General features: G+C 30.6%; 20 protein-coding genes and 1 non-coding gene across 28 annotated transcripts; 10 read left to right on the top strand and 11 right to left on the bottom strand.

The window, feature by feature from the left end:
• Positions 1-6,457: 6,457 nt before the first annotated feature.
• LOC115702836 (3-hydroxy-3-methylglutaryl-coenzyme A reductase 1) lies at positions 6,458-10,783 on the bottom strand. The gene is made up of 3 exons (XM_030630272.2): positions 9,453-10,783; positions 8,063-8,591; positions 6,458-6,990 (listed from the first exon to the last, which is right to left on the bottom strand). Exons 1-3 carry the CDS (start codon positions 10,445-10,447, stop codon positions 6,748-6,750), a joined length of 1,767 nt encoding a protein of 588 aa, XP_030486132.2. The 5' UTR covers positions 10,448-10,783; the 3' UTR covers positions 6,458-6,747.
• Positions 10,784-39,515: 28,732 nt separating this feature from the next.
• LOC115702839 (brefeldin A-inhibited guanine nucleotide-exchange protein 1) lies at positions 39,516-48,718 on the bottom strand. Of its 2 annotated transcripts, XM_030630275.2 has the most exons (11): positions 47,278-48,718; positions 46,569-46,886; positions 45,345-45,678; positions 44,709-45,131; positions 44,166-44,458; positions 43,636-43,909; positions 42,685-43,187; positions 42,236-42,557; positions 41,474-41,831; positions 40,667-41,343; positions 39,516-40,510 (listed from the first exon to the last, which is right to left on the bottom strand). In XM_030630275.2, exons 1-11 carry the CDS (start codon positions 48,324-48,326, stop codon positions 39,890-39,892), a joined length of 5,172 nt encoding a protein of 1,723 aa, XP_030486135.2. In that variant the 5' UTR covers positions 48,327-48,718; the 3' UTR covers positions 39,516-39,889. The 2 variants fall into 2 exon arrangements, with proteins under 2 accessions (XP_030486135.2, XP_030486136.2); XM_030630276.2 differs by lacking the exon at positions 47,278-48,718 and having other exon boundaries at positions 45,345-45,688.
• A 1,324-nt stretch (positions 48,719-50,042) lies between these two features.
• LOC115702840 (glutamate--tRNA ligase, chloroplastic/mitochondrial) lies at positions 50,043-55,108 on the bottom strand. The gene is made up of 14 exons (XM_030630277.2): positions 54,969-55,108; positions 54,565-54,855; positions 54,358-54,476; positions 53,899-54,020; positions 53,634-53,816; positions 52,830-52,948; positions 52,637-52,685; positions 52,449-52,550; positions 52,193-52,295; positions 51,985-52,048; positions 51,649-51,763; positions 51,147-51,247; positions 50,704-50,860; positions 50,043-50,568 (listed from the first exon to the last, which is right to left on the bottom strand). The coding sequence occupies exons 2-14, from the start codon at positions 54,834-54,836 to the stop codon at positions 50,338-50,340; spliced, it is 1,737 nt and encodes a 578-aa protein (XP_030486137.2). The 5' UTR covers positions 54,837-54,855; positions 54,969-55,108; the 3' UTR covers positions 50,043-50,337.
• Positions 55,029-58,252, top strand: LOC115702842 (protein THYLAKOID ASSEMBLY 8, chloroplastic). 3 transcript variants are annotated; one of them, XM_030630281.2, is made up of 3 exons: positions 55,059-55,382; positions 55,466-55,648; positions 56,875-58,252. In XM_030630281.2, the coding sequence occupies exons 1-3, from the start codon at positions 55,059-55,061 to the stop codon at positions 56,878-56,880; spliced, it is 513 nt and encodes a 170-aa protein (XP_030486141.2). In that variant the 3' UTR covers positions 56,881-58,252. The 3 variants fall into 3 exon arrangements, with proteins under 3 accessions (XP_030486139.2, XP_030486141.2, XP_030486140.2); XM_030630280.2 differs by having other exon boundaries at positions 55,466-55,702; XM_030630279.2 differs by lacking the exon at positions 56,875-58,252 and having other exon boundaries at positions 55,029-55,382; positions 55,466-55,992.
• Positions 56,536-58,114, bottom strand: LOC115702841 (expansin-A20). The gene is made up of 3 exons (XM_030630278.2): positions 57,636-58,114; positions 57,241-57,562; positions 56,536-57,156 (listed from the first exon to the last, which is right to left on the bottom strand). The coding sequence occupies exons 1-3, from the start codon at positions 58,027-58,029 to the stop codon at positions 56,853-56,855; spliced, it is 1,020 nt and encodes a 339-aa protein (XP_030486138.2). The 5' UTR covers positions 58,030-58,114; the 3' UTR covers positions 56,536-56,852.
• Positions 58,253-63,829: 5,577 nt separating the features above from the next.
• Positions 63,830-64,575, bottom strand: LOC115724257 (histone H2A.1). The gene is made up of 2 exons (XM_030653702.2): positions 64,289-64,575; positions 63,830-64,204 (listed from the first exon to the last, which is right to left on the bottom strand). The coding sequence occupies exons 1-2, from the start codon at positions 64,490-64,492 to the stop codon at positions 63,977-63,979; spliced, it is 432 nt and encodes a 143-aa protein (XP_030509562.2). The 5' UTR covers positions 64,493-64,575; the 3' UTR covers positions 63,830-63,976.
• Positions 64,576-68,210: 3,635 nt separating this feature from the next.
• On the top strand, positions 68,211-69,648 carry LOC115702845 (large ribosomal subunit protein eL36y). The gene is made up of 4 exons (XM_030630283.2): positions 68,211-68,366; positions 68,581-68,685; positions 68,863-69,062; positions 69,468-69,648. Exons 2-4 carry the CDS (start codon positions 68,584-68,586, stop codon positions 69,496-69,498), a joined length of 333 nt encoding a protein of 110 aa, XP_030486143.1. The 5' UTR covers positions 68,211-68,366; positions 68,581-68,583; the 3' UTR covers positions 69,499-69,648.
• Positions 69,649-78,014: 8,366 nt separating this feature from the next.
• On the top strand, positions 78,015-82,100 carry LOC115702846 (CMP-sialic acid transporter 4). 2 transcript variants are annotated; one of them, XM_061106896.1, is made up of 16 exons: positions 78,067-78,168; positions 78,201-78,321; positions 78,432-78,495; positions 78,596-78,644; positions 78,728-78,839; positions 78,941-79,020; positions 79,372-79,447; positions 79,540-79,640; positions 79,971-80,042; positions 80,322-80,370; positions 80,468-80,509; positions 80,695-80,816; positions 80,913-80,972; positions 81,245-81,293; positions 81,551-81,645; positions 81,760-82,100. In XM_061106896.1, exons 2-16 carry the CDS (start codon positions 78,295-78,297, stop codon positions 81,809-81,811), a joined length of 1,050 nt encoding a protein of 349 aa, XP_060962879.1. In that variant the 5' UTR covers positions 78,067-78,168; positions 78,201-78,294; the 3' UTR covers positions 81,812-82,100. The 2 variants fall into 2 exon arrangements, with proteins under 2 accessions (XP_030486144.2, XP_060962879.1); XM_030630284.2 differs by having other exon boundaries at positions 78,015-78,321.
• Positions 82,101-83,993: 1,893 nt separating this feature from the next.
• On the top strand, positions 83,994-85,591 carry LOC115702847 (cysteine protease XCP1-like). The gene is made up of 4 exons (XM_030630286.2): positions 83,994-84,580; positions 84,668-84,903; positions 85,011-85,151; positions 85,226-85,591. Exons 1-4 carry the CDS (start codon positions 84,112-84,114, stop codon positions 85,439-85,441), a joined length of 1,062 nt encoding a protein of 353 aa, XP_030486146.2. The 5' UTR covers positions 83,994-84,111; the 3' UTR covers positions 85,442-85,591.
• A 2,230-nt stretch (positions 85,592-87,821) lies between these two features.
• LOC115702848 (cysteine protease XCP1) lies at positions 87,822-89,462 on the top strand. The gene is made up of 4 exons (XM_030630287.2): positions 87,822-88,480; positions 88,560-88,795; positions 88,882-89,022; positions 89,099-89,462. Exons 1-4 carry the CDS (start codon positions 88,012-88,014, stop codon positions 89,312-89,314), a joined length of 1,062 nt encoding a protein of 353 aa, XP_030486147.2. The 5' UTR covers positions 87,822-88,011; the 3' UTR covers positions 89,315-89,462.
• Positions 89,354-92,141, bottom strand: LOC115702849 (pentatricopeptide repeat-containing protein At1g62350). The gene is made up of 2 exons (XM_030630288.2): positions 91,551-92,141; positions 89,354-90,116 (listed from the first exon to the last, which is right to left on the bottom strand). The coding sequence occupies exons 1-2, from the start codon at positions 91,896-91,898 to the stop codon at positions 89,697-89,699; spliced, it is 768 nt and encodes a 255-aa protein (XP_030486148.2). The 5' UTR covers positions 91,899-92,141; the 3' UTR covers positions 89,354-89,696.
• A 2,014-nt stretch (positions 92,142-94,155) lies between these two features.
• LOC115702851 (cysteine protease XCP1) lies at positions 94,156-95,709 on the top strand. The gene is made up of 4 exons (XM_030630291.2): positions 94,156-94,716; positions 94,802-95,037; positions 95,109-95,249; positions 95,332-95,709. Exons 1-4 carry the CDS (start codon positions 94,248-94,250, stop codon positions 95,533-95,535), a joined length of 1,050 nt encoding a protein of 349 aa, XP_030486151.2. The 5' UTR covers positions 94,156-94,247; the 3' UTR covers positions 95,536-95,709.
• Positions 95,686-98,909, bottom strand: LOC115702850 (damage-control phosphatase At2g17340). Its single transcript, XM_030630290.2, has 12 exons — positions 98,499-98,909; positions 98,329-98,394; positions 98,111-98,177; positions 97,890-97,958; positions 97,460-97,600; positions 97,184-97,312; positions 96,983-97,069; positions 96,611-96,685; positions 96,449-96,526; positions 96,275-96,352; positions 96,014-96,076; positions 95,686-95,922 (listed from the first exon to the last, which is right to left on the bottom strand). Exons 1-12 carry the CDS (start codon positions 98,666-98,668, stop codon positions 95,842-95,844), a joined length of 1,104 nt encoding a protein of 367 aa, XP_030486150.1. The 5' UTR covers positions 98,669-98,909; the 3' UTR covers positions 95,686-95,841.
• Positions 98,910-101,179: 2,270 nt separating this feature from the next.
• On the bottom strand, positions 101,180-103,792 carry LOC115704862 (exopolygalacturonase). The gene is made up of 7 exons (XM_061105927.1): positions 103,755-103,792; positions 102,730-102,823; positions 102,483-102,623; positions 102,226-102,402; positions 101,851-102,140; positions 101,548-101,776; positions 101,180-101,466 (listed from the first exon to the last, which is right to left on the bottom strand). The coding sequence occupies exons 1-7, from the start codon at positions 103,790-103,792 to the stop codon at positions 101,239-101,241; spliced, it is 1,197 nt and encodes a 398-aa protein (XP_060961910.1). The 3' UTR covers positions 101,180-101,238.
• Positions 103,793-104,407: 615 nt separating this feature from the next.
• LOC115703411 (small nucleolar RNA Z279/snoR105/snoR108) lies at positions 104,408-104,505 on the top strand. Its single transcript, XR_004009177.1, has one exon. It is a non-coding gene; the product is annotated as a small nucleolar RNA Z279/snoR105/snoR108 (small nucleolar RNA).
• A 529-nt stretch (positions 104,506-105,034) lies between these two features.
• Positions 105,035-107,360, bottom strand: LOC115703239 (uncharacterized). The gene is made up of 2 exons (XM_030630757.2): positions 106,874-107,360; positions 105,035-105,443 (listed from the first exon to the last, which is right to left on the bottom strand). The coding sequence occupies exons 1-2, from the start codon at positions 107,051-107,053 to the stop codon at positions 105,270-105,272; spliced, it is 354 nt and encodes a 117-aa protein (XP_030486617.1). The 5' UTR covers positions 107,054-107,360; the 3' UTR covers positions 105,035-105,269.
• A 1,761-nt stretch (positions 107,361-109,121) lies between these two features.
• LOC115702852 (pentatricopeptide repeat-containing protein At2g03880, mitochondrial) lies at positions 109,122-112,230 on the top strand. Of its 3 annotated transcripts, none has more exons than XM_030630292.2 (3): positions 109,122-109,302; positions 109,719-109,827; positions 109,982-112,230. In XM_030630292.2, exon 3 carries the CDS (start codon positions 110,048-110,050, stop codon positions 111,968-111,970), a length of 1,923 nt encoding a protein of 640 aa, XP_030486152.2. In that variant the 5' UTR covers positions 109,122-109,302; positions 109,719-109,827; positions 109,982-110,047; the 3' UTR covers positions 111,971-112,230. The 3 variants fall into 3 exon arrangements, with proteins under 3 accessions (XP_030486152.2, XP_030486153.2, XP_030486155.2); XM_030630293.2 differs by having other exon boundaries at positions 109,707-109,827; XM_030630295.2 differs by lacking the exon at positions 109,719-109,827.
• Positions 112,231-112,625: 395 nt separating this feature from the next.
• On the bottom strand, positions 112,626-115,368 carry LOC115702853 (uncharacterized). Its single transcript, XM_030630297.2, has 5 exons — positions 114,664-115,368; positions 113,634-113,896; positions 113,352-113,489; positions 113,007-113,246; positions 112,626-112,912 (listed from the first exon to the last, which is right to left on the bottom strand). The coding sequence occupies exons 1-5, from the start codon at positions 115,262-115,264 to the stop codon at positions 112,799-112,801; spliced, it is 1,356 nt and encodes a 451-aa protein (XP_030486157.2). The 5' UTR covers positions 115,265-115,368; the 3' UTR covers positions 112,626-112,798.
• A 1,032-nt stretch (positions 115,369-116,400) lies between these two features.
• On the bottom strand, positions 116,401-120,642 carry LOC115702854 (uncharacterized). 2 transcript variants are annotated; one of them, XM_030630299.2, is made up of 5 exons: positions 119,894-120,642; positions 118,867-119,129; positions 117,833-117,970; positions 116,835-117,074; positions 116,401-116,739 (listed from the first exon to the last, which is right to left on the bottom strand). In XM_030630299.2, exons 1-5 carry the CDS (start codon positions 120,507-120,509, stop codon positions 116,626-116,628), a joined length of 1,371 nt encoding a protein of 456 aa, XP_030486159.2. In that variant the 5' UTR covers positions 120,510-120,642; the 3' UTR covers positions 116,401-116,625. The 2 variants fall into 2 exon arrangements, with proteins under 2 accessions (XP_030486159.2, XP_030486158.2); XM_030630298.2 differs by having other exon boundaries at positions 116,835-117,083; positions 119,894-120,606.
• Positions 120,643-127,563: 6,921 nt separating this feature from the next.
• LOC115702392 (uncharacterized) lies at positions 127,564-130,135 on the top strand. The gene is made up of 2 exons (XM_030629862.2): positions 127,564-128,155; positions 129,733-130,135. Exons 1-2 carry the CDS (start codon positions 127,812-127,814, stop codon positions 130,004-130,006), a joined length of 618 nt encoding a protein of 205 aa, XP_030485722.2. The 5' UTR covers positions 127,564-127,811; the 3' UTR covers positions 130,007-130,135.
• A 6,495-nt stretch (positions 130,136-136,630) lies between these two features.
• Positions 136,631-137,533, top strand: LOC115702855 (uncharacterized). Its single transcript, XM_030630300.2, has one exon. It carries the CDS (start codon positions 136,805-136,807, stop codon positions 137,276-137,278), a length of 474 nt encoding a protein of 157 aa, XP_030486160.2. The 5' UTR covers positions 136,631-136,804; the 3' UTR covers positions 137,279-137,533.
• Positions 137,534-140,919: the final 3,386 nt, after the last annotated feature.

Here is a 140,919-nt window from a genome sequence, read left to right as displayed (position 1 = left end):
ATACTATACAACCGATACTTTATAACTCTTTGAATTTCTATCGTTACATGTAAAACTGTATAAGAATATCTCTTATCATGAATACACTTATTTCCGTTTAACCAATAGATGCTGCAGGTTAACATGTTGAGCACGCGTGAAAAATAAAATAGATATGCATATAATTGAATTTTTAAAGAGTAATTTATAGTGTAAAAACTTAAATTTAACTCTCGATTACAAATAAATACTTAAATGTAATTTTTAACGGTAATAATATCTAAGTTATATTTCTAAAACTTCAGTAGGTACCTCACTGTTAAGTGTCAAGTCATTATACACATGTTATTTTCTTATTGGTATAAATAATTTTTAAACAAAGAATAAAAATTTAATAACTTGAACTAATACGATCAGGTACTTACAAAAGTTCCAGAAATATAACTTAAGTATTATTGCCGTAAAAAATTAAACTCAAGTGTTTAACTCCAACTGAAATTTAAATTTAAGTATTTATTGTACAAATTACTCATTTTTTAATTATATTTTTGCCACTATAAATTATTCGAAATTTTTAAAAAACAGGTAAAATACCTACTATAATTATAATATACACCATCACATATAAAAAAATTAGTTTATAATTTCTCTAAAAGTATTGCTAGTGCTTGCACTTTCTATAGGTAGCGACTTATAATTATTTGGATAGCAATATTTTTTAAAAATTATTTTTTTTATGTTATATGAGACTCGATACTTAAACGCAGGGCCGGCCCTGAGGGTAGGCGGGCTAGGCGTGCGCCTCGAGCCCTCGAACGCTCAGGGCCCCAAAATTGTAAAAACAAAAAAAAAAATTAATGCATAGATAAACTGTTAAATAAAAAAAAAAATATAACAAAATTTTTTTGGTGTAGTGGTAAAAGGTCTTACCTTAAAGTAAGAGGTTATGGATCAATTCCCAACCTCTACTTTTTAATTTTTTTAAAAAATATTTAATGTGTAGTTATGAGGGATTTAACCTTTGACCTCTTAAGAGTTTTTTAAAATTTTACCATTACATTAAGCACTAGAATTATCATTTTTATAATAGTTAAATTATATATATAGGGACCCAAAATATGATTTCGCCTTAGGCCCCATATACCTTAGGACCGGCCCTGCTTAAACAACACTGAAAAAAGTGTGCTAGACACCAATAATACTTTTTAACATTTCACTTTCTCTAAATACCAATATATATATTCTCCTATGAAAAAAATTCTTATAATTATATATGTTAAAATAAAAGAATAATTTGCAAAAAAACAAAGTCGGCAAGTCATGTCAATGGTTGTTGTAATAATATTAATGGACGGCCCAAAATGTGATTAGTGGAAAAGCCACAAGCTATTACTAATTTTGCCGGCAGCCACAACTGACATTTTTCCATATACACACGTACACACTATTAGTGACGGACTCAGAATTTTTGTTGTGTGGGAACTTATTTTTCATTAAAAAATATTTATATTTATATTATAATTATTCCTACTATATTTATTTAATTTTATGGGGGCTTTTTTATTATTTTAGTTTATAATTATCAAATTAAAAAAAATACATTTAATTTTTTAAAAGACAATATTTTTATTCGTGGGGCTATAACCCCCACATTGATAAGAGTAGGTCCGTCTCTAATGAAGATATAAATGAATATATATCTAATCTATTAATAAATTTAACTAATAACCATAATAATAATGTTTCTCTATAAAAGATCTCATCAATTATATGTTATTTCTAATCAAAATAATAGTCAACTTGTTCGTGATAATAAGTTGGGTATTGTATTTAATGATATATTATTTTTTTAGATTATTATTATTTTCTCATTACAATATTATTGCTCATTTTATAGTAAAGAGGACGCTTGTTTTTTTATTTTAGATTAGTCTCGTATTAGGCTCTTTATGTATCTAAATGTTTGATTTTGAGCATTTTTTTTTGTATTTTGTGCCTTTTAATGAAAGAATAATTAATAATTTTATTTTCTGAATTTTTTACACTACTAAATTGTGCCCCTTAAGATATACGACTTGTTAATAATACTTCTCAAAATATTACTTTTATGTTAAGTTGGTTCTTCCTTCATACTATATTAATTTTTTTTTTTTTGTGAAATAAGTGATAATGATCCAAAAATAGTAGTTGACAAATAGCTATGCAAACTATATAATTCTCTCTCTTTGTACGTCAATAAATATTAGAATAAAAAACTTATTTTTATAAGAATTAATATTTTTATTTTTAGTTTTTTTAATTATTAAAGTATAAAAAGTGAAAAGTATATAATTTGTATTCATTTATTAATCATTATCTATTGTATCACTTATTTCACGAAAAAAATCAACAGAATGTGATGGAACCATATTAATGTAAAAGTTATATTTCTAGAGGTATTATTAACAAGCATTAAAATTTAGGGGACATAACTTAATAGTGTAGGGGTAAAAATATTAATTTTTTTTAATGAAAAATTTCTGTTTTTTTTAAGAAAAAAGTTATATGCTATTTCTAATAAAAAGTAATTTTTATATTTCCAAAAATTTATGAATTTGACCTTTTCTAAATATTTTCTTTATTGTGTTTTGTTATTATGGGGTTCAATTTTTACTTATTTAGATTTAAATTTAATTTAATTTAATAAGTTTTAGTTTTATATATGATATATGATTTTTACTTGTTTAAAAAAAAACTCGATCAATCTAGTCATTACTTATTGTGGACCAAACAAAATTTATGATAATGACTAAATTTGAACTTATTTATAAGCATTTTCACACATAAAACACGCATATAATATATAAATATAAATAATTTAAAACATGCATATATGCATGCTATATTAATAAAATGTATTTTCTTTATATAATGTATTAAAAAGATATGGACAGTATTACATTACTTAAATGCTTTCTCGAACTCTCTTCATTTTTCTATTTAATTTTCATCATATCTATCTATTTATTATCTTTCTTCTCATGCTTATTTTATTTATTTATTTATTTATTTATACAATTATTTTTATTGGTACGTTTTCATTCTACTTTATTATTTAAATCTTTGTGTGTATTTAATAAGCAAATTAGTCACTTTATTTATAATATATCTATTATAAAAGAACAAATATTTATATATAAATAGTTGTTAGATGGAAAGAGAATGAAATCGTTAGTCACAAAGTACGTACAGAAATCTTTATTGATAATTTTTATATATTTATATTTGTTTGTGATTATGTTAATGTTTTTTAACAACAAATATATAATATATTGTGAATGGTAATTGTGTTATATTAATTATATTTGTGCAAAAATTTAAGAGTGGACACTTTATATTTAAAAAAAAATTATGTACATAATTAACACTATATATGATTTCATTTTTAACTATTTTATTTATTTATATGTATATATAATTCAATGACCCAAGCTCCCTAATATTTAAATGGACACTGATGTGGATATATAAATATTTCCTTAATATTGTATTTAAACAAAAAAAATTGATAATAATAATTTTCTTTTTATAAATTACACTAAATATTACTAAAATTTTACTATAGGATAATTGATAATAATTATCACTAATTAAAATTTATAGTTATATAATTAGTTTGCCACTACTATGCCACTTGCTACACCACGACCACTTCTATTGACTTATTCATGACAAATACAGTTGTAATTTATTTTATTATTTTTTTTTTGAAAGAATACAGTTGTAATTTAATTAGAGGGGTTTGAGCTTAATTAATTAATTAATTAATGGGTGGGTTTAATTAAACCCAAAAGCTTTAAATATTTGTAACCAATTAGACAAATTCAATGTAAATATACATATGAAAACGTCCATTAATTAATTAATTAATTATATATCTTCATATATATCATTTTCAGATTTTTATTAACTACACCTGTCTTGTCCCCATGTGGGGGTTATTAATCGAAAAAAGATTGCCCGGCCTACTACTCTCTCTACTAAAATTTTATTAGTCAAAAATAGGTAAAAGAAAAAACTTAAAAGAGTTAATTAACCTTGAAGTAGTGTAGTAGCATTAATATATACCTAATCCTTTTGTTATTTATTTTATTTATTTATGATTAGTTTAGTTGGCACCTACGCTTAATCTCAAACGTTAATTATTATGTGAAGGTATTATATTAATTAATCTTTATATTCTTGTTTATATATAGATGATATGATATACTTGAATGCTATATATTCATTGATCTTAATTAGGGTTTCATTTGCATGTTAACATATATTTGACGACTGGTAAATAATCAATAACTTGTAACGACGTCCTCACTTCACGTGTAGTCTTATAGTACTTACACATTATATACTTATACATTACTTTTAGTGACGAAACCAGAAATTTAGTTGAGTGAGGGCTTGAATAAATATTAAGTCAAAACTAATAAAAATAACTGATAAATGTATCTTTCAAATTTTCATCTTCAACAAAATAAAATAAAATATTGTTAATAATATTATTTTATTTTTTTAATAAAGTATTATTTTTTTTTTATTATTTGTATTGGACTACTTTTAAAATGAGCTTGATTAGAATGCGAGTAGCTCATTTTATTACACATTAACCTCACAAAACTTATCAAAATTAGACTTCTTAATGCACATAATGGGAATATAACTTATAAAAGTGGGTATAAATTAAAGAGTAGTAAAATGAAGGTAAAAATTAAAATATGAGACAAAAAGTGGGTATAGAGTGTAATTTTCTCTTAAGATATTGAGTGAGAGCTTTTGTGAATTGGGTTTTAATAAATTGAGTGAAGTGAATTAATATATGTATATATCTACATATAAAAAATTAATGTATATATTTGAGTAAGGGCTTTAGCCTACATATGGGCTAAAGTCTGATCACTTTGACTACTTTCAAGAATGATAACTCGCGGAGTTGATTATGAGAATATATAGAATTCAAACCCGCACCAATATACAATGTGTCGTACTCTCCATTCAATTAATTTATATAAATATTTATTATTTATAATATATTTAATTTTAATTAAATAAAAACTTAATAAAGTATTTTATTTTTTTATTTTGAGCCTCCAAAAAAAATGTGGGTCCAACCCACCTATGTTTAAGGTTAGGCTAGACAATTAGAGGTCACTTATCTTAAAATTATTCTAATTTAAGAACATACCAATTTGAAATTCTTGTTGTTTCCTTACCGATCACAAGTAGGAGTGTTTATTCAATTTAATCCTCACTAATTTACTCATAATGCACGTAGCTTAAAAAATATTTATTTTACTAATTTTAAAAAACACTATTTTTTTTTAAATAAGGAAAGAAAAAAATTAGCCGGCCTAACTGTCATTTTATCGATAGGATCCCATTTCACCAAACTGAGTAATATTAATAAATTAAATGAAAACATGAAAATGGATGATCACGTTCACTACACTACAAATTCACAAGTATGACTATTACCATCACTCATTAGTTGACTAAAAAAAAATATAAACAGGACTAAAGTATTTTTATATATTTTTATATGTATATATTGTACAAAGTATATATAATAATATCAATAGCTTAAATAATTTATTATAGGTAGAATATGAACAAAGACGTTGAATATATATGCCTAACTTTGTGGGTATTCAAACACAAAATAAGATCCAGAAAATTCTAGCCTCCCTATTTAGCTCTCTCTCTCGACGAAACTATATATATTTTGACCAAAGAAAATGGAGGCAAAAAGTTCAAATTCAATCTAATCATAAATATAATTTTTATCTAACACATTTTATATTTTTATTAATATTTATTTAATGCTTTATTATATGAATGAGTTTTAAATTTAGATGTAATTAATTAATTATATATAACTAAGAATAAACAAGACATATATATTTAGCAATAAAATAAAGTAATTCAAATTAAATCAACTCCTGCAAAAATATAATATTATTTACATTCTATTAACTCATAAATTACTCAGAGAACTTAAAAAAAAAAAAAACCTATATTACAAAAAAGTAACTCATTTTTTTTTTTTAATCTTTTTGGTGATTCAAATTACTCTTTCTTGAAAGAGATGTATATATTAATATATTATATTTTAAAATTTTACCAATATATATATAAAAAAAACAAATTTTTTCATATAAAAAATTCCAATTGGGGCTTTTGATGTAGCATATTTTGTTTGTTAATAAAATTTTGTTTAAAAAAAAAAAACAAAAAAATCCCAACTAATTTTTTTTTTTGCCCAATACCCCTAACTGACTTGAGAGGGAACACTGATTAAGCTTAAGTCTTTTTCGTACAAGCTGTCACTTAATTAGATATTGATGGTTGATTAAATTAGCTGTATCAATAATTTCACACGAATCTAATATTTATAATTAACAAATATTTTACATTTAAAAAAATTGTTTCAACGTGCACCATATAATTTTATAACGAAAAGTTTTTCCCAACCATGCATATTTTTTTTTACACAATTTAATTCTTACAGGTACATCATTAAAAGTTTACACGAAAATTAAAATAAATAAAAAAAAAAAGAAAAGAATACAAGAGTAGTAGTAGTAGTAGTAATTCACCTAGAACTAGCTAGGTAATAATAAATACTATATATATGGTATTATTATTTATGTTCTTTGGCTTAATATAATTCCCCATACATATATATATTTTTTTTGGGTAATTAAGAGTGTTTGTTGTTATAAATATAATTGGGGATTAAGGAGTAGGAGTAGTAAGGTTTTTGTTTGATCTGTTGTATTTCATGTGACTATTAACGAGTTGACCAGCTGCAAGAGCTGACATTAGAGAGAGTTCACCAGCAAGAACAGCTCCTGCAACAATGGTGGCCAACATTCTTGCATTTGACCCTGCTACTTCTCTGTTTGCTCCCTTTACTCCAAGCAAGTTCAAACATGCTGATTGTGATGCCAATTGAGTTCCACCTCCTACTGTACCAACCTATACATACATATATCACAATTATATATAATTAATTACACCACAAACTCATTTATTAATTAATTACCATATATAGTTTTGTTACTATTTACCATCTTATTATTTAACAGATTCTACCTAGTTAAACATATGTTAATTTAATTTTACATATTCTAAAAGGAGAAAATATATAGTATTATTGAAGAGTTCCACCAACGTATATGAGATGTATCAATTTAATTTACATATTTTAATTTAATAGAAATGATCTCATCACTAGTTTCAGGCTCCTAAATTAATAATAAAATAAAATTAATAAAGAAATATATGATCAATTGATCATCTAGCTGTGTTTGTTAAGTTGTCCAACACCAATTTTTGAAGAATATTCTATATATGATGCATAGTTCTAATTAAAGGTCATATTGCAATTTAATATCATATTTATTTTATTTTAATAATAATTATGTGGGCATTTAGCACCCTTCATACTAACTTTAAAATTTAGTAGACTATAAAAAATAAAATTTTCGCTTTATAGAGTGTTAATTACAACCTCTTAGTCAACATTCACATTAAAATCACATGCCGAAATATTTTTTTCATAGCGGTATTCGTTATAGTTACAGTATCATCCCTGTAAATTTTTGAAAAATTTCGAATAGTTTATAGTACCAAAAACAGAGTTCATGATATTCCAATTTACCACTTGTGCTCAAAAAACTTCAAACGTATTTTCGGCACTGTAAACTATTCGAAATTTTTCAAAAATTTACAGAGATGATGTTGTAAGCATAACGAACACCACGTGAAAAAAAAAATTGAAAAAAAATATTCTGACATATGTTTTCGGACGCAAATATTGACTAAAAACTATTGATACCCAATAATAATATTATTTTTAATATTATATTAGTGGCCCCAATAAGACAGCAATTAATGATGATGGTACTAATTAATGAATGGCACCAATAAGGATGACATTAAAATATGTCATTTTAGGCACCAATAATATCTTATAAGATCTTATAGCAACTAATATTTTTGGTGACAATTTAAGGCAAAAATATAAAACATTATAATAAAATTTTACCTCAATAGATGGCATAGTGACAGAAACATGAAGATCTTTGCCATCATTGACTGGCTCCATCATAGTTATACAATGTGAGCTTTCCACGTTCTGAGCAGGATCTTGACCAGTGGCTATGAACACAGCAGAGACTATGTTACTAGCATGGGCATTGAACCCACCAAGAGCACCAGCCATAGCTGAACCAGTCAGATTCTTGAGCATGTTAAGTTCAACGAGAGCTTCCACATTAGTCTTCAACACTTTTCTCACCACCTCACCTTTGATTGTGGCTTCGCACACAACCGATTTGCCTCGCCCTTCGATCCAGTTTACGGCCGCGGGTTTCTTGTCCGAACAGAAGTTTCCTGAGATTCCAATTACGTCCATGTCTGGGAAATCATTTTGGAGAAAATCAAGAACGTTTTGTACTCCTTTTGATATCATGTTCATTCCCATTGCGTCTCCTGTGGTGCAGCAGAATCTCATGTACAGATTCTTTCCTGCAATTGTGCATTTTATTGTCTGTAATCTTGCAAACCTGCTCGATCTGTGTAAGGAAATAAGAACAAATTATCAAATGATCTATGAGTGTTTGTGAAAATAGCAAAATCATCATGTATTTTTCAAAATTGTACAATGAATTTAATATTTGATTATTTTTTTTTATAATTTTTATACTTTAAAATATGTTTTTTTTTTATTATTTTTAACTTAAATTACAATTAAAATTTAAGAAAAATTTTATTTACACTTTAAAATATTTTAAACACACCCTGTATTAATAATTTTTATTTTATATAAAATTTATATCTTTAATTATACTAAATATACTTATAAAATAAAACTAAATTATGTTTTAAATATTATAAAAAAAATAAAAAAATAATTATATGATTTTTTTTTTTAAAAAAATAAAAATATATAAAAAAAATTATGAAAATAAAATTAAAATAAATATTGAACTTAACATGTAAAAAAAAAAAATTTAAAAAATATTAAGAGTAATTTTTAAAAATTATTTAAGTTTATATTTTTTTTTTTTAATAATAAAGTGTATTTATTATTTTATAGATTCTAAATAAAACTCATCAAATTTAAATGACAACCTAATTATCTCAAGTTGTAAATTAAAAAAATAATATATGGGATAATTTATATTTATTTTAATATAAATAATAATAAAAATAATAATAATAAAGTTATTTATTTATTTACTCTGTTTTATTAAAAAATACAGGTAAAAAACTAAAAAAAAATAATAATAAGAGAAAAAAACGAATCATAAATTAAAATAGTTATTTGGAAATTTTATTATTTAAATGGTTAGTTTTAAAAAAAATTCTCAAACTAGAGATAGAATTTTATTGTTATGATTAAAAAAACAAAAAAGAATATTATTAGATCGAACCTGTTGAAAACCATGGTGAGAGTTTCGAAATTATTGGGTTCTTCTAAGAAAAACTTCAAATCAGCGGCTCTTCTGGCGGTGTTGAATCTCACCACGGGAGCTCTGGTTATGCCGTCTTTCAACAACACACTGAAAGATCCACCGGAAAGATGAATGGCTTTACAGCCCCGATTGGTGCTGGCTACCAAACAACCCTCAGTGGTCGCCATCGGAACACAATACTCTCTTCCGTCAAGCAACAGAGGTCCGGCTATCCCCACCGGAATCTGAACATACCCAACTGGCATCTCACAGCACTGACCCAAAATCGAATCGTAATCGAACCCATTCAATGGCAGACCGGAGAGAGATTTTCCAGTCAATCTCTGTAACGCTTCACGACGAATCGAAGCCGCTCTATGACAATCACCCAACTTAGTTTCAAGAGAATACGACGGCGTTTTCCCATCCAAGACGGATTTAATGATCTCTTCGTCTTCTTCGGTCGTCGCCGGAACTGTGTCGATTACCTTTGGTAAAGCCGATTTGGAGGAAACAACGACTGGTGGTGCAATTTGGGGAAGTGGGCATTCGAGTGCAGCTCCACAAGGGACTTTTCGAGTGTCGTCTTTGATTAAGATTGATTCTTGTTCTTCTTCTTCATCGTCGGCGGCCCATACGTCGGTGGTTGGTCGGAGAATCAAGGACTGAACGAAATCGATTCCGAAAAAGCCCAAAAGATAAATGAAGGAAGCGATTAAAGCAAAGACGGCGGAGATTTCGGAAAAAGTGAGGACATGGAGAGGAGTTGAGGTACGGATCTTCTCGCGCCACCGTGTAAGGAGGAAATAAACGACCGAGAAAAACAGAGTGAAGAAAACGACGTTGGTTACGTACAGAGGAAGAGGAAGAGCATCTGAAGCTTTTGGGCTTTCTTCATTATGATGGGCCTTTTTTAAGGCCTTAATGGGCTCGGCCGGCCCAGACTTGGTTGATCGCCTGCTTCTGACATCCATTTTGATGGTGGTGGTGTTTTTAGATCAAACGGCGGAGAAAAGAAAAACGATGATGATTGATTCTGATGATGATGATGATGATGGACCAGAAACAAAAACAGTGATCCGAATTCAGAAACACGTTTTGAGTTTCTGTTTTTCGGTTCTGGTTTTGTGGGTGGTGGAGCTAGTAATAAGGATTGTTCTATATTTATAGTGTTGGTTTGAGGCAATTAATCATATTATTATTATTATTATGGTCTTCTCACGTGTTGACACGTGCTATGATTGTCAATGTAATACACCTCAATTTCGATGTATAATTACCTTACGTTAACCCTCTCAACATAGTTTTTTGTCTTACTCACTCATTTCTTGTTTCCTTCCTGGCTTATTTTTTTTTATTTTTCTTTTATAATATTTTTGGATACGTTTTTAAAGAGATGCACTTATTATTTATTTTGGTTATTTATTTATTTTTTTTCATAATCTAACATTTTGTAAAAATTTTAAAATATTTGAAAATTTTAAAACGCAAGACTCGTTTCGACTTGTTGAATTCTTTTGAATTTTTTAAAATTGTGTAAAATATTTTAAATTACTACAACGTAAATTACCATAAAAAAATTTGATTAAAAAATATCTTAAATATCGAAATAAATAAGTGTACATTAGTAAATTCTTTTTGAAATAGTACATTAAAGAAACAAAGCATTCATTAATAATAAACAAAATTAGATCTTATAGTTATTACGAATAAAGTCTTAACTAGAATATGGTCAGTAAAACTACAAAATTTCGAAATAAAAAGAAAATTACAACCCGAAAAATAATAACTAGATTATCAATAAGCCACACTCTCTTTAGTTTTTAGTCATTCTCTATCACTCTTTAGTCTCTTTTTTTAGTCTTTATTCATTGAGTTGCATCCATATTTTAAAAAAAAAATAATAAATATATATCATGTACTTACCAATACCATAAATTTTTGTACGAGAATAGGGTATAAAAATTAATTATTTACTATATACGTATATTAATTAAATCAAATTTTTTCTTTGAGACTGAGAAAGAAAAAAAAAATCTACTATCAATGTATTTAATACTTTTAAATAGAAAAAATCATGTATTTAATTAATAAATTATTTTCGAATGAATTATGATACCATGATATTTAATATTGTTCTTATTATCATCCTTGTTTTTAATTTCACATTTTTCTTTATGTTGATTTTTTTTTTTGGAAGTAATTTCTTAATGTTGATTGATAAGTTTATTTTACATATTCTATTTAAAACTAATTAATATTTGAGAATTGAGATCCTATACTAAATATATTACACTGAATTTCATATAAGATAAGATAGCATTAAACACTACACTGTTTAGGTATCTTACTAATATTCTTTCAATATATATACGTACGAGATCCTATTTATATAAAAACATTAAAATTTAGAAAGAAGAAAAAAAAAAACACAACTAATGAATATACTTTAAGAAGACTCAAAAGATAGACATAATATTTATAGGAAATGTCTATTATAGGGAATTGGAGATTATTATTTAGTGTAATATATATTTAATGGTACTAAATAAATAGGTGCCATTTAAAAAAAAAATAACAAATAAATATATGATAATAGTTAAATAATAAGATTATATTAAATTATTTATTATGTATTAATATATTAATTAATGTGTATATTCAGTAGTCCTATATAGATATTAGAAAATGTCTCTATTTTATGCAAATACCTACCATTGTTTAAAAAAAATAAAAATACCTACCATAAAATTATTCAATAATTATAAATAAGAAGCAATTTTTTAATTAATTAAATATATCTATATATATGAAAATATTCTAAATGGAGTGCTCAATTGTTACACACTACGAAATCTCCAAATGATGATAGGTAAGAGGTCCTCTTCAAGAGGACAAATTCTTAAATATACTTTTCGAGACATGTCAATCTTCCAGTTAAATTAAAGTTTTATTTTATATCTATTAATAACTATCCAATTACATATTTACACATTAATTTCTAATTACTAATAATAAACTCCTATAATATTTTCATAGTATAACACCAGCCCAACTATAAGCAAAAAGTATGTCCCCATATCTTTTATGCTTAATAACCATTATTTTAAGCTTTTAACTAATAAAATTAGCATGTATATATATGTCTCCTTATTATTTCGTTCTATATATATTTGATGTAAAAAAAAATAATTAATAATAGGATATCTTAATAAAATTTTAGGTGTTAAATATTATAATACTCTTTTTTAGTTATTAATTAATGTACATTAATTCATGATATATGGTCCAAAAATTTGGTAGTTTTTTTTTTTTTTTAAAAAAAATCTTGATAAAATAATAAGTAATTGTTGATTTACAATTGCTTAATTAATTAATTTATTTTAAATCTTATTTCAGTACATACAAATAAGCGTATTTAAAAAATTTGATTCTGGACATCTATGTGTACATAATACACTCTTAAATTTGGAAAATTTAGATGTGTACTATATACAATCTAGAGGATGAGATTCTATAAATTTGAATAATATATTGAATCTCTTTAGTAATATATATTGTCTTTTATGAAAATTAAAAAAAAAATCTAAAAACCACTTATTTTTTTTTAATAAATTTCAATCAAATTCATTGATTTAGTTACCCAAACTTTATCATAAAATTATAAATTAGTAGCTATGAGTACTGTAATATATATAAAAAAAAACCTACAAAAATTGTAAATTGTTGATCATCGATCTCATGACTATATTTAAATACCACACCCTAAAATATATTTATATATACTTTAAAATTTTAATAATTTGGCCCAGAATTTTATTGTATGATAAATTCATTACAGAATGCATTATGCTCATTCTTTGGTCAGAAGGTCTAATATTTAACTTATAGTTGAAAAGTAGCTGTGAATTATATTCGAGTTTATTGACGTTAGCTAACTTTAAGAATTAATACATTTTCATATTTTTAAATTTATTTGTTAGAATATATATTTTTATATGTATTTTTCTGAATTAGCTACATTAATATAGTACATTAGTACATATAACATTATCAATATAATAATCTGCATGCATTGAAAAAAAGGCCAAATTGTACAACAAAAGTCATATATATTATTTGTATGTATGTAGAAAAGAATACTGCCACTGTCATAATAATCTCTGCAAATAATTAATTTTCTTTACCTTGGCCTCAGTCATTGTTTTCCATTTTCACACATTTTATAAAATTATCGTTTTTTTTGTGAATCAGAAAATTATATTCCACAAAACTTCACTTACTACAAACCAGCAGCACCATTTATAATAGCCCTACAATTCTATGTTTTATCACTCTTCACTTTAACCACTTGGGGCTAGCTCAAGTGGCCATAGGGGGTGCGTGTGTGTTGGAGGTCCTGAGTTTATACTGATGTAATATATAAACGCTTAAATAAAAAAAAAAAAAAAAACATCACTCTTGACTTTTATAATGGAATCAATTGTATAAACTTTGTTATGGTTTCCAAAACTTGTTAATTTTGGATTTCGAAATCCATGCACTTCAAAAGTCCCATACATTGGAAAAATTTCATCCAAACATTGGATATTTTGATAAAATATATATTTGCACTCAAGTGGCAATTGAAAAATACATGATCCTTTGTTTCATTGTTCAACCCGGACAAATTTCATCCAAACATATGTTGAATCGAAATAGGCGTGTCTTAAATTTTAATCTGTCAAGAATCACTAACCAGAAAATTATTCTATGTTTCGGAATAGATAGCGGATTCCAAACTCTCTCCTACCAATGAGTTTTTGGATAAGAAGGACATAAAAGTCTGTAACCATATATATATAATTGAGTTTTAGGTTTAGCGCAGTACACATAATATATATAAATATATATATGTGTTGGTTTAACTAGCTGATAGGCATGGTTGTGTTTCACATGCATCTGTTATGATTTTTTATTGGGATGGAATGAGTTTCTTAATTAGTCGTATTTGTATTCTGGTTTGAAAGTTGGTGTAGATTTTTTGAGTTGTATGCAAGTACTTTTCTTAGTAAGATATATATGCATCTTTTCAGTTTTCTGCTAAAATAGGTAAATTATTTATATTTAATTAATATAAAAATAATTACATAAAAAACTATATTTTTTTTTTATAAAATATTTATATTTTTACGTTTAAATATTTTTCTTATTATATTTTTACAATATTTTATAAAAATAATACGAAAAATATATAAAAGCAACAAAACCGTATTTTTGTAATTTTTTTTATTGTATTTTTGCATATTAAGAGATTTTACGGTTTTCTATTATAAAAATAACATAAAAACAATAAAAAAAAATTACATAGAAGTATAACAGAAAAATATATAACATCCAATCAACATCAAAATAACAATAAATAAATACAAAAAAAATCAATAACAAATTAACAATTAATTTATAACATAAAAATACATAAAAAGACTATATTTTCTATAAATAAAATTAAAAAAACATAAAAATGTTTAAAATATTTTATACAAATGTATTTTTATAATATTTTTATTGTTTGTATGTATTTGTGAAATAATCCCTTTAATATAATATATATATATACTTTTATAATTATATTATTAATAATTAGTAGCACAACAAACATGACCTATATATAGTAACAATTCTAAGGAACATTAATGTCAAATACTTGATTAAATTTTAAGAAATTAAGGTTTTAGAAAGATCAGATCGATAATAGGTTTTATAAATACGTACGTACATAAATTAGAATAATATCCCTAGCTATATTTATATATCTCAATAAATATAAATTAATATGTATATGTCATAATTGATCTCGTGATCATTAATTTGCAAACCCTAGTTTGACAAACTGATACAAATGATCATATAATAATATTGATCACTAATTATTAATTAATTATTACCTCAAGTACTACAAGTTTTTCTTTTTTATATGTAAAAATAATTTAATCATAAAATGTCAAAGCACAATATCAGTAACGTTTTCATTGCAGATTTTTATGGCTGTAACACACCACAAATATATATATCGATCAGTTTATATTTATATAATCTCTGCGTGCCACACACAATGCATATATATAATATATACAAATTCGATGCCATGAGTCCGAGGACAATTAAAACTGTAAAAATATTTTTTATGTATATAGATATATAGAGATCTCTCTATCATAAGTATATTATTGTATATATAACATTAAAATTAAATGCAAATTAGTTTAATTATGAGTTGTATATATATGCAATATTAATTATAAACCAAGACATATATATTGCTATGAATTGTATATGTAAATATAATAATTGATCTGTCTTATAATTTATGAGTATAACTTTGTGATGAAAATACTTAGCTCTAGAAAATAAATAAAAGGAAAGAAATTTTCGAATTAAATTTGGATTGAGTCACATGTCACTTTCTTTAAGACATTTGCGGTAGTAGAACTGTGTAAGAAGACTATCAGTCTCGTTGTTCTCAAGATAAAACATCTCAGTTGAACATAATGTATCAGAACTTTATTGCACGATTAGAGAACTGTTAAAATACTACACCTAAAACCCGTACTACTGCTCAATATATATAGTATAATTGTATGAATTTATCGTATATGTTTTTCAATGAGAAAAAGATATGTTTTTCTCCCATTATATCAACAATGCTCAGAAGGTAATAACGCGAAGAAGGACATTACTAAAAGGAATAGTGTGGGATCAAAAAATAAGAAGTCTCTGTTTACCACACCCGCCAACTCGGCACGGTCGATTGGACAGCGGACGCAGTGCACGCACGCGCGTGTGTGAGTCCTCACCCATGCGCACAAATCTGAGTATCCATTAGGGCCCCCAACCCAAGTTCCAAACTTAGATATATATTATATACACTTCATTCACACACTTTACTTTTTTTATTTTTTTTTAAAAAAAAAATTCCACAAAGTTCTAACAATTTATTTGATGAATAATCTTTATTATATTTAAATTATTTGATTATGTGCATATATTTTGTAACGTCCGCGCTTCAAGCCTCCATTGGGTCTTTACACCCACGGAATGAATGACTCTTATACACGAGTACGTCACTCTGGCTGCTTCCTGGATTGATGACTGACCCTACAGACCAACACGAGTGTTTCCAGCGTGCTTTGTCCTCACTCACACGCTTCCTGGGAAAACTTCCCAGGAGGTCACCCATCCTTGAAATTGCTTCAAGCCAAGCACGCTTAACTGTGGAGTTCTTTCGAGATGGGCTACCGAAAAACAAGATGCACCTTGTTGACATAGGTAGTACCAATCAATCCATTTAAGCTCTCTTTAACTGTGTAGTCCCATATACCTACACAGTCTCAGAATCATCCCACTTGACCTTCCCCATGGGATTGCACAGCTTACCCGGTGTTTCCCCTTACGGATCACGGGACTACTGACTGTCACATATTTATTAGATAAAAAAATGATAAATGGTGTATAGTAACACCCAAAGTACACTAAGGTTATTGATATAATTAAGTATTGGTGTGCAGTTTAGAATGGGTATGTGATAGCTGGTGATATATATATATATATATATATAAGAGGTAATGTTGAGCCTACTATTAATTTGTTGTGGCGAGCATGAGCTGAACTGAACGTTCCTACTTAAAGAAGTTGATGTACTGAGTGGCACCTAATCCAGCAGAAATAGACTGATTCAGGGTTTTAAAGGAGAATTAGCATATTTATAATGCCATATTTGTGTGAAAATAATCTATGAATATACCATTTATTTAGAAAAATTTAACGAACAATTGAATCAATAATATAATAATTTAATAATAAAATAAAAAGCTCTGTTAAAATCTGTTAAAGTTAACGAAAAAAATTAAAAAAGAATATATAGCTGTTAAATCAAAAATTACCTACAGTTATAACAGCCATATAAATATAGTCTTATATTTTACGTGAATTTGATTGAAAATTAATATTGTGTATTACTGGACAAAATTTTAATGTAGATAATTTTATTGATTATTATGGTTGAGTGGTACGTCATTATATTATTATATTCAATTTGGATATAATTTTAGCTGATTGGATAATAAATTTATCATGACTTGTCGTCATGTACTCTTGTTGAATCTTAAACCATCCATATATGAAAACTCATATCATTTTCTCTTACTAATTTAGTCAAACCAAGAAAAAAACATAAATATTATATATTTATTTATATAAAGAAAAATGTTAAAGCTGTCAATTAATAATTCAATATCAGTGTTTTTATATATTTTAATTTAATAAATAATATAAAAATAAATCTGAATGAATATAGTGTTGATGAGTAACGTTGCTCTTGTATAAAAGATGTATATATTAGTGGTTTACTTAATTAATATCCAACCTTTGGGGTCCATAGTCTGCAGTGGCTGGCGCCCTTAATTTGCTATCGTTATATATATATATATATATATATATATATATATATATACTTGGAAAACCTTAACTATTCATTCATTGTTCAACGCACATGCTTATATATATTAATATTAATTATCCAAACACAATTATTATACATATATAGATATAGTACGTTCATGTTGATATAGTGTATCATCATATAGTCCATAGATATATTTGTTGATGATATTCCATATAGTTCATATATATATATGTGCATGCGCGCATGATATATGGATACAATACAAATATATTATATATATCGGAAATATATATAGGTAGTGTGTTACTAATAAGAGATATTGTTAGAATTTTTATTTAGATTTATATTAATTTAATTAGTTTTAATAAAATGTAGGTTAATAGGATAATTGTTATATTGTATGTGTGTAAAGTTTAATTAAAGTAAAATTATAGGTTTTTCTAGTTAATTTAACTAAAATATTTTATGAAGCATTTAATGAGCATGCTCAATCTAATTAATTATAATGTTATGTATTTACCTTTTAATAATTAAATAAATAAAATTGCTTATACAAATTTTGTATCTTAATTTATTAATTTTTGAGTTACATACCTTCTATAATATATTACAGTGGTACTCAATACTATAGGTAGTACTCTATAATTAGTTAGCAAATTTTTTTTAAAAAAAACTATTTTTTTAAAATTATATAAAATCCGACATTTAATTAAATTAATAATAGTATGAATATACACTAAGTACCAATAATATCTTTTAACGATTCTCATATCTTATATATGAGAATTGCTAAAAGATACTGGTACATTCCTTAGTGTCGTAATAACAGGTTTCATATAACTTAAAAAAAAATGCCACCTAATATATTGTATGGGATATGATTTTGTCCTGTTATTGTACTTTCACGGATTGTAATCCGTGATGTACGGCAGCCGTCAGATGATAGAGTTATTTGATCTGACGACTGAGATTGATCTAGGAGTAATTAGGGTTAAAAAATAGAAACGTACCCTGACACTCATTTAATGTACCCTGCTAGACCTATCTAATGTACCACGGAATACATTTCGTGAAAGTACATCACGGGACAAAATCATATCCCTATATTGTATAATTTCTCTACTACTACGTGACCCACATTCTCCCTATTCTATTTCACTCACCCTTTATCATTCATCATTGTACACATAAATTTATAGGATATATATATATAAAAAAAAAATGAATTTGTATTTGAATTAAACTTGACGATTCAAAAAAAAAAAAGTGTAATTGAATGGATCTTAGTGATGACGGGCATTATAAAATAAGTCACATAATGTACATGATATAAATATGTATAGTGCATGCATGTATTTACATATTATATATATATCCTTATAAAGTCATTAGAATCTGCTGTTAATTAGAGACTTTTGATCGATGCCGTTTTGTATGAGATACTTATTATATTATAATTAATACCACAATTATATATTAACTAATAATTATTATAAATAATAATATATGAGAACGGTACAAGATAGCCTTCTTTATGATGAGCATTGCTAAATAGAATCTTAATGATTATAGTTTTTTCTTTATTAGTATGTAATATTTGTTTAAATTTCTAAACAAATTTTATTTGTCTACTTAATAATTTAGAAAATTCCACAATCAATGAATGCACTTTATCTGTTTCGATATTAAGAAAAAAAAATCAGTTCGAATTTTTTTTAATGATCATATACATTGTAGTTATTTAAAATATACTGAGAATTTTTAATAAATTCAAAAGAATTTAATACATCGAAATAGGGTTCAAAGAGTTTGACGTTACGCACGTAATTTTTTTTATTTTATTTTATACGTATGTGAAATAGAAATAGATAGTTTGAACATTAAATTCTATATTATAAATTATTTCAAATTTTTCAAAATCTTTGCAAGATATCTTAAATAACTATAATGTACGTACTAGTATCCATTTTAATAAGTTGCATAAGTACTTCTTGGTGAGCTCTAATATGATCCGATTTATAAGTAAGCATATTGTAAAATATGAGCAACACCAAATCCTTCTAGAGCTCAAGCTTCCATTTCTCCTACCCGTTGTCCCCCTTGCTTGGCCCTTCCTCTAAGGGGTTGTTGTGTAACAAGTGCATAAGTTGCTACTTTTAGTGACAATTTTTTAGTCACAACATAAATTTTTTGTGACTAAATGTGATTTTCAGTCACAACAAAATGTTACTTGTGACTAAATATAGTTTTTAGATACAAGCTAGCTGCCACTAATTTAGTTTTAGTCATAACAAATATTGTGACTAAAAATACATTTACTCACAACAAATTGTAATTTTTGTGACTAATACTTTTTGTCACGGACCTAGTCACAACATAGGAATAATAATTTATAATTAATCATAACTTTTTTTATTTTTATTAGTCACAAGTTTTGTTGTGACTAAAGGTAAAAAATTTTGTAGTGGAAGTATCCAATAATTTTTTCATTTATGAAATTAATTATTCTTAAAATATAAATTGCATTTAAACTCTAATAATAAATTTATAAAATAAATACAAATGAAAAAATTTCACCAATAAAATATATATTTGAGAGATATAAAATGTCATTAATTAAATCCAATCTTTTGTGTTATTTTTGCAATGTATAATTATTGATATATTTTAGTGATATTTTTTTTTAAAAGCTACCAAAACTAAATATTAACAAATTGTTGACACTAATTTGATCAAAGGTCCATTATATATAATATATATTATTAGTAACATTTCCAAAAAAAATGCGTAATTAATTAATAAAATGTAATTTGCTCTCATTAAAGTGTTCTTTTTGACTAAATGTCAATAAAATATATACTATAAATATCATCTTTGGACAAATATCACTAATGATCGATCAAAATGTCACTATTAATTAGTATTTTTGATGTTTGATTATATATGATAATTATACATGGTGGTACGTAGTGAAGCATTCAAAAGTGGATAATTATTATATTATTAGAAGTAAAATTTATTATATTCCAAATATTAATGCTAGTCAGCGTTTAACATTGTTGACAAATTAATGAACTGAATTATAATTACAGATCAATTAATGGATATATATATACAAATATATTTATATATTTTCATGTTTATTACCAAACAAGCAAGAAATCAACTAACATGATCACAATCAAAACAAGTCACAAAGCATATATAGTACTGTCACTACATATCATTTTTATTTCTTGTAGAAAAATATATATTAATTATACAAATAGACATTTCTTGTAGAATAATTGCAATTATTTAATATTAAGATGACAATATATATATAATATAATTAATATTTGACTATTATGTTTATTACTTGTTCAAATTTTCTCCCACTTGTCTTAGTTATTTATTTATTTTACTTGAACTTTTATACAAATGAATGCTATTGCATGAATCAACAAAAAAAATAAGGGAATTAAAAATCATTAATCAATATATATATTTTATATATTCCAAAAAAAAAAAAATCATTAATATATAAGTATAAGTAGATGCATCTTTTTTAAGAGCATTTCCAATCTGCAGACTAAATTTAGTATCCAAAACATTTTTTACTCCAACTACAATATTAAAAATTACATTAAAATATATTATTCTTTATTATTATTATATATATATTAATTTTTAATATATATTTAAATTTATAATGCTTTTATTATGTACTATTAATTGTGTTTTAAGTTTATAATGTTCTATTCTGTAATATTGAGTATGTCTATTGATTAATTAACACTGTGTGATGTTAATGTGTTTAATTTTAATTTTAATGTGTGTTTAAATTTGTAAAGTTTGCATTGTGTAATAATAAAAAAAATACAAAAAATTAATAATTTTTTACTTAAATTATGATATGAAAATAATTTATAGTATTAATATTTTATTTACAACAAATATATTAAATTGTTAATCTTTTTAATAATCATTAAAAAAAGTTCCAGGCCCGTTGCTAGAGTGCCACAACATATATGCCAAACACGGTAGCAACACGCCAAATATAGTGTAATATATGCAGTCTCGTTGAAGACATATTGAGCATCAAATATGAGTTATGCATTGGAGCTCTTCTAATAGTGTAACGCCCCAGTATTTTGCCTTATTTTACAAAAATACTATTTTCATGCATAATTTGAAAAGATAAAAAAATAATTTAAATACAACAGTGGATTTTTAAAAAAAATCAAAATGCAACAGAGAAGGATCCTTCATTTGTAAAACAAGATACAGTAAGTAAATAATTTTAAATAATGCATTTCCACTGTGTTAGATTTATCAACTGCTTAAAATAAAACTAAGGCACCACCGGCGTTCTAGATCGTTTGTCCGCCCGTAGCCGCTCACAGTATACGTACCGAACCGACCACGCTCACTATACATACTTCCCTGTCTAATACCTGTAGGGGGAAAGTAAGGGGGGTGAGCTAAAAGCTCAGTAAGGAAATGCTTATCAAACAATACCATATAATATCACACATACCATTAATGTATTTATTAAGTTTTAGCAATATCATACATGCTCTTTTATAACTATAACCAAATAACTGTACATATGGAAACCTTTATCATACAAGTCTATACTATTTGTTCACACCGTACACATATACAGAGATCATAACTCCAATATCATACTCATAACATAATCATATCAATACTATAAATAATAATAACATTATCACAATATTGGCATATCATAGCCATTACTTACATAACCCGGGCCTAGCCTGACCCTACAATATCCTGGGCCTAATCTGCCCGTATAATAACATGGGCCTATGCAGCCCTACCATTGTTATAGGATAGGGTATCTCTATATTCAACAGTAACATCACTGTATCATACCCACCATAACAATCTCATACACGACTCAGTAAAATGTAGGGTAGGGTATCTCTACATTCAACGGCCTTATCCCGTATCATACCCCACCATGGTCCCCCCACTTTACCTGAGACGTTAGCATACAACATACAACATGCAACATACAAATACATCATACAACATACAACCTAAAACATACAAATACAACATACAACATATACAATTCATACAACCATAATCTATGTATCAATTCACAAACTCATATTGTGTCCATACCACACATTCTCAGTACCATATACATATTCATAAAAACAAATCATAAGTCATATTTCAATACATAAAGGATTTAAATTTATGCAGATAAACACATACAAAACTATCTAATTTCCTTACCTCAAATCCCGCTGCTTAAGAGTTGTTATCTCGTCACTACTACCTATAATAAGACATGGGTCAAGGCCCTAATATTAAAATTCGTACTCTTACAGTACAGCAGAAAGATTACTATTTTTGACCAACAACTACACTAATTCAGTAAAAATTGTCTTCATAAAAATTATAGGAAATTCCATTATCTTTCCAACGATATAAAGATCATTAAAAATGGATTAAAACTGAGAGAGCTATGATTGTTTTACTGAAACTATTTCTGAGAATGAATATGGAGTAACGAATTATACGACTTAGCAAAAATACAAACTTTTTGTATTGAAAGGTTCAGAACTAGAAGATAACATCTTCATGAAAGTTTTAGGAAATTAAATTCCCTTTCCAATGATACCAAAATCTCTGAAATTGGAATTATATTCAAAGAGATATTACAATTTTACCAAAACAGTTTTGGAAGAACAAGATTCAAGAAACGAATTACATGATACAGAAGGAAACTAACTTTTCGACATAGTATAACTCCGAATTCACGAAATGTTTCTTCATAAAACTTATGGAAAATTGAATAAGCTTTGAAACCATATATAGATCATTAAAAATGGACAAGAATTGAGAGAGTTATGGTATTTTAAGTGAAAGTACTTTTTCTGGGAATATGAAAAAAAACGATTTACAACAACATCAGAAAGATGATAATTTTCGACATAGAATATCACCGAACTGGTGAATAGTTTCTTGATAAAAATTTTAGATCATCGAATAAGCTTTGTAACGATATAAAAATCGCTGGAAACGGATCAATATTGAGAGAGATATGACTATTTTACTAAGACAATAATTTTCAGAAAAAAATAAAAACGAGATTTCATAGTTTAACCTAAAAGTTCACAACAATAAGTGGAAGAACTCTCTTACCTCTTGATGACTCTTCTTAATCAGTGCTAGATCTTGAAATCTCAAATTATTAGAATGGTGATGATGATCTCAATGTTATGTTGATGAAAATCATGAGTGTTGTTTGGCGAAGAGAATGAAACAAGAAGGAAAATTATAAATCTTTGATAGGTAGCGAGATGGATAACTTGTAGGATATAGGATTTTATGAGTGTCCTCTCTAAGAATTGTATTCAGGCTAAAAGAAAGAGATTGAGATTGAGTTTTATTTTTCTTAGGGTTAGAGACTCTGCATATTACGTATCAAGAATGTGATAGATTTAGGTTTTATAATCTAATTAAATCTATAAAAGAAAATAATAAAATAACCCCTATAATCTGATGCTAATTTAACTCTAAATAGAAAATTAAATAAAAATCTTATTTGTTAGATATAAGTTTTAAATTTAAATTTTAAAACTTAGGGTTTCTATACTAAACTTAACAGGTCGTCACTTTGTAACCTAATTTTGACCCCAATAAAGTTAAAATTACGATAAATCTATTTCTACATAATTGATAGATCTTTGAATTATCTTTCCAACGCCACTGAAATCACCTCAATCCGAGCTCTAGAACTCCAGATATGATCGTTTTAGTAAAACAGTTTTTAATCCTGCGAATTTATCCAAACCTACGAATTTTTAACATTAATTAATTAAACTCACTAAATATATTATAAAACCCTAATGGACCTTCATATTGGGCTTTAATTAAACGATTACTTACTCTGTAAAAATACCATAATATTTTACTTTCGTAGTTAATACAACTTTAACTCTCTAGAAAATTGGTACAACTACTCTAAGCAATAATATCAATTCACTAACAACACAAAGAAACAAGATAATTATCCTCGCTCAATTAATATCCAAAAAAAAAAATTAAATACTATTTTAATCTGGATATTACATTCTACCCTCCTTAAAAAAAATTTCGTCCTCGAAATTTAACTTACCAACACTCGGGGTGTTGAGTCGTCATGTCTTTCACCACTTACTGCATTACCTCATTATCTACCATATATATGGACCCAATAAACATGCATTTAACCTATGTCTTATCGGTCAATCCATAACACATAAAATATACACAACTTAATTAAGTATTATTATTTCTCTATACATTACTTAAATACCAAAATGTACTCCATCATAATAACTTACATATACATGCTTTAAATACTAAGTTTTGCAATCACATGCTCGTAATATATGAAAAGTTTTTCTTTCTCTTATGATCATCCTTACATGCCATTAAGAGTGAAACTATTTATTCTTCTATGAGCATCCTTACATGCCATTTAAAGTAACACTAATTATTCTCTAAATGAACATCCTTACATGTCACTTGAGAACACATTATACAATACAAAATAACAAACACAAAGAGTAGGGTAGAAGACCTTATGCAAACTTGTCTTTAATCATTCCCATTCTTTAGTTGAATGTTATTACCTATAAAAATCTTACTTCTCTACTTGATTTTCTACTATAAGGCTACAATGTCATTCTTTCAATTTCATAGGTGTTACCCACTCATCGATAGACACTTGTTCCATGACACTTGGAAATAACATTTAAGCTCTTTAAAAGGTCTTCTATATATAAATATTTAATGATCCATTTCGACCACCTTTTTGTCTAACATTCACCTCTTGATATCCTTTATCCATGTATTCATTGCACTTGTCACGCCTTCCCATTTTCCTAGGTAACCACTGTCGGTTCCTTTTGTAGTCTCTTTCTTGTATCACTATATTGTATTTTCTTTGCTAATCTCTCCTATGGTGCTTGGTCCTCCATTACCCCCTTCAATCAAGTTGACTTGATTATGAGATTAGCTAGTTTTCTATACTAACTTTTATCTACTTTGGTATTATCTTGCTATAGTGGTGAACTTTGAATCTGTAATGCGATAGATTCTGATAGTTATGTTCAATGATTGCTTCTTCTAATATACTAGCCATCTAAGGTATCACATAATTTCATACTTATCATAGCATTGATTATTCCACCATATTCATGCCACAATATATTGTAGCCTTCTTTAATTCACCAAAAAAAAAAAATCTCAACTTCTTAATTGTACCTCTAAATCTTCCAAATCTCTTAAACATACATTCCAATACTGATTATTTACTTAAGACTATAACATATATGTATTAAAACATAGAAAGCACACTAATAACCCCTTCAAAATAAGTTCAATCCTACCATAGCTTATCGTAGCCCAACTATTTATTATTTGTTGACTTTTAACAATAAGTCAACCATACCAATCTCATAATGTATTGATCATCCAAGTTATCAGGGTAAGGATACTATATATATAATTTGCAAACTATGCCGAACAGACCTTACTTTGTCCATCACTATTATACCTCCTATACCCCTACTTGTATTTGATTTATTACTGGAGACTCACTATTTATAATTCCTTAGTCAGGAATTTTTTATTCTTACTTCCCATACTACCTTTAAGCACAAGTCAATAATTCGTTCAAGCGTCTCATTTTACATCCAAACGCCACCAAATTATCAATACCTATCTTCTTTTTTTTTTTTTTCTTCTAACTTTTGCACTTTCAATTGGACAAGACTTAGTAGTGTGCAATAAGTTAGTTATTGTCAGCTTGAGAGAGTCCTTCCAAAGATCTCTATTACTGGCTTTTTAGATTGAGAAAAATATCTAATATTTTTCCTTTTTTTTTATGCTCTTAACAATTTTAGCTTTTGACAAATCCATAGTCATTTTCTTCTCGGGCATTATAGGACCTAGAAACACCATCTCTTTTCAGCAGGGCTGGACTTTGTGAGTTTTCCTCTTAGTTTCTCATTAGATGACACTCCAACATACTTATACTATTGCCCATAATATAAGTCGTAATTGGATTGTAGTATCCTTTGCTTACGTTGTGCCTTGAATTCCTTTATGTTGCACGAGTGTATTTTCTAATCCCAACACTTATCAAAAACTTGTATAGTCCTTGACATGCCATGACATTCTTCAATATATGTTACTTTGGACCTAATTGTGTCTCACTTTTCTTCTGTCTCTAAGTGAGGCTTTCCTAACATTTTCTCATTGAGCTATACTCCACACCATTGTTGTTGTATCAGTGAGTATTTGGAATCTAGGGATGTCACCCTTGAATTCTAATTCCTCCTCTTTCTCAAGTTTTGAATTTGCAATCTACTCTCTATAGTTGTTTGTTGTACACCTGCCACAAAGCTGCATCCACAATCTCTTAGTTGTGTAGTTGTGATCAATTCCGAGTAGTCACCCTCTTAGTTGTCTCTCATTCATGTTGTACCCAAATTGTTAGCCGTGCCTGGACTTTTTTTGTCTTTCTCCTTTGAAAATGTCTCTGTCGAAACCATACACATTTTTCTCTGTTATCTCCTCCACCAAGTAGATGACCTTGAGTTTAAAGTTTACAACTTTCCTTCGGTAATCTAATATTTGTTGATGCTCTGCTTATCTCTTAGTGTTTAAGATACCTTCATAAGTTATTACCTCTAGTAATTTTATCATGTCTCTTTCTAACTTCTCATTTTGGATTCTATTCAGCACACCGCACTCCTTTCTATATGATGGCATCGTCCTCTCCTGACTCATTTCTATAACATACTTATCTCCAATGTCTTTGCATACAGTACTCATACTTCTTACCATCTAACTTAAGAGTGTGTAACTTATAGAATATCCAACAAGATAGTACCTTCTCCTTAAAGATCTATTATTTCATCCTTCTTAATAAGTAAGTTTCGTAAATTATACTGTCCCAGTCTGGTATAGCGTCTACTATTCTAAGTCATCCCTACTTCCTATATGTTGGGCTTCCATTCATGGCTAGGTGTAGAGACTGCTTCTTCAACCATTCATAGATAGGTGAAAATATATGCGTCGGTACTTAGTTGGCTATTGGTACATTTCATTATGTGCTTCAAGTTCCACTACTAGTGTTGGTGATATTTTGCTGAGCCTGTGAAAACTCTTCAACAAATTGTCTTAGTCATGCTCGTAGTCCTTCCAATACCTCTATTAGATCGTTAGCCTTAACTATTATTGGGTTCTCTGGAACATCAACCATTTGTGGGTCAGCGGAACACACATCCTTAGCCCCCACCTCTATTGGTCGTTCCTTTCACATTGATTCTAACTGATCTTCTAGTTTCATGTTTACAAGAAAGGTTAATTTAAAAGAAACAAAAGAGTTCAATTATTGGAAGAGAAGATTCTATGTACATATCTAAACTTAATGTTGTCAAGCTTAACTAGTAATATTCTATTTATCAAATAAAGTCTTATGAACTCCTAATATAATTTATTCTAAATTTTCAAGAAAGGAACACGGTCCTTCCTAGTTCAATTCAAGACAATAAAGAAATATAAACCTATACATCTTCTTCCTAAAAAGTGTAATCAATCATAAGAGATAGAGGGTACTATTGATGTCTCTAAGCACCACCTAAGATGAGGCTCTAATTATATGTATCACATATAAGACTATTAATGGCAATACCAAGAAAATTAAAACTAACACTTACATAATAGTGAGAGGGATCTTTTTCAGTCTTCTGTATGTATACCGTGAGTATCCTTCGGGCTAACGGACGATCGGCTCTGATACCAACTGTAACGCCCCAGTATTTTGCCTTATTTTACAAAAATACTATTTTCATGCATAATTTGAAAAGATAAAAAAATAATTTAAATACAACAGTGGATTTTAAAAAAAATCAAAATGCAACAGAGAAGGATCCTTCATTTGTAAAACAAGATACAGTAAGTAAATAATTTTAAATAATGCATTTCCACTGTGTTAGATTTATCAACTGCTTAAAATAAAACTAAGGCACCACCGGCGTTCTAGATCGTTTGTCCGCCCGTAGCCGCTCACAGTATACGTACCAGAACTGACCCTGCTCACTATACATACTTCCCTGTCTAATACCTGTAGGGAAAGTAAGGGGGTGAGCTAAAAGCTCGCAAGGAAATGCTTATCAAACAATACCATATAATATCACACATACCATTAATGTATTTATTAAGTTTTAGCAATATCATACATGCTCTTTTATAACTATAACCAAATAACTGTACATATGGAAACCTTTATCATACAAGTCTATACTATTTGTTCACACCGTACACATATACAGAGATCATAACTCCAATATCATACTCATAACATAATCATATCAATACTATAAATAATAATAACATTATCACAATATTGGCATATCATAGCCATTACTTACATAACCCGGGCCTAGCCTGACCCTACAATATCCTGGGCCTAATCTGCCCGTATAATAACATGGGCCTATGCAGCCCTACCATTGTTATAGGATAGGGTATCTCTATATTCAACAGTAACATCACTGTATCATACCCACCATAACAATCTCATACACGACTCAGTAAAATGTAGGGTAGGGTATCTCTACATTCAACGGCCTTATCCCGTATCATACCCCACCATGGTCCCCCCACTTTACCTGAGACGTTAGCATACAACATACAACATGCAACATACAAATACATCATACAACATACAACCTAAAACATACAAATACAACATACAACATATACAATTCATACAACCATAATCTATGTATCAATTCACAAACTCATATTGTGTCCATACCACACATTCTCAGTACCATATACATATTCATAAAAACAAATCATAAGTCATATTTCAATACATAAAGGATTTAAATTTATGCAGATAAACACATACAAAACTATCTAATTTCCTTACCTCAAATCCCGCTGCTTAAGAGTTGTTATCTCGTCACTACTACCTATAATAAGACATGGGTCAAGGCCCTAATATTAAAATTCGTACTCTTACAGTACAGCAGAAAGATTACTATTTTTGACCAACAACTACACTAATTCAGTAAAAATTGTCTTCATAAAAATTATAGGAAATTCCATTATCTTTCCAACGATATAAAGATCATTAAAAATGGATTAAAACTGAGAGAGCTATGATTGTTTTACTGAAACTATTTCTGAGAATGAATATGGAGTAACGAATTATACGACTTAGCAAAAATACAAACTTTTTGTATTGAAAGGTTCAGAACTAGAAGATAACATCTTCATGAAAGTTTTAGGAAATTAAATTCCCTTTCCAATGATACCAAAATCTCTGAAATTGGAATTATATTCAAAGAGATATTACAATTTTACCAAAACAGTTTTGGAAGAACAAGATTCAAGAAACGAATTACATGATACAGAAGGAAACTAACTTTTCGACATAGTATAACTCCGAATTCACGAAATGTTTCTTCATAAAACTTATGGAAAATTGAATAAGCTTTGAAACCATATATAGATCATTAAAAATGGACAAGAATTGAGAGAGTTATGGTATTTTAAGTGAAAGTACTTTTTCTGGGAATATGAAAAAAACGATTTACAACAACATCAGAAAGATGATAATTTTCGACATAGAATATCACCGAACTGGTGAATAGTTTCTTGATAAAAATTTTAGATCATCGAATAAGCTTTGTAACGATATAAAAATCGCTGGAAACGGATCAATATTGAGAGAGATATGACTATTTTACTAAGACAATAATTTTCAGAAAAAAATAAAAACGAGATTTCATAGTTTAACCTAAAAGTTCACAACAATAAGTGGAAGAACTCTCTTACCTCTTGATGACTCTTCTTAATCAGTGCTAGATCTTGAAATCTCAAATTATTAGAATGGTGATGATGATCTCAATGTTATGTTGATGAAAATCATGAGTGTTGTTTGGCGAAGAGAATGAAACAAGAAGGAAAATTATAAATCTTTGATAGGTAGCGAGATGGATAACTTGTAGGATATAGGATTTTATGAGTGTCCTCTCTAAGAATTGTATTCAGGCTAAAAGAAAGAGATTGAGATTGAGTTTTATTTTTCTTAGAGTTAGAGACTCTGCATATTACGTATCAAGAATGTGATAGATTTAGGTTTTATAATCTAATTAAATCTATAAAAGAAAATAATAAAATAACCCCTATAATCTGATGCTAATTTAACTCTAAATAGAAAATTAAATAAAAATCTTATTTGTTAGATATAAGTTTTAAATTTAAATTTTAAAACTTAGGGTTTCTATACTAAACTTAACAGGTCGTCACTTTGTAACCTAATTTTGACCCCAATAAAGTTAAAATTACGATAAATCTATTTCTACATAATTGATAGATCTTTGAATTATCTTTCCAACGCCACTGAAATCACCTCAATCCGAGCTCTAGAACTCCAAATATGATCGTTTTAGTAAAACAGTTTTTAATCCTGCGAATTTATCCAAACCTACGAATTTTTAACATTAATTAATTAAACTCACTAAATATATTATAAAACCCTAATGGACCTTCATATTGGGCTTTAATTAAACGATTACTTACTCTGTAAAAATACCATAATATTTTACTTTCGTAGTTAATACAACTTTAACTCTCTAGAAAATTGGTACAACTACTCTAAGCAATAATATCAATTCACTAACAACACAAAGAAACAAGATAATTATCCTCGCTCAATTAATATCCAAAAAAAAAAAATTAAATACTATTTTAATCTGGATATTACAAATAGTCTTTTAAGAAATGCTAAAGATTGCCATTAATTCCCAACACTACCATAAAAATACTTATACAATTCACTTTCTTGTACTTGAATCTCATATAATTTTATGAGTTGCAAAAGTTGCTATAAACATTGTTCATTTTGTTACACTTAAATTCTTATGTAAATTTTTTTGGCGGCCTAAATTTTATGTAATTCATCTTTAACAACAAAATCATTATATGTTCCTTTTAGTTTGATCAACTCAAGAATTAATGTTGTATCATATGTGTAACGGTTGAGATTTTTGTCGCTAAAGATAAACTACGTAAGAATTTTTGCCACGAAAAAATGTACATGTAAAGATTAAAATGCAACAACGTGAATTACATATAAGAATTTTTCACGCAAATTTTCTTATTCGTACCACCTCTTGTCAATATTAGCTCAAATTTTTTTAAGTGCCACTATTACTTAAGAACATCTCCAATTAAGTGTTAAAATAGTGGTGTAGTGCTACATTTTAACACTTTTTTTATATAAAAAAAATAGTTCTCCAAATAGTGTGTTAAATTTTGTACCGAATTTGATAATTCATGCTAAAAATCACTACAAAAAACTGTTACATGCATTTAGTGACAAATTTTTAGTCACAACATAAATTTTTTGTGACTAAATGTGACTTTTAGTCACAACAAAAAATTATTTGTGACTAAAACATATCATTTAGACACAAGTTGTCATTAATTTAGTTTTAGTCACAATAAATTGTAATTTTTGTGACTAATACCTTTAGTCACGGACCTTTTAGTCACAACATCAAAATAATAAGTTATAATTAGTCACAATTTTTTTACTTTTAATCACAAATTTTGTTGTGACTAAAAGTAAGATTTTTTGTAGTGAATTATGATAAATTTGGCACAATATATATGGTATTATGTCAAATTTAACACATAATAAATGTATCTTTTTTAATTGTAATTTTACCATTGATATCAATAATAAGCCTTAATACATATTTTTTAATTATAATATTGTATTAATTATTTTTAAAAATATCTAATTTATTGATATTAATTAATGCTATTATACTTTAGGATATATAATTTGTATCACAAAATATTATATTATGAATGGCATGACATGAAATCTCATAATTTTGTATTTTATTATTTATGTTTTACTTTTTGGATAATTTTGGAATAAATATATTGCCACAATGGAAATTCATGACAATTTGTGAAGATATGTAGCATTGCTCAAATATAATTGTTTATTAAAGCACAATAATAAATAGAACATTGTTATTAGACGCCTAGCATTTTCTAGACATGTCACTTTATGATTAGCTAGTGATACTCTTTAAAAGTCGTTACTTTAAAATATATGAGACTCGATACTTAATTCCACCAATAGCAATAGTGATACATAGGAGAGTACTAGACACTATTAGTACCTTTCATGCATTTCTCTAATAGATATATATTGTAATTATAAATATAGTATTTGTTGATTTTTTTGTATTAAATTTAACACAATGGTATAATGAAAATTATTAAAAGATACTATTAGCATTTGGCACCTTACTCAGTGTTATATTACGATTAGTATAATTAAATATCTAGTCTCATATAATAAGAAAATAATTTTTAAAAAATATTAATTAAACACTACTCATACCTAATAACAATATTATTATAATAATACCTTAACTTTTTTTTCTATACATTCCATATTACAATCCCCAATACATAGTAATAGTACATATATACTATGTAACGGTCAACTTTTCCAGTTGACTTTGACGATGAGTCCACAACGTAAAGTAATAATAAAGTTTATGGAATCAAAATGAAATAGGAAAAATATTTGGGAGTGTGTCGTGTATGTACTATGTAGGCTAGTCAAATTTAAGCATGCTTAATTATTTGTAGAAAAAACAAAAGTTAAAAAGAAAAAAAGAAAGAATATTCCCAAAAGTAATAGTATAACCACTTGAGCTAGCCTCAAGTGGCCATAGGAAGGTGCGTGTGTATTGAATGTCCTGAGTTCGAGTCTCAAATTATGTATTGTATAATATATAAAGGCTTAAATCAAAAAAAAAAAAAAGTATAGTAATAGTATAGATGATCATTATAATTAGCCAACTTTAAACAAACATGAATAAGCTTAGTCCTCATATGAAACAATAATCTTGAATGGTATATATATTATTTATTTTCTATATATTTTCATATTTAATTTATTTTTTTCATTCTTTGTCCACCAAACAAACGAACGACTATGGGAGAAAACTAGAAATTGAAGATTAGAGAATATTATATTATATATTTATATTTTAAAGAGTATTACTAAGCACGTTAAAGTACCCAATATTATCTAATATGAGTAGTTAGTGGTTTTTCGTATTATTTGTTAAATTAAAATATTTAAGATTGAATATTAAATTATACTAATATTAATATATATCATTTTTTTATGATGCTTGATACATTAAGGAACCTCTTAAATTTATCTATTTTAAAAGAAAAATTGTAAAAGACACTAGTAGTTGCTACATATTCTACATGTTAATATTGCTCACTGCAAAAAATAACTACCTTTACTGATAACTTTTTAATCACAAATTTTTTGTACCTAAATATGATTTTTAGTCACTACAAAAAACTACTTGTGGCAAAAATATAACGTTTAAATACAAGTTATTTAGGTTTAGTCACAATAAGTATTGTGACTAAAAACACATTTAATAATAATAAATAGTGATCTCCTTAATTAATATTTTTAGCCACATAACTTTTAGTCACAACATAAGAATAATGATTATAATTAGTCATATTTTTTTTTACTTTTAATCATAAGTTTTATCATGACTAAAAGTAAATATTTTTATAGTGGATATTGGTACAATTAATTCATTATCAAATCTTATTTATAATTTTATATAATAACTTTAAAAAAAGAAAATGTTAACCAAGCTAGAAGGATAATATCCAATTGCAATAATAATCATTTTAAAAGGGTCTATGTAAGTAAGGACTTATATTGTTCATTATCCACTCAATGGAATAGTCAAGCTAGCCATAAAAGAAAAAGTTAGGGAATTTAACAATGACTAGAGCAACTGCATGTATTTTGGCAATTCAAATACTAAGTTTGGCATTATATAACATATATGTGGCCTAATTGAAAAGTAGACCAAAGAAAATCCTAGCAAAATAATAGTTAAAAAAAAGGTTATTGGATCCGTAACTATTAGGTTATTATATATTTATTAGTATAATTTTTCTTTTTTATTTTCAGACAGTTGAAAAATGAAAATGTGAGAATTTTTTAGTTATGGTTGGCAACTTGTTTTTAAAATTATATAAATATATCAAATTTATTTAGGGTGATAAAATGTGATAATACATTATAAAATTGGGAGTCTATATATATCTCTTATATTAAATTTAGTTATCTAACATAAATTATTGTTTAATTGACGATTCTTTTTTATTTTTCGGTTAATTTAACGGTTAAAACTAATATCGTTAAATAAATTAATCAATTATTTTTAAAATATTTAAATATTTAAATTTAATTTATTTATTAAAATATAACTTAGATAATTATTTAAAAGATTATAAAAAAATTAAATAATTATTTTTTATATAAATGTTAATTTAAATTTAACACTAATTCAATTAACTAATCATACATTATAATAAATTTATTAATTATATTGTTTAAAATTCTAAATTTATTTACTTATTTATTGTTTGATAAAATTAGTTTGATATATTTTCTTATAAATAAATTTAAAATTAAATTATTTTTATATATTTAAGAAATATAATTGAATTATATTAGATTGAATTATTATTATTATTATTTAAATTAATAATTAGATAATAGCAATTTTAAAACAACTCTAACCAAACATATATTGCATGTTATTATTACCTAGTATATTAAAATATTAATATACAGTAGAACATCTATCTAAGAATACCTGATAACTTAATAACTTTTAATTTGTTACAAAAAATCAAGTCTCAATTTTGGTCAGTTATAAATAAGAATAATTTTTAAATTGTAAATAGTTATATATTTTCTAAGTCTCGCATTAAGAAAGTATACATCTATATAAAAATAATTATATCTTAATAAAATGTATGCATATAGTTTATAAATTTATTTATGTAAAATTAATATAGTATTAAGAATGGTTTATTGTCATTATTGTTTTATCAGTAATATTTTGGTGTTTTGATTTTTCTTTTTTTTTTGAGTCAATGTAACTCTATTTGAGTTGTAAACTCTTAATTAAAATATAATTTACTTAGTCATAAATCATGTATTCTTTAATAACTTAAAACAAAAATTCAATAATAAAAATAAAATTTTAAATTAAGATTATTACGATAGTTTTTCTTTTATTTTTGATGAGATGAGAAAGGAGTACTTTTTCAAATACTTATAAAAAATAATAACAAATCGACAGCAGACTAGATTATGTGAATTTAATGGTGGTGTGGATTAATTATCTACATTCATAAATATAATAATATGCATGTAATGCTACGCTAGCTAGTAGTACTACACTACTCATAATTTATTTATTTTTTAAATTAGGTCAACATCATTTAAACTTTTTTTTTTCTTTTAGAGAGGGACAAAATAAAAATATTAACATTAGACAAATCGGACAAATTCAATTACATAAAGATATAGCTCGAAGAACAAAATTATCGAAAATAGGCTTATTAAGTCATATTCTTACATTAAAATGAAATAAATAAATAAAATAAAATAAAACTCTAACAACAATATTGATCCACAATAGCCACCACCATATTATACTTCTAAACTAAATTAACATATATTTACTAAAATTCATCTATCAATATTAGCTAATGATGTTTTAATAAAAATTGAGTCACAACAATCTCATTATTTAAATCATAAATAAGTCATATTATAGTGCTCATCAACATAGATTACAACTATACAAAAATAGCTAGCCAATTAACTCTCAAATTTAATTGTAACTTCTTAACCTTCTAAATTATTAATTTATGTTTTTGTATTTATTAATATACCACGCTTATAAAGAAAAATTATGTGTAGAGTCAAATGGGTGAAGAAATCATATGAAATACCCTCTAATATATGTACATGCATTTTTCTATTTTAATATTATATACATGCATTCATACTCAATAATAAATATGGTTAAGACACCTATATAAGAATTAAAATATAAATATACTCCTATGTTAAAAAAATTAATGTGATATTTAATGCGTTTTGAAAAGCAGGACCAAAGGCTTATACTATCTCGATAAATACTGAAAATAAAATTTGAACTCCAAAAACTCATGCATATTATTATAATTTGAATGTAGCGATCGAGAAGAAGAAAGCTAAATTAGTTGCAAAATATTTTAATCGCAAGAAGTACAAGAGATGCAATTTAAAAAAACTTACTTGCAATGATTGTACAAAAATGATCCAAACCTCGTTTAAAGCAAGCTCTACAGGAAGAATGTTCAACGAGCCCCCTCTTCGTGAAAAACATTTTGAACGAGGTACGCGCTAACTTATCTATGTTATTTGCGAGGAGCACAAATATTGAACAGAAGGATGGCTCGATCAATAACCGTCCATTATGAGATTAAAAGTAGCAATTACTAAATATATCATTTAAATTTAAGTTGTTATTCATTTTATTCCCACATGTAAAAACTACGAGAAACATGAAAAATGCTCATGTTTCATAAGAAAAACCGTCATGTAGATAAGATTACAAAAATAATAATTGTCATATCGAATCCCTATATATAGTGATAGAATTCATTATAGAGGGGACATCAATTTTTTTATCTCTTAGAGAATTTTGTTCAATCTTATATCCTGTAAATAAAAACTCAGGAAAAAAAAATAATGATAATTCGTGGAGTAGGTAGAATTTTAACTACAAAGTCATATTAAAATTTTTTTGTTTGCATCTAATATTATTAAGTTTCATTCAATACCACGGTGTTAATTAATTGTCAAAAAATTCATTTAATGTTAACAAATTTTTGAGTCAAAAATAATATTTTAATTATTATATTTATTATATAATTTTGTTATACGGTATAATTTTGTAAAATCAATATAATTTAATATTAACTATTGTAGATTATTATATCATTTTTTTGGCAAAGTGTTGTAGAATTAATATGATTATTTTGTTTTTTTTATATTATTCTATACTAATTGTAAATAAATTATTTATGGTAGTCATTTGTTAGCATATAATATATATGCCCAATAGTTAGTATAGGTTATTAACCTTTCAATGATCATTAAATTACAAATTATCATAAAGAAAAATTCAATCATGACACATTATATGCTTTAGTCATAATAATTTAGTGATAAATACATATATTAAAAATTAGCTAAATCTAATTGGAGAAATAGAAAGGTTTTTATTTTTTATTTTTTATTTTTATTTTTATTTTTTTGTAAGAGGAGAAATGAAATATAAAGGTTTGAATATTTTTTTTTTTGAAATATACACGTTTATAAATTAAAATTAATAAAATAAGAGTTAGACCTCGCAGTTATTATAAAACATGTTGTCTGGTATAGAAGTCAATTCAATCATGCCAGTAACAGTTTTGGTGAAAGCCCATTTAGCGATATTATGAGCCGCAAAATTACAAATTCTGAAAATAAACGAAAATTAACAGCTTAACAAAATATTAGAAAGATGTTTTCATTGATGCACATAGTTACCAATACCCCAACTGGAACAGGCTTCCTTCAGCGTCTTGATAACTGTTTCAGAGTCACTCTCAATAATCACAAAAGTATATTTCAACAAAACGGCTATCTCCACAACCAACAGACAGGTCGGAACTTCTCTAATAAGAGAATCAGAGAAATAGAGCATGTTTGTAGCTACCCACAAAACAGTCTCTGTGTAATCCCTAGCTAGAGTCACTACACACATGAAATCACTAACAACTTTCACATCACAGTTGATTTTGATCTAATCATTCAAAAAAAGAGACCAAACAAGAGACTTAACAACTTTCGATGAAGCAAACAAACAAGCATACATAAAAATACAATGAATATAATATTTATTATTTAGAATACTTCGGGCTCGTTTGGAACGCCGTATTAGGTCGTATTGTATTGTATTGTATTATATTGAATTGGATTATATATCATATTTTTATATAATACTATGTTAAACTTTAATTTATACTAAAATATTATATATTTAGGTGTCCATAAAAGTTATTATCACATATAGTTTTACATAAAAATATTGCATAAAATATAATTCAATATAATACAATACAATACAATACGACCTAATACGGCGTTCCAAACGAACCCTTCAAGTACTATATATTACATACCAATTTGAAGTAATTAATAATGGAAGAGTTTGTACTCCAAGGTTGAAAGTGATATTAGGACTACATAATAATGGGCTTTGATTGTGAAAGTACAAATCACGTAGCATCTTATAAGGCCATCACCAATGCAAGCCGCACATTCTTTCAAGCTTCCTCCCAAGCTACCCTATTAAACATGCTCTAAGTTTTTTGGTACTATATATTTATTTATTTATTTTATTAAAGTTGTAGTGAATTTATTTGTTTTTTCGTATATATATTTTGTATGTGGGTAGAAGTCTTACATTATTTACAAATTATTAAAAAAAAGTACTTTTTTATTCATAATTAAAAAATTAATCTTTTAAAAATATATAATTTAGAAAGAAAAAATGATAAGTGCAGATCCTTTTGTGCATGTGCAAGAGTTGTTAACATGCACTAAATTCAAAATACATTCAATTAATCATATATTTTATGTTCAAAAAAAGTCAAAACTACAAATTGTGTGAAAACTTTAGGAGAAGAGAAGCCTCAGCAATCGAGGTACCCTCATGTATGTGGAACACTTCTCTTCTCTGATCTTCTATTATTAAATATTAGCTCATACATTTTCTCAAAATGAGAAGAGAAATCAAAGAAATTGATACTCTAAATCAACAAAAATATAATATGGCTCTACCTTCAAGGCTTTCATGGACCAACCAAATCCAATGGTGAAGAAAACCTGAAAATGGAGATTTGATGATGATGATGATGATGGGCACTTGAGTGAGTAATATATATATCTTCACAAAATATAAAAAATGAATCATTCAACTATAATTGGGCCTATACATGAATGGAACATGTCGCCTAGTACACGTTGAACTTCACCAGAACTGTGTTCACTCCTTACCAGATCTACCAACAATGGAAAGAATTGCGATACGTGTCTCTTAAACGATTCTCTTTCCAACCCACTCAATGCCCGTAAGGCTAACACAACTAACGAACTCCTGGCAGCCAGTTCTTCCTTTTTCGCCGAACCCAATGGGAGAATCCAGTGAAGAACCCGCTGATTAGCTGGTTTCTGTGGTTGCTGCTGTTGAGGAGAAGAAAGAGAGCCGGTACAACTGACGTAGATATGTAATATTTGTTCGCATACTGAAACAAGTTCGGCTTCAATGTCAATCTCTTCGCACAGAGATGAATTGTTCAGTAAGTTTTGGAGGAAGTTGAGGTAGTTTTGATACGACTCATTCTCGAAATGAACTATTGGTGGAGGGGTGAGCTCCAGGATGGAGCAAACTCTTTGCAGCTTCTTTTGTAGCATTATCTCCAAATTCAATTGGTGGGCATGTGTGGTAGTAGTGGAAAGAATTTCGAGAACAATTGATGTGTTAGCCACTGATGAGGATTTCAGGTGCGTCCTTTGCAGATCAGTAACGACCTGAAAAACAAGACAAGGCTTATGATTGATAATTTGATATTTCTGCGACTGAATCCAAAATTAGGACTTGGCAAAAAAAGAGAGACCTGAGGAAAACACAATATACAATTGTGCAAATACTTAAGAAAATAGAAAATGTTAGGGGAGGAAGCCAACCTGTACTATGAGAAGCTGCATTGAAATATGACTTTTTATTCTCGAAACTACATATGATGCCGTTTGGAGATTATCTTCCTCAAGATCATCATTCGTTAAGTCCTGATCAGACATTTCCATGTCATTGTTATTGGATTGAGAAATGCCAGGCACATCGATGCGATCCATGCTTCTTAAGACCTTCGTAAGTCCAGGCACTGTTGATGTGGTAACCTCCTTCAGAGCTAGGAAAATTTCCCTCCATTCATTTTCTGAAAGCCTACTGCCTAAATCGTCTGACAGACGTACCAATGCTGCATACCCGGTGCTAGCTGGACCCTGAACAGGACTTCTTAAGAAACCAGTGAATATTGACACCACACCAGGAAGTTGAGACCTCACTATATCAAAGAAACTGACAAATAGGTCAATTAGACATTCTGCTGCAATGGAAGATGTTTCAGAATCCCACATACTTCCTTCCAAGTGGGACGATCTCGAAGCTGATTGGTCATCTTCTTTCACTATATCTTTCTTGTCAGATACAGCATCAAATATGGGGAAAACAACGGAATTGAAAATACCAGTCCAAAATTGAGGCGAGAAAAGATGACCATGATCCTTTAGGATGTTAAAAAGAACTTCCAAAGAACTCTTCCTGATGGCTGACCTAGGATCAGATGTAAGTTTTGACAACCCTGAAACAGCAAAACGATGTGCATGTTGTGCTTATCCCGTTGTAGCATATATTACCGATGTGCAAAACAATGTGACCTAGTAGAGGCATTTGCTATAAATAAAAGGAAGAAGTAAGAAAAAATATATTACCTGTCAGCAAAGGAACCCAAAAGGACATGTTATCATCTTTGTCACTGAAAGTGTCTGCATCTGAAACATTCTTGCTCAGCTCTGGTGTCGTACCATCAACCACATTCTTGTCATTGGAAACAAGCGCTCCTTCTGCAAGCTTGACTGCACAATACCGGAGAAATGCAATAGCGTTGAGGCTAACATCACTGGTGAATCTACTAGTTGTGAAGGTTATGAGACATTTGACACAGTCAGTGAAGGTCAATATTTCTGTCTCAGTTATATATGGGAAGTATTCTCGCACTATCTTTTCCATTGTCTCAAAGGCCAATAAGACAATATTCTTCCGCTCATCAGCAGCAGCAGCTGTGAATATCTGTTGAAAGAGCAGCAGCAGGAAATGAGGCACTCACCATTTTAATCATAAAAATTTCCTATTTGTAGCTTATATTTTGCAAATCAACAGCACCCCAGCATTTTTGGTACAGAAATTGCTAAGAACTAGAACAAAATCCAACAGATCTCATAATATGCAAAAAGGAGAGAAAAGTAACGTACTTTCCAAAGCAATAATGAGTGAAAAAATAGCATAAAACCACACCACAATAAATACAAGCCACAATAATGAGTGAATTACATTGCAAGATGGTAAGAACAGAATATGCAAGCATATGAAATTTTACCCTTTGATGTGGCAAGTCACTTCATGAAAATGAATTTTAGTTTGTTCAAAGATATTCCTCATATAAACAAAAATTCACAAGTGAAAGACATGCATACCATGAAAACACTTTTCCAGCCAGACTTCACATTACTGACACGACTAAGGATCATTTGTGATATGCAGCGAATTATTAACTCCCTAATCTCCCCAGAGCTACTTTTTTGCATAACTATCACAAATGGTCTCAGAAATTCATTTTGGAAATTGTAATTTGCCAGCTCCTCACGCTCCAAGAATTTCATAGCAAGCTGACGCAACGAATCCATTACAAATATTGCAACTGAGAGATTTTCTGATAAGCCAACGGAAACAAAAAAGTCAGAGAGAACGTTCCATATGCGAGTCCATACTAATCTGATGCGGTTCATATTGTAATGCCTGCGAAAGAAACAATTGAATGGTTATAGACATCTCACATACATTTTGATTTAATCAATACACCCATACAAAAAGATCCTCCGAAAGAAATTATGCAATAGAGACAAATAGAGGTACAAAATCTTACGCTATTTCAACTAGTTTTGTGAGGCTAAATACACGAGGATCTGTGGGAGACTGCAATTCTGAAATGGCTACTTTACACAGAGCCTTCACAAAAGCCACTATTGCTTCACTATTCAACCTCTGACTATTAGCAAATACGTGATTCAACTCGAAGTTGCCAATTTGATCCAACAAATTCAAGTTAGCAATAAAATTATTTATCTGAACCGGTGTTACTAATCCAGGAGTGCTGCCTCCAACACTGGTGCTATCGTATGATCCACCACGAACAACAGCCACCACAGCTGGATTTTGAATGGTTCCTTTTTTCTTTAGAGAAGGAAATCCCAATGACTTTGATAATTTATCTTCAGTTTCCATATTAGATCCAGTCAAAAAGGATGCATCAGTTGGTGCACCCTCTCCCAACAGTTGCAGATGTTCAATTCTAGAGAGGCATGTTAAAATGTGATCCCATGCTTCCTGCAGATAATTACCATCTTCAATGGCAATTAAGATTATTGCCTGTAGATAAAAAAATGTCAAAGTGATGTAGGGCATTTTACATGGAATTGATTGAAAACACACGATAATAAAGAGTAAACTATTTTGGAATAATGAAGTGTAGTAGAGTAGATATAATGTGGGCAGTTTTTTTCAGAAAGAAATGACAGGATTTATGTGAGACAGGCAACTTCTTTTGACTCTTTATAGGAATGGATCAAATTCTAAATTGTAGTTTGCCTCAAAATTGCAGAAGAATTTAAAACTTTTTCTTTTTCTGATCTGTTGGAGAGAATAGGAGTATTTGTGATCCATCAAATTGGCACTGAAGCTGAAATACGTAAAGGCACATGCAAACAATTTAATACTTTATCTGCTCTTCTTGAAAAGCATTGGCATTTGGCATTTTCCATGACTTTTTGAGGGTAGCAATATTCTACTTTATTTTGATACTTAAACATGCACTAACCTTGACAGCATCAACATTTTTTTGCTTCATATCTGCAGCACAATGGAGATTAGTAAACTTGGCCATGGATGTAACAAAAGCATCACGCTGTGTCTGCATGCACATAACTGCAGTAACATGAATAGCATGTCGAAATCCCAGCAAGCATTGAGAAGTAGCAACTCTATCATCACTTTGGTCGAGAGTCACACTAAACGCAGCCAGCATAGGACCCCAGCAAACCTCCACCATAAACCTTAATATAGTGACATCTGTAACAGCATGATATACAGAGCTGCAACAATGAAAAATAAAAATCAATTCTGTAGCATTAATCCTAGGGCCAAGTGGGTAAAATCTTTCTATCATTTATTTGAGTGTTCATATGAAGTGACCAAGTCTAGTGCCCATACAAAAGATACAATATCAATTTTCTTGCACAATGCTCAGAATAAGTTATGCAGAACAACACCCAGTCACTACTTGACAGTGGTCTTTCATAAGTAGAGAAATTAATTTGAAATTTTGTGGTGCTTTGGAATTTAGCTTACTCTGATTTTCCTGACTTTGCTTTGAATTGCTCCTGAATATGTTTTATAAGAAGCCCATTTGCACCCAAAGCCTTTTCTTCAGTCTGCTTCCAAGTTACTAAATTAAGGATACCATCAAAGCCTAACAATTTATTAAAACTGTTTGCCTGCTTGCTTGGTGGTTCAGAAGAATTGGCATTCATCCTAATTTCATTTTTAACAATGTGATCATAAATGGAGCCGAGATACTCTTCAGGTAAATCCTTTCCATCATCAATCCCTCGGTTGTTTCGGAGAAAGTCAGCCTTTGTCATCTGAAAAACCCACCAGTGCATAGTTTAAGTAAGGAGAAATTTGATTCCAATTTTGACTTAATATATAAGACTGATACAGGATATTAATTTTTTGACTTAATATATTACAATAAAACTTTTCAAACAAGGTTGAAACTGCAAATGTTCATACAAATTAAGATAGATAATTTTTCCCCAAGAGAACAAGTGCACTCAACCAATTTAAGATGGAAATTTCAATTATATAAATATAATGAACAGGTGAACAAACCTTATTTTTCACCATGATATTATGGGCATCTGTATTGAGCAAAATCACAGAGTAAGCAAGAACATAAGCTGTATCTGCACTGGTGAATGAATTTGGATTGCATTTACAATACCGTTCAGCAAACTTCTCCATGATGCGATCAATCTTTTGTGCCTCTCCAGGCAATCTGAACCCTCGCAGGAAAAACCTTATTGCTTCACCGAAATCTATCCCTTTAAAATTAAAAGAATCCACGTAGGCATGCATAACTTTCAGAGGAAATTCATCTCTCTCCCCCAAATAGTCGCCGATCATTGTTTCATTCAAGCCATTAGTGTTCTTCAGGAATAAAGCCACATCCTCTGCTGAACTACCAATTTTTTTTACATTTATCAAGAACTCAATCCCCTTTGAAGGCTTCCTATTGAATAATGAGATACCTTTCTGCATTGAACCCAGTAAAGTTGTCACTACACAGAACAAGCAGATTTAAGTACATAACAAACCAAAGTAACACCAAAAATGTGCTCAAATATAACCCACCAGAGCACAGAAAAATTGTCATGAAAGCTTAGCAACAGCCATTTATAACAACTTGGTGGTTATAAAATTAATAACTGAATGCCTTTGACAAGAAAAAAAAAAGTTCATTCTAACCTGCATTTCAATTTTATAAGCACGACGCTGTTCGAGGGTGGTAGCATCTGAATGTTCAGAATTTACTTCTGCATGTAATTCAAAATCAGAAACAGATCCTTCTTCTCCATTTTGAGTCAAATGATTCTCGACTGAAGCATCACTCTCATGGCTTTTGGGGAGATATGAGTCTCCCAGTCTCAGTTGTTGGTCCATCCAAGCTCCCATTGATTTAACTATACCTACCAAGCACTTAACGGATTCATGTCGGAAGGTGATATCCTGTGCAGGTGACAATGTTGTAGTTGATCCAGAAGGTGGTCCTAAAGCAGTTTTCAGAAGGCCATTGACAATCCTGCAAGTATCTGATGGAATTATAAGGGTTTTAATACATTTTACTAAAGCACAATGCTGAACAAGAATGACAATGTAGGAGGCTTAAAGTTCATTCAAATTCCAGCATTTGGGTTAATAGTGCTTTTGTATGCATTTACAATGATACATGTGCCTGTGATAGAGAGAACAGAGATTGGATGCATGTGATGGGTGGGTTCTAGCTTCGACATAATATCAGATGTGTGAGGAACCATTTCTGCAACATCCAACCTTTATAACAAATATAAATATCTGTTGGGCCACCAGTTAGATTTACCTATTCTAGATTAGACATACTAAGCCTAGCTGTCACAAATGTTATTCTAATTGCCCAAGTTGTAGTAATTGTGACTAACTAAGTTATCTGCCTTAATATCTAGTTGGATGGCTAAGCCTATAAATACTCAGCCACCTTATTTTGCAAGTGGCATCTGGTATTTGTGAATTGTGTGAGTTTAGAAGCTTTGTAACTCAGTGTTGGTATAAAGATTCTATCCTACCAATCTTTGGATACTAAAGCGTATCAAAATCAATAGTAGTGTCAAAATTTGTACCTGGAAAAGAAAACAAGAGCCTGAAATGAATTCAATAGCGGCTTCAGATGTATATAATCCACCAATAAAGTCTAATCTAACCTTTTTTCCAACATAAGTTATAGAGTGAAAGCTTTCTGCCACTAATATTGTTTCTAATTCCTATGAGCTTAGCTAAGAACACACTTAAAATCTAACCTACTAACTTCACTTGCAGAGACACCACAAACCAGTCCTCTACAAGGTAACCAACCTAATATTTTTCAGTTTTAAGGGAGCAGTTATTGTGACATCAGATAGCGGGATGAAAGTAAAAATATATAGCAAAGTGTAATACCTTTCAAAGATGTTCGGAGAATCCATATCACAGTCATAGTTGACAAAGATATCTATCATAATCTGTGAATCCTGAGATATTTTCTCCAGTAGGTTTAAGACAGTCATTTTCTGCAGGAAACTAGGCTGAAGAACATTCTCAAGCACCCGGAGGACAAGCATGGGAAAGAAAATACCAATCTCTGCTTTCAATCCCGATCTGAATTTTGACAAGAAGTTGATGAAAATAGAGCACTGAAGTTGGAAAATAGCCATAACGGATAATGCACTGTTTTTCAGCAATGATAAGCAAAGTAACTGCTTGATGGCATTAAGAAACCTGTAACACCAATAAAAAAACTATTAGAATTCCAAAATAATTTGTTAGAACAAGGAGAAAGAGAAAGCATGCTCACAAATCTATAATATCCTGACATTATTTAAGTACGGTAATTGGGTATAAATCTTTCCATAAAACAAAAAATAAATTGGTTATAAAGCTGCAAAATAACATGGTTTCTATAAAATTCATATCTTCCCCATCCTAAAGTCAATTCCCAGAACTTCGTAAAACTAATGTTAACATCACAACTAGTTTAAGGCTTCAATTGTGTGTGAAAGGTTAATATACAGAATAGTTCAACATGAAAACCAAATGTCATATACTCTATTCACTATTGTTCTCACACACTTGTCAAATTTGAAAGAAAGCATAAGCAATAATCACTTGCCTCTCGTTGGTGCGCCAAATCGGTCCCCCATTGTCCATGACTACCTTTAGCAGCTCCAAAGACAATATCTTCCCCCTCAAGAGAATTTGATCATCTGGGTGTTCAGGCGATGAGAATTTCATTGACAACTTGCACAAATTCTTGAATAGGAGAAAACCATCATCCCTAATCTTACTGCCACATGATTCAGTTCCTTCATTTGATTCGATCTCTCCAGATTCGCCCTCTTTTCCATCTGCTTCAGACACAGAACCATTGCCATTTTGCAATTTGTGCGAGGAATTCTCCACCGAATGGCTTACAGAAGGAACCCCTTCACTTGCTGCATCCATAACCTCATTAATAAAGTTCTGGCAGTACTGAATTGAACTTCCTTCATTCAAATTCTTATCAGTAAATTCAAGCAATTCGTTCACAGAAATCCTCTTAACCGCAACGTCCATTGAGTCCTCCTCAACTCTGGCAAAGACAATTACCATAATCTGAGCCAGAACCGACTTAGCACAGATCTGATTAGTACCATTAAGTCCTCCAAGATACACATTATAACAAGTCCTAACCATATTAACCAAACAGTCACCACGAATCAAAACGCAAGGAGATCGAACCGCAGAAAGCAGAACCCTAAGCACAGCAAGCTCGATCGCCTCTTCCCCAAGGCCACCAGACTTGCAAACAGCCTCAACCATCTTAAAAATGACATCATTAGGATTACCACTATCAATCTCCCCACGAATAAGACCAAGAGAGAATAACTTAAAAGCACATTCAAGAGCTGGCTCAGCAACCTTAGCATAGGCAGCATCAAGGGCAAGAAAAAGAGGTTGGAGAACAAATTCAGCATCAGAAAGAGATAAACCAAAAAGAGGCGAAACGTTACCAAGATCGGAATTATCGGTAAGCGAGTCAAGCTTGTCTAAGACCGATTTACAAGTGGAGACAAGGTGAGAATGCTTACGCCACGCAGCGTTCTTGATGATCTTGTCGAGAGAAGGACCAATTACTCGACCGCACCGGGATGAACCGCCTAGGGTTTGCGAAGCTGACATTGTCGTTTTCTTGGATTTTGGATCAGAGCGAATTCTGGTGGTGGTGGTGGTGCATTATTTCCATTTCCAGGTGGATCTGATCTGATCTGATCTGATTAAAACGGCATCGTTTTATGAATGGTTGAATTGGTATATGAATAAGAAATGGGGTCTCTGTGGTCGCCTGAGACGAGTGTGTGTGTGTGCGCCGACAATTGCGTAATCGGAATGACTCAAAGGAGCTTAGCTTAGCGGGAGGAAGGAACCAACATAGTCTAGCGCGCGCGTGCATTACCCAACCTTATGACTTTTCTCAACTACAATTTCAAAACTAACATTGTCTCTTTCTTCGTGCGTGTCACTCACGTGATATCTCCTTACTAACTATATTTATAAAACTTTCTTAATTAAATGTGTTAGTCAATATTCGTGTAACTTTCATTTTGTAATATCACCTCAAATATGTTTAATTTTAGGGTTCATTCATAATAGACTATCGACAAAAGAAAAACAGGTATCTTGTTAATATAGGTAATATTAATTAATATTTTTAATGTATTATTATACTTGTAAAGTCTTACAATTATTACACTTAACCTTCTTATATAATATAAGATTGCATAGCATCCAATCTTTTTATCACGTGATTCTCACTGTCATACTCTGTGTCCAAAAATACATGCAAAGTCTTTTTTTTTTAATTTTTTATAGCAGTATTTGTTATACTTACAATATCATTAACACTGTAAATTATTTAAAAAATTTAAAAAATTTACAGAGATAATTTTGTAACTAAAATGAACACTGCAATGAAAAAATATTTTGATATGTGTTTTTAGGCACTAAAATTGATTAAGAAATTGTAATAAAAGGTTGACCGTAGTAATCCTCTTACTTATATATAGTATGTTTAATTTTATAAAAAAAATGTGATGATAAATGATTGACGCACTCAAATTACACATACATATTTGTTGCATAACGGGTAATTAATTTTTAATCATAGAAGTAATGTGATCTCCATTCAAAAATATAAGAAGATAATGTGATTGTTAGTTGTTACAAATTTAGCTACAACTTACAAATTTAGTTATCAATTTTTCATTTTTATGAGGAGAAAGAAACATTATCTAATCTTAAACTCTATAACACTAGCTCCAAAAAAAATATTTTAACACAATTTGTCCCTAATTTGTAAAATACATAAAAATTTATCACCAAGTGAAAAAAATAAATAAATACCTAATTTGCAAAATTTATAAATTAATTACCAATTTTTTTCTACAAATAATCCCACTAGTGCCATCTTTTTATTTTATTTTTTTGCCAATTTTCCATTTGACTTTATGCCAAGCTTTTAAGAAAGAACTCTAGAATTTTTCTCTTTTCTTTATTTTCTTTTCCTTTGATAGATTCCATGCTTGTCAATTTGCTCATATTTAAATGGTGAATACAGATTCAAAGAAAATGAATGTTATGATTTAAAATTAAGAATACCATTCTATTTTTCTATTTATTCAAAATAGAATAGTGTATATTAAGAAAGAAATACACTAAAAGACACTATGATGTCTAGTACTCTTATAATATGTAATATTATTATTGATACAATTTAATATCAGGTGTCATATATTTTACTTTAATAAAAATTATAAAGAATCGTTAACTAAATAAAACATTAGTTCATTGTGGTGTCGAATCCCACATACATGGGCTCAATTCAACTTACAAGAGACATTATTAAAACAAACGACTTTTCATTTACACATCATGGGTGCATCACAAGTTAGGGAAGGGGTACAAATACAATCCAAAAAAAATGCATACATTAGTTCAAATGTCAATAATAGATAAGTATAGAATGGTGGACAATGACCCTTGAACCTTAAGTGTACCTTAGCATTGTAATAATTAGTGAGCTTAGAAGGAAACTACCAAACCCAACACCAAATTATTATAGCACAAAGAAAGACTATTAAGCTGAGAGGGAGAAAAAATTCCTAGCTGCAGAGCCGATCAAAACTGTAAATTCTCAGTTGGATGTTGTGGCGGTAGCCTCCACGAGTGGCAGATTTTTGGTTAATGCTTCCCAGTCAAGTTTCCTCAGCATATTGAACCTTTCATTCAAAGGTACAAACTCGGCTTGAGGAGCAACAACTCCACAGATTCCCGCTTGATGAAGTAAAACTACGCTTGCACCCATATCTGGGCCGTGGAGTTTTCCTGTCAGCAAAACTCGAAGTGGCATGAACAGAGACTTCCCCTGCACGAGCATCGTTATATTTGTTAGTTTGTCATGAAAGTTTAATCACATTTTTAAGAAGCATTAAACTAAAGAATGAAAATATGGAAAGGGATGTAAACATGTGTCTGAAAGAGTGAGAAAGAGAAAATTGACCTTGCGCTTCAGTGTTTTGCCGAAGCTCTTTACCCAATTTTTCCAGCCAGCATGACCACCTTCAAGAGCAGTAAGGAGTTCACCACTGTCATAAGCGGCAATAAGGCTGGCTGAAAAATCAGACAGATTGTCGTCCAAGACAGGTTTGGCTTCAGCACTGCAGACAAAACCCACCAAATTTACAGCACTTACAGCATTACTGTTGCTTCATTGCAGCAAAAATCCCCAACTAAAATGTTCTTTTTTTTCCCTTAATGTAACTTGATAACCAAATTTATTTTAAGACTTTAGATATACCAACACAACTGTTAACCTTAGAGTCAAGGAAAGTATCTCATATTGTACATAAGCAGATTTATTGAAGAGTTTCCCAGTATTTGATTTGCAATGCAAACTCAAATTGTAGAAAAAACAGAAATTCAAGGATGAGAAATTGAATTCACCTGGTTAAAGTGTCATGTAAAGGATAAGATAGCAAGTTTGACAGTTGTTTGTCTGAATCTGGTATCACGTCAATCCCGTCCTTTAGCAATTCAACTGCTTCCTATTGTACAAACCACACTGTAAAAACTCACACACTTCGCTTCACAGGACAAAAAATCTTATGATTTAAATGAAATATGAAGCCGTTAAATGCAATATGAAGCCATTAATTAGTTTGAAGAAGAAAGTTATCCAATTTTTAAAGCCTCTCAACTCATGGCATAGTGAACAACCTGTCTAGCACAATAGTTATGTATAAGAGGACTATCTACATAAAATGATCCACTTCAGAGCATTCCATATAAAATTCAGTCCACAAAAATAGTCCACTGGATTGCGATTTAAAGTAAGAACAGTTAAACTACTCCCGCAGTATAATGATTCTAGAGACACAATCCAAGGGGGAAAAAATAGGAGGGTAGTCGCATAAAAAAAAAAAAAACAGGAGGGCAGAATTCTTACTTCTATAAATGCCCCTTCTGATTCTGTCAGCATACCGGTGCTTTTCCACCGGCCACCAACAAGCTTTGTCAACTCATCAGAGGGAAGAGCTCTTAAATGTTGACCATTCATCCACCTTAGTTGCAGAAGAAGAAATTATAAGAAAATTATTTAATAAAACAATGCTTCATGGATTAAAAACCGCACCACATCAGTCACTGATTTGACATTAAAAATTGTAAAGATAAGCACTTTGTTTGTCCAAAATATGTTAATGCACAAGCAAATAAACCATAAAATAGAGACCATTGTTTCTCTGAAAATAAACAAACAAATAAAATAATAACAGTTACTCACCTTAATTTGGTGGAATCAAAAATTGCACCACTCTTGTTAACTCGATCAATTGAGAAACTTTCAACTGCAAATATCAATTAAAAATTCAGAGATGATAAATAATATATTAAAGCATTTATCTCCGCAGATTCATACCACAGTTTCTGAGAATGTGAGACAAAAACAGACAACCAAAAACAGAAAAGATATGTTCCAAGAGATCACTAACCAAGTTGCTCAAGGGTGAAAAATTCATTTTCAGTTCCATCACCCCAACCTAATAGTGCAAGGTAGTTAACCATTCCTTGGGGAAGATACCCCATCTCCCTGAACTGTTAGACGGAATCAGCTATTCATAATCATTACCAAAAACTCAATATAAAGAAGTTATCTATTTGAAAAAATAAAGAAAAAATAAGTTCCAGAAAAGAGAGACTAAATGATACTTAATCTAAGCACAAAAGTAACATACAAGGGAACTATACCTGGCCAACTGAAGTTGCACCGTGTCGTTTTGACAGTTTACTCCGATCAGGGGCAAGGATAAGGGAAACATGAGCGAAGTTTGGCATTGGAAATCCTAGAGACTGTAATAATGATTATAAACTGAAGTCAGAATCACTCAAAGACTTCAAAAGGGAAGAAAATTAAAATTACAATGTTTGAAAATTACCTTATATATCAAGGCCTGCCTTAAAGTATTTGGTAAGTGCTCTTCTGCTCTGAAATAGTATGTCAAAAATAAGAGGGCATACAACAGAGGAAACATTATGAACTGGAGGGAAATATATACAATAGTAACAAGTGAGTGAAGAAACCAGAGGTGGCCACAATAACATAGAATATTCCTAAATATATTAAAGTACCTGATAACGTGTGATATGGCCATGGTAGCATCATCTACTGTGACACAAAAATTGTACACGGGTTGTCCATTGCTCCTCATTATGACAAAATCTCCAAGTGTGTTCAAATTCCAACTGACCTTCATAACACTATGTCAAAGTTAACAGCCTATACAGCTTGTGCACAATTCAACAAGGTATGAACTTATAATTACAAGAGCAACATGTAAATAAACCTGCCCAAATTCCAACTGACCTTCATAAAATGGTGACAAAGTTAACAACCCTTTGCAAAATGTTCATAATTTAAAATGGAACAATGTATAAATATAAGGCCAATTGTGTAATTAAACTTACTAGCTAGCTAATCTTATTCTTGAGCAAGTACATTAAGGTGGAGTTTGGTTGAGAGGAATCAAAACATAAGAATAGGAATGGGAACAGAAATAGGAATAGACTCAAATTTAAAATGCATAAAAAAATTGATAAAAAAGATTATTAAATTTTTTCTCATCTTGCATTAGAGTGGTCATTCTTTCTATTTCAAAATGGTGAATACTTTAAAATGCAACCAAATAAAGGAATGGAATAAAAATTGTGTCATTTCCATTCCATTCCATTTCATTACCTCCAACCAAACAGCGCCTTACACAGACATTGTAAATAACCCGTATCTACCATGATATGAAAACTTAAAAAGCAAGACAAATCAGTCAACTGAATTTCCTATTCATTTCTTCTAATGGAAGAACTAAGAAAATTCTATGGCTGTTTCAAAAGAAATTTAGTTTCAAAGAACTAAGAATAGGGGAAAATAAGAATTACCTCGCCTCGGATAAGGTCATTGATTTTTAAAAACCCTTCCTTTGGTACACGAAATCTATAGGTATATGGGGTTCCCTTTGCCAGCTCCTCTTCTACTTCTTCATCTGTTGCATTGGCCCATTTTCCAGAGTATACTGGAGGTAAGTTCTTTAGTTTTGCAATCTCCTTCATTTTTTCTAGTTCCTGGAAGTAAAGTATTAAAATTAACATCAACAAAAACAATGCATATATATGAAATGAAATTGCAAAATTACAAGAGAATTACCTCACTTGAACAAAAGCAGCGATAAACATCACCAGTTTCCATTAACTTCTCTGCATATTGCTTGTACAACAAATTTCTTTCTGATTGCCTATATGGACCATAATCTCCACCAATACCAGGTCCTGAAATTTTCACCTTATAATATTACTAAAAATTCATAGCAATCGAAAAATTGTGGGAAAGATCAATACTGACTCATTAAGCCAACTCCATCTTCAATTCAACTGACATCATTCGAATGCTTCCTAAATCCTAACCTAAACTTTACTAAATCATTTGGGGCTAAGCCTAAATCAGTTCCTCTAAAACAGAAATGGCCAAGTTTTGGTCTTGTTCCTTGCACTATTACTTAGTACTTGTTCATAAAAGCAATTTGGCTCATAATGATTTTCTTCAAAAACAGAAGGAAAATTGAGAAATGATTTTCAAGCAAAAGATAATTATCAGAAGAAGAAGAACCTTCATCCCAATCAAGACCAAGCCAAGAAAGGTCTCGTAGCACAGCTTCCTCAGACTCTTTAGTAGATCTTTCTAAGTCAGTGTCTTCAATTCTTAGAACAAATTTCCCTCCTTTGGACCTGAAATTACATCAAAACAACCTTGAAACTCGAACAAAACTCTGATAAAATCATAATTTGAAGTTGGGGAGAGAGAAAGAGAGAGAACCTGGCGAAAAGGTAATTGAAAAGAGCAGTTCTTGCACCACCAACATGTAGATTTCCAGTAGGTGAAGGAGCAAAACGAACGCGTACAACCCCTTCAGCAGCAATATTTCCATTATCGGGAATCGAAGATGCCGAGACTGAAAAATTCCTTATCCTGCAGAAATTTGAAACTCTCCGGTTCGTGAAGTACAATGAAGAATGGCGTAGAAATGGAGGTGCAACCTCCGGAAAAACCCTAATCCTCATCCACGGCGCTCCTGTTAATGCCGCCATGTTTGGATTTCTCTCAAAGCTGGGAAACGAGAAAGATAGAATCAGAAATTCAATTCATCAGATAAAAACAGAATCTATCTATTGCGTTAGCTAAACGACATGTCGTTAGTGAACCCCCACAAAACAAACGACCTTAACAAATATGTCGTTTTCTACACTTTAACATCTCCGAACATGGTTCTTCTTCTTCTCGTGGAAACCAAGTCTGAAACTTGAGCTACCATGAGTTCATTGTCGTACTCTGCAACTGAAGCACTTACACTCATCATCTCTCTACCTCACTCCTCCACCAAATTCCAAATTCCCAGGAAAAGAAGATTAATGGTGACGATGAGAGACCGGAGCAACAACCCCCGTCCATTACAGAAAGGTAGAAACCTCAGCATCGAAGCGATTCAGACTGTCCAAGCTCTTAAGAGAGCTCAAAAAGACCATCACAGTTTGGAACAAGCATTCGATTTCAAATTCAGACGATTGTTGAAGCTCGATATGGTGGCCGTACTCCGCGAACTTCTTCGCCAGAATGAATGCCTCTTGGCTCTCAAGGTTAGAGAAAAAAAAAAACAATTTCTTTTCTTTCTTATTGTTTAAAAATTGAGACTGATTTTGTGCCATTGTTGTTGGGTTAGGTTTTTGAGGATGTTCGAAGAGAAATCTGGTACAAACCTCGGGTTTCCTTGTATGGTGATGTGATTGGAGTATTGGGTAACAATGGATTCATTAATGAAGTTGAACTTGTTCATTCTTATTTGAAAAGAGAAGATGATTTACAGCCTGAAATTGAGGGTTTCAATGCTCTGTTGAAAACTTTGGTAAGTTTGAACATGGCAGAGCTAGCAATGGAGTGTTATAATTTGATGAAACAGGTTGGTTGTGATCCAGATAGAATAACTTTTAGAATACTGATAAATGGTTTAGAATCAATGGGAGAGACTGGCTCTTCAAATATTTTGAGGCTGGATGCTAAAAAATTCTATGGTGAATCTCTGAACTTTTTGGAAGAAGAAGAAGAATTGACACTCAGACATTAGGGAATAGTGAAAATATACATGACTATATTGGTCTCATCAATGAGGAGATTTCTCAAATCTTTCTCTTTGTGTTGAATATGTAAGCTGAAACTTAGTTGAAATGAAATTGAGTATACCACTATGATTATTGTCTTAGCTATCTAACCATTAAAAATTGAATCTTTCTCTTTGTTTAGTAAATGTTTTGTTTGCTTGATTAGTACCATGTTAGGCTTGATCATATTTGGTTAGTATTGTGCTTCTAGGTTAAATAGCGATACAATTAGAAGTACTCAAAATTTTAAGTTTGTAAATAGCATAAACTCATACTGATTTTTAGCGGCATAAGTACTTAATATTTGTAAAACTATAATTTTACACTAGTTTCGTTAGTATAAATTCTGTTTTAAATTTATTAATAGAACATTTGAAAGTAACTGATACTATATGTTTGTTTAACCCAATGATCTAGAATCTGACCCTTAACAGAGTCTGGATTGATGAAATTAGAGAACAATTATAGTTTTATAAATATTAGGTACTTATGCCGTTAAAATAAACATTAGTTTATGTCACTTACAAACTTTAAACTTAAGTACTTATACTGCTATTTAGCTGAAGTGTAAGAAAAAATAAAAGAGAGCATAGTAATGAAAGCGGAATAGAGTGAATAACACAAGGTAAGGATCTTCCCACACAACAATACTTTTTCCTCTAATTACAGATTCCATCCACATATAGTTTTACTTTTGAAACAATATATATAAAGATACAAAACTGGGACCTCGTATTCCTATTATTTTCAACTTTCTACTACTACTTTCTCCCTTCTTTTTGACTACAACCTGATCTTTTCGGGATAGATGGAGATTTGGAATGACATTATCTAGTGATGAACTCATGAATAGGATTTGAAAGTTCTTAACTTTAGAATCCTTGTTTTACATAAATGAGATTTTGATAATGATGATAATAGTTTTGTATCCAAGTTTAAGAGCTTCTGATATTAGAATTGCTTCCCTTCATAGGTCTGACCGAATTGCCAGCCTGCCGGAGCAACATTGTAAGATGCAAGTGTTCTTCCGGTGCTAGCCGTCACCTCGAAAGATATAGGCTGCCCTTTGAGGTTGATATTGCTTTGCCAGTTCTGTCCCCAGTTTCTTGCCATTGGTATCCAACCTGTTCTTGAACCCTTCACTTTCACAGCTACCACTTCTCCATCCAACCCAACATTAGTGATCAAAACTTGGTAAAAGTGAGAGTTTCCACTCATAGTGAATCTCACTCCACCTCTTCTATCACATTTCACCCTACATCCAAAACACAAAGGTTTTCACTCAAAAGTTCAACATAAGAACAGAGAAAGTTAAAGATTTACCATTTTAGTGTGTTACCTCCTATACTGAACAGGAACAATATCTGCTTTTTTCTCTGCAATTTGAGAGAATGCTGCCTCTGACATCTCAAAATGTTTCTTGGGGAAATTACACCAACCACCATATTCAGCTGAAAGCCCATAATTTGGAGGACAGAAATCTGTAGCTGTGAGAATAATAGATGGACTTCCTTGCAGGCACCACAAGATGTGGTCAACACATCTTAACTCATAGCAAGCTCCACAGGTACTACCTCTGTTAAACAAAATGCTGCTTAGACCTGCACTATACTCCCCATAAGTGATTTTTTTGTGAAGATCTCCATACCCACAAGCTCCTTCTGTAACATGAAAAACCAGAAGTTAGTGTAAGAAAAAAGAATGAATGCAAGTAGTAGAAGCAAAAACACTTACCATCAATGATGGAACTATCTGAATCCATAGTATAGGTTGCAGTTGCAGTTTTCCACTGTCCTTTCTGGGCAACAGCAGTGACCCATATTTGAAGTAGAATCAAGCACAGAAGAGTGGTATAGAAGGCAGCCATGGCAGATAGATACATTATTAATATGAAAGCTCCTATCTTTACTCTTTTTTCTTTTCTTTTGATGCAATGTGAAGAAAGCCCTCCTTTTCTTTTTTTTTTCTTCTGAGACAAATGACCTAAATCATGTAGCTTTAGCTGAGTGAGAGATGAAGGAAGAAGACTTTGAGGGCTGGAATGAAACTGGACCCTTAAGTCTGTAGTAAAGTTGGTAACTTTGTCAAAAACCCAATAGTAGTGTGAGTAGTGTCCCATATAAACCATAGTTCACATTTGTGGGGGGAGCTGGCACATTCTGCGAGGAGAAGAAAGAGAAATGAGGGTGTGTTGGTCCACAACTGCACACTATGGAATACAGTAATGTTTCCTCTCTTTTCATTCTAACTTAGCTTCTTTTTCTAGCGAGAAACTAAGTCACTTAATATAAGAGCACTTAGTTTTCTTCTTTATTAAAATTCAATTTTATCTATTTTAGTTCACATTTTTACATTACATCTTACATCAATTTTTTTTTTTATAAATTTCTTTACAACATTATAATATTATATTGTAAATATTTTTTTATTAATTTTAAAAAATAAACAAACAATTAATGTTGAAATAAAAATAGAAAAATCAATAAAATATTAAAGAAAAATATTTGAAGAAGCTCAACAACTTAAAAAATTATCTCTGCATGTAAAATAGTACTATTTTATCATTTTTCAGCTAAAAATTTAAAGATGAATTATTTTAACTACACTAAAAAAAAATTACTATTTAGCTTTGTAAGGTGTCTAACACTATCCTAATATGGTATCTTTTGATTAATTAATGGTTCTTCATGTTATTTATCAAATCAAAATGAATAGGACATGATATTGATATGCATCAAAAACAATATAATACCTCTTTTGATGTTTGGCACCTCTTAAAGTGCCCCTTACAAAGTGAATGATTTTTTTATAAAATAAGAGAGTATCTAGTGTGTGTGGAATAGATAGTCTTCTATTGTGCAGTGGGGATCCAATACAGTATATGACTAGGTTGTTTTATCCTGAGAACCGTTAATAATTTTTGACTGCTTACATATAGTGCTACGAACATATTAAAGAAAGTGACGTAGTTCACGATTCAATTCAAAATTTTCATTCAATAATATTATTCTTCTTTTATCTTTAATAACAATGTATACAACACTTAATGATGATACAGTATTTTCAACCACGAGTACATTCTGGATGAAACCTACTCTTGTAAAGTACATTGAAATATTATATATTTCGATACATAATTTGGGCGCTTACTCTTTGATTATGTTTATGAAAAATAACTATTATAGTAAAAAAAATCAGTACATAACAAGTACACTGGTATCTAATAACAATACTATTTAACTATTGTGAGTATGAGACTTCTTTTTGGGATGGTGGCAGACAAACAAAGCGGAAAGCCCTAGAACAAGTAATGAAGAAACTAGCTTTTAATATTTGCATATGGATTGTTTATATTGAGATATGTTTGGTTGGTGTTGATGAAAAGGTCGTTTTTGTTTGTGCTATTCTTTTGATAAAGTAGAGTTAGAGACTTGAGAGTAGTGTTAGTGTATCAACCACTAATTAATCTATTATAGAGTACTGTCCAATGTCCATTAGTTTAATAAATCACATTCTCTTTTCAGCTTATTAGCTAAGTTGAGAAATTAATTAATTACCTCATCATATAGAGACTATAGTTTTATTGCATTGGGATCTAAACCAAACCTTTCTTTCTTTCAATGGATGGTGAAGGAAGGTATATGATGAACTTCATTCAACACGTGCAAGAAAATAAGCTCTCTCAATTTTAATCTCCAAAAAAATAATGGATTAAAGTAAAATGATATAAAATTACAGATAATATGAAGCAAAACAATGTGGAAAAAATAAATAAATACCATTTTAAATTCTGTGTTTTGAAAATGTTATTAATTGGACTTTCTATTTTGTTAAATGATAAAATAAATTTTTTATTTTCTAAAATTGTAAAATTAGAATTTCGAACTGATTTTTTTGTCAAAATAAAATTTAATAATAAATCGATATAGAGCTACTATGATAAAAGTAGTTATATTTTTTGCATATGTCCGTACTAAAAATTATTTTTTAATTAGTTATATTAAAAAAAATTATCGAGAATACTATTTTTACTATTTTTTAAAATTACAGTATTTACTTTATCATTTAATAAAATAAGTGATTTAATTAATAATTTTTATAAATTATCATTCAAAAAAAAAAGACATTAGTAATGAGATATTGAGATGCATGATTTAAGTAAATGTGATTCATAGTAGGTGGGGTAGTCTGCATGTACGACTTTCATGTTCATTGAATATACTCTCAGCTTTATTTCATTAATTCTATATGACATCAAAAGCAACAACACTAAAACCACACCATGCAAAAAAAAAAGCATTTATATATAAGAAATTTAGTTTAATTTTTACTTATAAATTTTTAAAAATATGAATAGTTTACTACTAAAAATAAAATTTAAATAATTAATTATTATGTGTCTAAAAAAAATAGAAGCACGTGCAATAAATTTTGTAAATCTTATTTTTTTAGATTATAAATTTTTAAAAATTTACAAATTTTTTTAAATAGCTGCAATATATAAGATCATACAAAAATAAACTAAAAATTTCCTTTAAATTCCAAAATAAATAAGAATTTACCAAAATACCTTCTATATCATATAGTCCAAAAGAATGGTATTTATATCAAAAAATTATTACTCTAAAGTCAAGTTCTCTTTGACTCATTTGATCAAGACCTAATCAGCGGCAAAGGTGCCACGCCATGTGGGGTGCTGTGGCTATTTTATATATTAAAAAATAATATAATTATTTCACTCTTTTCAAAATTTTAATTTTATTTTCTTTTTAAAATAATGTAAAAAATATTTTTTTTCGTTGGTGAACAATGAACACATTATATATTTTAGAACATCATCTATTTGCAGAAAAAATAAAATGAATGAAATTATAAGAATAAAAATAAAAGTTGGAATAAGAATAGAATAAAATTAAACTTAAAACATATATAAAAAAATAAAATTGATAGAAAATTATTAATATTTTTTCTTTTTCATCAGAATCATTATTCCATCTATTTCAAAATAAAAGTCATTTTACCAAAATAAAAAAATTATTTCATTAGAATGATATTTTAACATTTTAAAATATAACAAAACAAATTAGTAGAATAAAAATTATTTCCTTTCTATTCTATTTCATTTTATTATTTCTAATTAAAGGCTACCTAAAATCCTAAGAGATAGGAAAATAATATTGATAAAGTACTTGAAAGGTTCCCTATGCATAATTCCATGAAGGATTAGTTGTCGATCAGACATGGAATTACTCTTTGCAGAGATCAATGTCCTAAGACATCTCAAGAGCAAGAGGACATAAGAAAGTATCCATATACATCTGTTGTAGTGAGTTTAATGTATGCTATATTATGTACAAGACCTGACATATGTTATGCAGTAGGCATTATCAGTTGTTCTCGGTCAAATCTAAGTTCGGAACACTAGATTACGGTGAAACACATTCTCAAGTATCTTAGGAGAATAAATGACTATATGCTAGTATATTCATATAGCGACCTTGAACCTACTGGATACGCTAATTCTGATTTTCAATCACACAAAAAGATAGTAGAAAATCTACTTTTGGAACAATGTTCACTCTTAGTAGTGGTGCAGTTTAGAGGAGCATCAAACAATCCAACATAGCTCATTCAACTATGGAAGTTGGATATATAGCAGCTTTTTGTGAAGCAGCTAAAGAAGCAGTTTGGTTGAAAAAATTATACACATATCTAGAAGTAGTTCCAAACATAAAGAAACCACTTATACTTTACTATGACAACATTGGAGCAGTGACTAATTCAAAAAAAACCAAGAAGCCACGAATGGGAAAAGCAAATAGAGCGCAAATACTATATGGTCAAAGAAATCGTACATCAAGGAGATGTGTCCATTATGAAAATCACATCAGAGCACAACTTTGCAGATCCGTTTACAAAGACGCTTCTAGCAAAGCAATTTGAGGGACATGTATGCAATATGGGATTGAGAAAAATGCCTCACTTGCTTTAAGTATAAGTAGGAGATTGTTAGAAGTGTGTCCTAAAAGCAAGTAAAGATATTTATTATTTTAATTTGAATAAAAAAATATAATGGTTTATTATTTTTATATTTGAATTGTTAATTATTTATTGAATAATTTATGTAAATATCAAAAAATTACATATTCATTATTGAGAATGTGATCTTGTATTAGTACAAGAGAATTAAAATCACATGAATGAATAAAATAATCAACAACTAATTAAACTTTTGAAATTCTTTAATTGGGGTTGTAAGTGCGGCATATTAAGTATAAAAAAAAATCTAGATTCGAATTATTAATGTAGTTACACATCTTAGTAAAAGTATTTTATACAATACGATTATATATGACAAGGAGTCAAGAACCGATATGAATCAAAGTCTTTATATAAAAGTCATTTAATAATAAAGACTAGTATTCATATCATAACATATGATCGTTTATAGATCAACCTAAATCCGGGGTGTTCATGATCTTATGTTCATGTTAATTGAATTTTTAATTCATTTGTTAAAGTCTTACAATAGAATGAGGTTAATGACTTTTGTGTTGGAGATTTAATTATATGGATAGTTGAGAACATGAAATAACAAAAAGGAATTTAATCCTTCTGAACAGGTTGTATTGGTTTCCTTAAAAGTTAATTCTAATACTAAATGATTTTGAGCTTAAATCTACAATAAGATTATAGATTAATTATTCACTGGTGAATTAATGGTACTTAAAGACTAAGAAATAAATTAGAAAGGTAAAATGGTAATTTTTCCATTCTATTTTATAAACTAATTTATTGGATGGTTAAACTATTGTAAGATAATTATATTAATAGAAAACTTAAGAAAAAATTTCTATAAACTAATCTACTACATAAAGAATTCAATTTTAAGTTCACAGTGAAAAAAATATCAAAATTAATAAATTAACTCATATAAAGACTTTAATTATTAAGTTTTAATTTATTCAAACTTAATGTTATAGGTTTATAGTCCATGAATAAGCTCAGTAAAATATTTTACAGTGCGGTAAAGATAGTTATTGGATAATTCTTCCCTAAAACAAAAGTAAGATCTCAATAGTATTACGAGTCGACACTCGTCTTTAGATTGTAAAACTGTTGAGGAAGATCTTGGATTGTCATATGAAAATATAGCAGTAAGGAAGGACTTCATTTTATTCTCTTTCTTGTTCAATATATATGTGTAGGAATAGATGTGATTTTTCAATGAATTTGACATAGAATCCGTGAATGTAACAATCAAGCATAGGATACAACTATTAGAAAAGATTAACAACACAGTAATAGTCCAATAATTCGTACTGAAGAACACTTGACACCTCAAAATCTTAGATGTATGGAGTTGATGTCAAGACAAAAACTCATATTAAAAGTGTTGTTACTAATGGAAAGTGTAGTATATTCTAAATATATTTGTTTTGGATATAATATTGGATTTAATGAATGTTGTTTTGACTAATATGCTTTCATTAATTAATAGTGTTAGCATTATTATTTTCCTTAATTATGTTTTGTTGGTGAAGCTGTTAAGAAACATGAAAATGAGAATAATTAGCTTCATTGATTAATGAGTTTGTCATATAAACAGTTAGAGTAGTAGCTGTATAATTAATTAACTAATTAACAGTTGAAAGTAGCTTTATTTCTGACCAAAAGATTATATAAATGTTCTGAAATTATTGGCAAGTTTCCCCTCATTTTAAGGCATAAAATTTAGATTTGGAACAAGTGTTGTGTCAAAAACTTGGTCCATGCATTTGAGTTTAAGTCATAGACTCATGAAATTTTACTACCAAGAAAAGCAGAGACCAAATGAATTTGAAATGATTCTTTGATACCCAATTCCCATCCTCATTTCCATCACTACTGAATTGTACAAACATTCATAATGAATATATGTTTATATATGAGAACTGAATAATTTCGTTCATTCATTAATGAGATAAGTTGAAGTTACTATATACCGAACTACATATCTGCACCAATAACTAAAACAGAGAAGAAAACAGGAAACACAAGACCTAATTTTTCCCTATTATTTTCCATTAATACGTTTAGGCCTTTTTGGGAGATTTCGATCCAGGCTTCTCAGATTCAGTAGCTTTACCTTTCTTCGGTAGCAAAACTGGGTTAATATTAGGAAGAACACCACCGCTGGCAATTGTTATACCTTGAAGCAATTTACCCAACTCCTCATCGTTCCTCACAGCCAATTGAACATGTCTAGGGTTGATTCTATTCTTCTTGTTGTCACGAGCAGCATTTCCAGCCAATTCCAAAACCTGCATTTCGATCAAAAATATTAACCTCTGCTAAATCAAAGAATCGCATTTGAAATGATTCAGATCTGAGAAAAATAGATTTACCTCAGCAGCGAGATATTCAAGAACGGCAGCTAGGTAGACGGGAGCACCAGTACCAGTACGTTGAGCGTATCTTCCTTTCTTAAGGTATCGAGCGATACGACCGACGGGGAACTGAAGTCCAGCCTTGACGGATTTGGTGACGGACTTCTTCCTATCTCCACCCTTCCTTCCTCCGGCTCCCTTGGTTGATTTGGTGGCTTCCATTGTTGAAAGTTGAGAGGTTTTGTTGAAACGATTGGAGTTTTTGATTTGATTTGAATTTGAATTTGATGAGTTTGGTGGGAACGGTGGATGCGAGTTTATATAGGGGCCGGATTAGCGTGGGAATGCTCTGCCACGCTGGCAATCCGCGAGGTTTCATTTCGACAAATGGGATTAATACATTGTGAACTTTTTTTTTATTTTGAAATTGAAAAAAAAAAAAAGAATTTTTCATCTCAATACTAAAAAGAAAATTAATTTTTAAATATCACTCTTAATATATATTTTTTGGTGATTCTACAGTGCACCCCCTTAACAAGGATGTACTAATACACCCTTGACTTGTTTCGGCATTCAGAAAAAAAAATTTAATCTAATTTTTTTTTCATATTCATGTACGTTATAGTTATTTAAGATAACCTACAAAATTTTGAAAAATTCCGAATAATTTATAATATAGAAAACAATGTTCAAACAGTCTATTTTACACGCGTATAAAATAAAATAGTCACGCGTGCAATACACTGTTTGAACGTAGTTTTCGGCGTGTTAAACTTTTCCAAATTTCTTAAAATTTTGCAGGATGTCTTAAATAACTATAACGTACATGACCATGAGCAAAAATTTGACTACAAAATTATTTTCAGATGCTAAAACAAATAAGGGTGCATCAATGTATCCATTTTAAGGGAGTGCATTGTAGAATTTCCCTATATTTTTTAATTTTCCTTTTCTGTATTATTCTGTAATAATTTTAATGTGTTTATTTTTTTTTTTTATTTAAGCGTTTATATATTATAACATGCATAATTTGGGATTCGAACCAATACCTGTATTATTCTGTAATAATTTTAATGTGTTTATCAGTATATTAATTAAATAATTTATCATGCTTTAACATAGTAACTTAAAAATATATAATTAATATTATTTTAAAATTTTAATAGCTTATTTATGATAACTTAAAAATAAACATTTTTATATATTTTAATAAATAAATTTAATAATAAATCTATGATATTATTTCATTTATATTCTTTTTGAGATTAAAATATATTTACAAAATTAAAAAATTAAAAATAATTATATGTGCATGAATTATTTATCTGATAGTGCTAGATGGGATAACTAATTTCACATAAATGGGACAAATTGAATAATCTAGTCCTCCACCATGGCCAAGCCAAGTACTTGATTAGTGAAATTGTTCAGTATAATCCAACCAAATTTTATTAGATTAGATTAAAATAGATTTGAGTAAATTGAATTATAATAATATTAGAAAATATAACTCTTAGCGCGATTATTTTAATTGTTTTTAGTATAATAATAGAAAACTAATATAAACGCTTAAATCAAAAAAAAAAAATAATAGAAAACTAATTATTTATTAATATAATAAATAATAACTAAAAATATTATTTAATTTATATATGTTGACATCGCTTTTAGTCAATGACAGTAAGTCAAATTAAAGTGACTAAGAATAATTAAATAACAAAATATAAATAGTATAAAGTACATAAAATACTAGATTTTATAGATGTTAAACCCCTTATAGTTGGTAATAGCCTACTTCTCTTTAATTGTATTAATTTGTGAGAAAATGAACAAGAATGACTTGATATCTCTCTAAAGCTCTCACAACTACCTCTGAGTAATTTATTTTTATATCAAGTCTTCTCTCTGAATTTAATCGCCCCCTAAATAGTGAAAATGAGTCCACTATTTATAAGAATTAATTACATGAAATTGGTTTCCCTAAATCAATAAGAAATAAAATAGAATAATTACAATAAGGAAATTAGGCAATTTAGGTTGTTTGTGTTTCTTCTCTGAAGATACAAATTCATCCTATGAATTTAGGGATTATGTCGTAACTTGCAAGCTTAAAGACATATAAGATATATCTCTGAGATTGCTAACTTGCATCCCCTGGTCGATGCATGCAAGACACTTGCTTGTTAAAAGTTGGTCGGGTGTAACGGTGTATATGCATACTCTTCTCAGATGTCACAATTTCTGTATGTGAGCTTGAGAATCAATTCTTTCTATACGACTTACTAAGAGTAGAATTGTCCGCCCAGGTTATGGAATGTACTCCACGTGTCACTTAGATGGATGCCACATCATTGTGTAGAAATTTGGATAACATTTGCCCCCAAATTCGTGCGAGATCTTCTTGGTTGCATGTGGACTTACTCGACCACGAAGTTACGCCTGTCCAGTTCTTGTCTCTGATCCGAAGTGACTTGATTGAATGTCTCTTCGATGTTTGGGACATTTAATGCTATCTCAAAAGCTACATCTCAAATTACACATTGACGGTTGCACGACACTACATGTGTGACGTCTGTGCCGTTTGTAATGAGTGCTAACATTCCATTTTGAAGGGAAATCTAAAAAATTAAATTTTGAATTAATTAATTATCCCTCTAAAATACTTATAAAATGGGTTTTAAGCTTCAGTGGGATTCTTTTAGTCATTTGATTTCTCAAAAAACTAGAGTAAACAATTTATTTCTTCATTCTTGAATTTTTAAAGAAAAGTTGTTGGAATCTCCATCATTAAAACCCTCTTAGCACGTTGAGAAAGCTTCACACAATGGGTAAGTTATCTTTTCTTTTTCTTTATGCATTTTTTGTTGAATATATGCATTGTTTTTCTAAATTTCGTGCTACAAATTTATGTGTTCTTGAACTTGTTCTCGACTGATCCAATAGTAAAAAATATTTAAGGCTTTTAATTTTGACTAACATATGCTTAGGTCATATGACTTTCTAATTCCATGCCACTTCTGGCTTGAAATTGTCCGAATTCACCCTTTTACACGTTTTCAAAAAATTTCTGGATATTCTTTGTAATTTTGGACTTTTGGATTTGGAAATTCCATTTTGGAATGAAATTCCTCATTTTTTATTTGATTCGGCTTGGTGGGCATAATACACATGTTTCCTCCTTTCTCCCGTCCAACTTTCACCATTTGTCTCCCTCATTTTTTAGATGAACCCTGATGAGTAGGTGATCATCAGATCAACCAAGATCTCCTTCAACTCCTTTACGAGAATCATCTTCGACTAGGTGCGAACTCATCTTCATCTAGTGAAAGCCTTTCAAATTCTAGTTTTGAAGATTGGAAAGTCAGCAGTGATCATTCAAAATCATCCTTGGCTAGGTGCGAACTCATCTTCATATAGTGAAAGCCTTTCAAATTCTAGTTTCACAAAAATATTTAATTGTAATTTAAATAAGTAATTGACTACAAATTATTAATATACAATTGACATTATAGTTTTGTAATAATTCGTAGAGGAAATTGCAAAATTTATGAATTTTTATACTTGTGCAAAGATATATTTTTTTTTTTTCAAAAAATTTATTTTATTAGAAAAATTAAAAAATATGAGAAAATCAAGTAAAAGCAACTAGGTACCATAAGGAGGATAACCAATTAACTTATACTAATATGAGAAAATCGAGTAAGAGTAACCTAAGTTTTCCCTATATTTTCTTAACTCTTTCTAAAATTGTCATACAAATAACTTTTTTGAATAAAAACCATATTTTTATAAACTCATACTTTAAAACTCATTAAAATGAAAATTCACCCTACTCGTAAGATTTAAGAAAAAAGAGTAGTATACATAAAGATGAAGAAAAAAGTAGTTAGGCTTAGGCCCATTAATTTAAAAGCCCAAAGAAGAAAGAGCAGCCCAGACCAGCCCAGCCCAGCTATAGCATGAAAGGAAAACCCAAACCCTAGCTAGGGTTTTGTTTGGTGGGATATAAAGGCGAGAGACTGTCTCTGCCCTATATTTCTTTGGTCCCTGCAAGGAGGAGGAGAGGTTTCATTCATCTGAATCGTAAACACCAATCGTAAGTCACCTATTATCTTCTGTGTTAATTGATCTCTTTATGGCTTCTGCTCTAATTTTCAGAGTTTCCTGGATAATTGTTGTTCAAATATTTCCTTGTATTTATAGGATTTATTTCATTTTCAGAAGCAAAATCGTATTATGTTCTATGATAAGCTGAAATGAATTGATAGGAGCTGTTAGTAATCTTAGTTTGATTGATTTTATTGATCCAGGTAATGGCTCCTAAACAGCCTAATACGGGGCTTTTTGTGGGTTTGAACAAAGGACATGTTGTGACCAAGAAGGAATTAGCTCCAAGGCCTTCTGACCGCAAAGGAGTAAGTTTATTTTGTGTTGTTTCATAGTTTGTATAATTTCTGGATTGTTAATGTTTTGAGGCCTGTAAGCAAGAATCTTGATTTTTTTTTTTTTCACATTTTGTATGATTCTAATGTTGTGATGTGAAAAGAGTGTTTTTTTTTTTTGAAATGGGTTTTGTTTGTTTTCTGGTGTAGAAAACCAGTAAGAGGGTACATTTTGTCAGAAACTTGATTAGGGAAGTTGCTGGATTTGCACCATATGAGAAGAGGATTACTGAGCTTTTGAAAGTTGGTAAGGACAAGCGTGCTTTGAAAGTAGCAAAGAGGAAGCTCGGAACCCACAAGAGGGCGAAGAAGAAGCGTGAGGAGATGTCCAATGTTCTCCGCAAGATGAGGTAATTTCGAAAGAACTTGATTATTAGAATAATGCTCTGAGCCTGAGGTTTTTTTTCAAGTGTTTCTTCAATTGAGTTGGTTTTTAGCCTTTTAACATTGAATTTGTTTTAATCATGCATTTCTTGTTGTTTTTGGCTCCCTGAAATTGAATTTATAACATGGTTCAATTATGCATTATGTAGTGTAAAGATTGATTTGTGGTAATTTCGAAAGAACTTGAGTATTAGAATAATGTTCTGAGCCTGAGGTTTTTTTCAAGTTTTTCTTCAATTGAGTTGATTTTTAGCCTTATAACATTCAATTTGTTTTAATCGTGCTATTGTTGTTGTTTTTGGCTCCCCGAAATAGAATTTATAAAGATTGATTCGTTCTGTTTTTAATTTTCTTTTTTTGTCTGCTCGCAGATCTGGTGGAGCTACTGAGAAGAAGAAATGATAATTCTTTTTCAAGTTGTATTTGGGTTAGCCTTAGAATCCAAGTTCCTTTGAGATTTTGATCTGAGACAAGACTTCATTTAAAATATTTGTTTGTTAAAGCGACATTAATTCTGGAAATTATGAAATTCGGCCTTTATTTCTGGTTTTATGATAGTTATTTGACAATTATGTGTGGCCAAGTTTGGTTACAGTTTTGATTTTAGATAATGTCTTTATAATTATCAATTGTGTTGTGGATTATAAGTTCATTACATAATTCAACTTCAAATGAGCCAATATTAAACTTTTATTGAGTAATGCTTAATAGTTTCTACTATGATACTATAATGCGGCTTCACCAAACTCAATTTTGGAGACTTGAAAATTGTTACAACAAGTTCATTCGAAACTAAAATCCTCAACCAAGATCAAGATGGCTCCTTGACAAATAGGATAATCATAAAATGGATATTGTTTAGTGAAAGCTCTTATGTTATGTTTGAGATTGAGACTAGGCAAGGGGGTTGAAAGGTGCAAGTTAAAATAGCTTAGAAAATATTTCAAAAATTGAAACCATTAGCTTAACATGAACTTACAATTTCATCTAATGATCTTTTTAGTCATAGGGAGTTAAGACAATGATGACCATGATTCACCCACTTACACAGAAATCTCTACTAATCTTATTCATGCCGAGCTTGAATATCTTCATCTATCTAAGTTGTTGGCCATGGAAGAAAGTTCGAATAACATCATAACTAATTGGTCTCTAAAAATATACATTATTTGTAATAGTTGTAAAGTTATTTCTAACTTTTTTTTAGTTCATTAAAATGTTAATATAATTCACAATTTTTTTGTTAGAAATATATAATTCACAATTGAAAGTCATGGCTGATTTAAACGTCCATGATATATTTTTGGGAAAAAAACAAAAAAATACAAAAAAGGAAAAAAATTACAAAAATACTTTGGGCCGGCCCATTAAACATTTATACAGTCCACATACAAATATTTACAAAAATACCACATGCACTAAGCCTTCAACAGACGGAGCGAACCATGAAGATGAAAATACGCGCTCGTTTCAAAACTGCAAAACAACCAAAATGAAACCAAAACGAGAAAAATACAACTATTAATTCAATTGATCTGATTCAAATAAAACTGATGAAAAAGCACAATGACCACAACTATATTAAATTGAATTAAGTGTTGTGGTTTTTCAAGTTGATTTACAGTTGCATCATTATTTTATATTAGTTTAATTCAATTGTTTGCAAGAATTTATTTTGGAAATAAGAAAAGGAGAAAACACTTTAAGAAATAGTTAGTTTCTGAAATAAATTTAAACGTTTCTTAATAGTTTCATTTTAGTTTTATTATAGTTTATTAACAACAATAAATATAAATTGTAAATAAACAAGTATACAAACTATAATAAAACTATAAAAAAACTAAAAACAAACTGACAAGCAGAAACAACTCTACGAATATAAACTACAAACATCTAAATCGAATTGTTACCTAAAAAAGAACAGCAAACAACTATACCTAATAATATTCCCAAAACACATCATACATAAACATATTAAACTATTAAAAAATTAGAAAAAAAAAAAACTAAAACCCACTGATTAGAGACACTAAAACAAAAACAAATGTTTCAAAATATCTAAAAAAAACTAGAAACACAAACAGAACATAAAACACAACAAAAATGAAACGAAAGTAATAAGAAACAAACTAAAATGCCAAACCCAAGAACAAAATAAAATTGATTAAACAAAATTAAAGTCCTAAAAATCCAAAGAAAACCAAACGAAATTTTAAAATGAAAAACCTAAAATATCACAAACCAGAAAAAACCAAAACGATGAAATGGAAATACAAGAAAATGTTTAAAATGGGGGGAAACGAAAATGAAACCGAAAACAAACCTCAGTTCGAACAGCAGCACCAACATTATTGTTTTTCCCATAAACATCTTCAGCCATTTTTTCTTGCACACGGACCTTTGTTTTCTTCTTAGGAGGAGCTCTCCCACGCTTCGTTAATGGAGGAGCAAAATCAGAGTCCTCCTCCTCAATAAAAGGACGTTTTCCCTTAGCTTTATTAGCTAGTGATTTCAAACCCATTTTGAATTTTTTTTTTGAACAGGGGAAGGAGATGAAGAAGAACGGGTCACATCCATTTTATATAAAGATTGGGAAACAAAAAGAAAGAGAGAAAAAGGTTATGGGATGGTTTAGTGGGAGTTGAAAAAATTTGGAAGAACAAAAATGAGAGGGAAAATGGTTGAGGAATCGTGGGGAGTTAAATGTTCAACAATGGAGGTTATTTGTTATTTCAAAAAAAAAAAAACTGAAATGAAATAAAAAAATCAAAGGAAAACAAAAGAAAAAGAGAGAGAGAAGTGATTGAGGGATGCATGATGGTTGATAGGTGAGTTGACGTGACTGATGCATAGATGTGATGTGTATGTGGTATATGTGTAATAAAATATAAAGAAAAGGTAAAAAAGTTGCTTTAACCGTGTATAGGTTTATATGTAATAAAGTGTGCAAAATGGATTTTTGGTGTAAAAATTTCTATATTTTTTCATTTTTTTTTAAATTAAAAATAGTAGCTTGTAATACTACATGGTAACTTATTTGTTTCGAAAATAAACTTAAAAGTTACTGAAATGGATTTTAAATAATGAGATCCCACAATATAATTCAAAAATAACTAATTAAGTATTAAGATGTATACAAATAAATGTTGAAGTTAACTAAAATATATTCAAAATAATATGATATATAATAATTTTTTTTTTTTTATGAAAAAGTAACTATTTGATTATTTATCATTTTTTAAAGTAATTGAAAAATACTTTTGAAAAAGCAAGAAAAAAACAACAAAATTTTAGATGCTGCAGTAATAATGAAAAAGATTTCTGCATATACGCTCAAATCGATCGATAATATTAAAATCTGATAAATCATATAAAGTTCATTATCTATTATAAAAGCATGCTTAACCAATTCATAAGACACAACATTAAAATTGCAATTAACGTGCTAGATATGTCATATTTTAAAACTGTAAATTTGAATAAAAAAAAGATGGTATATGATGGGTAATTTTCCAATTTTAAAACTATACTTTTATAAATAAAAATATGCAAATTTTACACTACATACTAAAATTTTCAATTAGTTTATTGTGGGGCAGAATTTTTTTAAAACATACTGTATTTTTCTTTTCAAAAATTCTATGTAAGTTTTATACTGTGTAATGTGTTAAGTTTTCACTGTTATCCTACGATTATTTTTTAGTTAGTCCACAGTTGTTTTTAATTATTCTGTTTTATTGTTTTACGGTAGTTTTTGTTGCGATATTTTTGCACACGCAAGTGTACGTATCGTTTAAAGTAGTAGACTCACTAGGAGTGAGGTCGATCCCACAGGGAGTGTAGTTAAGTACGTTAAAATTAAACTTTTACTTCTATTTGGTTAAATAAAAAATAAAGAAAGAATTAAGAATAAGAAACTAGTAAGAAACAATTATACAAGAAAATTTAAAGTTAATAAAAACTAGGGTGTCGATTTCAATTGTTTCTATTGAATATGGTCTAATATGATTATTTCCCTAATATTAATTCCAATGCAATAGCAGGTTTACTAAGGTAATTTATAGTCTTCTCAGATATATAAACCTCAATTACATGCAAACTTTCTACTCTCGTGATAAATTTAACATGCAACAGGCATTAAACACAAAAACCCTATAAGGTATCTAAACCATATAGGTACTCTCGTCCTATATCGAAATTCAGTTCTATTCTACTATAGCATATTTGACACTCACTTCTCAGATCTCGCATCAAAATCATAGACAGTTAATTGGTGATCAGGCAATTAAAAGTAATTAAGCACAAATAAAATAGAATACATAGAAATTAGGGGGAAAATTAATCATATTAAAACCATAAACAATGTTAAACAATATCCATCTAACCCTAATTAAAGTGTTTAGCTACACATGTTCATGAGAGCACAATCACACATATTAACTTTAAGAAAAGAGATAAAAATAGAGAAGAGAAGAATGCTGAAAACCCTCTGAAGAATGCCTCCAATATTGCAGTTGATCTCTCCACTTTCCATCTGTATTCTCTCTGTTTTTCTCTCTAAAATTGCTTGATGAAATCAACTCCCTTCTTCCCTTTATATAGGCATTGAAGGCCTAAAAATATGGAAAAAACGCAATATTTAAATTCCCACTCGAATTTAAATTTTTGGGAAACCTCAAACGAGATATTTTTTTCTGCTGCGTCCACTGATAGTATTTGGACTATAACTCTCTCAATATTGCTCGGAATTGAACGATTCAAGATGTTCCGGAAAGATAAAAGAGAGATCTAGAACTTTCATGTTTTGACTTTTTCCAAAATTCAATCAGAAAACCGTCGAATTCAGGCTTGAAGTTTCGGCTTCCACAATTTTCTCTATTTTAAATATCATGATATTTTTTATCTTTTTCTCTGATATTTTTCTAATCTTCTTCTATTTTAAATCTGTAAAAATAAAAGATAACAAGCGTAAAAATGCTCCAAACACGATTAAAACTTAATTAAAAATATACTAAACTTAATCTAAAATTAATACTAAAAATAACCTAACAAATTCCCCCAAACTAAGCTTTTACTCGTCCTCGAGTAAAACACTAAATAAACATTAAACAAGTCAATCTCCAAAACATGAGTAATTTTCAAGTAGCTTCAATAACATGATTATGAAAAAAAATTCACTTATGCATATAATCCAGAATTTTAGTTCAATTACACCATTGACAAATTTCAATTTATTTTCATTTAGCTCGTGAAACCATAGAATGCAATTAACTAACAATTAAATCACTTTATGCATGCCAATTACAATCATCAATCCACTAACCCAAAATTCCATATGCTTGCAATACTTACTATTCTCCACTAATATAGATTAATGCACAACTAAGAATCAGAAGGTCTTTCTAGGCTTGTAATGTTAGGTTTAGGGTAAAGGTAGTTGAAATGGTCATTTAGGCTTTCCTATACCATAAGCTTCTCCAATCATGTCACCCACAATATTTTTTACACAATCCCAATACCCTTTTTTCTAATTACATGAGATATATTCTTCAACAAGGGTGCAACAACTTTATATTTATATATTTTTTTTTCTAGATTTGACACTAGTTGTCAGATTTTTCTTTCTTTTCTCATTTTTTTCAAGTTGTTGTCAATCAATTTTTTTCTTTTTATATTCTCTCAATTTTCACACTTTTTCCACACACATACAACAAACTTCCCATCCAAATTCCCCCAAACTAAAGATCTACTTATGGTATGATTAGGGTCAAATTGTGGATATTCATGGGTTTATCTTTTTATGCTCAATATGTGTAAAACAAAGAATAGGTTAAGGCTCAAAAAAAAGGTAACTAGGATAAAAATTACAAGGATGGCTTGAAAGGTACAATCGATCCAAAAAATTGCCTAAATCACTTTCCTAATCATGCATAATTTATTATTTCGCCTCAAATAGCAAGCAAGCAAGTTCTAGAATTTTCCAAACAACTTTCCACATTCCACAATCAACATGCATAAAACAATTCAATTACTAGCAAATTACCTAATATGATTCTATGCTCAAAATTGAAATTAGTCAAGAATGTAATATCACCAAGCATACGGATTTTTCGAAAATAAGTGAACTTTTCAAATCATGCTATCTACCTACTTTTAAATTGGCTCACATTAAGAAAATTGACTCAAAACAATAAAAACTAAAAACTAAAAATTAAAAGACATAAAACTTAAAAAAAAACTCAAAATAAAAATTAAGTCACTGCTCCCCCCAAACTAAAGTGACACATTGTCCCCAATGTGACATTAAAGAAAAAGGAAAGGAAACTTACCTGGGTGCCACATCAATAAGCGGTTGACGCCCATAATAAGCGTCATGCAAGACAACTTGAAAATTGTTGTTGTACTTGCCTTCAAGCTTGGCAAGTGATGAGTTTGAATCAAAGTCAGTACCAACAACACAAGACTTTGGATGATGAGCTTGGGGAGAAGCCTTTCGTAGCTCGCAGAGGATGTAATATGGTGTTGATGAAATATATAGATTTATTGGTGGTTTATTAGTCAATATCATTGATGAAGTCGAATCAGTGATGCCATGTTCTTCCTCATCCCCCAATGTCACAGTATCTACTCTTTCATCTAACAAACCTTCTTCTTGTTGCTCACTCTCCACGTGGCTATTCATACCCTCACTTGTGATTTCATATTCAATGAGTTCCTCTTCACAAGGATCTTGATATTCAATTGTAGGCTCATTATCTTCCTTGTACTCAACTAATGACCCTTCTTCATTGTAGCAATAACTCTCATAACTTTCATCATTGGAATTATTACATTCTGAATCATGAGCCATTGAATTATCACATAAGGATCTCACCATGTCAGTTAAGCGATTAATCTCTCCTGGAAGTGATTGCATAAGTGCTAGTAGTTGTTCCTCTTTTTCAGATTGTTGAGATGAATTTGGGCAATAAGGTGGGTATTGGTGACTCTAACCCTGAAGTGATGGATCCCAATGCCAGTCGTAATCAAAATCTGCCATATTATTCAATAGATCGATTACGTCATAGCCTCTCATTAATAGAGGCGCTCCAGTTGCCTCTGCTCCATAATCAACCCAACTTCTTGTTTCATCGTTAAGTCCGTTATAAAATAGCCACGTAAAACACCCACTTGAGAAAGTGGGATAACATCTCTCTCCATACTCTTTAAATCTCCTCCAAGCAGAATAGAATGGTTCATTGTGTTGTTGGGCAAAATCCTCAAGATATAGCATCTGGATTTGTCTTGCAGGTCAAGCTCATCAATAAAACATTAGTAAAATAAAATAAAACTAAATTAGTACTAAAAAGATAAAAATTTGAAACAACAAAATTAATACTAAAACTAAAAAGAAAAATCAAATTAGAAAAAAAAATTTAATTTTTAATAATATTAACTATCACTCCCCGGCAACGGCGCCAAAAACTTGTTGCGATATTTTTGCACACGCAAGTGTACGTATCGTTTAAAGTAGTAGACTCACTAGGAGTGAGGTCGATCCCACAGGGAGTGTAGTTAAGTACGTTAAAATTAAACTTTTACTTCTATTTGGTTAAATAAAAAATAAAGAAAGAATTAAGAATAAGAAACTAGTAAGAAACAATTATACAAGAAAATTTAAAGTTAATAAAAACTAGGGTGTCGATTTCAATTGTTTCTATTGAATATGGTCTAATATGATTATTTCCCTAATATTAATTCCAATGCAATAGCAGGTTTACTAAGGTAATTTATAGTCTTCTCAGATATATAAACCTCAATTACATGCAAACTTTCTACTCTCGTGATAAATTTAACATGCAACAGGCATTAAACACAAAAACCCTATAAGGTATCTAAACCATATAGGTACTCTCGTCCTATATCGAAATTCAGTTCTATTCTACTATAGCATATTTGACACTCACTTCTCAGATCTCGCATCAAAATCATAGACAGTTAATTGGTGATCAGGCAATTAAAAGTAATTAAGCACAAATAAAATAGAATACATAGAAATTAGGGGGAAAATTAATCATATTAAAACCATAAACAATGTTAAACAATATCCATCTAACCCTAATTAAAGTGTTTAGCTACACATGTTCATGAGAGCACAATCACACATATTAACTTTAAGAAAAGAGATAAAAATAGAGAAGAGAAGAATGCTGAAAACCCTCTGAAGAATGCCTCCAATATTGCAGTTGATCTCTCCACTTTCCATCTGTATTCTCTCTGTTTTTCTCTCTAAAATTGCTTGATGAAATCAACTCCCTTCTTCCCTTTATATAGGCATTGAAGGCCTAAAAATATGGAAAAAACGCAATATTTAAATTCCCACTCGAATTTAAATTTTTGGGAAACCTCAAACGAGATATTTTTTTCTGCTGCGTCCACTGATAGTATTTGGACTATAACTCTCTCAATATTGCTCGGAATTGAACGATTCAAGATGTTCCGGAAAGATAAAAGAGAGATCTAGAACTTTCATGTTTTGACTTTTTCCAAAATTCAATCAGAAAACCGTCGAATTCAGGCTTGAAGTTTCGGCTTCCACAATTTTCTCTATTTTAAATATCATGATATTTTTTATCTTTTTCTCTGATATTTTTCTAATCTTCTTCTATTTTAAATCTGTAAAAATAAAAGATAACAAGCGTAAAAATGCTCCAAACACGATTAAAACTTAATTAAAAATATACTAAACTTAATCTAAAATTAATACTAAAAATAACCTAACAGTTTTATAAAAAAAATAGTATTTTTGTAAAATATTCCGTGTAAAAGTAAATTTGTAAATTTTTACCTAAAATTCAAAGTAAAAATTCTAAAAAAATTTAATTCCGAAAATTATAAATAAATCATAATTTGTTTTTTTTTTTTAATTTCCATAAAATTCATTAAATTAATTTATGTTTTTTTTAAGGAATAAAAGGAAGGTTTGAAGTGATTGGGGTTATGCAATGCAGGCCGTTGTTGTTTGTTTCTTCATCACAGTATTCAATTCACTCCATTCAGTGGTGACACTCTCTTCTTAATTGCTCATATATAAATATATATATATATATATATATATATATATATATATATTTATAGAAAGAGAGAGAGATCTGAAAGAAAACCCAGGGGCTCTGATTCTGAACAACTAACCAAAGAGATCTGTACTGTTCCTCAAAAATGGAGTACAGGAAAATCAAAGACCAGGTATTCTCATCTCATCTTATGATGCAATGCATTTTCGCTCTTCTCAATCTTCACTCCTGTTCAATTCGTCAACATTTAACTTCATATACATTTTTAATGCATATATGCAGGATAAGGATGAAGATTCAGTCGTTGACGATGTTGAGAGCTTGCGAGGAAAACCGCTTTCTGCTGGTACTTTTTTTCTTTCCATTTTTCAATCTTGTTAGGTTGAAATCTTAATGTGAAACATTTGAATTGTTTACTGATTTCGGTTTGGCGGTGATTGATGCAGCCGTCAGTTTGGGAATCGGTCCAATTGATCGAACCGTATGGAAGCGAAAGTACGAGCTTATATATATATACACATGTTTTTGTGTATTTGACATTAGTTTATTGGTAACTCTAAATTCGTGATCTTTATTAGGTCAATGGTTACTCTTGCTTTGACTGTTCTTACGAGTTCGCAAGCAATTCTGATTGTATGGTCAAAGAGAGCTGGAAGATACGAGTACAGTGTTACTACTGCGAATTTCTTGGTCAGATTTGAGCTGGAGTTAGCTTTGATTTTTTAATTTTGATGTTCATATCAAATTCAGACTTATTAAGCTTCTTTTTTTTCTTCTTTACTTGAATGTAGGTGGAGAGTTTGAAATGTGCATTTTCGCTTGTGGCTTTGGGAAGAATCTGGAATAATGAAGGTGTTACAGAAGATAACAGGTGTTCCTTTCTCTCATTTTCTTTTATGACTCAGCTTTGTTAATTTGAGAAGAACTCACCATATGGATTTTCTTACTTCTACTATGAATCTCTTATGCAAAACTTTAGTCATATGTATGGTTTTTTTTACTTCATATTATCTAAAATTGTCCATTTGTTCTAGTATTTCTAAACAACCCCAAAGAAATCTTATCCGATTTTATACCCTCTGAGAAGTGGTATGACTGACTCCACCCAGATTGTGTGGAATAATTGCTTTTTGTTTTTTGGTTTATAGTTTTATTGATAGGTAATTTGGTAAGGATGAATCGAATTTAGCATTAATTTTATGAGTGTCTGCTGTTGTATTAGATTAAGTACGACGGTAGAAGAAGTCATCGTTTACCCCATTCCAGCAGCTCTTTACTTAGTGAAAAATTTACTTCAGGTTGGTCTCACTAAGTTTTATCTTCTCATTGTAGTTCTGATGTTCTTTCTTTTTGAAATATAACTCTCTATCTATTGTTTTTAATGTGGCAGTATTACATCTTTGCTTATGTGGATGCTCCGGGTTATCAGATTCTGAAGAACCTGAATATAATAAGTACTGGTGTATTATACAGAATAATACTCAAGAAAAAGTACGTGATCTTATTCTGCTTGGCTTGCCAATGACCATATTTGCCATTGTTATGTAAGATTGGGGAAAGAAATGACTGAATTTATGGGGGGCAAAGAGAGACATTAGTGAGCAAATAAAGTTCAATTGAAATTGAGAAAACATGTACGTATGTATTGTTAATCAGGAGAAAACCATGTTTTATCGGTACAAACATGAGGAGAGCTGCTTTTGGATGTGAGATTGGATGGACTAAACAATTTAACTTTGTATAAATGCAGCGGAGAGTTGTCATATTATCCTTGCAATATTCTTAACAAGAATCGTGTTCTGATTACTTCATATATTGCAGGTTAAGTCAGATTCAGTGGGCGGCGTTTATTCTACTATGTGCAGGATGCACCACAGCACAACTGAACTCAAAGTAAGAGTCTACAGCATCATTCAGTTACATCTTTGTGTCTCCTTGAGTATCAAATTTAGCATGCTGGCCATTAGAGTCTGTTTAGGGCTCTTTGGTTGTTTGTTGACTATCAGTCAGGGGTTGAGGATCCCTATTGCTTATACACTGTCCATCACTCTTAGGTTAATAAGTTTATATCATTATAACCTTCCCGAGGATAAAATTCAACTATCAGGCAACATTTTAAAGCAGCCGCATTAAACGTCTCTTACACATATTTATCTCTTGTTTGTTTGGCAGTTCTGATCATGTTCTTCAAACACCTTTACAAGGTTGGATGATGGCGATTGTGAGTTTTCAATAGCTTTCAGGCTCTCGTCTCTTTCCAAAAAAAAAAAAAACAGGTTATTTATTCGTGATCACAAGTGTTTGTACCAATTTTGCAGGTCATGGCACTCTTAAGTGGTTTTGCTGGAGTTTACACTGAGGTGATTTTCTTGTCTTTCTTATAATCTCTGCCCTTTCTTTTACCTTAGGTTTGGGTTCACATTGGCTTCAAATGATTTTTAGAAACACTAATAAATAGGGACTCAAACCTCCACTGAGTCAAGTGGTATCTGAGTGTACTGAAACTGAAACATAACTGTTTACGAAACCTTGTTTTATGCTGCAGGCGATAATTAAAAAGCGCCCTTCAAGGAATATAAATGTGCAAAACTTTTGGCTGTATATTTTTGGAATGATCTTCAATGCTGCTGCAATATTGGTTCAAGATTTTGATGCTGTGATGAACAAGTAACTTGGACTCTTTCTGTTTTCCGATCCTGCTTTTTGTAACAAGTTCTACATGTCTAGCTCACCAATTAATAAATTTTTGTCTCTGTGTTTTAGGGGTTTCTTCCATGGATATTCGTTTATTACAGTACTGATGATACTCAATCATGCAATGAGGTTCGTTACATGTCAATTCTAGCTTGTTTGATTTAGCAATAGTTTTCTTATTCTATCCGCGCTAACAGATTCGCACCTCCAGGCATTTCGATATTGGTCTATTACCACTGTACACTTTTGCTTTAATGTTGAAAACTTATTATGATGCAAAATCTATCCAAAATCTGACTTATGGCATGAACATTTTTTATTTTCTCCTCTTCTTATGAGCATATATGTTAATACTTGAGTTTTCGTAATCATTTATTTTCTTTATTCTCTGTTGTTTTCAGTGGCATTGCTGTATCCATGGTTATGAAATACGCAGACAACATTGTAAAGGTAAGACTTGGAATAAGCATATTTATATGAAAAAAAAAACAGTAGACAATTAAATTATGATCATTAGTACACTTGTTTCGTAATTGAGACTTTCGCATCTATTTATGTAATGCGCTAAGAAACAACATACCCTAGCAAGTCCAGTATCACCCTATTGGTGCTATGCTATTGTTGTTGTTGCTGTTTTCTTCTCTCTGGTCCATGGTGCTGTAATGAACAAATCTCTCTTGTTGATTTAGCTTCATCATATTCTGCAGGTGTATTCAACGTCGGTCGCTATGCTGCTCACAGCAATTGTTTCCGTTTTTCTATTTGGCTTCCATCTATCTCTTGCCTTTTTCCTCGGCTCAACGTAAGTTCGCCTGTCTTATATTCAACTCCAATAAATATTGTATAGAATTTGTTCAAAGTTTATCTTAATCTAATTAAGAATGTTTATTATGTTCATCTCTTAATCCTTTCCCAGTGTCGTCTCCGTATCGATATACCTACACTCTATCGGGAAGCTGCAAAGATAGTAAGAAGGACCAGACCGGACCTCCTCTTGCTACCTCTCTATATCTTATATTCAGTCGATTTTAACGACAACGGTTAGTTCATATAACAAATTTTTCATTCATATAGTGTAAATTAAAGAAGTATATGAGCTGAGCTCTTGTGAAGCTGCTGCTGGTACATGGAACAACAACGATCTCTATTTAAGAAGAAGAGCAACAATGTCTTGTGATAACCCTTTATATTCTCCCTTAAATACATACATGTATTTGTGTTATTTATTTATTTATTTATTAGAGAAGCTTTCTATCATACTGTCTTTTTACACATAAACATGTATAAGAATATATATATATATATATATATATATATATATATATATATTTAATGAGTAGATGATTAGGATTACAGATTAAGCAATCAAGAGTAGACTAGAACGGTGGTTTTTTATATTGACAAATTATACTGATTGTTTGTGAATGCTTTTTCCTCCACAGCAACAGCAGACGTAAAGAGATACTCACAACTTTATGTGTTTTTTTTAATGAAAGAATAATAATAAGTGATTTTTGTGTTTTTTTTTTAAATAAAAAAATAAAAGAATTTGAACTTTGCTTAGACGAATTCCAATTAGATGATCCCATTCCCACTAGTTATAACCTACATTACTACGTACATGAAATTAAAAACCCTTTTAAAAGTGGGAGGAAAGATTAGGGGTAACATTTTGATTTGGAGTAATGGGCATCCATTCTTATTTGGGATATGTTACAAAATAGCAATGCTATTAGGCAATTTAATGGGAGGTAATTACACTCTATACCCTTTTTATATTATCTTCTTTTATTTTTGCCTTCTTTTTTAAAGTCTATCATTTTTACCTTTTTTTTTAAACATTGTACCAATTTTGCCCTTGTCACTTCAAGATACTCTCTCTATGTGACTCTCTTATGTCAGGGTATTTTGGGTACAATACATATAAAAAGAGGTATGTTTCAAATAAATATAAAATTAGAGGTAAATTTGATTAATTGATTAATAAAAGAGGTATTTTTCAACTTACCCCAATTTATGGTGTCTAAGACTAACACCATACCGATACCGATGTAATGTGTTGTGGGTGGTGATCGGTTTCTTATATTATTTATTAAATTAAAATGTGTAAAATTCGATATTAATTTGCACCAATAGTGGTATGTTATATCTTGTGATGTTTGGCACTTACGAGCATTTCTAATTGAGGGTAACATTTATAGTTGCTAAAGTACACCTATCATTTTAAACTATTTTTTTTTTATTTTCTTTATCATCTACATAAGATTTGTTACATTTTCTAAAAAAAAAAATACTCTAATAATTTAACTTATAAAGTTGTCCACCATTGTCTTATATTACATTAAATTAATAATTTTTTAGGTAAAAAATAACTATGTGGTTATTGTCTAAACAACACTTAACATAAAATTAATGTTTAGATCACATTGCATATGTAGCAAGGTCACTTTAATAAACTACTCGCTTTAGAGATGCTCTAAGGTGCCCTTAGCATTTCTCTTTAAAAAAAATATCATTTTTGGCACACTTTTGAAATTTTTAGTACAGTCAATTTTTTCTTTTCTTTTTAAATTTTACAATTTTTTTCTTTTCAATTTTACCAAATCTTATAAACAATATGAAACAATAAGAATGCAACATACAACACGGTAGAAACAACATGAAAACATAATAATGTGAATGAATAGTTCATATTTTTGTAAAAAATAAAAAGAACTTCTATTCCATAAAAATATTTAAAGTTCCAATTTTTATCATTTTTTATTTATGGGTCATTATTAAGAGAATTTCATTATCTTTTACTTGTACAAACACACAATGTTAGTCTTCCCAACCCATAAATTAGAGTTCTATACGAGATTGTTTATGTTACCATACTAACTGATACACACAATTTCTGGAAGTGAATTGCTAAACCCATTAATCATTTTGTAAAGTTAAACTAGAACACGGAAAATCCACACTCCTATGTATGTTTTAAGTGTGGAAAATCATTCATTATACCTTACATTCCTCACATTCATTCAACTCATGTGTTAATTATACATGATCATATATGCTTGCAAGAAAAGCCTGCCAAATAGAACCAATCTTAAAGACTCAGTTTTCTTCAACTTAAATTTTACAATAAAAAATAAAAAAATGCATAGCACACCACTTTATTCAAAAGCAACCCCTTCAAATCAAAAACTATATATATAGTCATTCATTCCCACTCATCCCATATCAAACACTTCTTCTCTCCATTCAATTTTTCCTTTACTAGAAAATGGCTTTCTCTTTGCTTTCTAAGCTTTCCCTTTTGGCATTGTTGTCTTTGTCTCTCTTTGCCTGTTCTTCATTAGCCCATGATGACTTTTCAATAGTTGGCTACTCTCCTGATCACCTAACTTCCATTGACAAACTCATTCATCTTTTCGACTCGTGGATCTCGAAACATGGCAAAATCTATGAAAGTATAGAGGAGAAGATTCAGAGATTTGAGATATTCATAGATAACTTAAAGCATATTGATGAAACAAATAAGCAAGTCAGTGATTACTGGTTGGGGCTTAATGAGTTTGCTGATATGAGCCATGAGGAGTTTAAGAGCAAGTATTTGGGACTCAAACCTGTTTTCACTGAGAGAAAAGAATTTTCTGAGAAATTCAGTTATAGAGATGTGGTGGATTTGCCCAAGTCTGTGGATTGGAGAAAGAAAGGAGCTGTCACTGCAGTCAAGAATCAAGGTTCATGTGGTAAGTACAGAAAAAAATGGTGATATTGTGACTATTTGGTGCTCTTCTACATTGGTTTTAATGTTTATCTTTGTTTATGTTGAGCAGGAAGTTGTTGGGCATTTTCCACTGTTGCTGCTGTTGAAGGCATAAACCAGATTGTGACAGGAAACTTGACATCCTTGTCCGAGCAGGAACTGATCGATTGTGACAGAACATTCAACAGTGGCTGCAATGGTGGTTTGATGGACTATGCCTTTGAGTACATAAAGTCTAGTGGTGGACTTCACAAGGAAGATGATTACCCTTATCTTATGGAGGAAGGTACCTGTGAAGAGAAGAAGGTAAGGAACATTATATAGGGCCCCAAATAACCAAAAATTAAGATCCTTCTTTTTAGCCATAAACAATGGTAGTTTCTTATATTGCTATCTAATCATTTTTGTGGCAGGGTGAGATGGAAAGAGTGACCATTAGTGGTTATCAAGATGTGCCAGCAAATGATGAACAAAGTCTTCTCAAGGCATTGGCTCACCAACCTATTAGTGTAGCCATTGATGCTTCTGACAGAGCTTTCCAGTTCTACAGTGGGGTAAGCTCTTGTTAAAACACATTACTTTTTCTCTCTATATATAAAAATTCTTGACTAAAATTGGGATTTTTCAGGGAGTGTTTAACGGGCGTTGCGGAACTGATCTTGATCATGGAGTTGCAGCAGTGGGATATGGAACATCCAAAGGAGGAGATTACATCATAGTAAGAAACTCATGGGGATCAAAGTGGGGAGAGAAAGGTTACATAAGGATGAAGAGAAACATTGGTAAACCAGAAGGAATCTGTGGTATCTACAAAATGGCTTCATTTCCTACCAAAAAGCATTGATTTCTCTACTATTGTGTGTTGTGCTTATTCCCTTCAAAAGCAAACCTTTGCTATTTTTTTCATTGTTGTTGTTTTTCTTTCCCAAACTTATAAGCTTCACTTGTAACCTACTCTTGTTACTTCAATAAAATAACTTAGACAATCATAGTATATTTGAACTTGTCTAAATGAGATGAAACCAATGGTCATGATCTAAAAGTTCCATTTCCTAATTAGATGAAAGAACATGTTGGTTAGTACATTAGAAAACTCATGCAATGACCTTGTTTAATAGGTAGATTATGTAAATAAGAGGATATAGTAACCCAAGGTATACAAGATTTATACAACTAAGTAAGAATGATATATTGTCACTCAACAAAACTTTTGCAAGCTTAATAATAAGAATGCAAGTAGCTCAAGTAACCCATTGAAATAAAGTTTTCCTTTTAGGACATTATTTATTTCATTCCACCAAGAATTCCTAAACCAAATTCTTGAGACTCTTCACTTCATAACCTACAACAATCTTCTAAGACAAATAACATTCTTAAATTGGGATATAGTTTTTTCAATATCTTGTTCCATTTTGTCACAAAAACAAGAACAATGTTTACTAATGTTTGGTGCATGGGATATTTGCTTGCTTGGCATGAAAGAAACTTTACTTTGAGTTTGAGCTCTTTTTACTTGGTAAAATCACCATAGAATGAAAGAAGATAACAGAAAAATGTTGTTAGGCATTCACATGAGTTTTTATAACAGGTTCATAAAATACATTTTGGAAATAAAATAGGGTAAAATATGCAAAAAATTGTCAAAATTAGTATATTTTCAAAGTATTTACAGAGGTTTTGATCCAATTTTTATAGCTGAACCTAAAATTTATGTTTAACACATATACTATCACACAATCATCATCATCATAAAATGTAATGTTGAAGAAAATAGAGAAACTTTTGAAAATTAAAATATGTATTTTTGTAGCATTAAATATTTGCTCCATTAGAGGTTTGTTGTATATTCATCAAATTAGTTATATGTCGCTCAGATTTAACCTTATGTCACTCAAATTCATAATGAGAATCAAATTAGAGGTTTGTGAATAAGATTTGCTCCATTTTCCACCAATTTATGAACTTTACAAATACAAATTTTCCATAATTTGACTTAAAAACTCATTAAAGCTACACAAAATCTAAATTTTTTACGCAATTTGGTCAAATATTAGTTGTCTTACTTGTAGTCAGTAATATCTTGACTTTGTATACTTTTTGACTAGACAATTAACTTGTTGGCTGGAACTCTCTTACAATTTTTCTTATTTTTGATTAAAATCTACACAGAATATTTTTAATAAAAAAAGTTTATAAAACCAAAAACAGATGTTCTTTTATTTTAGTGATTATGCCCTGCATGGTGGAGCTCTTGAATATATGGGAAAAAAAGAATTTGGCTTATAATGGAAATAGGTGGTCCACCAAGACTTTCACAAGATCCTACTTGAAATCTTCATCATGTATCTCAGCATAACTTTATAGCAATGTCCCTACGTCCATAAAGTTACAAAGACATCATCTCATCATTAATAAATAAAATTCATCCTACACATTTGGCAAGTACTATGAATAATTTTTTTGGTACAATAAACTCATCAAATATAGTTTAGAAAATGGTATAAAAATAACTCCAAAAACTAGAAATTATTGAGAAAAAAAAATACAGTGTATAAAATGAATGAACTACTTCTTTTATTGTCAATTAGTTTTGAAATGGAACTCTATGTATCTTACTCTAAATTCTAACATGGTATTAGAGTCAAACTAAAATTTTCACTGTCTCTCCTTTAATCTCCATTTGAGACCTTTCGATTTATGTGTGCTAGTTTTCAACATTGGGGTCTTTGATCTGTTTCAAAATCTACAAATTTTCCGACGTGTACACTTACAAATTTTTCGATATTTGGCTTTGCGAGATTCTTTTAAATGTCACGTTCGACCCTGTGGTCTTTAAAGGTCGTTCATTATACTTACACTTTCCAACCCCAAATGTGAAGAGAGTATATTAGAGTTAGTCCCACATTGTTAATGTGTAGAAATAAATTACCATACATAAGATGAATGAACTACTCCTATTAATTTTGAAATAAAACTCCATACATCTTATTCTAAATTTCAACAAAAGCACTAAATAGTTTACAAAATAATTTTTATAACAATATGCAAATGCAGTGTGATTCTATCATATTTGTCATTAAAATTAATTATATTTTCACCTTTCTTAAAACTATAATGCAACTATTAAAAATCCAAATATAATATTTGTATGATATCATTATAACTTACTTTCCTAATGTTTAGTCCATGGAGTCCTTTTTTAGCCATGATCAAGATCATGCTTGGAAGAAAAGCATTCCAAGCAAATGAGAACCAAGCTTAAAGATTTACTCATCTAATTAACAAAACATATTATACCACTTCACTTTAAAGCTACCTCTAAAAATACACCTATATATATAACCACCCCATCTCCCTTCCCTCTCATTCATCCAATATCAAAACATCTTCCATTTTCTTCTTTTATAGTACCAAATGGCTTTTTCTTGGCTATCTAAGCTTTCCCTTTTGGCATTGTTATCTTTATCTCTCTTTGCCTATTCTTCATTAGCCCATGACGACTTTTCAATCGTTGGTTATTCTCCTGATCACCTCACTAGCATTGACAAACTCATTCATCTTTTCGACTCGTGGATCTCGAAACATGGCAAAATCTATGAGAGTATAGAGGAGAAGATTCAAAGATTTGAGATATTCATAGATAACTTAAAGCACATTGATCAAACAAATAAGCAAGTCAGTGATTACTGGTTGGGACTTAATGAGTTTGCTGATATGAGCCATGAAGAGTTTAAGAGCAAGTATTTGGGACTCAAACCTGTTTTCACTGAGAGAATAGAATCTTCTGAGAAATTCAGTTATAGAGATGTAGTGGATTTGCCCAACTCTGTGGATTGGAGAAAGAAAGGAGCTGTCACTGCAGTCAAGAACCAAGGTTCATGTGGTAAGTACAGAAAAATTTACCTATCATAGTATGTAACAACATGGTGGTTTTAATGTTTTTCTTTGTTTATGTTGAGCAGGAAGTTGTTGGGCATTTTCCACTGTTGCTGCTGTTGAAGGCATAAACCAGATTGTGACAGGAAACTTGACATCCTTGTCCGAGCAGGAACTGATCGATTGTGACAGATCATTCAACAATGGCTGCAATGGGGGTTTGATGGACTATGCCTTTGAGTACATAAAGTCTAGTGGTGGACTTCACAAGGAAGATGATTACCCTTATCTTATGGAGGAAGGTACCTGTGAAGGGAAGAAGGTACTGATGATCAAAATTAAGATCATTCATTTTAGCCATAAACAATGGTAGTTTCTTGTATTGCTATCTAATCATTTTTGTGGCAGGGTGAGATGGAAAGAGTGACAATTAGTGGTTATCAAGATGTGCCAGCAAATGATGAACAAAGTCTTCTCAAGGCATTGGCTCACCAACCTATTAGTGTAGCCATTGATGCTTCTGACAGAGCTTTCCAGTTCTACAGTGGGGTAAGCTCTTGTTAAAACACATTACTTTTTCTCTCTCTATATATAAAAATTCTTGACTACAATTGGGATTTTTCAGGGAGTGTTTAACGGGCGTTGCGGAACTGATCTTGATCATGGAGTTGCAGCAGTGGGATATGGAACATCCAAAGGAGGAGATTACATCATAGTAAGAAACTCATGGGGATCAAAGTGGGGAGAGAAAGGTTACATAAGGATGAAGAGAAACATTGGTAAACCAGAAGGTATCTGTGGTATCTACAAAATGGCTTCATTTCCTACCAAAAAGCATTGATTTCTCTACTAATGTGTGCTGTGCTGTGCTGTGCTGTGCTTTTTGCTTTTTTTCTTTCCATTGTTGTTGTTTTTCATTCCCAAAGTTATAAGCTTCACTTGTAACCTACTCTTGTTACTTCAATAAAATAACTTAGACAATCATAATATATTGAACTTGTGTCTAAAAGTGAGATGAGTTCTATTTCTTAATTAGATGAAAGAACATGTTGGTTAGTACAGAAAAAAAAAACTCATGCAAGGTTTTTTAAAGGGAAAATCAGTAAAGTGTTTCATTAATCCAGAAATCAATATATATACAAGTTGTTCACAAACTAAATCCAGCTAACATGGTTAGAGCAGTTAATACTCTCTCAGTTCAAACATTCAAATATTCCTTTCTTCTACTCATCTTCTTCACTATCTGTACTCCTGTCATGACTATCAAACAAGTCTTCAGGTAGGTCATACACGATCATCCCCGGAAAAATCCTCAAGAAATCCTCTTTCACTTTCTCTCTCAATTCCGGGTAAGGCAGGAGCCCCTTTAGAATAACTCGAAATGGTAGAGAGAGTGGGGGGTCAGGGGAAGATGTCATCTCATTGTATATGTACATTGCCTCTGATGGTAATCCATTGTCTAGGAACACTCTAACAATGTCCCCATATGTATGCTGATCAAACACAACGTTTTCACTCTTTAAATCTTGCCAAACCTTCATTGCTTCATTCACCTTTTTGTTTCTTGCAAGCATCATCAGCATATCTCGGTAAAAGAACATGTCTGGTCGGTACCAAATCTCTTTACGCACCTCGTCATACATCTGAAGGGGAAAACATAATGGTAGTAAAAATTAAATAATGAAAACTGCCCAACAGAACATGTTCTGTCATATGAATTTTTATATCGTTTTATGGATGCAACACAAGAAATAAACTACCTAAATTAACCAATCTTCAATTATACTCTAGTTGTCTTTCTTGAGGGAAATTCCAGCATAGAAAAATATAAGCTCACTGCCTAACTCTATATATATCCTAGATATATCGAGAATACATCCATCGAGTAAGTAAAGAGGAAAATGGGTCATGATACAGAAGTACTCGAGTTCTTGGACTTCACTACATTGTCTTGAGAATGCAAATACAATGCTTATGCTTGAAAGATGAAGAGGTACTTGAAACAGTGTATTAACACACCAGCAAAACTCAACGACATCCACACTATTTAGCTTCCAAATAATCAATATCTAATGTTGTAGTTTAATGAAAATATTCTCTTGACTACCCTCCCCTGTACATACTATACATGTATATAAATCATTCTAACTTCATCTAAAAGAAAGGTTATACACTTCCAAAATAAAAACAGAGAGAGAAAGAGAGATTAAAATTTTAAACTCAATTTTGTTCATTTCTAACAATACTTGCAATAAAATTCAATAGAGTGAAGAAGGTATATGAAAAAAAAAGCAAAGAACTTGATAGAAACCTATGAAGGAGGGAGCTAAAAGGACAATGATATTGGTGACTTGATATAGTTGTTGGAATTAGTTTGTTGGGAATGTAGTTATATTCTAGCTAAACCTTTGGGGGCGTTTGGTATGAGGTTTAAACTTCATGGGAATGAGAATGTCAAACTAAATTAAATTTTAATAACCAAGGAGTTTGTGTTTCCAAATAGATCCTACTTTTTAAATTAAAATGGTAGTAATGTTAATCTCTTCCAACACTTTTACATATTCTCTCCAAGTCTATTCCCTCTAACTCTATTATATCCACACATAACAAACACCCCATTAAGTGTCATTTGGTTGGAAGAAATGGAAACTTAGCTAGAATAAGAATGACATCAACAAAGAAATGGAATAAAAATTGCTTTCTTTCCATTCCATTTCATTTCATTACCTCAAACCAAAAGCTGCCTTAGCTATATAAATATCGATTCTATGCATAATAGGCATTAGGGTATTGAGGAATTCAATCCCTAGCTAATTGGATTGTCAAGAGTGGAAAGTCTCTCGAATTACTTTCAGCCATTGGACCTGAATTTTGCTAATTAATACAGAAACCCTCTCATTTCTAACTCATATTTCTCTTCCATTTTCAGAACTTAGTACACATGACTATACTCAATAGTAAAAAACGCAAATTTGAAAATCTTTTCATTTTCTTTTCTCGGCAACCAAACAGAGAAGAGAAAACACATATATCAAATACTTGATTACTACTGAATAAAAATAAAAAAAATGAGTAACCTTCATGGATAGAAAGACCTCGTTCTGTCTCTGAAACTCGACAAGAACAGAGACGAGATCGGACTTGAGTAAGCGGGAGACATGCGAGCGTATGAAGCGGTCGAGTTTAAATGAGTCCGATCGGATTCGCTTGAGCTCCTTGGCGACGATCAAACCTTCCTTGCTCATCTCCTTCTTCCGCCGCCATATGGAGAGGCTAGGGCTCGAACTCGAAGCCGCCGAATACGAGAAATGGCGCCGCAATCGGGTTTCGTGGTGCGATTGAGGATGAAGAGGAAGATTATTGGAGGGTGCAGGAAGGGGTTTGGGTGCAGATTTCCGCAGAAGATTTTGAACCAAGCGTAACATTAGAGACTCGTTGTAACTTAGCCACTCACTCCTTATATATATACATATATATATATATATATATATATAACAATGGAAATGGTGGTCCAGAAGGAGGACAAAGGCAGCAACTTTAGAAGAGGTGAAGCAGGAGGAGGAAGAGGAAGGCAGCACCAAACCAAGCTTTTTTTTTTTTTTTTTTTTGTTGCTCTGTGTAGAAGAAATGTGGGAGGTGAAGAAGATAGAGTTAAGGTTTTCTAAATTTTATTTGGGCTTTATTTAATTATTTAGTTACAAATTTTGACACTAACAATTACTTTCAAATTTTATCTTAATAAATTCAAAATTTAAGTTTGGTTAATATTAACGAAAATTATAGTTTTATTAAATTTAGGATACTAACTCAAAACTTTAAATATTTATATCACTATTTATCATTTTAGTATCATCTTAATAAATAAAAATATTAAAAATAATTTAGTTAAACTTTAAATAATAATTCGGGGTATTATAAAAGTAGGTGGTCCCCACTCAACACTAGTATTTTAAATATAAATCGAATTTTTTGGCACGACACGAAATCAGTACGAGCATGACTACACACACAAAAAATATAAACTTGAGCATAACTAGGAGTGCACATCGAGTGAGTTTTACCAAATTTTAAATTTTTGAGTTTGGGTGTATAGAATTAGTAACCCACCTGTTTATGTGATTGGGTTTTCGAGTTTCAGCTGCAGGTGGGTCAGGTTTGGGTTGAATCAGGTCTAGGTGGATTTTGACCGAGTTAGAGTTGGACTGACTTTTCTTTCTTTCTCTTTTTTTTTGAAAAATTATTATTTTTATATATTTTTTCATAAAGAAAAAAAAAATTAAAACAACATCATTGTTTAGAATTAGTTTTTTTAGTTTTGTTTTAAGTTTATGTTTTCAAAAAATATATAAAAAAAACTATATATATACAGGTGTTGGGGTGGGTTCGGGTATAACCCAATTTTTTCGAGTTTTGGATTAATGAAATTTGAACTCGGCCAATGATGAACCGAGTTTAATTCGAATTGGATTTACAACAATTGTAACCCGATTTTTTCGAGTTTTTCAGGATTCAGACCGAGTGGGTTTCTAATGTAAATGTGCACCCCTAAGCATGACATGACACAATACTATAAAGTGATATAACACAACACAAAAAATATATACTTAAGCACGACCGGTAAGCATAATAAACTAGCCCGAAAAGCATAAACAAAACATAAAAAATTCTATAATTTAATAATTATAACAATAAATCATTCAAAAAAAAAAAAATTATAACAATAATATATATGTATTTGTTAATTATAAATAAGTTAAAATAATTATTAAACTTAAATATAATACTTTATTCGACATTGAATATTATAATTTTATAATTAAAATTATTAAAAATGTAAAATAAAACTATATATTATAATATTATTTATAAGTAAATATTTAAATTCTAATAATTTTTTTATATGATTGTAAATTTACTAAAAATTACATAAATATAATTGAAATTATAAAATATGTATATAGTTTAATAACGAACTCATTAATTGGAAAAAAAATGAAAAAATACAACATGAATTTGAGCACGGATATGAAAACGGGTTGATTAGTTTAAGAAAAACGGACTAACAAACCAAGCCTACGAGCCTTATCAGACCTACTTTTTGAAAATGTTAGCACAACACTACCTATTCTTTTTAGTGCAGAGCACAACACTACTCATATTTTAGAAAACATAAAAAAAAAAGTGTGGATCGGCCAACACGACACTCATGAATTTTCAGCACTACTCTCCACCATGACTTTCACAAAATCCTACTTAAAACCTTCGCCATGTATCTCAGTTCTCAGCATATTTTTAAAGCAATATCCCTACATCCATAAAGTTACAAAGACATCATCTCATCACTAATAACTAATTAAACTCATATAAAAATATATATTTTGTAAGTTTTATGAATCATGTTTTGTTCAGCAAATATAGTTAAAAACAAAAACAAAAACCCAAAAGACCAGCAATTATATGAAGAAAGTGGACAAGTCAGTTAAAAAACAATAATTTATCTTAATTATTATTATTATTATTATCATATTGTCACGTTGAACCATATTTTCTAATGTCAAAGTCTATGCTAACCATGATCATGATCATGCTTGGAAGAAAAGCATGCCATGCCAAAGAGAACCAGGCTTAAAGATATACTCACCTAAACAAAGCATATATATTACACCACTTCACTTAAAAGCTACCCCTCAAAATACACCTATATATATCATTCTCTCTAAATCATTCAATATCAAAATCTAACCCTGCTTTTTCTTCTCTTGAATAGTACCCAAATGGCTTTCTCTTTGCTTTCTAAGCTTTCAATTTTGCCTTTGTTATCTTTGTCTCTCTTTGCCTGCTCTTCATTAGCTCATGATGATTTTTCAATAGTGGGGTATTCTTCTGAACACCTCACTAGCATTGACAAACTTGTCCATCTTTTCGACAAGTGGATCTCGAAACATGGCAAAATTTATGAAAGTATAGAAGAGAAGTTTCAGAGGTTTGAGATATTCAGAGATAACTTAAAACACATTGATGAAACAAATAAGCAAATCAGTGATTACTGGTTGGGGCTTAATGAGTTTGCTGATTTGAGCCATGAAGAGTTTAAGAGCAAGTATTTGGGACTCAAACCTGATTTCACTAAGAGAACAGGATCCTTTGAGAACTTCAGTTATAGAGATGTAGTGGATTTGCCCAAGTCTGTCGATTGGAGAAAGAAAGGAGCTGTCACTGCAGTCAAGAATCAAGGTTCATGTGGTAAGTACAGAAAAAAATGGTGATATTGTGACTATTTGGTGCTCTTCTACATTGGTTTAATATTTTCTTTGTTTATGTTGAGTAGGAAGTTGCTGGGCATTTTCCACTGTTGCTGCTGTTGAAGGCATAAACCAGATTGTGACAGGAAATTTGACATCCTTGTCCGAGCAAGAACTGATCGATTGTGACAGATCATTCAACAATGGCTGCAATGGTGGTTTGATGGACCATGCATTTGAATACATAAAATCTAGTGGTGGACTTCACAAGGAAGATGATTACCCTTATCTTATGGAGGAAGGTACCTGTGAAGAGAAGAAGGTAAGGAACATTACATAGACCCTTTTCTTTAGAGCCAAAAACATCTATTTCATCATTTTTTTCTGTGGCAGGATGAGATGGAGGTAGTGACCATAACTGGTTATCAAGATGTGCCATCAAATGATGAACAAAGTCTTATCAAGGCATTGGCTCACCAACCTGTTAGTGTAGCTATTGATGCTTCTGACAGAAATTTCCAGTTCTATAGTGGGGTAAGCCTGTCAAACACAAGTGTATGTATGTATATATATATATGATGTGTGAATATTTTTCTTGACACTTGAGCTTTTACAGGGAGTGTTTAACGGGCACTGTACAACTATGCTAAATCATGGGGTTACTGCTGTGGGATATGGAACAGATAACATCATAGTAAAGAATTCATGGGGACCAAAATGGGGTGAAAAGGGTTACATAAGAATGAAGAGGAACACTGGTAAACGGGAAGGACTTTGTGGGATCAACAAAATGGCTTCATTTCCCACCAAGAAACAATGATTTTTGTACTAGTATATATTGCCTTACCTTTAAAAGCAAACATTTGCCTTTTGCTGTTAAGTTAAAACTGTCTACTTGTAACCTTATCAATAAAATGACTCAGTATAATTGAATATGAAATTTACTACTAGTCAATGGAGGAACATGAAATGAATATAAACTTCATGTAATAAATGTCATTTTTATTGATTAGGATGGACTTTTAAGAGCTCTAAGTTCCATTGAGCATTACATAATAGTAATACATGTATTGAATGGCATAACCTTTGATAAATGGGTGAGGATTACAAAACAGTATCAAGATTATTAGCTTTGAGCTTCGTTGTACTTAAAGACACAATCATAAAGTCGTCCTCCAAGAAACTGTGCAACCTCTGGATGTTTCACCTGTAATGAAAGATCAAAAATGTATCATAAGCTTACCGTGAATCTCAAAACTACTACGAGCAAGATTACACAGCAAGAAATCTTATCTTACCATTCCAATCTTGAGAGAGTCGCACTTGAATTGAGCATAAAGATTTGTCTCTATTCCACGACCCTGCGAAATTCCATAAATATTGTACTCAATGGACAGAACTCATTTTGTTTCTCAAATGATTCTACTCCACGCATATTTAAACCGCAAACAAGTGCAACCTCTTTTAGTTTAGGTAAATTTTTTCTTTTTCCCCTAAATAATTAGAATAATTAAAAGGAAAACTGTAAGTTTGCAAATACCAAACCTCTAAGAACTTACCATCCCTTCCAAAATTACTAGGTCAGCATCACTTGCCATGAATGCAAGTTCTTGCGACACACATGTCAGATCAATAACCTGAAAGAAGTTGAAAAACAAAAGGTTAAATCTACAGCAGGATGTCCTCATTTTAATAAGCCAAATACAACCAAAATTGACCCTCCAGCCCCTTACCGGTAAATCATTGCCAGAATTGGCAATCAAAAGATTTGAAGTATCAACCCCCAGGAGCTGTCCGTTGTCATCCTTTAACTGGCAAAGCACCATGTATTTGTCAAGAACTACAAGAGCCAAAATTCTAATTTAGGAGTAAAATAATAATGAAAAAAAAATCACCTTAGCAACAATCTCAATCAGCTCAGGATAAGTTACATCATTGATAGAAGGCAAGTCATTGGCGGCCAACACAACCTGTACAACAAGAAAAGGATGTTATGTCAAGAGAACCCCCACTACTGAGCTCAATACAAGCACAAGATGATCAAGCAATAAAATTTGAAGACATGAAGCTGAGCACACAGTATACATGAAACTAATACAAACAAAAATTGCAACCCAAAAGGCCAAAAGAATCTGTTTTTTTTTTTTTGTGATCAACAGGCAAACAAAATCTCTGAACCCATACTATAAATTTTTCATTGAAAAGATAATAAAAAATGTATCATATCATATGCATAACATAGAAGCAACTCCTTTTTGAGAGCAAACCTGTGTCCCACGTCTAAGTAACTCCCTTGCAAAAGGCAAGATACCCAGTATTATGTCCGCACCAGAATTGTCAACGAAAATGATAGCCTGAAATAGCACCGAAAAAAAAGCAAGTTAAGATTTCAGAAACATAGATTTGGCATAGCTAATTAAGTAGAGTAAATAAGTTCATGAGAGGGAAAAAATTACACTGCAACATACCTTTTTCCATGAGGTTTTGCTCCATTTTGTTTTGAAAGCATCCAAATCATCAATCACCCAAGGTCGAGGGACAAGATTTTGACAACTAGCTAAGAAGGACATACCATCCTTTGAGAATACTTCTGCAAGCTTCAAAGTAAGAAGCAGTTATCATCTCAAGTACCTCTTACAAAACTCATTAAAAAATCTACATTTTTGGTTTATGTTTCCCATTCTACCATTAGTGAACAAAAAAAAAATCATAAATTAGACACATTAGCAGAAAGGTAATCCTACCTGTGCAGAACCAAGATCAAATATGTTTCCCGCAAAAATTCCTCGAACCAGGTTATCTAGACGCTTTCCTTCATCCTCAATAGCATCATTAATACGAACTACATTCTCAAATAAAGATATAGCTTTTGCGTTCTCTTCATCCTGTTCCATTTTTTACAACAAAATCTCTTTTGATTAGACGTTTAAATGGGATATACAAGACTGAGGAAGAGGACAAGGACTAGGGACTCAGTCAAAACTCTCATATGTCTCTAACAAACAACTTCATAACCATGCATACACAAGCATAACATTAGATTTACACAAATCTTTCACAATCAAGAAAACCATGACAACCGTTATTTTAAATGAATTTAAAACTTAACCATGCCCTTTTCGAAATTTCATGGTGTTAGTAATAGCAAATCTGATGCTCATAAAGTAAACTTGCCTTGACTTTCTTGAATATGTCTCTGAACCCCAATTCCCTTAGGATTTGCTCACGAAGTCTGCAAAGAAGCTAGTATTCCACCCCAACCAATTTATATATATTTATATATATATATATTTATATATATATATACAAAAAGTCAGCGTTGCCATCTTTGATAACGGTTTTTAAGTAACATAAAAAAGAAACAAACTAGTTTAAGTCCAAAGAATTTGTCTTACGATACAATCAGGAGGCCCCCCATGACTTTCAGGATCTTTCTTGAAATCCTCAAGTAGTTCAGAATACCTTCCAAAAAGCAATGCACAATCAGAAATTCTCATTTCTCACCACAATTTACACAGGAAAAATATAAAACCGATGCTTTTAAGGGAATTTGGTGAATTTCAGCACTTATGATTAAAAGGCTCATAACATAAAGACAAAAGAAAAATCAAACCTTTGAGCAAATTTTTCAGCTTGAATCGGAGCATCAGGAACAGTAGAATCACTCTCAGCTCGTTTCCTTCAAAACAAAACAGCAATTGTACACGACAATCTAATGAATCCTTGATCCCTAAAAAAACATAAATAAAAATCGAAAACGAATGAAATAAGCATAAAACGTACTTGAAGGAAGGGATGGAATTGAGGAAAAGGTCGATCCATGCGAGCTCCGTGGGAGTGGGTTTGCGAGGATTATCGGAAGGAAAGCGGTAGGGAATAGTGCAGGCTCTGTAGTTAGAGTCGATTGGAGTAATCAGCAAAGGGAATGCCACCAATTCTGCAGCGCTTTCCATTTCTGGCTTCGAACCAAAACCAAACCAGAATCTACAAAAGCTTTATATCTTATCTACAGATATGGAAACAAAGAGAGAATGGTAGAAGAAGAAGAAGAAGAAGAAGAAAGCTAAAGCGATGTTACTATGGAAAGATTTGGAGAGAATACCAGAATATATATTTATATATATAATTATTTATTCAGAGGGTGCTTCAATGATAAGAATTTTGTAATTATAGAAATTTTAAATAATTTACAATGGAAAATTTGATTTTATATACTTAAAGAATTAAAAAAATTTATTATTAAATCAAAAACTTTAAGACTTTTTTTCAAAACTCCAAAAATACCCCCTCATAATTCACTCATTCTTTCTCTGCATCATCTCTCTCTATCTCGCATCCCAACCGCCACCCTCACCACCACCTCCGACCTCCATCCTCCGACCTCCGACCCTCACCACCACCTCCGACCACCCGCACCAACACCCTCGACCCAGCCCCACTCTTTCGGACCACCCAAAAGTCGCACCCCCTCAACCCACTCTCTCTTCCTCTCTCTGAAATCGCAGAAAAAAAAAAAAATCCCCCAGGTCCGATGGTCGGATCATGGGGTCTGATTGGACCCATGGTCCGACCATCGGACCTAAGTCTCTCTTCCTCTCTCTAAAAACGCAAAAAAAATAAAATAAAAATAAAATATATAGGTCCGATAGAATCCGATTGGTCGGACCCCATCGGACCCAATGGTCCGACCATCGGACCTGGGGGAATTTTTTATTTTATTTTATCTTTTTTTGCAATTTCAGAGAGAGGATGAGAGAGTGGGCTGAAGGGGTACGACTTTTGGGTAGTCCGAGAGAGTGGAGCCTGAGCCTCGGGTGTTGGTGCGGTGGTCTGAGGTGGTGTGGTGAGGTCACGGATGGAGGTCGGAGGTAGTGGTGAGGGTGGGCGGTTGGGATGCGAGATAGAGAGAGATGATGCAGAGAGAGAATGGGTGAATTGTGAGGGGGTATTTTTGGGTTTTGAAAAAAAATATCATAGTTTTTTAGGGTTTAGAGTTTTGGTTTAATAATAAATTTTTTTAATTTTTTAAGTATATAAAATCAAAATTCCCTTTACAATATCAAAAATATTTTTACTGTCTATAAAATAAAAGAATTTCAAATGTAACTACTCTGTTTTTTGAGTTTTGACATTTTAATTTTTTTAAAAATTTTATCTTAAATAATTATAAACATACAATTTATTTTTTAGATATTAAAATAAATAAGGGTGTTGTAAAATTTTCTACTTTTACAATGCACACAAAAATCATGTCTATCGATGATACACTATATCTATTTCGATATTTGAAAAAAAAAATATTTAACTTTTTTTATAATTAAATTGTAATTATTTAAAGGAAATAATTGTCAAAAATAAGATTAAAATTTTACAGAATATAAAAAATTCTCTCAATTACACGCCTCGAATTGGGTTTTTCAGTGTTTTTGGAAACGTGACGCACTTTGTGACCAGCATCTTTCTTTCTTGATTGAATTTATTTTTTATTTTTATTTGATGTTTTTTGGTTTGATGGAAATAAATTACTTCCAAAAATAAATAAAATAGAATATAGAATAAGAATATTCCATCGAAAATAGAAATCTAGAGATGAAGTCAGCATCAACACTAGACCACACCAAAACCAAAATCAAAACCAAATATGTTGGAAATTGGAATTTGGAAAGCAACTTCATGTGAATCATATGTCGTTTTATGTTATAAACAACTTGCTGTCATTTAACCTTTGCTTTTAAACGACGTGTCGTTTTTGTCACAACAACTTTGTAAAGCTTTACTGCCCTTTTTAAACCTTTTGCTTGCTTTCTTCTCACAATGAAAATACACCCAAGCTGCCTTATTATTCTAATAGTAGGTTGTGTTTATGGTTTGGTTTGGTCCTAATTTTTTTTTTTTTCGAACCAAACCAATAATGTTACAATTTTTTAAAATTCAAAACTGAACCAAACTAATTAAATACTCAAACTAATCTACTTAAGAACGAATTGATTTGGTTTAAAACTGTAATTTCTAGTTTGTAATTCGTAAATATTTTAATATTTTTAATTTAATTATTTTTACTTTAAAACTTACAATAAATAAATGACAATGTAAATATTCTTTAACATAATATTAAGATAATAAGTAATGTTATACTTAAGATTATTTTTAAATATCAATATTCAATTAAAAAAAATCATATTATAGTATATATTAAGAATTAAGCTGTTGAATTTGGTTCCATTTAAATCACGAGCAAAAATTTTAAAACCATGACCGAACCAAATATTATAAACAGTCTGGATTGACCAAATTATTGACACCGAATTCATTTTGTGCGGTCTCAAATTATTTGGTCCGGATTAGTTAGGATTTGAAACCACGAATTGTGAATTATATGAACAACCCTATCTAACGATCTCATTTTTTGTATCCATATTTGTCATTCAACAACAACTACAATCAGTTAAAATATTGCAGTAGAACAAAGTATAAATGGTTACAAGAGCAAACAACAAACCAAGATCATCAAACGAAAAACAGTTTAGTAACAAGGGGGTGGGATTTGGGTGCCAATGAATTTAGCTCTAACATTGCTACACAAAGAAGTTGAACTCTTATCCCCTGATGACAAATTCAAATGAACATCTTCAAGGTATATATTTTGACATGGAAATCCTCTGCTACATTCTAAACTCACTGCTACCTCAGATGATGAAGTTCCTCTTATGTTCTTAAAGTAAATGTCACTCAATTTCACCCTTGATGGTGCCTGCATTTCATTTTGTATATCAATGAGTTTATTAAAAGAAGAAATAAAAAACAACACCATTGTATGAATTTGATTACTTACCTTAGAAGAACAAGATAAAGATGGACAATAGGATTGGTCTATTATAATGGGATTGCTCACATTGTTCATTACAATGTTCTTAAATGTCATATTAGTGGCTGCACTACTTCCTGGTGAGTTAGGCCATGTTTTGATCCTAATCCCATTACTTGTTCCTGTCATTATGCAATCTTTTACAACTAACCCACTTACATCTTCTTCATTTGGATACTTTCCCAAGCTTCCAACACTGTCAAAACAACATGTAAACATATTAGAAGAAGAGTAAGTTCAAACCGAAAAGAGGATGTTAAGTACAAAGACCTTATGCCATGACCAGGTCCACAACTGATGTTTGTTATAGCAACATGAGAATTCCCTTGTCCAATTGATATGCAGTCATCACCAGTACCTATTCTTGAATGAGATACATAGACATGAGAGCTTCTTTCGATATGGATTCCGTCGGTGTTAGGGCTATCTTCAGGGGCTGTGATCTTTATTTTGCTACCTATGAAGTTGTTACATCCCACAAGAGCAATATGAAAGAACATGCTGTTTATTGAAGTAATGTCTTGAACTAATGTCTTGTTTGTTCCCATAAATTTGACACTCTAAAAACCCAAAAAAACAGTCTTTATTAGTAAAGATTTTTGAGCCTAAAAAGTATGATTTAACAGACTATATGCTGAAACATACAGTTGGAAGAATTCTACAGTTGGAATCTTGAAGACAATTGTTGTAAGGCCAAGCTTTAACACCTTGACCATCAAAAGTACCACCTCCAGTCAAAATTAACCCTTCAAGCCATCTAAACTCAATCCAACCACCACCAGAATCATACTTAAAAAGTTCAGTTGAAGCCTTCAAATAACCCTGCAAACATAGTAACCAATCAAAACTACATAACAAAACAGAACTAGTCATGAAATGAAAGAGTAAACAGTTCTTCTTGCCTCGATTCGAAAAGTGAGGGAAGATACATTTTTGCAGGGGCCTGAAAACTTAATAGGGCCAATCAAGTATGTCCCTTTTGGTACTAAAAGTTCCACTCTACCTTTGGATTCACAAGCCTTCTCCCATGCTGATACAAAAGCCTATAGACACAAATAAAAGAAACATAACATAAGAAAAAGATCAAGTTTTTATTTGTTTTGAACCCTTAAAAACACAGAAAAAGACATTAAAGTAATGAAATCAAACATGGGTATCATCAGTTTGGCCATCTGCTTCAGCACCAAAGCTAATCACATTGAATTCAAAACTCAAAGCTTTTGTCTTTGACAGCTCTCTTGTACTAACAAAAACATTAAGGTAACAAAACATGAATAACATCAAAAACAACTTATTATTAGTACCAAAGTGAAGACTCATAATGTTACACATTGTAGTAAGTAAAGAATGAGCTTGGTTTTAGTATTGGGAGTAGCCTAAAACACTAATATATGTTGAACATTGTAATTTTTAAACTATTTCAAGCGGGAATTTTTTTGGGTTTGTAAATAACTGTAATTAACTCCCTAATTCCATTACTTTAGTTATTCTTTATTTTTATTTGATTTTCTAAGTTTGTAATGGTAGTCCTAAAAATATGGGGTAATGGGGTATCGGTTTTCTAGGACTGCTTTTTTAAACACGTTTTAATTCGGTCTTTTAGTAAGCCCATGTTGTTGACTACTTCTTCTTAAGTCAACAATATGGTAGTTTACAAACAACAAATATAAGACCATGGCAATCATATATTATCTATTTCTGAATCCATAATAGAAACAAAAAAAAAATTGTGAACATTCTATAGTTAAAAAGTTAAATAATAACCATACTTAATTATTTTAATAATATTTTATTAAATATAAATTAATTTTACAATAAAAAATAATAATTTTGATTAAAATAGTATTAAAAAAATTTAACCAAAAAAAAGAGAAAGCTTTCCACATTTAGGTAGCTTTTAGTGGAAGGAATAAAAAAATAAGAATAGGAATAGAAATAAAAATAGAAATAGGAATAAAATAAAATAAAAATTAAAATGCATACAAAAATTGATAAAAAAATTATTAAATTTTCTTATCATGCATTTGAATGGTCTTTCCTTATATTTCAAAATAGAATAGTCATTCCAGTGGAAAAACTATTCTATTAAAATGAAATTCCAATACTTTAATATGCAACCAAACAAAATAATGAAATGAAAATTGTTTCATTTCTATTTTATTTTATTTCATTACCTCCAACCAAACGTCACCTTAAAGATCTCTTTATCCATTCTCTATTATAAAGAGTCATTAAATGTATGGTTGGAGGCTATGGCGGACATCAATTTTCTATTATATAGAGAGTTATTTTTTGTGTAGTTGGAGCTAGTGGTAGAATTTGAATCCTTAATATTTATCATATATGTAATTTAGTTTAATTATTGCACTAAATTTAATATTATGTCTGTAAATATTATTTTTATTATAAATATATATATCATAATTAAATAAAATGCATATATTTTTTGTAAGGATCATCTTGCTTTTATGTGGATCCGTTCTTCATTGAAATTTCTTATTTTAAGTCTTATTCATTATTTTAGCTAAAAAAAATATATTTAGAGAGCATAATTAAAAATGAACTAACTAGATGGGATTTGATTTGTTGTGAATCTAGCTATGAAGGTGAAAAAGGGTTGGTGTCCTGCAAAGAGAAATAACAGTGAACTCAGAAGGGGTTTTGTTAATGACATGAAGTGTAAGCTCTATTAGGTTGTAGCTTAAGAAAAAAACCTAAAGCGATGGATTTAGTCCCACATTGAAAATAGAGAGAAATTAATGTAAAAGGTGATAAGATAAAGGTGGAAAGAATGGTAAGTAGTAAGCATGATCCTTCAGGCAGAAACGGGATGTGATGAGTGGTCTAATCTTGCTATGTGTGCAAGATGAGTGTTTGCCCCAAGCCTGTTACGACATGGGACACTCTTTTGAACCATCTGATCCCTACTTTTAATTCAGTTTTAAATATTTGTTTCATCTTAATAAATAAATGGGTTGAAAAATACTATTTAACTGTGTGGGTTTACAGTTTAAAAACAAATTGTTTTAGGAGTCGTTTGATGTTTTTAATTTTTTGTCTAATATATTATATTTTATATTTTGCTCTTAAATCCTAGACCCGATGGGTTAATGTCATTATGGTACTAAAATATTGATTTTCTTTTAAGAAAAAAATTTAAGACCAGTTTTTAAAAATTTACTAAAAACTGAAAACATAGCCAAACAAACTCTATAATTTTGATATTTTATTTCAAGCAATAATTTTAATAAATGAATTGGTTCACTTTGTTATTATTTAAATATGGGTACAAATTATGTTATTACGAAATTGGAAGAAAATTACATATTGGTTTTATGCCGTTTACAAACTGCTAAAAATAAACATTAATTTTATGCCGCTTACAAACTTAAAACATTAAGTACTTATGTCGCTATTTACCTTTTATATATAGATTATTATTTACACAGACAAATAGCCAAAAAATGAATTTTTTTTTTTCTTTTTCTGTTTCCACTAACCAAGAAATAAAAATCTCATTACATTGAATTAACCAATAATGTTCAGAAGGTACAATGAATTCAATTTTGTTGAAATGGTATACCTATAATGTGTACACAAAGCAATTCAGAATGAATAAGAAGTTGAAAGTCACCATAATAGAGTCTAGCCATCCCAAAATTTCAGCCTTTTTTATTCACTTCAGTGTCTCATTTCTTCGCCTTTGAAAACCTGAGGCACCTATATTTTTCTCCACTAACAGTGATTTCAAGAGCTCCATCTTGATTATCTTGATTCGATGCAGTTCCCATCAAGACGCTTTTCTCCTTTTCGAGGTTTTCTTTCTCCATCTTTAGTCTTGCTTCTTGACGCGCAATCTCTGCCTGAGACGACAAGGGAAAGGGAAAATGTTAAACTTTGAATGATCAAACAAATCATACTCTCATGTCACACCTGCACTGATATACAAGTAAGGTGTTGATAGATGGAGAAAAAAAGATTTTTGAGTAACAACATTCACCAGAGAACAATCACAAATGATGGAATGAGTGTTCCACCTATATATGCTTCTTCTGATTATCATTATCAACACTTTTCATAGAGTATAAGCAAACTAGAAATTAGTATAAAAATAGAACTGGACAATATTATGCATCTCAATATTGCATTTCTGAAACACAATTTCCAATGAACACAGTAGACAAGAAAAATAAAGCATTATGTTGAAGTTTTGTCTTAAAAAAATCATCGATATTAAGGCTAGCTCAAGCAGGAAGGTGAGAGAGTAGTCTAAAGTTCAAGTTCAACAAAAAAAATGTCATAGAAAAGAACTATGAAAAAATCGATCAGTTTCCGTGAATGAGTAGTAGAAAAATGAGACCATTTATTGGGACACTTGATGCATGAAACTAAACGCATGATCATTGATTATTAAGCTTCAATCATTTGTTGTTCAAAGAAGCACACCATAAACCTAAATACTCAAACACCCCTTTTTCAATCAGAAGAAAGAGATACGTGCCCAACACTTCTACCCAAGGAAAGAAAGACAAATTACTCACTCTCTTCATAAGATGTTTGCTTCATCTTTAAATTAGTAAGATAAACAACTAAATCGAACTCTGATTCAAGGATTCTCAAAATACCATACAGCTTATCCAAGAGGGTAAGCACACGGTCAATCATGTAATTTGCTTCCAAAAGTCTGGGGTTTGGGCCTTTCCTAGGCACCTCTATCGTGTTCTTAACTAGGCTCCCTCCCTAACCCGGGACTAGAAAATTATAGCAAGTGCTATGTAGGTACTCAATTGCGACTAGAACCTTAGATCTGTCAGCAAATCACATGCCTAAATTAAAAGGATAGTTTTTAAAGTTAAGAACATAATCTAATGATGGGAAACAACAACCTTGAATCCAACTCTTCTTTGCTATGAAGCTAATAGAAATTGATCACTTCACATTGCCCAGTATGAGAATTGGACCTTTTATCGAACACAGAAAAGAATTACATACGTATTATCATATTGAGCTACAACCAACCAAATTTAATCTATTCTCACACTTCACATTAACGAACCATGGACTTCATCCATGGTGGTCATTACTGTAAAGAAACTAAATCAAAATGCTTAACAACATGGCCAAACGTTTACACTAAGCTTCTACGCGGAGCTCAACTCACAACCAAAAACAATCACTGAGTGCACTACTACTCATTTCTCCATAACATGTTTGATTGATTTCCATAAGCAATTGAAAACTACAAAACATACAAAATGAACTTGCTGAAGATAATGAAAAATAGTAGTAGTACCTCGCGACGAGAGAGCTCGGCTTTCCAGGCAGCCTCACGCTCGGCAACCTCACGTTCCCGCTCTTCAATATAGCTCTGCATCTCTCTCTCTTTCATAATTCGGTCCTGAATATCTGCGTCCAGAGCTTCCTTCAGCTCCTGAACGAATTTATCCACCACCGCTTTAATCCTCAAAGACATTCCCAAACCAACACTCCGATCCCAAAATAATCTGAAATTGTTTCACTAAATCTAACAATTCATGCTCCAGATTTTGTGGTTTCGAGCTCCGTAGACCGATTCTTCTTAACTGCGCTAGAAAAACATGGGTTTTGGATGAACAGAGAATCTCTGTTGAGCGAGGAAGAAGATGGTGAAGTAGAGAAACTTGCGTTTCAGCTTGAAACTACGTCGTTTTGAATCGAGTCTAGTTTACTGTAGTCGTAGCTCTGAGGCGAATAATGAGAAAAATTAATGAAAGAATGAATGGAAATATGGAAAAGAAAAGAGAATGAGTGTAGAAGAGGACAACTCAATTTGGGTTTAGTGGACTTGGGCTTTTCTGTCCCCACCTACGGCCCACTCTACACGGATCTCGGCCCACCTCACGTAATCTCTCACTTTTCCCTTTGCTAAAGAAAAGGTGTTTTGGAATTATTATTGGGAAATTTGAAAAACTATCCATAAAACACTCTAAAATTATTTTCCTAAATCTATATCTATTAAAATTGTCCATATATGACTACATTTGATTTTTTCCCATAATACCCCTCCCATTTGAAAAACAAATCCCAAACAAAAATCAAAACTTCTCTCTCTCCCTCTCGCTGACCACGCACGACCACGGCTTCAGCGCATGACCACGCTCAGCCACCGACGACCACCTACCACCACCGACGACCACCCACCACCACCGACAGCAGCCCCCAACCACGCACAACCACCACCCGCAGTCGCGAATATGTCGAAGGTTAGTTTTTCTTCGGTCGGTTTTGAGTTTTTTCAGATCTGAGGTTGAAGACATCGGACCTCCTATTGGTCCAATGTCGTCCGATGGTCCGATGGGGTACATGGGGTAGGGTCTGATGGGTTATGTGGGTTGGGGTCCGATGGTCATTCTTGTGGGGTTGGGGTCCGATGGGGTATGTGGGTTGGGTCCGATGGGTTATGTGGTGGTCCGATGGTCCGATGGATGGGGGTCCGATGGTGTTGTGGGTTGAAGTTTGAGATTGAAGGTTATGTGGGTCGAGGCGGTGGGAGTTCTCTCGGTCGGATCGGGGCTGTGGGTCTCCGTCGGAGTTGTCTCCGTCGGAGGAGGGGGTCGTCTCGTAGTCGGAGTGGGGGTGAGGGGGCTGGGTCAGCTCGTACTATGTGGTGAGGGGGTTGAGGGTTCGGTTGGGTTGAGGGTTATTCTTGGGTTTTTTATATAAGTGTCATATATGTTTTATTTTGAAATGTATTGGTTTAAGAATAAAATATTAGAGTTTTTAACGTATAGTTTTTTAAATTTCCCTTATTATTTTGCTAGGTATATTATAATTAAACTAATTTTTAAATAAAAAATAAAAATTTAATTACATAGACCTATTATGAATTGTCACAAGTTATTAACTTACAAATAATATCAAGTACTTACTGAAATTTCAAAAATATAATTTAATATTATCATTATAAAAATTAAAATATTTATTTACAATTAAAAATTAAATTTAAATATTTATGTCATAAATTATTCTTCATTTAAATTTTATAAAATTGTTTTAATTACATCATCATATAAATAATATTTAACATTCACACTAAATAATAAAATATCAATACCAAAATTAACTTGGGGATACAATCACATGATGGAATATGTCCGAAGATATTTTTTTAATATTTTTTAAAATAATATTCGTTATAATTACAATATCATCTCTGTAAATTTTTAAATTTTTTTGAATACTTTACAGTATTAAACGGTAAACACAAAGTTTTCAAAATTCTAGTTTACTACATTTATTCAAAAAAGATCAAACTTATTTTTGGTATTATAAATTATTTGAAATTTTTCAAAAATTTACTAAAATAACATTCTAACTATAATGAACCCATCGCTATAAAAAAAATTTGAATAATATCTTCTAATACGTGTTATTAGGTACAAAGATTAATTGAAAGATTGTAATATAAAATTGACAATAACACTAATCACAACTTGAAATATCATAATTACGAGATAACGTTACTTTCTATAATAAATTAAATAAGTGAGAGCCGATATTAAATTTCTTCTACAAACGAATATAAACAGAAAATATGGTAGAAATATGTTAGAAGAGAACACAGTTGCAACGCCGCCGTTTTGTACCTCTTCTTCCTCAGCTCTGCCATAAGCATGGGAGGATCTGAAACCAGTAAGGAGCTTATGCAGTTGGAGCACAAGAATCCCTCCACTTCACCTCTAGGTCTTTTCTCTTTCTTTCATTCACTCTCTTTATCGAAAGAAAACTAACTCTGATGAAAAGCCCACCATTGCTCCTGCCCCCCGAATGTACTTGCTAAATTTCCTATCTTTTGTTTATGAATAATAGTTTATTTATTTATGTTGAAATGAACCTATCTTAGTTTATGATCTCTGAATTGTTTTGGTCTGTCTGTAAAATTTGTTGTTGTTTATTCTCTTTCTTTTTTCTCATATTTTCATGGCATTGTGAAATTTTAACTAGTGAGAGTAGGTTTCAATGGAGGGAATGAATCAAATTTTAAGATTTAGAAGTGTAGAAATAGAATTAGTAATTTTGGATTTCTTTTCTTATATGAGCTTGTTAAGATTCATGAAGTGCCTTTCATAGTCAATGAAAAATTGCAGCTTGATCCACAGGTTGGCATGCTAATCTTACATTTGAAGCAAGATTTGGTGTATAACAGGCAATTCTAAGAGCTATGATATTGAATTACTAGATTGAAATGAATCTCAAGTTATTGAAATGGTATCTCTTTCTGCAATTCTCTCTTTGTATAAATCTATTTGACCTTTGTTAAATGTTATTTGTGAGAAATAAAGATCCATTCTTTTACCAATTGCTTATATAATAATGCTTCAATAAGGATTGGCTTTCTTGACTTAAACTAATCAATTTACAGGACTTGATCTTCAAACCCCTGATGCTGTGGCTGCTGCTGAAACTGGACTGTGGGTAGAACGAGAAGATGAGAGCCATCTGCAAGCCGCGTTGCGTGCAGCCGCCTTCCATTCTACAACGCTGTTTGTCGGGGAAGATTTTGGTGTCTTGTAATGAACTGGAATCATTGTCATCCTCCTCCCTGGTCGAGAACTTCACCAGATATTGCTACCAGAGACAACTGCCCGCGGCCATGGGAGCTCTGGAAGCCATGCAACGCCGCGGAGTTTGGGCTAATTCGATTACTTACTCGGAGCTCATTAAGTGCTGCTTGGCTTGTGGGGCTGTTGAACAGGGTAAGCTTGTTCACAAACACCTTTTCTCAAATGGGTATCAGCCAAAGACTTTTCTACTCAATGTTCTGATTAGTATGTATGTTAAATTTGGTATATTGGAGGAAGCACTGGAAGTGTTCAACTTAATGCCTGAAAGAAATGTTGTTTCTTGGACAACAATGATAGCAGCTTACTCTAATGCTAAACTCAATCACAGGGCTTTGGAGTTATTGGTATTGATGCTTAGAGATGGTTTGAGGCCAAATATGTTCACCTACTCCTCTGTTCTGAGAGCATGTGTGGATTTATGGATTCTTAAACAGCTTCATTCTAGTATAATCAAAGTTGGGTTGGAGTCTGATGTTTTTGTTCGTAGTGCTCTAATTGATATTTACTCAAAATGGGGTGAGGTTCAAAATGCTTTAGGTGTTTTTAATGAGATGGTGACTGGAGATTTGATTATTTGGAACTCCATCATTGGGGGTTTCTCACAAAACAGCTTTTGGGATGAAGCTTTGAATCTGTTTAAGAACATGAAAATGGCAGGTATTGTCGCTGACCAATCGACACTGACAAGTGTTTTGAGAGCATGTACAGGGTTAGCGCTTTTGGAATTAGGTAGACAAGTTCATGTTCATGTGTTGAAGTTTGATCAGGATCTAATTTTAAACAATGCAGTTCTTGATATGTATTGCAAGTGTGGTAGCTTTGAAGATGCAAACAGTTTGTTCCATAGGATGAAAGAGAAGGATGTAATCTCCTGGAGCACCATGATTGCAGGGTTAGCTCAAAACGGTTTCAGCCAAGAGGCGTTGAAGTTATTCGAGTCCATGAAAGTTTCAGGGCCTAAACCAAACTACATTACAATTCTTGGGGTCTTGTTTGCCTGTAGCCATGCTGGTCTTGTAGAAGATGGTTGGTACTATTTTCGATCAATGAAGCAGCTATTCGGGATAGAGCCCACAAAGGAGCATTACGGTTGCATCGTTGACCTTCTTGGTAGGGCTGGACAGCTTAACGAAGCAGTAAATTTAGTTCATGAAATGAAGGGTGAAGCTGATGCCGTTACATGGAGAACTTTGCTTGGTGCTTGTAGGGTTCACCGGAATGTAGACCTAGCCATACTCGCAGCCAAGCAAATACTAAAACTGGATCCCGAAGATGCTGGAGCCTATATTCTGCTATCAAATATCTATGCGAATTCTCAGAGATGGACTGATGTTACTGAAGTTAGAAGGAGCATGAGAGCCATAGGAGTAAGGAAAGAGCCGGGATGTAGCTGGATCGAAGTTAACAAACAGATTCATGCTTTTACTATGGGAGATAACTCACATCCATTGATAGACGACATTAATAAGCGCCTAAACCAGTTGATTAAAAGATTAAAGGAACTGGGATATGTTCCAGACACTAATTTTGTTTTACAAGATCTTGAAGGGGAACAAAGTGAAGATTCACTTCGTTATCATAGCGAAAAATTGGCAATTGTCTTTGGTTTGATGTCCTTGCCAAAAGAGAAGGTTATCCGTGTTAGGAAAAACATCAGGATCTGTGGAGACTGTCATGTCTTTGCAAAGCTCTTGTCGAATCGAGAGGAAAGAAGTATTGTGATACGGGATCCCATTCGATACCATCATTTTCAAAATGGCAAGTGTTCTTGTGGAGATTACTGGTAGAAGAAGAGTCTGCAACATTTTGGTAGCTTATGGTCAATGTTTATAGTAGACAACAAGTACAATTAATTGTTCATTACTGGCAAAGATGTGTGTTGAATTGAATGACAAAAATAAATTATACATAATAATATAATCAAAGTGCAAATATTGTATTATAATAAGTGAAGAAGAGAGAACAGTAAAAACTATTTACTGAGGAAATATTACGGTAAGATCAAGTTTCATCAATATATGTTAAGAGGTTTGCTCTTATTTTCTTCTTTTGACTCACTTAAAAATCATATTTGATTTGATTTTTGTGTTCTTTAGTCTACTTTGAGTTACAGTCTCAAGAGTGACAAATAGTTATGGAGGATATGATAATGATAAATATTAAGTGAAATGGTTAACTAAGATTTTTATCTCTTTTTTCTCCAACTATTGAAATTGTTGAGTTAAAGGATTTTCGTCTAATTTTACTAATGAAATACTAACGTGAATGAAAGTTTAGGAGATACAATTTGATACTCGTTCAAATTCGAGAGGCATAACTACTTGAGCTCCAAATTCGTAAAAGGTATTGGGGTGTGTGTAAGGGTTGGGGATCGAATCTAAATTCTCATGGGATCGAATCTCAAATGTGTAACTCAAACAATATATATATACAAACACAATCTTAAAAAAAAACTTTCAACGTAAAAATGTAAATTTTTTACAAAAATGAGTGTTTCATATAATTATCTCATTATTTTTTTTGAACAAATAACAGTCAGTACATCAGTATAACACTAGGAATCAACAACTCTTACATAACATTCTTAAGATGAGTAATAAGCCATTGTTACTCTCTCACAACTCATCCTTGATGCTCTCATTTCTTTCAGGCTTGGCAAAAGATGCATAAGCTTTGATAATGGATTCATAGATGGTGATTCCTTTGAGGTACTCAGCTTTGTTCAAAAACTGTAAGCCATTAAGTAATGATATCATGAGCTCACAAATAAAATGACATACACCAACACCAAACAATTGAGACCATAATGGATTGGATTCTCACCTCATTGTGGTCGTGAAGAAGAATAGGAGTATTGGCAATGGGAGAGAAGCCAATAGCAGGCAGGCCTTGCACCCGAAAGTATCGAGCATCTGTCGTCCCCATCATGATCTGTGGCTTATCAAGTTTTCCATTGGCTTTCTTTATAGCTTCTTCTAACAGAGTCCACCACGGGTTCGAACTGTCAGTTGCAGTGAGAACTGGTCTTCCAAATTTATCAAGAACAGCAACTTTTTGTTTGAACTGATTATGACATTAAGGCAAAACAAAAAGTGTAGAAAACTTGAAAGCATGCCCTTTAGGCTGAAAAGACCAAACAAAGAAAAGATCCAACAAGTGAATTACTACCTCAAATGTCATATTGCGTGAAGCAGGTGCCCATTCTTGGGCAATTCTTCTTTCTAAAGACTCTGGATCAGCATTTGGCGGGACCCTTACATCGAAACCTGCTTCTGCTTCAGATGGTTGCAAATTCATGACGAAGCCCTGAAATAAATAAATGGTATCAAATACTTTAGGATCATTACTTTCATCAATGAATGTAATGATAAGTTGTACAAACGCATGCTGCAAAAGAAAATTTCTTGAATTAGTTGTTAACTAAAGATCTAAAGAATGAGTTAAACTCACAGTTGGAGATGGGGTCCCAGCTTTGAGGAAGACCATGTTAACTGAAATGACATCGCTATCAGTCTTCAAACCAGCCTTCAACATATCAAACTGCGAATCCCGAAACCTCCTAATGCTTTCAACACTTTTCATCAAATTCTCCATGGCAGTGTTATCATAAAGCTTTGCACCATGTCCTGGTGCCCCAGTGGCCTTTATCACCAGCCACCAAGGACTCCTTTCAGCGTAAAATACCTTGTAATTCTCATCTGGCGAAGTAAGCCCTATTCCCCAAAACCAAGTGTTTTGTATAAATAATAGCATTATGAAATCAACTTATTAGTAAAATAATCATGTTGGAGTGACAGAAAAATTGTATTGTGCAACTATAAAACAACTATTATGATCGTTTTCGACCATAAATTTACATTAGGCAACCAATGTAGTTTTTTTGCTAATCTAACATTTTCATGTTTTAGTTTGGCAAGTTGAAAGCGGCTGCTCCATTCCCCACCCTCTATTTTGCCACCTTTGAAGTGTGTTGGAACCGGCTCCTCAGGAGCACTTAGCTCCTTGAGCTTATAAGACACCAAAATATTTAGCACTACTATGAGGTAGCATCCTATAATTAGTTAGTGATTTTTTATAATTTTTATTAAAGTAAAATAAATAAGACTCGATATTAAAGTACACCAACAGTGATATTACACATTACAAGGGTGCTAGTCACCGTAGTTGCCCTTTAGCATTTCTCGAGCTCCTTTTGTGACTTCGACTTCCTTGGAGATGGACTGGAGCACACTCTTTTTCTTAGCAATTCTTTTATATATATTTTTACAGAAATTCACATAACAACTAACAAAATAATCTAAATCCCAACTAAAATCTATATAACAACTCAAGTAGAAGAGCAATATATGAAGTAATTCTAAAAAAAAAAATTAATTTTCTCTAATTTAACATAATAAAATGAAAATTTTCCCAATCTTATCTAATTTATTTAATCAAATTAGTTACACTAATCTAATCAAAACATACTAATAATACTGACCTTCATCAAGCATTATGGCCACATTCATGTCCATAAAAGTTTTAGACTGAGCAAACTTCTGGGCACCATCATAACCACCAGTCTCTTCTTCTGGAACAAAAGACAAATAGATGGAACGCATTGGCTCAAATCCAGAAGCCTTCAATCTCCGAATAGCCTCAAGGTACTGCATCCCAACGCACTTGGTATCCTGAGACCCTCTACCGTATATATTACCCTCCCAATCAATCTCCGCACCGAATGGTGGGTAGTCCCACTTGCCGTGCTCGACGGGGACCACGTCTGTGTGTGAATTGAGAAGAACTGAGCGAAGATTGGGGTCGGAACCGGGCCATTTGAGGAGGATCAGGGGCTTTCCTTTAACGAATTCCAGAGTCTGAGACTCGAGGGAGAGGGATTTGGCTTGGGAGACGATGAAATCAGCTGCTTCGTAGTAGTTGGGGTTAGGATGGGCTGTGTTGATTCGAAGATATTGTTGGAACCTGGCTATGGCTGCCGAAGATGATGATGGGTCTTCTTCGTTTGGTGTTGCTGTGGAGAGAAAGAGGAGTGAGATTAGAAGGGTGCAGTAGGAGTAGGGGTAAGGTGGTTGTTCTGCCATGGCGGAAACCAAAGGTGTTTGATAATTTTGTAATGATTCTGGTTTTGTTTGGTGACGCCATTGTCATGCATATTATCTATCACAACAACCTTTGCTCTGTTTCGAATAATAAAACTTAATAAAAAGGATTTTTGCTTGATTTTTGTTGGGTTTTGCCACTAATTTTTTTTTTTTCCAAATTATTCAAATGGTTGCAAATATTTTCTCAAGTTACATTTTAAGCTCATTAGTAATTTTTTCCCTCGAACTTTGACATATACCAAATCATACCCTTTAAATTTTTTTTTTGTCGTTAAAAATTCCCAACGATTGTTAAATTTAAGGACTTTTGTCTAATTTCATTCAATTTTACTGTTTCAAGTACTAAATTATGCTCCCCAGACTTTGATATATACCAAATCATGCCCCTCAAACTTTTATATGTATTAAATCATGCCCCCTGAACTTTCATCCATGTTAGAATTTTTTTACTAAAATCAGATAAAAGTACTTAAATTTAACAATCTTAATAGTTCAAGGGAAATTTTTAACGGCCAAAAAAGTTCAGAGGATATGATTTAGTACATATCAAAATTTTTAAATAATGTTTTAATGTGACTATGAGTTATCAGTACAATTTTAGTACAAGAATTTATTTAATAACTTTGAATTACTTAAAATACAATTTATTAACATTTAATATGAGTTAATTAGAATTTTTATAACTATTGAAATTATTAGATTTAACAATTTTTATCTAATTTTATTTAATTTTGCTAATATAACAATTGTCAATTGTCCATATATTAAATCATATCTCCAAAATTTTATTATTTACAAAATAATACCTTTAACATGAATTGTGTCACTTAAATTTTTATTCATGTCAGATTTTTTTTAATAAAATTAGACAAAAATTATACAAAAATTATTAAATTCAAGGAAAACTTTTAAGGGCAAAAAAAAAAACTTTACATATTCATCTTCTTTGATTGAGTATCTATTTGTCAAATAGCTTTACATATTTATACTAACTATGCAATTTACTATTAAACCCTTATACTCTTTCATGCAACAATTGTCGATTAATATCACTGTCGTTTGTAAATAAATAAACCTTCACTTATATACAAAATCATTCCCATAATAACCTGTAATGAAAACAAACTCAAAGGGAGTTTTTCCTACAGTAAACTGTTTTACTTTGATAAATAAATTATTGAAACTTATTAAATGAGAAGAAGAAATGGTCATGGCTAGTGACTACAAGTGTTATTTAGTCTGAGTCAGTTCTAATGCCAAAATTTACATCTTACCCAACAGAAGATAGATGATGAAGATTACAATGAAGCATGTTCTGAATATGAAGACATTTGTGTTTTTTACAGTTCATCTTTAGCAACACCACTTCTTGCATGCCCAGTATAAGATGTGTAAGCTTTGATTATAGATTCATAGACTTCAATTCCTTTCAAGTATTCAGCTATGTTCAAGAACTGCAACAAAGTTTCAAACATGGATTCATATTAAGATTGGAATCGATTTGAGACGACACGTTGAAACATTCCAGCAGGGATGGGATTACACTCACCTCATTGTGGTCATGGAGAAGAATGGGAGTGTTGGCCATAGGAGAGAATCCAATTGCTGGCAAACCTTGGTCCCGGAAATAGCGAGCGTCTGTTGATGCAGGAAAGATTTCTGGCTTACCAAGTTTCCCATTAGCTTTTTTCACAGCTTCTTCTAATAGGTTCCACCAGGGGTTTGAACTGTCAGTTGATGTAATGAGCGGCTTCCCTGACTTATCAAGTACAGCCATTTTCTGTATGAACTGACCAAGCTAACAAAAGTATAGTTAGAGCAAGTGGAATTGAGCTCATTCAAGCCAGTTAAATTCTTGGCAATCAAGCCAAGTAGACGAGCCATTTTTATGCTTTTACTCTTTCTCTGCTTAATTTAAACGGGGCAGCCAAGTACTCACTGCATATAGATTATATTAAGTTGCATACTAATTTATGTAAATAGGCTAATTAGAATTTTTGCCTCCTGAATTTTGACATGTACCAAATTATACTCTCGGAACTCTTAAGGTCGTTAAAAATTCCCTCTGAACTAATGATATTTGATAGATTTAAGGATTTTTACCCAATTTTAGTAAAAAAAGTCTAACATGGATAAAAGTTCAGTGGATATGATTTGGTACATGTTAAAGTTCGAGTGACATAATTTGGTAGATATCAAAGTCTGAGGAGCATGATTTAGTACATAAACAATCACTGAATTAATAAAATTGAATAAAATTGGACTAAAGTCCTTAAATCTAACAATCTTAATAGTTCAGGGAGAATTTTGAATAGCTAAAATAATTCAAAAGGCATAATTTAGTACATGTCAAAATTTAAGAGGCAAAAATTCTAATTAGCTTTTTAAATATACTCAATAAGATTCACAAAACAAGATCATCAACATCAGCATTAACATTAACATACTTCATATGCTTACATGTTATAGCAAAAAGGAAAATATATTCCCAGAAAAACTAACAGTGCAACTATGTAAGGTTCAAGTAGAAAAGTAACGAGTAATTACCCTAAATGTCATGTTGCGTGAAGCAGGAGCCCATTCCTCGGCGATCCGTCTCTCCAAAGACTTGCAATCAGCAGTTGGAGGGATCCTGATATCAAAACCTGCTTCTGCTTCAGATGGCTGCAAGTTCATAACAAATCCCTGATAGACAAAGGAAATTTGTTAGTGAGTGTCACTAACAAAATTAAAGAATATTAAATTTTGTCCATTCTTCCTATATTATCACTAAGTGCTCAAACATAAGAATATGCTTGTCAAGCTCAGAACTTATGCCTTGAGCATAAACAAACTCAACATCATAAACCTCTCATTTAGAGATCAACTGATATACTCAAATGATGATGGTAGTGCTCTTTAATTTATTAATCATGCAAGTCACACATTAGCTAGGAGAAGTCATTATTCTTAATAAGATTTGATAAACTTTTCAATCATTGTTGATTGTCATAAGAATCAGATTTCATATCCCACATTCTTGTTGAAAAAATTCGTAAAAATAGTCAAGTATCACATTGAGTTGAAAGTCAAATCAAACTCGATTGAGTGGCTAAGTAAGTAGCATCAAGGTTGTAAATTAAATTTGCTTAAGCTTCTCCTATAGACTTCTTTAAATACCATTGATCATCCTGCTAGAATCAAATTACCAGTAGTTGACTCATAGTAGCTTTAGTAGATTTCAACTGCAGTCACTTCAAAAACAGTTCATATCAAATTGGGCATCTCCAAAGCATAGGCCCAAATGAAGTTTTACTTCAAAATGGAGTAAAAAAAGCTCCTTTAATTGATATGGCAAACACTACAAATAGAGTAGTAAACAGTGCTTGCTCCTTCAAATATGAAATCTATAAATTTCCAACTTCTAGCTTATTCATCTTCATTAACAACAACAAAAATAAAGGAATTATGTCCTTAACTAGTTAAACTTTGCCTTAACACTTCTTTCAAGTCTTCATATAAAATTTTAATACAATAAGATAACAAAATTCAGTCCAAGCAAGATAATCTAAGGTGACAAACTATATAAATGAATCACTTACAGTTGGAGATGGGGTTCCAGATTTCAGAAAAGCCATGTTAACCGAGACAACTTCACCTTCTTCCTTTAAGCCCGCCTTCACCAAATCGAACTGTGAAGCACGAAACTTCCTGATACTCTCAATACTCTTCATCAAATTCTCCACAGCAGTGTTGTCATATAGTTTGGCCCCATGGCCAGGTGCTCCTATGGCCTTGATCACCAGCCACCAAGGGCTCCTCTCTGCATAAAACGCCCTGTAATTCTCATTTGGCGACGCCAAACCTGTTTTCCAAAAACAAAAATTAATCATTCCCACAATGAAGTAGCAAATATTCATATAATACTTTTAAGGCTAATGAGGATGCGGGGTCAAGATATAGTAAAATGTTAAAGTTTGGGAGCACGATTTGATATATGTCAAAGTACAGAGAACATAATTTAATATAGTGAAATTTGCCAAATTAACCATTTGAAATACTAAAATTTGCAAAAATAACTTCACTTAATTTACTCTATGCGACCATAATGGTCGTACATTGTAAATTTATGGACGTTTTGTGATATAAAAGTTTACGATCGCACTGTAATTTATGATTGTTTTTGCGACTATAGAAAGTTATTTTAGTAATAAAATTTAAGATTTTTTTCATTTTTTCACTTTAAAGTAGTTTTTTTTACATTTTTACAAAAATTCAAATAGAAACTCACGAAACAACTAACGGATCAACCTAAATTGCAACCAAAATTCACATAATAATTTACATAAAAACTACCGAAAGAACCAAACTGTAAATTTAAAAAAAATGATTTATAAAGTAATTCTCCTAAAATTTTTTGTAAAATTATTAACAACAAAACACAGTTTAATATATGAACAATCGGATTGTCTTCTTTAGTAAAATTGAATAGAATTAGACAGAAATAAAATTTTTAACTGTCCGAAAAATTCTACTACGTACATAGCAAAGTTTAGAAAAATAATCCTAATTAGCCTACTTTTAACAAGTCATTTACACAAGATTCAAAGCTATGGCAGAGAATTTCACCTTCATCAAGCACAATACCCACGTTCAATTTCTCAAAAACATCAGACTCAGCAAACTTCTCAGCCCCATCATGGCCACCAATCTCCTCATCAGGAACAAAAGAAAGGTAAACCGAACGAAGGGGCTGAAACCCAGAAGCCTTCAATCGACGAATAGCCTCCAAATACTGCATACCCACACACTTCATATCCTGAGACCCTCTAGCGAAGACATTGCCCTGGGAATCGAGATAAGCCGATAACGGATGGTGATTCCATTTCTCGTGCTCGGAAGGGACTATATCAGTGTGGGAGTTGAGAAGTACGGAGGGGAGAGAAGGGTCGGAACCAGGCCATTTGAGGAGAACAACGGGCTTGCCCTTAACAAACTCGATGGTTTGGGATTCTAGAGAGATGGAATTTGCCTGAGATATGATGAAATCGGCGGCTTCATAGTAGTGAGGAGTGGGTTGAGCTGTGTCGATTTGGAGGTATTGTTGGAACCTTGATATGATCGGTTCAGATGGGTGTTCTTGGATTGAAGCTGTTGATATGGTAAACGAGTATAGAAAGCATATACTGAGAATTATATGACAGTTGTTTTTAGCCATGTTTATGGAACAAAGCTTCATCTTCATCTTCTCCTTCCTCTCTCTGTTTTCTGTAATAAAAGAGAGATATGATAAAAGATGCTTCAATCAATTTTTTTATTTTTTTTTCAAATGTCCAATCAATTTTTTTAGGGAGTGAAATTTATCAATCTCAAATACTACGACCAAAAATTACTAAATAATAAACTAATGTATTATGATTAGATTAACAAATTTTAACACAATATAAATTATACTGTTTAAAACATAACAAATAGTCACTATCAACTTGTATTATTATATTTAAAAATGATCTAAGATCAACTTCAATCTACGATCCAAATCTAGGGACCCAGACCAAGACCGAACCCGAACTTGGACTGAACTCGGGCATGGACTTCAGACCTAAATCCCGGATCAGACCGGAACCACGAACCACAGACTCGAACACCGAATCGAACCCCGAACCCAGGATCCCAACCTAAAACTAGACCCAAACCGGACCAAGGACTGGATGTTTGACCATGGACTTGGACCCAAGACCATGGACCTGGACCCTGGACCCAAACCCAAAAACGGAATCAAACCTCATTTGAACCTGGATGTGGACTTCACACTTGGAACCCCAATCGGTACCGAACCACGGACCAAGGACTTGGACTCGAGACCTAGAACCCGGACCCGAGACCCGACTCCGACCCTAACCCGAATTTGGACGCATACCAGATCCTGGACGTGGGACCCAAGTCGAACCCTAGACACGGACCTAGATCCCAAACCGGGACCGAGACCCCAGACCGGACCACGAACACGCACTGGACGCCGAACGTTGGACACAGACCTAGACTTGGACCCGTGACCCAAATCCAGACCCGAAACCCAACCTGTAGTCTATGTTGGAACGAGTTTATTGAAAATATATTATAACTTTACACAACTTATTAATACAAGTCAATACCAAACATGATATTGTATTAAATAATACAATACAATACAATCCAACACAATACAACGTACCAAACAATAGTAATTTGCAGCGTAAATACCTAAGTTTAACTCTTGGTTGCATATAAATTCCTAAATTATATTTTTAGAACTTCTGTAAATATCTAGCGTTAAGTGTCAAGTCAATGGCCACATGATAGTCATTGATTGGTTCAAGTCATTAAATTTTATTTTTATTTAAAAATTCATTTAAATATACCAATAAAAAATGACACGTGGATATTGACTTAGGATTTAATGTTCATATACCTATTAAAGTTCCATACATATAACTTAGGTATTATTACCGTAAAAAATTAAAGGATAAATACCATTTTTGACTATGTGTTTTGCAAAAATTACCAATTAGACCATTTGTTTTGTTAAATGAAAAAATAGATCTTGTATTTTCTAAAATGATAAAAATAAGGCTCTGAGCTTAATTTTTGACAATTTTTTTTTTAATATAACTAACTTGAAAACAATTCCTAACACGAACAGATATAGAAAATATAAACAGTTTTATCATAACACTTTTAGATCGGATTATTATTAAATATTATTTTGACAAAAAATCAGTTCAAGGTCTTATTTGTACCATTTTGAAAAATACAGGGTTCATTTTATCATTTGACAAAATAGATAGTCTAACTGATAACTTTTGTAAAACACAGGGTCTAAAATAGTATTTATCCAAAATTAAACTTAAATATTTATCTACAATTAAGAGTTATAAACTTAAGTATTTCTACCGCAAATTATTCAATACTGAAATTTGTAAAATAACCTCACTTCATTTATTTTATACAATTATAATAGTCGCACAATATAAATTTATAATCATTTTGCAATCATAAATGATCATTGTAATTATAGAAAATTTATAAATTTACATTGTGCGACAAATAAATTAAGTGAGATTATTTTATAAATTTGATATTTTAAATTATTAATTTAATAAATTTCACCTTACAATATCATTTTGGTAATAAAAATATTTAAAAGTCATTTTACTAAAAACAATTGGGAAATTTGAATTTCCATACTTACAATACCCTATAATTTTTTTTCTAAATGTATAGTTATTAAAATTGGTCATATATGACCACTTTACTAATTTTCCAAAACTACTCCTCACATTTCAAATCCTAATCTCAGCCTCTCTCTTCCTCTCTCTCAACCCATACTCTCGGTTAGCCTCAACCCACAAATACCCGAAGCTGTGCTCACGGTGACGGCGCACGGCGCAGGCGACCTCGACCCAGCCCATCGACGACGAGCCCACCCACGCCGAACCGTGAGCAAGTTTAGATTTTTTTGTTTTTTTTTTTTTATTTTTTTTAGAAAGTTTAGATTTATTGTGTTTGTGATTTTGTTTGGGATTGTGTGTGAAACCTATTATTTGTTAGATCTAAGAAATTTTGGGTGGAATTGGTGGATTCAGATCTGTGATTGTTTTTTGGGAAGAAGACAGCCCGATGGGGTCGGTCCAATGGTCCCGATGGGTCCAGTCCGATGGTCCGATGGGTCCAGTCCGATGCTATGGGGTCCGATGGTCCATATTATTTAATTTTTTTTGCTAGAAATTGGTCTGGGTCCGATGGGCTCGATGGGACCCTCGATGGGTCCGATGGTCCGATGCTTTTTTTTTTTTTTTTTTTAAATTTTTGGTTCTGGGTCCGATGCTCATTCGGCTGGGAATTTCTTTTGGATTTTGGTCCGATACGCGATGGTGAGGGGGTGACGGGAGAGGGTCCTGCGAGGTGGAGAGGGGGGCTGGGTCCTGGGTCGGGTCGTAGGCGGTGGTGAGGGGGTGACGGCACGGTGGTGTGTTGGGGTTTGAATGGTGTGGGGTGTTAGGTTGAGAGAAAAGCTAGAGAGATAGAGGAAGAGAGAGAGAGAGTTGGGGTGTTAGTTATGTGAGGGTTATTTTTGGATTTTTCATAAAAGTGTCATATATTTTTTATTTTAAAATATATTGATTTAGGTATAAAATATTAGGGTTTTTAAAATATAGTTTTTCAAATTTCCCAAACAATTTTCATAAAAGTTACTCCTAAGTGGAAAAAGTATTCAATTAAAGCAATAACATAAGACAAAAATGGGGTCCACTTTGAATTGTTTAATACACATGAGATTGATTAAGATGAACTATAATAGCCTATCCTAGCTCTTCCACATTTTGGAGAAACAAATGGAGAAAGCATTACTAATTTACCACATATGCCATAGAGAGAAGTGGCCTCAAATCTTGTCTTAACAAGATTTTGTATCCATTATCTAATCTATAATACACAATAAGTGAAGAAATTTTTTTCAACCAAAAAAATTAATTATCTAATCTATTAGCACGTTAAACTAATTTATGGGCATTAACATTAAAGTTTTGAGGTTGACACCAAAGATATATCCCAAAAAACTAAAAAATAAAACTTTAAATAAGAAAGAACACTAACTTATGTTTTTTCATCCCATCAATAGGATATCTACAAAATTAGGGGAATAAGTAGATTAATATTAAATATTTAATATATATATATATACAAAATTTCATTAGAAAAATTTCATTTGACATAAGATACTTGCATATCATGAACTACCATAGAGATTTTAGTAATTAAAATATTAAAATAAATTTATATGGTTGACTATTTAATGGTTACATTAAAAATGTAATGATGATAGTTATATTTTGTTAGAGATTTTATTATAATAGAAAAAAATTAAAACATCATAACTCTATTGTAATATAATACAAAATTAAATAAATGTTACAACAACATATACTATCTTATATATATATGTATATTATATATATAAGAAAAGTAGATAAAGAATAATATGTATAAAAATACTCACTCACAATCTTGAGTGTAGATTAGTGAAGATCACCATAACTCGAACAATGTATTACACTTTTGTCTAAAAATTTATTTTTTCCTATCTCTAAGCACTAAGAGAACTTTTTAAGAAATAACTTTAGGAATTATCAAGTCTTTTAGGGTTTCTAACAAAGTGCTTTGTTGATATAAACTTCTCAATGTAAGAACCTTAGATCTCTTTATATAGGATTTAGAATATCATCATTTGAAATTTAAACTCGTAACCCTCATGGATGTTATAGACTCAAATGTAACTTATGCACACATCATAACTCCTATAGCATTAAGAATTTCAAATTAAGATGCGTAACACTTTTTTACACACTTAATATTGGTTATAATTGTAGAAGTTACTCATAGTAATAAGTGACTCCCTCATATGTTACAAAATAATGACAACTAATATGTATTGTCATATTAGTTTATTACATATATTTAATTTAATTTATATATTATTTATAAATAATATAAAATATTTTTTTTATAACTTGTTATAACATATTACTAATAGGTAAAAGTTCTATTTTGTAATTTTTTCTATTTCTTTTTCTTTTTAATTTTTACAAACCTTAGAGAGGACTCTTTCAATCAACAATTCTTTATATTTTGAAGGGTAAACATTGTCAATTATTATAAGTACTCAAAGTTTTAAGTTTATAAATGGCATAAATTTAATGTTTATTTTTAACAACATAAGTATTTAATATTTATAAAACTATAATTTTTCTCTAATTTCGTTTATATAGACTCTAAAGTTTAAATTCTACATTATTAGGTCTAGACAGAAACATGTAGTATTATTAGTTACTTTCAAATATTTTTTTAATAAGTTTAAAATGGAACTTGTACTAGCGAAACTAAAGAAAAATTACAATTTTATAAATATTAAGTACTTATACGGTTAAAAATAAATATTTAATTTATACTATTTATAAACTTATAACTCTAAAACTTATAAGTACCATTTAATTTATACTCTTATTTACTCTAATACTCTATTTTGAAAGAAAAAAAATAAAAAAGAAGAAGAAAGAACACAAGAAGTGGAAGGAATCTAAAAGGTTGGGGAAAAGCGTTTTTTTCATTCCATTTTTTACGTTACATGGTTTTTAGGATGATATTACTTTTTTTGGTAATAATATCTTTCAATTGATTTTTGGTGGAGGGTATAACATAATTTATGAGTATTTTTTTTTTTGTTGAAACGCATAATTTATGAGTATTAGATAGCATGAGTTGTCCTCTCTAAAATATTTGTTTCTCTTTTTACTTGTCATGTCATCTCACTCCCAAAAATACTTATTTAAATTCAAAATTAATTATTTCCTAAAAATAAGCAAATGAAAAAGGAAAAAAAAAATATAAAAAAAATTACAATGTAGAAGCACCATGTACTTGAAAAAATTTGTATAGTACATTTTTTTTAGGGTAAATACCATTTTGGACCATCTGTTTTACAAAAGTTACCAATTGGACCCTGTGTTTTGTTAAATGACAAAATGGACCCTGTATTTTCTAAAATAGTACAAATAGGACCATGAATTGATTTTTTGTCAAAATAAAGTTTAATTATAATCCGATCTAAAAGTGCTATGACAAAACTGTTTACATTTTTTTGTATCTGTTCGTATTAAGCATTGTCTTCAAGTTGTTGTATTAAAAAAAAAAGTTGTCAAAAATTAAGCTCAGGGTCCTATTTTTACTATTTTAGAAAATACAGGGTCCATTTTGTCATTTAACAAAACACAGGGTCCAATCTGTAACTTTTGCAAAACACAGGGTCCAAAATGGTATTTACCCTTTTTTTTATAATGGTGTTGTAGTTATTTAAAATTTTATAAATTTTGAGATTTTTAAAGAAATTTAATACGTTGAAAGTAGAGTTTAAATTGTCTGTTCCATGTCTACGTATAAAATAAATTATTTAAAAACTGCTTTTATATTGTAAATTATTCGAAATTTCTTAAAATTTTGTATGATGTCTTAAATAACTGTAACGTGCTCAATTATAAAAAAAATAGACTAAAAAATTCTTCTAAATATCGAAGATGAGTGCTATTGCCAACTTCCTATTACAATCTCTTAGTCAACCTCTGTGTCCGAAAATACATGTCGAAATATTTTTTAATTTGTTTTTTCATGGCAGTGTTGGTTATGCTCATAACATAATTCCTGTAAATTTTTAAAAAAATTCGAATAGTTTACAGTGCCGAAAATACGTTTAAAGTTTTTTAAAAATGTGTAATAAATTAGAAAATCAAGAACTCTATTTTTGACATTGTAAACTATTCAAATTTTCAAAAATTTACAGGGATGATACTGTAACACTAACGAATATTGCTATGAAAAAAATTAAAATAGAAATATTTCAGCATGTGATTTTAGGCGTGGAGGTTGACTAAGAGATTGTAATAGGAGGTTGTAATTAGCATTCCTGAATATTTGTACTCTTTATAAGAATGTGTAATTGTGCATGGTAAAAACACCCAAAAATGTCTACAAATTTAGTACACGTGTTGAACACCTTGTATTTTCAATAATACTTTTTAGTACCTTATTTTAAAATTATACATATTTGTTTGTACTATAATAGAAATATTTCAGCATGTGATTTCAGGCGTGGAGGTTGACTAAGAGATTGTAATAGGAGGTTGTAATTAGCATTCTTGAATATTTGTACTCTTTATAAGAATGTGTAATTGTGCATGGTAAAAACACCCAAAAATGTCTACAAATTTAGTACACGTGTTGAACACCTTGTATTTTCAATAATACTTTTTAGTACCTTATTTTAAAATTATACATATTTGTTTGTACTATAAATTTAAATATTTTTAATAAAATTTTATCAATATAATTAAACAGTATAAAATATTATGAATTCTGAATTCAAATTTAATTATTTAATTACATATAACTGAAAATTTATGGTTAAATTGGTAAAATTATATTGATTAAATTTTAGTATTAAATATGTATAATTTAAAAATATAAAGTATCAATTAAGTATTATTAAAAACATATTTTTTTTTTCAACAAAAAAACAAGAGACTAAATAAATATATTCCCCCATATAAAAAGGAAAATTGAAAATTGAAAATTGAAAATGGTTCCACCGCCTAAAATCAAAATCACACACGCTATTATAATCGAATCAACAAAAACGACACTCAAATTGGATGTCAATAGGATAAAACGACAACAACTTCTTCATCTTCTTTATTTATAACCCTTTAATTTAATATTAATAATAATATTGAGCACAGCAAAACCCAGTCCTTTATATAATGGCTTTGACTCAGTGAAAGAGAGAGAAGAGAGAAGAGAGAAGAGACCCTTTCGAGTTTTATTCATCCATTTTCCTCTGACAAATCCCAAAACCCACATTCAAACTTAACCAGAAAACGTAAGAAAAAAAAACTATAGAAGAGACCCCTTTTTGGGGTTTCGTTTTAATTTTTAGAGAATCGAAAAGAAAACAACAATGGAAGATTACATGAAAGAATGTATGAGAAAGTTGGCTTTATGGCATACAAGAACCTTCAAACCCATCATGACCCATGACGAGTTAGAACCCATTATGGCCACCTTAGGCTTCGTGGGTCTACCTCCGTCAACGGCGGCGGTGGGTTCCGGTAATATTTGGAAGGAATACGTCTGCTCAGCTGGTCGGTGGGTCGCTAATAATAACTCGGCTGAGCCACCGCCGAGGCCCAAGTTACCGTATCCAAAGATTGATGGTCTTCATATCTATACCTATAGAGCTTTTACAGAAGCCGTCAACTTCTACCTCGAGATGGGTAACTTCTCCGATCTCTTCCATATTAGGTACCCTTGTCTATCTCTTTCTCTTCTTCTTTATTGTTATTATTATTTTAATATTTTAACTAATATTTATTTTGATTTTTTTTAGTAATGGGTTTGTTGTGTAGGTTATGGTGGGTACATTATACTTTTCTTTTTGTTTTTCATATTATTAATTTGCTTAGTTTGACTTAGTTAATATATATGTATGTATAAAAATTAGAGAAGGGTGTGAAATTCTATTGCTTCATTTAGTGACATGAAAATAGACCCTTTTGAGTATAGAGAATTGTTAAAATGTATTTTTGGTGCCTAATAATCTTTCTAGTGTCATAATGTTAATGTTACTGGGGTCTCGTATAATTTAAAAAAATAATTTTCAAAAAATATCGTTAACTAATTGTGAGACAACGACTATAAAAAGTGCTGAGCACCATTGGTCCACAAGAGTTATGATTTATTGGTATTGGTGGTATGATAGTGATGGTGATAGTGATAGTTGTTATGCTTATTTTTATACAAACTAGCATAAAAAAACAAAAAACACATGATGAAGAGTATTGATTATAACTTTTTTTTAGAGTTTGGAATATATATATATTTTTTGTGAGGTTGTATGTTATAGCTGCAATGTTATTCTGATAAAATTTTAAATAGCTTGCAGTATTAAAAATATGTTTAAAATTTTTTAAACACGTATGATAAATTAAAATATCAACAACAAAATACGTTTGATGTTATAACTATAACGAGAATAAAATATTTTGGTATGTGTTATTGGTCATGGAGATTGAAATAGGAAGTTAGCAATAACACTCCTGTACATAATGAGATTAGAACTAAATATTTAAGCTTTTTTTTTGAGATTTGTCTTTTATAGTCTGTTACAAATCTTGTTCATAACCATACTTTTAGATCTTTGAATGGTTTTCTTATTAAGAACTTACAACATTTGCACTAACATGTTTTTGTCACTTATTTTTGCTCACAAATCATTATGGTTATCTTTCTACTTTTAAAAATGAGATGGTTGCAGTGATCTGATCACAGATTGGCATCTTTTAATTCCTTTAAATATTTTTCTTAAATAAGATAGCGACGATTCAAACACGAATATTCATTTTTTGATTAAGGTTAACTAATTTTTGAAAATGGTATTACACTCGTCAAAAGTGGTCCCAAGTTCGAATCTCCATCCTTAATTGTCAAAAAAGAAATTTTATACTATTACATACCCTACACTTGCAACATCAACCAATAGCTATAGATGTTTGATAAAAGCTAATTTGTATCCATTTTTGAGTCAGTTCATTCCAATCTTTTTATCTCAACTTTTACAGAACTAGTTTGTTCTGGCAAATGGGGTTTCAAAGTTCAATTTGTCTAGTTGAATATTGTTTTTAAACTGTACACACTGCACCAAGTTCATTGTCACTCAAGTCGAAAGATATTTCTCTTTTCTTTAATAAAAATCACCTTATAAAACTGACAAAGCCACCAACTTTATTGAAGAATCTTTCTCTGATATAATAAACAAAGAACAAAACAGTTTCTGGGTTATGATTCTTTGTGTGTGTGTGTGTGTCATGTGATGGTTTCAGGGGTATGCCGCTCTCTCGAAGCTTGGACCGAAACAGGAAATGGCGGAAAATGGAAGAAGATGAAAGTGTGTTTGTGTACAGAGATGGAACCATAGATCAAGCAACATATAATCTGTATCACTTTCCTAAGAACAACACCACCACCAACAACAACAACAATGGAAATGGAGTCAGTAATGAGAACAAGCCCAAGTCTATTGGACTTAGAAGCAAGGGAAATAACAGTCCCAATAGCTGTGTTGTTCCTTGGAAAGATATAGTTCCATGCCAGTAGTAAAGGTTGGAGAAAGTGTAAGCAAGAAAAGAAAATGAAAAAATGGAAAAAAAGAAAGAAAAAAGAAAACTTTTTGTTTGATTTTTTATAGAAGAGAATCTAAAGAATCAATAAAAATGTTATTTTTACCATTTGGTTGTGGATTGTTTTGGACCTTTTGGTGGTGGTACTGGTATATAGTAATGGGTTTTGGAAACATGAATGAAATGAAAGTTTTAGTAGGCTAGTATTTTTTTCGGTGTTATATCGTTATTTGTGTAATTAATTATTGTGTCTTATTTAACTTAAGAAAATAATTTTTAGAAAATATTGTTAACTAATCGTAAGGCACCTCTTATAAAAGGTATTAGGTACTATTAGTGTCCAATATCAATGTTCATTTTTATTTTACTTTGAACTTTTACATGTTATACCATCCATCAACCTTTTTATATTTTTTTAAATATTATTTAAATAATATATTTATAATACACAAATAATAAAATATTATATATTACATAAAATTTATTTGTTTTTACACTCACAAGTAAATAAAATATATCATAAAAATAATAAAAGAACATTGCTAAGCACTAAAACTTAGAATTCTCTTAATTACATTTAGCTAAGTAATATTTTCAAGATCATCTCCAACGCAAGGTGTAAAATTTATAGCAAATTTAGCTTGAAAAATAGCTTAATATCATATTTGGCCTAAATTTTATAATTATGCTCTAATACAAAGATGTATAATAACCTCCAAAGTCAACACGGTCATTAATTTTGGCTCAAAATATACCATGAACCTATATTTGTCATAATTTTTGTATTTGTGCTCTCATGCACAAGGTGTAATAGGCATGTCGAAAAGATCTATTTAGTTGGAGCAGGTTCGAGTTTCGACCCAATGGATCTCTTTCGATTTGAAACATTCAAATTTGGATCTTGGATCAGGTCCGCTCCGCCCCGCCTATTTTTTTCGGATTGGATCTAATACGATTCGGTTTCAATATATTAAAAAGAAACTTAAATCAAGACTCGGACCCCGGTCCCATACCCCCTAGGACCCAGGACAAGACCTGTCCGGGATCCAAACCTGGACCCAGACCCAAACCCAGGACCTGGGCTTGGGACCCAAACCCTGACCGAACCCGAGACCAGACACGAACTCGAATAGGACACCTAGACCTGGACTCGAACTCAGACCCAAGACCCGGTATAGGGCTCTAACCTAGGACCCGAACTCGAGACCGAACTCGGACCTGGACCAGACTTGGGACTCGAACCCAAACCCGAATTCGGGCACCCAAACTTGGACTCGGACCCAAATTCGGGACCCAGTTCGAGGCCATGACCCGAGATCTAAACCCATACCCGGACCCAAACCAGGACCTGTACCCAGGACCTGGACAGGAACCCCCTACCCGAGACCCAGACCCAACCCGTAGTTCGTGTTGGAATCGAGTTTATTGAAAATATATTATCTTTACACAATCTATTAATACAAGTCTTTAAAAAAAATAGAATCGGATCAGATTTGATCAATATAAGTCGAGTCAGATATGATCTGATCTAATGGGGAATGGAGAGGCGAATCCGTATATGATTTGGATCAGGTCAGATCATAGTTGAGTTAAAATCGACTCAATCCATTTACACTCCTAGGTGCAAATTAATTATAAAAATCAATACTGCTCTATTACTAATAATGATCATTGAAAATATACAAAATAATTAATTTTATTTTTTGAATTAAAGAAATCAAAAGAGAAATAATAAAATTGAAAAATCATTCCTCTCTTTAGTTTTGTAACCACTGAAACCATCCCTTTCAACACCAAAGCCACTTACAACTTCTTCATTCTTTGCTCTAAAGCACATCAATCTTGACCATGAGTATAAGCAGGTTAGGCTTGTACTTAAGATCCACTTAGCTCAAAGACTTAAATTTTATGTTTCTTTTAAAGTGCCAAAAATTTACCAATTTTTGGCCTCATTTAGCATATTCTTTGGCATTATTGTTTATAATAACTACTACCAATGTGACTGCAAGTGATGACTATAAGCCTTACTCTTATAATACATATCCTCCCCCATCACACTACAATCCACAAAAACCTAAATATCATTATATCACCATATGCCTACTATCACCACCTTCTCTTTCTCCATCCCTACTGCTGTCTTATTTTATAACTCTCCACCCCCACCATCACCCAGACCCAATCTTAAACATATACCGATTAGGTTTGTGGCTAGAACTCACCTAACTTAGGAATCTAAAAACATTTCTTCATTTTAAATTACACATTTTTTTATTAGTTTTAAAAAATGCCACATTTTTTTTTTTTTTAAATAAGGGCCTAAAACTATTTTTCTATGACCCGCTATATTTCAAGATCGGTCCTACCATCACCATCGCGGCCTCCTCCTTATGTATGCAAATACCCCTCTCAACCATCAAAGCCATCGTATTCTAAGTTGTCTTACATAGGTAATAAAATATAGGGAAATTTACAAAAATATTAGAATTTGGGTTAATTTTTACAAAAATATCGTCACACGGAATTCTTTTTAAAAATACTGTGTTTTTATAAAACACAAAATAGAACAACTCAAAATAACAGTAGAACAACTAAAAAACACTAGTATAACAACAGTGAAAACTTAACACAATATACTGTAGTATGAAACTTATAAAAACACACAGTAAAAAAGTAAAAAATACCGTCTGACAGTGTTTTTGTAAAAAAAATAGTAAAAGTTAGTATACCATATAAATTTCCCTAAAATATACATGTGTAAGTAAAAATGTACTTATTATGTAGTTGTGTAGTCATAAAAGCAATAGAGATAGAAATCCATGTCATTAATAAACAAATCCATCACCACCACTACTAATGCCAAATTAACAATGTCCTGGTTCTTTGCTCTCCAGTTAAAAGAATTATTTTTTATATTTATCATATAGGTGTACTCTTAATTGACATTACTCATGATTGAGTCACGTTAAGAAAATTTAAATTTTTATGCTCTAATTAAAAAAATTTCTTATTTTTATATTATATGGGCTCTAATTTTAACTTACATATTTTTATATAATTATATATTTGATATAATCAAAAATGAATTTTGTTGATATTTTTTTAATTCAGGGGATAAATTAAGCAAATAAACTCAAATATAAACTTTGGATTTTTATATAAGTTACCTTCAGTGGTATCTTGACTAACTATGAAAATAAGTAATTTGTAAAAGAAAAATAATTAAATCCATAAAACTATTGAAAAAATGGTAGATTCATATTTTTTGGGGGGGTATTTATGAAAATGTGCTATATAAAATTGGTGCACATTATAAAAGTCCGCATTTGCGTTCGAAGTAGATCTCGATGATTGAGATAAATAGGCCTTTAGTCATTATGGGCCTTAAGTGGGCCCTAATGTTGCCACATTGATAAATAGGCCTTTAGTCATTATGGGCCTTAAGTGGGCCATATAATATAAAGAGTCCCACATTGATAATGTTGCCAATTATTGATCTTATACTTCCCTATTCTTAACTGTTTGGTTCTCTGAAGATTACATTTTGAGGGGTGTTATATATATATATATATATATATATATATATATATATATATATATATATATATATATATATATTTTAAAATTTATAGTTTGGGTTGTTTTGATAATTTTTATATAAATTACTATGTAGATTTTAATTACAATTTAAGGTACTCTATTAGTTGCTATTTAGATTTATACGAGAATTTTTATAAAATATAAAGAAAATCTACTTTGAAGTGTAAAAATATAAAATTCTCTAAATTCTTCTATTAACATTAATTAGATACCCTAATTAGATACAATTTAAAATTTTAGGCAAAGAATGTGACGGAAAAAAGGCAAAGAAAAAGAAAAGTTCAGTTTAAAATTACCTTTTAAATATCATAATTTTATTTCATCATTAAGTTCACTTGTCAATTAAAGACTAAAAACAAAAATTGCTAGGCAAGTTTATTTTTGAAAAACTTCAATACGAGTCAAAGTGTAATCATTCAAACCCAATGCTTTTTAAACAAGAGGGTTTATTATTTGATGCTTTGATTTCAATCATTATATTTATCAAAAATTACGTAGTTAAAATTCCTATAATTAAAGAGAAATGCTAAAGCTTTAGACACTAGTCTAGACTAGAGTAATAATAAAAGGTGAAAAGAAATGATTTTTTCTCAAGATAATTTGAGACTCTTTAATATTAATGTTTATATTTTTTTTTCTCACCAATCTTATACGACTCGATCATAAGTGGCTCTTTTGGCTCACTATTCCTGAATCACAAGTGGCTTTTTTGGCTCATCTTTTTGGACCGAAAACTAATTGGCAATGAGAGGAGTAGCCTATGCATTTTATATATGATATTTAATTTTAACACATTATCAATGTGAGACTCTCTAACACAGCTGGATATTATTGTTAAATACAAAGTAGATTACTATTGTATTAGCTTCGAAGTTTTACTTTCACGTATACATAGGTCAAGTGTACACAATAGTCATCTACTTGCTATTTAACAGTAATATTTAAATAAAGTCTAAAATTTGCAAAACAAAAAAAAAAAACTTAAAGAGATTTTACCACAATAAAAAAAGATAAAAATATTATGTGTATTAAAATTAAAATATAAAAGTGTTTTGCCCCTAACTACTCTTCATTAAAATATATAGAAGAAGACATTTAGAAAAGAGCATTGTTATTGGGTATTGTTATTGGGTATTAGTAGTGTTTAGCACTTTTATATATGTTGTCTTACGATTGGCTAGCAATACTTCTCAAAAGTTATTATATTAAATTCAATAATTAATTAGACCTATAGCAATATTAACACATAAAAAAATAAGGATATGATTTTGTCCCGTTATTGTACTTTCACGGATTGTAATCCGTGATGTACGACAACCGTCAGATGAGGGAGTTATTTGATCTGACGACTGAGATTGATCTAAAAAGTAGAAGCATAACCTGACACTCATTTAATATACCCTGAGACCCATAATGTACTACGGAATACATCTCGTGAAAGTACATCACGAGACAAAATCATATCCCTAAAAAAATATTAGGCACCACTAATAATTTTTAACATTTATCTTTTAAAAAGGGGCGGGGTGTGAAGGTGTAGTGTATTGATTGTTTGAGTGCATATAATGCTTTACAAATTTCTTGTATTATAATTTTGCTCAATTGACGCCTCATCTCACGATTCTAATTCAACACCACTCCTTATGTTTTACACTTTTTACCTTTTACATAATTATCATCACCCATATAATAATAAATCAATAGTATACATATATTTTAAAAATTATTTAGTGAGTTTATTTGTGTAGATTTTTTTAGTTTTTTTTTTATGGTATGATTATGTTGTAGTTATTTAAAATATTTTGTAAAATTTTATAAAATTATATAAAAAAAAAATTAATACTTTAAAAATAAAATTTAAACAGTCTATTATACTCGTGTCCCTTTTATTTTATATTTGTGCAAGTATAATAGGCTATTTAAACACTACTATCTATATTGTAAAAATATCTTAAATAAAAAAATGCTAAGGGATACCTTATGGTGCCAGCTGTCATTATTAGTACAAATTAATATTGATTATACATAATTTAATTTAATAAATAATATAAAAAAAAAACATTAATCAATTGCTTGAGTATGATATGAGACACTATATATTGCCTAAGAACAATGCTCCTCAAATAACCATAACTTACACAAAACAAAAAACTTCACTAAAAAATTATTAGTACCATAGAAGCTCCCAATATTTTTTATTGTAGTATTAATATGGGGTAATAGTGGTATTTAACACTTTTTATAAGTATTGTTTTACAATTAGTTAGCAATAATTTTTTATATCTATTTTCTTAAATTATATAAAACTTAATACTTAATTAGACTAAGAGCATGTTTAAGTACATTTTAACATTTTTCTTTTAATTGAATTTTTCTCAAAAAATAAATAAATAATCAACATTACTATTGGGTACCAGTGGTGCCTAACACCCTTAAGACGTGTAGTCTTGTAATTGGCTAGCAATACTTTCTAAAAACTATTATATTAAACTATATGAGACCCGGCCTTGAGTTGGATAAAGAGGAAACATTGGGGACCAGTTGAAATTGAAACCGATTCTTTGGTTGTTGTCCAGGCAATCCAAAGCACGGTGGAGATACCTTCTCCTTTTGGCCTTCAGGTGGCGGTTTGTCGTTCTCTTTTGGCCGATTTGTCGTTAGTCTCAATTAATTTTGTTAAACGTTCTGTAAACAAAGCTGCACATTGTCTTGCTCGCAGCTCTTGTTTGTATCCAGATCGTATTTTTAGTGAGGATGATGTTCCTGCTGATTTTCTTTCTATTGTAATGGCTGAATCTTCTTATTAATAAAGTTCCCATTTTCCTTCAAAAAAAAAAAACTATATGAGACCTGATACTCAATTAGACTAATAGCGATAGTAACATTTATGAGATTGTTTGTTTCTCATAAATAATAAACATAAATATAAATATATTTTGTTGGGGGTTAAAGATGGAGGAGCCCACCACACCCCTAGAAAAAACTACTACAAAAAACGAATAAAACCAGCCTGTTATAGAGCTGTGAGTGAACCCCAAACCAAACCAAACACTTTCATTTCCTTCTCTTCTCTTAAAACTCACAAACCTCAAACCTTTCTTCTTCATATTTTCTCTTTCTCTTTCTTTCTTCTCTTTTCCAAGAAAAGAAAAGAAAAGAGAGCATTTTCTCTACCATGAGTTCTATAGTGGAAACGTTTCAAAAGCGAAGTAGTAATTTCCTTCCGGTCTCACAATCTACAGACCCAAAAGAGCAAGGTCAGATCCGACGAAGACTATCATCTCTTTCACTCAACATTAAGCCCTCAATTTCATCATCTGAAGCTGCTTCATGGGCTATGCGTAGAACCAAGTCAGTCTCCTCCATGGGTGAATATGCAGGTAGCTCCATTAAGAAATGGTGGGATTGGGCCTGGGCCTGGGCCTTATCAAGAAAGCCCACTTTCGCTAGCGATCTGGAAATGAACGAGGAAGAGACTAAGCTACTTGGGTCTCATAACAGAGGAAGCTTAAGACATGTCTTTTATAAAGTTAGGTCTGAGATAAGAAAGCTTTTGGGATCAGAACGAGTGGGTTTGCCTCAAACTTGTAAGTACGATTCATTCAATTACAAAAAGAATTTCGATCAAGGGAACAGAACCCACTTGTAGTTTCATCAAATGGAGAATACCCAGATCCTGAATTTTAATGAAAAAGACAAGAAATTGTAATAATGTTTTGATGAGATTCAAATCAAAGATTGATTTTTTATTTTTATTTTATTTTATTATTGTTATTGTTATTTGTTAATGTAACTAGCTAGATTGTTTTTATATGTTATGTGAGATTGTTTTGATAATTACTACACAAGATCTATTGTTCCCTTACTCTTTTGGAAAAAAGTGAAAATTTCAAGCCATGGAAAAGGGTAGGCATTCTATTAGAATTTTTTTTTATAATAATTAGTATATAAATGTAATTGTTTTTTCATTGTAAAAATTCTACCTTATTGTTATTATCTAATATATAAATCAATATTAATTAGCTGTTGTTCTATCTTGTTTAATTTTAATTAGAATTTTTACCTTCTACAATTTGCAAAATTTTCCGGTTTAAATTTTCTGGATTTAAAGATTTTATTTAATTGTATTCAATTTTATTAATTTAGTGATTATTTATGTACTAAATCATGTTCTAGATTTTGATATTTACTAAATTATGCTTCTCGAACTTTAACATGTTAAATTATGTCTATTAATTTTCATTTACGTTAAATTTTCTTTATTAAAATTGATTAAAAAATTTTAAATTTAATAATTTCAATAATTTAAAAAAAAATTTAACAACCTTAAAAGTATAAAAAATATAATTTTGTACATCTTAAAATTGGGTTGCAAAAATTTTATTTAATTTATGTCCACATTCTCTCTTTTTAAGAATGATGAGAATCCAAGATCTTCAAGTCACTCAACTTGTTTTATTGGACCCCAAAAGGTATGGTGTAAAATCACTTTATATAATTGGTAGAATGAATACATTGCCTTAGATTGAAAGCTTAGTTTTTTTTTTTTTTTTTTTTAATCACAAAATTTGATAGTAAGTTTTACTGTAATGTATGTACACAAACCAAAATCAACTAAAGTCAACATTTATAATGGATTTTTACATAAAATGAAATTTTGGAAAGAGTGTATTTGGTGGAATACAGTATAAAAAGTGCTGTCTCCAATCATTGACAGCAAGGATAACATAACTATTAGATGGGTATTTCGATTTAGAAGCTTAAATGTTCTTCTAAATATAAAAAATTATATTACAATAACATGAACCACAGATAGTTTATACTTGTTTGTTTCTCGGGAAAGTTGGCGGTTGATGATGATAATATAAATATGGGCATAATAATCTTATAAATAAATAAAAGTGTCGGTGCATGTGAGAATATGATTACCCACTTTTTCTTTGTTTGGAATTTAAAATAAAATAATAAAAATTAAATGAATAAAATCATAAGAGAAATGAGATTTGGACCAATCACATGTATCCCATCGTTGCCACGATCATCACCGACGAAATAGGTTCAATAGTCAATTTAATTCAAATATATATATAGCTAAGCTCAGCTGGCTCCTTTGTTTCCTTTTTATGTGTTTTTGGGTCCCATTTTTATTAATGTATCTAATATTTTTGTGTGGGTGTCCAAGTGAGAGATTTTGTGGCAAGGGTCTTATCGAAAATGAGGGGAATTTATAGTCCTTAGAGCACTTACATGGGCTTTTAAGTTTTCAAAAATATTAATTCCGAATTCGGTTCGGTACAGAATTGGGTTACACCTGAATCCGGTCTACTAAAATTGAAATTTATTTTTTTTTTCTTGAGTTTTTTGGGTTTTGGGTCGGGTGGGTTTGCCATGTGAGTAGGTTCTCGAGTGTAAGTATGCACTACTATTACAAAATAACTATCATATATTATAGTTTAACTTAAAAAGACAATTTAATCAATTTAAGTATTTTGTTTACTAGGGATGCATATTTCTCCTATAGTGATAGGGCTCGCGGGGACCCATCCCTAATAGATTGGAGATTTTTCGTCTAAATAAGGAATGAGACGGGGACGGGAATTACTTTTCGTCCCCAAATGTTAAACGGGACAGGAACGAGAATCACACTCCCCGCTCCGACGGGGACCCGTTTAGTATTACTTTATAATTTATGTATGCATTTTTAAGTATATTAGCATCTTTTTTTTTTATATAAGTTTTAAGTTGTGTTTTGGATAATAATTAGTTTATTGTAATAATTAATGTGAAATGTGGCCCGGACCTATCTCCAAATATTTCTCCCTACTAGTCACAATGATTTCATACAACTAAGACGTGAATATTAAGATTGTTTTCGCATTAAATTTGGTTAAAATGACCCCCTAATTTAAAAATTGAAAACGTTCTACTTTTTAAGATAAATTTTAACAAGTTTTCCCTTACTCTTACTCTCGTTAGTTTTCTCTTATAATCTCACCCTAAACATCTCGAAAAATCATGAATTTTCACAAGGATGAAGCCAAGAGCGTTGTGCATCAATTTTCTATTGGAAACATTGAAAGAAGAAGTAGTTTTAAAGCACTAACAATTATTTTAATCGAAATAGTGAAAATCTAGCATTTCTGAAAATGGTACTATAAGAATATTTTTATTTTAAGAAATATATTTCTATTCAAGGAAATAAATTTCTATTTAAAGAAATAAAATAAATAATTGATTTTGTGATAAATGAATATTTTATATTCATTGAATCTGGACAAAATCATTTACGTAATATTCTATATATGGTCAGATTTAAATATTCATTACCTAATTTGATTTCCTGAATTAATTGTCAAAATATTCTGACAATTAATGTGGCACAGATACTGATGGAGTATCTCACCTATAAATATAGGGTCTCGGTCCCCGAGCTCCTCACTCATTCTGTTCATAACAGTAAAATCCATCTAAAGAGAGTTGAGAGAGCGAGGAAGCCCGATTACCCACATCAATCGGTTTCTTTTGCAGATCAAGCTTATGTGGGATTAAAGCTTAAAGATTCAATGGCTGGAGGTATTTCGATCCTTAAGTTATATAGTGTATATATTTGTTTATTCCGCATTTTATATATACATACATATATTTCAGTTTATACATATAAATGTCTAACAGTTGGTATCAGAGCGGTTTTTATCTCTGCCTTGATTTTAGTTTGAGTTTCATATATATATATATATACTCGTATATATATATATACATGAAAGTTTTATGCTTCGGTCCGTATTTTTTCCGTTTTCATTTTTGGTATTTATTTTGAATTCTATATGCATTACTATAATCATAAGATATTATATATCGATTTTGTGCATCAAAATAATTTTAATACCTTAAAATCTGAAAACTTTACTGGAAAAATTCATTCGGACCCGAAAACACTTTTTGAAATTAAAGTATACATTTTGCGTGTTTTCGATGCTTGAAATCAATATAGATCTATTATTTTTTTTTTCATTTAGATCATTTTGGAATTGATTTCATGATTTTTAGAAGTTTAAAGAAAATTTATTATGTCGTTTTTCAGGGCAGATTTTTCAACAAAAAAAAAAAAGGAAAATTAAGAAAAATTTAAGAAAATTCCGAAATTTTATTATTTTTATTTATTTTTGGAATTTTATTTTATTTCCTTATTTTTATTTATTTAGTCAATTAAATTACATTTGTTTAAACTTTCCATTCTTATTTAACATATATCTTCATATATTATATGTTATTTAGTAATAAATTATTATG

Source organism: Cannabis sativa, chromosome X (genome assembly GCF_029168945.1).
Source record: "Cannabis sativa cultivar Pink pepper isolate KNU-18-1 chromosome X, ASM2916894v1, whole genome shotgun sequence".
In the NCBI taxonomy this organism is placed as follows: domain Eukaryota; kingdom Viridiplantae; phylum Streptophyta; class Magnoliopsida; order Rosales; family Cannabaceae; genus Cannabis; species Cannabis sativa.
This window is presented reverse-complemented; position numbering and strand designations above follow the sequence as displayed.

Coding starts and splice junctions, on each gene's coding strand:
- LOC115702836 (XM_030630272.2), bottom strand. CDS start 10,447: ATGGATGTCAGAAGCAGGCGATCAACCAAGTCTGGGCCGGCCGAGCCC. Junction 8,592..9,452: donor CTCACCATGGTTTTCAACAG/GTTCGATCTAAT, acceptor TTCCTTACACAG/ATCGAGCAGGTTTGCAAGAT. Junction 6,991..8,062: donor TCACTATGCCATCTATTGAG/GTAAAATTTTAT, acceptor ATGTATGTATAG/GTTGGTACAGTAGGAGGTGG.
- LOC115702839 (XM_030630275.2), bottom strand. CDS start 48,326: ATGTCAGCTTCGCAAACCCTAGGCGGTTCATCCCGGTGCGGTCGAGTA. Junction 45,132..45,344: donor CTTATAAAATTGAAATGCAG/GTTAGAATGAAC, acceptor GGTTCAATGCAG/AAAGGTATCTCATTATTCAA. Junction 43,188..43,635: donor AAAATGTTGATGCTGTCAAG/GTTAGTGCATGT, acceptor TTTTATCTACAG/GCAATAATCTTAATTGCCAT.
- LOC115702840 (XM_030630277.2), bottom strand. CDS start 54,836: ATGGCGGCATTAACAGGAGCGCCGTGGATGAGGATTAGGGTTTTTCCG. Junction 51,248..51,648: donor CAGAAGGGGCATTTATAGAA/GTAAGAATTCTG, acceptor TTTGTACAATAG/GAAGCAGTTGAATTGCTAAA. Junction 50,569..50,703: donor GCAAAACACTGAAGCGCAAG/GTCAATTTTCTC, acceptor ATGCTCGTGCAG/GGGAAGTCTCTGTTCATGCC.
- LOC115702842 (XM_030630279.2), top strand. CDS start 55,059: ATGAGTTCATTGTCGTACTCTGCAACTGAAGCACTTACACTCATCATC. Junction 55,383..55,465: donor AATGCCTCTTGGCTCTCAAG/GTTAGAGAAAAA, acceptor TTGTTGGGTTAG/GTTTTTGAGGATGTTCGAAG.
- LOC115702841 (XM_030630278.2), bottom strand. CDS start 58,029: ATGGTTTATATGGGACACTACTCACACTACTATTGGGTTTTTGACAAA. Junction 57,563..57,635: donor AGATAGTTCCATCATTGATG/GTAAGTGTTTTT, acceptor TTCATGTTACAG/AAGGAGCTTGTGGGTATGGA. Junction 57,157..57,240: donor GTTCCTGTTCAGTATAGGAG/GTAACACACTAA, acceptor TTTTGGATGTAG/GGTGAAATGTGATAGAAGAG.
- LOC115724257 (XM_030653702.2), bottom strand. CDS start 64,492: ATGGAAGCCACCAAATCAACCAAGGGAGCCGGAGGAAGGAAGGGTGGA. Junction 64,205..64,288: donor TTGAATATCTCGCTGCTGAG/GTAAATCTATTT, acceptor ATCGAAATGCAG/GTTTTGGAATTGGCTGGAAA.
- LOC115702845 (XM_030630283.2), top strand. CDS start 68,584: ATGGCTCCTAAACAGCCTAATACGGGGCTTTTTGTGGGTTTGAACAAA. Junction 68,686..68,862: donor GGCCTTCTGACCGCAAAGGA/GTAAGTTTATTT, acceptor TTTCTGGTGTAG/AAAACCAGTAAGAGGGTACA. Junction 69,063..69,467: donor AATGTTCTCCGCAAGATGAG/GTAATTTCGAAA, acceptor GTCTGCTCGCAG/ATCTGGTGGAGCTACTGAGA.
- LOC115702846 (XM_030630284.2), top strand. CDS start 78,295: ATGGAGTACAGGAAAATCAAAGACCAG. Junction 79,448..79,539: donor TAGTGAAAAATTTACTTCAG/GTTGGTCTCACT, acceptor TTAATGTGGCAG/TATTACATCTTTGCTTATGT. Junction 80,371..80,467: donor AAGGTTGGATGATGGCGATT/GTGAGTTTTCAA, acceptor CCAATTTTGCAG/GTCATGGCACTCTTAAGTGG.
- LOC115702847 (XM_030630286.2), top strand. CDS start 84,112: ATGGCTTTCTCTTTGCTTTCTAAGCTTTCCCTTTTGGCATTGTTGTCT. Junction 84,581..84,667: donor CAAGAATCAAGGTTCATGTG/GTAAGTACAGAA, acceptor TATGTTGAGCAG/GAAGTTGTTGGGCATTTTCC. Junction 85,152..85,225: donor CTTTCCAGTTCTACAGTGGG/GTAAGCTCTTGT, acceptor GGGATTTTTCAG/GGAGTGTTTAACGGGCGTTG.
- LOC115702848 (XM_030630287.2), top strand. CDS start 88,012: ATGGCTTTTTCTTGGCTATCTAAGCTTTCCCTTTTGGCATTGTTATCT. Junction 88,481..88,559: donor CAAGAACCAAGGTTCATGTG/GTAAGTACAGAA, acceptor TATGTTGAGCAG/GAAGTTGTTGGGCATTTTCC. Junction 88,796..88,881: donor GTACCTGTGAAGGGAAGAAG/GTACTGATGATC, acceptor TTTTTGTGGCAG/GGTGAGATGGAAAGAGTGAC.
- LOC115702849 (XM_030630288.2), bottom strand. CDS start 91,898: ATGTTACGCTTGGTTCAAAATCTTCTGCGGAAATCTGCACCCAAACCC. Junction 90,117..91,550: donor AGGTCTTTCTATCCATGAAG/GTTACTCATTTT, acceptor TTTCCCCTTCAG/ATGTATGACGAGGTGCGTAA.
- LOC115702851 (XM_030630291.2), top strand. CDS start 94,248: ATGGCTTTCTCTTTGCTTTCTAAGCTTTCAATTTTGCCTTTGTTATCT. Junction 94,717..94,801: donor CAAGAATCAAGGTTCATGTG/GTAAGTACAGAA, acceptor TATGTTGAGTAG/GAAGTTGCTGGGCATTTTCC. Junction 95,038..95,108: donor GTACCTGTGAAGAGAAGAAG/GTAAGGAACATT, acceptor TTTCTGTGGCAG/GATGAGATGGAGGTAGTGAC.
- LOC115702850 (XM_030630290.2), bottom strand. CDS start 98,668: ATGGAAAGCGCTGCAGAATTGGTGGCATTCCCTTTGCTGATTACTCCA. Junction 97,959..98,110: donor GGGGGCCTCCTGATTGTATC/GTAAGACAAATT, acceptor GTGGAATACTAG/CTTCTTTGCAGACTTCGTGA. Junction 96,353..96,448: donor ATTCTGGCAATGATTTACCG/GTAAGGGGCTGG, acceptor AACTTCTTTCAG/GTTATTGATCTGACATGTGT.
- LOC115704862 (XM_061105927.1), bottom strand. CDS start 103,792: ATGGATAAAGAGATCTTTAAGGTGACGTTTGGTTGGAG. Junction 102,141..102,225: donor ACTGTAGAATTCTTCCAACT/GTATGTTTCAGC, acceptor TTGGGTTTTTAG/AGTGTCAAATTTATGGGAAC. Junction 101,777..101,850: donor GGACCTGGTCATGGCATAAG/GTCTTTGTACTT, acceptor TTGTTTTGACAG/TGTTGGAAGCTTGGGAAAGT.
- LOC115703239 (XM_030630757.2), bottom strand. CDS start 107,053: ATGTCTTTGAGGATTAAAGCGGTGGTGGATAAATTCGTTCAGGAGCTG. Junction 105,444..106,873: donor CCGAGCTCTCTCGTCGCGAG/GTACTACTACTA, acceptor TTGTCGTCTCAG/GCAGAGATTGCGCGTCAAGA.
- LOC115702852 (XM_030630295.2), top strand. CDS start 110,048: ATGAGAGCCATCTGCAAGCCGCGTTGCGTGCAGCCGCCTTCCATTCTA.
- LOC115702853 (XM_030630297.2), bottom strand. CDS start 115,264: ATGGCAGAACAACCACCTTACCCCTACTCCTACTGCACCCTTCTAATC. Junction 113,897..114,663: donor GGCCATAATGCTTGATGAAG/GTCAGTATTATT, acceptor TTTGGGGAATAG/GGCTTACTTCGCCAGATGAG. Junction 113,490..113,633: donor CTGGGACCCCATCTCCAACT/GTGAGTTTAACT, acceptor TATTTATTTCAG/GGCTTCGTCATGAATTTGCA.
- LOC115702854 (XM_030630298.2), bottom strand. CDS start 120,509: ATGAAGATGAAGCTTTGTTCCATAAACATGGCTAAAAACAACTGTCAT. Junction 119,130..119,893: donor GGGTATTGTGCTTGATGAAG/GTGAAATTCTCT, acceptor TTTGGAAAACAG/GTTTGGCGTCGCCAAATGAG. Junction 117,971..118,866: donor CTGGAACCCCATCTCCAACT/GTAAGTGATTCA, acceptor TTTGTCTATCAG/GGATTTGTTATGAACTTGCA.
- LOC115702392 (XM_030629862.2), top strand. CDS start 127,812: ATGGAAGATTACATGAAAGAATGTATGAGAAAGTTGGCTTTATGGCAT. Junction 128,156..129,732: donor TCCGATCTCTTCCATATTAG/GTACCCTTGTCT, acceptor TGATGGTTTCAG/GGGTATGCCGCTCTCTCGAA.
- LOC115702855 (XM_030630300.2), top strand. CDS start 136,805: ATGAGTTCTATAGTGGAAACGTTTCAAAAGCGAAGTAGTAATTTCCTT.